The sequence below is a fragment of the Bombina bombina genome, chromosome 3 (assembly GCF_027579735.1).
Source record: "Bombina bombina isolate aBomBom1 chromosome 3, aBomBom1.pri, whole genome shotgun sequence".
NCBI classification, from domain to species: domain Eukaryota; kingdom Metazoa; phylum Chordata; class Amphibia; order Anura; family Bombinatoridae; genus Bombina; species Bombina bombina.
In genome coordinates, this window is record NC_069501.1 from 465,760,272 (window position 1) to 465,904,450 (window position 144,179).

Below are 144,179 nucleotides of genomic sequence, written 5' to 3' on the forward strand. Positions count from 1 at the left end.
ACCTTTCTCCTAAGATATTGCTAGAGGAGAAGAGATACACAATGTCTCAAAATCAAAGGAGGAAATCTAGGTCCCAAAATCCTCAAAAAAAGACTGTCTTAGACCACTTCCACCCTTCCACTTAGGCGCAGCAGGAGCCCTCCGACGATGACCTATCAGATTCTAACACTCCTTATAAGGCCCTTCTGGGGCCGGTCCTAGGTAACACTCGCAACAATAATAGACCACCGGATGGAGACTCTTGGAGCGAAAACAGGAGGACTTGATAATAGACCATACTAACCTCCTATCCTACTCCGAAAAACTAGCAGCTCAAATCTCCTCACTGGAAGCTAAGCTTGCAGATCTGGAGGATAGATTCAGGTGAAAAAAACCTGAGAATCAGAGGGGTTCCCAAATCAGTGTCTCCTCAAGATCTGGGAGGCTATCTAAATGACCTTTTTAGGTAACTGATCCCAGAGGCGAAGGACACTGATCTATTGATGGATAGGGCCCATAGGGTGGCGTGACCGCGCTCTCTCTCTGTGGATAAACCAAGAGATGTAGTGACCAGACTCCACTACTTCACTTTCAAAACTCAGATTATTAACGTTGACATGCGGTCCAAAACCCTCCCGGAGAAATTCCAACAGATCCAAATTTTCCCAGACCTGTCAGCTAATACGTTGTTCCTGAGGAGAACCTATGCAGACTACACCAAAATTTTGAGAGCTAAAGGCATAAGATACCGATGGGGGTTCCCTGTAAAGCTCCCCATAACAAAAGACAGCCATCTCCATATGATCTCAGCTCCAGAAGAGGCACGGCTCCTCCTGCAAAAATGGGGACTTCTTCCAGCGGACCAAGAAGAGCAAGACACACCTTCCTCATCTATGTTTCCACTGAGAGCTGGAGCCCCTGAATGAGACCCCCCCCCCCGAATAGATCTGCCCTAGCCTCCAGACGGCAACCCACCACCCACCGCATTCCTCCATGAAGGTGAACTATCCACATCTTTGCTTTATCTACATAGCCTGGAGAACCGTTGAGACGCTAGCTGGGACACCAGGCTTTTAGGACAGGTATGCACCGAGGACTCTTAATGGCCATCTTATGACAGAGATTACAATATCCACCCTAAATACGAAAGGACTCAACACCCCCACGAAGAGAAGCTTGCTGGTAAGACATTTAAAAAAGCATAAATCGGTGATACCTATATACAAGAGACACATTGGACAGAGTCATCCCCACATAAACTTAGGTCCGCTCTATATACAACTTGTGAGACGGCCTCATACACTAATAAGAAAAGAAGAGTCGCTACACTTATTAAACAGGACGTCAAATATACCCCTATTACTATAGATAAAGATCCAGAAGGCAGGTACCTGATACTTGTCTGTTACCTAGACGATACCCTTTACACTCTAGTTAATGCCTATGCCCCTAATGCACACCAGATCTCATTCCTTAGACGGTTGCTGAAGAGAGTAGATTAGCTCAAGAAAGGGTCTTTACTACTAGGCGGTGATTTCAATGCTACCTGGGACCCCTTGCTTGATAGACGGACATCTAAAGGGACAGACCTTGACAGGGGGGCTTGCCTTCTCTCCAAGAGGTTCCAAAACCTCCTGATGAGATATAACTATTTTGACAATTGGCGCTGCTTACATACAACAGAGAAGGACTATACCTTCTATTCCTTGCCGCACCACTCTTATTCCCGGATTGACTACATGGTTATGGACTCTTGGACCTTAGATAAAGCACGCTATGCGAGGATTGTGGTATGCCCATGGTCTGACCATGACATGACGATTGTCACTATTAACCCCTCCCCCCCCCCCAGTCAGTTATATGCGATCTTGGAGGCTGGCAGACCATTTGATCAAAAACCCCTGGTCCCAGAGAAGGACTATACCTTCTATTCCTTGCCGCACCACTCTTATTCCCGGATTGACTACATGGTTACGGACTCTTGGACCTTAGATAAAGCACGCTATGTGAGGATTGTGGTATGCCCATGGTCTGACCATGACATGACGATTGTCACTATTAACCCCTCCCCCCCCAGTCGGTTATATGCGATCTTGGAGGCTGGCACACCATTTGATCAAAAACCCCTGGTCCCAACAGACAACTACTGACTTACAAGATTTTTTCAAATCGAATGATACCAAACAAATGACTGACACAACCCCTTGGGCGACTATGAAGGCATTCCTTACGGGGGCCTTCTTAAAAAGGGCAGCGCGACTGAGGAGACAGAGAGGTGCCACTTTGGCACAGCTTTTTGGGGAGTTCAGACCCCTAGAATTACAGAATAAACTCCATCCCAATCCTGACCTAGCTTTGCGTATAGGACAGATCCGAGCTGAAATCACAGTCAAGGAGACAGCCCGATCACAGGAATCACTTCTCAAGTTTAGGAAACTGTTTTATTACCAGGGGAATAAGGCAGACAGAATGTTAGCCACCAAGCTTAGAGCTAGAACTAAGTCTACGCGAATCCAAAAAATATGTTACTCAGGCAAAACCTTGCATGCCCCTAAAGACACTGGAGAGGCCTTTATGTCCTATTACAGTAAATTATATAATCTAGATACATGCCCAAATACGCATAAATCAGATCGGCATTCCATCACAGCCTTCCTATCCTCTCTTAACCTCCCAGGCCTAGACACCGTCGCAGCTGATCACCTCGCAAGTCCTATAAAGCACTCTGAAATTAAAACATATGCAACTATTTTAATCCCATATCTGCAACAGCTATACACTGAAACTTGTGAGACAGGCTCCCGACCCCGAGAGTTTTTGGAAGCCTCCATACTAACTATCCCAAAGGAGGGTAGGACCTGATACTGTGCCAAAGCTACCGACCTATATCGCTTATAAATATTGACATAAAGATTTTCTCTAAAGTATTAGCAGTCCGGCTTGGCCAGTTGCTTCCGAAGCTCATACATAGGGATCAGGTAGGCTTTGTAACGAATCGCCAGGGCACTGATAGTACACACCGCCTGTTGAATGTGTTTGCGGAGGCCAATGCTGCCGGGAGACCCCTTCTCACCCTGTTGTTTGATGCTGAAAGGGCGTTTGACAGTGTGAGGCGGGACTATTTAACGGCGGTATTAAAGTCGGCGGGCCTGCCCGAGGATTTTTGTAGGGCAGTTGGAGCTCTTAACTCCCATCCGACCGCTAGGGTTAGGGGCCTGAGATTTTGCTCCCAACCCTTTGACCTCAGAAATGGCACCCGACAAGGTTGCCCATTGTCCCCCTCCTCTTCGTACTTGCCATTGAGCCATTAGCAGCAGCTATCCGTGCGACCAAAGATATCAAGGGCATATATATACATGGGACTTATCAGAAGCTCAGCTTATTTGCAGATGACCTGACTGTCTTCCTCACTGACCCAGACAGATCCCTCCCCCATCAACTTACACTCTTCAACCTACTTGGTACTCTATCGTACTATAAGCTTAACGTTACCAAGACAGAAGCATACCCGCTTCATCTCCCCCCGGCCCAACTGTATACTCTACAAACCAACCATAACTTTAGATGGAACCTGAAAGGAATTAGACACCTAGGTGTCTTCCTATCACATGATTCTAAAAATGTAGTGACGACTAACTATGGCAATTTTCTTCAGATTCTTAAACAGACATTAACATTACCTAGATACAAAGAAATTGCATGGATGGGTAGAATCTCTGCGTTTAAAATGATGCTCCTGGCGAAACTCACTTTCCTATATAGATGCCTCCCGCTTCCACTTCCTAATAAATACTTAGATACTTTCCAATCGCTGGTAAACAAATATGTCTGGGCTGATTCACGCCCCTGTATTGCAAGTAAGATACTGCAGGCACCGATAGATAGAGGAGGACTAGGTGTCCCCAACCTCCGGACATACTACGAGGCAGCTATGCTGACCTACATCTCTGTCTGGGGCACTATTGGGAAGCCTCCTCACTGGTATGAAATTGAACAGGCCTCACTACCCCATGGAATTCTTCTCTCAGATCTGATCTGGATCCCACAACATTGTAGACCCATTCCCTCTCTGCCCAACCCGGTGTTAAAGCATTGCCTTTATCTGTGGCATAAATTACATCACTCCCCTCTGGTGGCCCCTCAGCCATCTCCTATCCACAGTGTGCAGGGGCTCCTTAGGGGATTGCCGGACTCGAATTCCTCTGGATGGGCTGCTCTCTCCATATCGACTGTACAAGACCTACATATCAGAAACACCTGGGTCTCAGGCCCTGAACTCATCTCACACTACACAATCCCACGTAAGATGCGCTTTGAAGTCAACCAATTCCGGTCCTTATTACATAGCTGGAATTTTTTCCACAATGCACCACGTAATAATACAATATGGGAATCTAGACTTAGGTCAGGACTGCAGGGACATAGGCCCCTCACAATACACTAGCAATGCATCCAAAATTGCCCTACCCTACATAAGACGCATAATATTTTGGCATGGGAGAAAGACTTAGATAGAGTATTAGACGCCCAGACATGGATGAGAGCAATAACCAATACTAGACAGGCTATATATTCTGTAACCTTCTTTGAATTGTTTTACAAACTACTCACGAGATGGCATTGGGTCGCCAGTAGGATACATAAATTCTCCCCGCCAACTCAGATGGGTGTTGGAGGGGCTGCGGCCAAAAAGGGAATGGTATCCACATTTGGTGGAGCTGCCCAGAAATCCAGAAACTATGGACCAAAGTCCTGGCCCAGTGCAGACTCCTTTCACTCCAAGCGGATAGAAGCCCTGCAACCTACCTGTTGCATCTTAATATCCCTAAAATCCCGAAACCCCAGAAACAACTTCTAATTTACCTTTTGATGTCCACTAAACTTGATATCGCCAGACATTGGAGGCAGCAGAATGCTCCCAATTTGGGAAAGGTTGTTGAGATTATGTGTAATGTTAGAATGATGGAAGAAGCGGTCTGTATAAATAGAGGAATCATAGATATACATGTGGCAACCAGGTCCCCATGGGATGCAATCCCACATAACGTAAATGAGAGATAAACAGTGTTGATTGTATGTGTATGTTTAGTTATACATATTGACGTGAACCAGTGTTATTACATTGTTTCCATAATTATGTTAATGTTTATGGAGCTATGGTTCGCAGCTCCTATAAGTTATTAATGGACACTCCTCCTCAATAAACCAAGGAATGTGACTGAGTGTAGTATTTACGGAGGTCCAGTATTCTATATTATCTGTCAAATTAGCGAGGTTTTTCACAGTTTACCGGACCCCATTAGGGGTCTGGTGTCTACTCACAAGTAAGATGTTTATTACCCTATGTTCTGTTTACTCTGTAATATGAAAAGGACTACCTAAATATATCTTACTACTGTAATATTTCTATGTGTTGTAACCTCAATAAAAAATACTCGCCTAGATTACGAGTTTTGCGTTAGAAGCTGTGCGGTGCTAACAATCAGTTTATGCTCACCGCTCACTTACAGACATCGCTGGTATTACGGGTTTTTAGAAACCCGGCGTTAACCGCAAAAAAGTGAGCAAAGAGCAAAATTTTGCTCCACATCTCACCTCAATACCAGCGCTGCTTACGTTAGCGGTGAGCTGGCTAAACTTGCTCATGCACGATTTTCCCATAGGAATCAATGGGGGAGAGCTGGCTGAAAAAAAGTCTAACGCCTGCAAAAAAGCAGCGTAAAGTTCCTAACGCTGTCCCATTGATTCCTATGGGGAAATAAAAGTTATGTTTACACCTAACACCCTAACATGAACCCCAAGTCTAAACACCCCTAATCTTACACTTATTAACCCCTAATCTGCTGCCCCCAACATCGCAGACACCTACATTATATTATTAACCCCTAATCTGCCGCTCCGGACACTGCCGCCACCTACATCATACTTATGAACCCCTAATCTGCTGCCCCCAACATCGCCGACACCTACATTATATTTATTAACCCCTAATCTGCTGCCCCCAATGTCGCTGCAAACTAACTACATTTATTAACCCCTAATCTGCCGCTCACAATGTCGCCACCACTAAAATAAAGTTATTAACCCCTAAACCTAAGTCTAACCCTAACCCTAACCCCCCTAACTTAAATATAATTTAAATAAATCTAAATAAAATTACCAAAAACTAACAAAATAATTCCTATTTAAAACTAAATACTTACCTATAAAATAAACCCTAAGCTAGCTACAATATAACTAATAGTTACATTGTAGCTAGCTTAGGGTTTATTTTTATTTTACAGGGAACTTTATTTTAACTAGGTACAATAGTTATTAAATAGTTATTAACTATTTAATAACTACCTAGTTAAAATAAATACAAATTTACCTGTAAAATAAAACCTAACCTAAGTTACAATTACACCTAGCACTACACTACAATTAAATGAATTACCTAAATTAAATACAATTAATTACAATTAAATAAAATTATCTAAAGTACAAAAAAAAACACTAAATTACAGAAAATAATAAAGAAATTACAAGATTTTTAAACTAATTACACCTACTCTAATCCCCCTAACAAATTAAAAAAGCCCCCCAAAATAAAAAAGCCCCACCCTACACTAAATTACAAATAGCCCTTAAAAGGGCCTTTTGCGGGGCATTGCCCCAAAGTAATCAGCTCTTTTACCTGAAAATAAATTACAATTCCCCCCCCCAACATTAAAACCCACCACCCACACAACCAACCCTATTCTAAAACCCACCCAATCCCCCCTTAAAATAACCTAACACTAACCCCTTGAAAATCACGTTACCGGGAGATGTCTTCACCCAACCAGGCCGAAGTCCTCAACGAAGCCGGGAGAAGTCTTCATCCAAGCTGGGCGAAGTGGTCCTCCAGACGGGCAGAAGTCTTCATCCAGACGGCATCTTCTATCTTCATCCATCCAGCGCGGAGCGGGTCCATCTTCAAGACATCCGACACCGAGCATCCTCTTCTTTCCACGGCTAAACACAGAATGAAGGTTCCTTTAAATGACGTCATCCAAGATGGCGTCCCTTCAATTCCAATTGGCTGATAGAATTCTATCAGCCAATCGGAATTAAGGTAGAAAAAATCCTATTGGCTGATGCAATCAGCCAATAGGATTGAACTGGCATTCTATTGGCTGATTGGAACAGCCAATAGAATGCAAGCTCAATTCTATTGGATGATTGGATCAGCCAATAGGATTGAACTTCAATCCTATTGGCTGATTGCATCAGCCAATAGGATTTTTTCTACCTTAATTCCGATTGGCTGATAGAATTCTATCAGCTAATCGGAATTGAAGAGACGCCATCTTGGATGACATTTAAAGGAACCTTCATTCAGTGTTTAGCCATTGTTTGAAGAGGATGCTCCGCGTCGGATGTCTTGAAGATAGACCCGCTCCGCGCCGGATGGATGAAGATAGAAGATGCCGTCCGGATGAAGACTTCTGCCCGTCTGGAGGACCACTTCACCCCGGCTTGGATGAAGACTTCTCCCGGCTTCGTTGAGGACTTCGGCCCGGTTGGGTGAAGACATCTCCCGGTAAGGTGATCTTCAGTGTTAGGTTTTTTTAAGGGGGATTGGGTGGGTTTTAGAGTAGGGTTGGTTGTGTGGGTGGTGAGTTTTAATGTTGGGGGGGAATTGTAATTTTTTTTTCAGGTAAAAGAGCTGATTACTTTGGAGCAATGCCCCGCAAAAGGCCCTTTTAAGGGCTATTTGTAATTTAGTGTAGGGGGGCATTTTTATTTTGTTAGGGGGATTAGATTAGGTGTAATTAGTTTAAAAATCTTGTAATTTCTTTATTATTTTCTGTAATTTATTGGGCGGGTGGTTTGTACTTTAGATAATTTTATTTAATTGTAATTAATTGTATTTAATTTAGGTAATTAATTGTAGTGTAGTGTTAGGTGTAATTGTAACTTAGTTTAGGTTTTATTTTACAGGGAAATGTGTCTTTATTTTAACTAGGTAGTTATTAAATAGTTAATAACTATTTAATAACTATTGTACCTAGTTAAAATAAATACAAAGTTGCCTGTAAAATAAAAATAAACCCTAAGATAGCTACAATGTAACTATTAGTTATATTGTAGCTAGCTTAGGGTTTATTTTATAGGTAAGTATTTAGTTTTAAATAGGAATAATTTAGTTAATTGTAGTAATTTTATTTAGATTTATTTAAATTATATTTAAGTTAGGGGGTGTTAGGATTAGGGTTAGACTTAGGTTTAGGGGTTAATAACTTTATTATAGTGGCGGCAACATTGGGGGCAGCAGATTAGGGGTTAATAAATGTAGGTAGGTGGTGGTGATGTTTGGGCTGGCAGATTAGGGGTTAATAATATTTAAATAGTGTTTGCGATGCGGGAGCGCGGCGGTTTAGGGGTTAATATAGTTATTATAGTGGGGGCAATGTCTGGTTCAGCAGATTAGGGGTTAAAATATTTATTTTAGTGTTTGCGATGTGGAGGGGCCTCGGTTTAAGGGTTAATAGGTAGTTTATGGGTGTTAGTGTACTTTTTAGCACTTTTGTTAAGAGTTTTATGCTACGGCGTTGTAGTGTAAAACTCTTAACTACTGACTTTTAAATGCGGTACCAGGCTTGACAGGAGAGGGTTTACCGCTCACTTTTGGTCAGACTCGTAATATCGGTGCTATGCAAGCCCCATTGAAAATATAGGATACACAATTGACGTAAGTGGATTTGCGGTATTTCCGAGTCTGGCCAAAAAATTGAGCGGTACACCTGTACCTGCAAGACTCGTAATACCAGCGGGCGTTAAAAAGCAGTGTTAAGACCTCTTAACGCTGCTTTTTAAGGCTAACGCACAACTCGTAATCTAGACCACTATTTGGAAAAAAATAGAAAATAACATCTCCAAAATATGTCTGATACAACCAGCAAAACACATTAAGTTATATCATTGTAATAATGTTGGAAAGCTAAGGTATTGCATAGTAATTCATTACACCTGAATATGCACTAAATCAGCAATTTTGTAACAGAGGTCTAATTGATCTGTTAACTGATAGGCCTCTATTTATCATAGTCTGGCGGACCTGATCCGACAGTGCGGATCAGGTCTGACAGACCTCGCTGAATACGGCAAGCAATACGCTCGCCGTATTCAGCATTGCACCAGCAGCTCACAAGAGCTGCTGGTGCAACGCCGCCCCCTGCAGACTCCCGGCCAATGGGCCACCAGCAGGGGGGTGTCAATCAACCCGATCGTACTCGATCGGGTTGATTTCCGCCGATGTCTGTCCTCCTGCTCAGAGCAGACGAACAGGTTATGGAGCAGCTGTCTTTGTGACCGCTGCTTCATAAGTGCTGTTTCTGGCGAGCCTGCAGGCTTGCCAGAAACACGGGAAATCAAGCTCCATTCAGAGCTTGATAGATAGGCCCCATATTGTTGTTTTTCCAAAGAAAATATAGAGCGCACCTGTAATTGCCATTCTGAGATGGACAGCATTGTGGGGATTTTCCCAGTGTCTAGGAGTGACTTGTTTGGCGCTATTAAAAAGTATTGTTTGAGCATGTCTATAGGATTTATAGAGTTTAGGAATTGGTTTATAAAGAAGGGCTATGGCAGGGTCTAGAGCAATGTCTACTGATAATAGGGTATTCATTTCAATCATCACTTACAGTGATAGGACAAGACCACCAAACGTGTATTAGAGTTCCCTTTTCCCCGCATGTTCTCCAGCACCCGTCTGTTATAGTAAGATACATTTCCTTCAGTCTATGTAGAGTCAGATACCACCTAATGATAACTTTATAGTTTGTTTCCTGACATCACTATTTTGTTTGTCTTTTATTATGCATATTTATTTTTTCAATACCATATGAATAAATATAATAATTTCTAGGGGGGGTTCAGAAGATAACAATTTCGTACTTGAGGGATATTAATGGCAGAAGAGTTTTTTCCACCTTTAGAGCAACAGTTTCAACAGCATAAAAAAGGTGCCCCTTGTATTCTGTACCATCATTTGTTCCTTCATTTATTCTCTAAAGGGGAGGCTCATTTCTCATTTTTAAGCAAATGCATATAATACAGCAACAATTAGTAGATATGTGCATTCATTTTGTTCCAAATGCAAATTTGTTAATGAAACACTGATATTCATGTCATTTTCATGAAATGAATATCCGAACAAACGCATCACTACATTTTTAACAAAGAAATAAAAGTCATCAATATTAATTTGTTTCCTTTAATTGACCTTAGATAGGGTTACCATATTGCTGTTTTAAAAAGGGACACATATGATTTTAAGTTTTGACAGGATATGCCATGAGCAAACCCAGTGGGCGGGGATGCATCACAAGCACAGACGTGCGCCAAACGCTCGTAACTTGGATCGGTGACAGCAAACCTCAGAGCCCAGGCCTAGATGCTAAGTGGATCCTTAGGTATCGGTACTTTTTCCTGTCCTTTCCCAGGCGTGCAGGGGGATTGAGAAGCTGCCAGACGATTGGTAGCCGACTATAGGTCTCCTTCTTGGCAGCATACCTGGAGCGACAGGGTAGTGAGGGTTTTTTTACTACTTCCTCACACTGGATGGTAAGCATAGGGAGTGAAGCATGGTTGAAATAACAGTAAGTAAGTACAGTGAAGCAATTTTTCCTTTTCTAGGATAAGAACAGGATTTATTATAATTTAGTCTGGGTTACCTTATAGACTATATATATTTGGGGCTTTAGAAATTACCACATTAAGTCTCCCTTTATGCCACATATCTAATTAAGAATTTTCTGGATGAAATAATTTGTTTGGTTGAAAGAGATTTACAAGAACCTTGAAACTTTTTTTGACATATATATTTTTCCATCACTGACTTACGCTTGTTGGTAGATATAGGGAGTGAAGCACGGTTGAAATAACGTTGTGTGAGAACTGTATTACATTACTCGACACTTAAGATAAGCCCAGTGAAGCAAATTTCTGTTTCTGGGATTAGAACAGGATTTTTAATTATCTAGTCTGGGTTATTTTAGCTTATTCTACAAAATACATGTCTCTGGGACTTTAGAATTAATGCACTGTCTCCCTATATGCCAGATATACATTTAATTACGATAATTTCCGTTGAATTAATTTGCTTTGTTAAAGAATTAAAAGTAGTTAACAAATCTTTCAAGATAAAACAAGGGAATATAAAGAGGTTGTATCCGGATTCTCTGATTATACTTAACCTGCTTTGCTGTATTTTTCACATGATCAGTGGGATTTCTAGTCTCTCTTTTCAATAGAGTCAACGTTGTTGCTTTCCTTTATAAATATATATAAAGACTCTAACCCTGAACATCTCATATAAAGCTGACATCAAATTATAACCTTTTGCGGCTTCTAAAAAAATAAAGGCAGATTAAGAGAAAGCTATTAAGAGGATGGACAAATATCTTACAAATATAAAAATGGTTCCTAAAAATAAAAATCTTGAAAAAAGAACCTCTATCAGCAGTAATTATATTACTAAGCAAACTTCTCAAGTCTCAGTAAATGGGTCTATGAATAAATGTTCAACTACAGTTAAAGGTACAGACCCTATATCTACTCAGCTGAACAGTTTATCATCAAAGATTGACAAGGTTCAACTTGGACTGGATACTATAATCCAAGAAGTTAAACAAAATAATTAAAGGCTGAATATAATGAAGCAAAGAATATCTGATGCAGAGGATTTTCAGCTAGAACACGAGGAAAAGATAAAACATTTATAACAACAACATTTGGATCTAAGTGTCAGAGTAGAGGATTTGGAGAATAAAGCTAGACGCAATAATCTTCAGGTAATAGGCCTGCCAGAAAGTATGAATGGTTTGGCTATTAAGAAGTTAGTGGAAGAAGATCTACATAAGTTATTAAATATACAAAATAAAAGATCCTTTGAAACAGAGCAAATCTACAAAGCTGGCACATCTAAGCCACAAGATAAGAACAATGCATCCCAGAGATCAAGACTAGTTATAATCAGATTTTTAAATCTACAATCAAAAATGGATTTACTAAGAGCATAAAGGCCGAATCAATCGTTTCAGGGGGAAAACGTCCTCTTATTTCAGGACTATTCTACAGAAGTCTTGAAGAAGAGAAAACTATTTGCCAATCTGTGTAATCAATTGTATAAAGAAAAAATAACTTTTTCCTTACTATTCCCAGACAAATTGAGATTAAAGTCTGGAGATAAATATTACTAGTTTGATTCACCAGAGGACGCTATAAAATTCCTTGAAATGGAAAAATAGGAAATTTAGTCAAAACACTTTGAATATTGTCTTTTTTATTTATTTCTTCTTTTTTTCTCCTCTTTACTATTCCAATTGTTTTTTCCCCTCTTCTATATTTCTTTTCACAACTAGATAACTGTGGACATAATATGAGAATTATGAAATATTATTACAGGCTTCAATTTTTAATTGGATACATGTATGATACCTTTGTCTGATATATGCTTACTAATTCCAAGGATTTACTAATTGGGTTGAGAATCATTTTTAGTCATTTTATGGTCTCTCGTTTATGTGAGGGATACCTAAGTAACATCATATTCTCATATTTAAATATATATTCCAGAGCTTTTTTTTGGAAAGTTGCTTGGTACCTTTCTTATGGACAAGAGACATTTTCATACCTTCTTATTTTTCTGCATATGGAAATTTATGTTCTGTTGATTCAACTATTATTTATTTGTTTTTTTAAAGTTATGAGTATTAGATCACGATTAATATTTAGCACTTTTGTCTCACATATGGGTAAAGAATGTTCATATTATTTTATTTCTTGCTATTTAAGAAAGAGATCAAAAGTCCTTCTTTTCTGGGGACATATTATAATATTATTTTTTTATTTACACAATAGTTAATATACTCACAGGGAATGTGGGAGGTATTAACTCCCCTATTTAAAGAAAGAAAATTGTACACTATTTACAAAAACACAAGATAGATATAGCTTGTCTACAAGAAACTCACTTGTCACCTAGGGAACACACTAAACTGAAAACAGGGTGGGTTAATGAGGTTTTTTTTTTTCTCTTCATATAAAAATAATTAAGAGATGTGACAATTTTATTCAGCAAAAATATACAATATAAAACAATACATTATATACAAGATAAATTAGGAAGATATATTATAGTAAAATTCTCAATTGGGAAAGAAACGGTGGTGTTATGTAATATATATGGCCCTAATTAACAGAACCAACATTTTTGGGGGAAAAAAAAATGTTAAGATATATAGAGGGCCAAATAATTATAAAAGATGATTTTAACACAACCCCAATCCTCTATTGGATAGGAGAGGTGACCCAAAAAAAAAGAACAAATAGAAAATATGGGGTATATTTATCAAGCTCCATATTCTTGATAAATATGAGAGCAGGCTCCATAACCTGTCAGCCTGCTCTGAGGCAGCAAAAAAAACAGAAATCGACGGAAATCAACCCGATTGAATACAATCGGGTTGATTGACACCCCCTGCTAGCGGCCGATTGGCCACGAATCTGCAGGGGGGCGGTATTGCACCAGCAGTTCACAATAACTGCTGGTGCAATGATAACTACAGAGAGCGTATGCTGTCGGCATTTATCGATGTGCAGCAGACATGATCCACAATATCATGTCCACTCGCACAATGATAATTCGACCCCTATATCTCTACTAGAGTTAAATATGAGAAAGCGATTTTTGAGACCTTACAGGAAACTTTTAATCTTGTGGACATATGGCGAGTAAAAGATCCGACTGAAATAGATTTCACCTGTATTTCTAGAAATAATAATGCTATGTCTAGGTTAGATATATTTTTAATTTATGCAAAACAATTAAATAGAATAAATGAAGTTCAAATTAGGGATTTTACTTTCTCTGATCATTCCCCAGTACTTAAGAGAATAGATCTCCAACATAAAACATATAGTAATAATAGATTTTATTTCCCTGCTTATCTCATCAATTCAATTCAAACAATTTTTACAAAATAAATAGGAAGAATATCATATAAATAATAAATCATTTAAACAACAGTCAAATTACTGGGAAGTGGCCAAGGCTACTATAAAATCTGATTTGATAACATATGTGATAAATTATAGAAAAGAACAGAAAAAAAATTGATTTAGCACTTTCCAAAAAAGTTGTTTCAACATTTAGTAACTATAAAAATAAACCAAATATTAAGAATAAGGAAACCTTTTTGTTAGCTAAACAGGAGAGAGACAACTTTCTAGAAAGGGAAACTAAAGAAAAACTAAGACAAGTAGATGCAAGATTCTTTTGTTGGGGAATAAGATCAGGGAAGCTTTTAGCCTCCTTAAAAAAAAAACCCCAGAAATCTAGGAATCATATAAATAATTTTAATTATACAGGGGTGATTACTCAAGAGCCTAATAAAATAGCTAAAGCATTTGCAGATTATTATCAAATTTTATACACAGCACAAAAAAATGTAATAGAAGATCCTCGTAGTTTTTGGGAGAAAATTAATCTCCCCAAAATAGAAAAGGATCAATTAGATATGTTAAACCAACCTATTAATACAGAAGAGCTCAAATAAATAATTAATGGTCTCTCATTAGGGAAAGCAGCGGACCCTGACAGCCTTCCGGCCGAATTCTATAAAATTCTAATAGATAAAACTGTCCCTATTTTGAATCAGCTTTTTCATTCATACTTAACAAATAGTATTATTTCATCTCAAAATTTTAAATGTGCTAACATAATTGCTTTTCCAAAGCCAAATAAAGATCCTTCCCTACCACAATCTTATAGACCTATATCACTTATAAATGTGGACTATAAGATTTTAATGAAAATATTATCATATAGATTTAAAATAATAATACCACATGTAATAACTGTGGATCAAACAGGATTTATTTTGGGTAGATCCTCAGCCACAAATCTAAGGAAAATCTTATATGTTATAGAAAAATATGAAACTGGAGGTGGCGGAGAGGGGGCTGCCAAACTGCCGGAGGCCTTCCTGCTATCTTTGGATGCAGAGAAGGCCTTTGACAGAATAGAATGGCCCATCTCTTCACCACCTTGGAGAACTTTGGCTTTAATGTAGTCTTTCTGGAATATATAAAAAATATATATATACGAACTCTAAAGTGTATATCCAAATAAATGGACAGTACTCCGAGACTATTCAGGTGCAACGGGGAACCCGTCAGGGTTGTCCCCTGTCTCAGTTGTTTAATATTTCTCTAGAACCTTTGTTACTTATTCTAAACCAGATTATTCCAGGTATTGAAATCGGGAGACATAAATTGAAATTGGTTGCTTATGCAGACGATCTACTATTATTTATTACAGATCCTAAAGAACATTTAAATAATATCTTAAAAATTATAGATCATATAGTCAATTCTCAGGATATAAGATTAACTTTAGCAAATCTCAAATTCTCTGGCTAAAAAAAACTTCAAGAACTATCTGCCCAATGGAATATTTGGGTTTTAAAATTGACTCCAAACCCTCAAATCTTTATAAATTAAATGTGAAAGGAGCTATATTAAAATTAAAAGAAGAAATTAGAGCATAGGTAAATATACCATTATACCATTTGGACTTATTTCAAATTGAAAAAGCAATGAGATTATTTTTATGGAATAATAAGAAAGCAAGAATAGACTTAAAAAAAAAACCCTGTATATACCATATACTAATGGGGAATTAGCACTTTCTAATATTAAATACTATAATATTGCTATAATAATGAATTATAGTTTTAATTGGCTTGTAGATACAAAAAGACATTAACACCCATGAAATTGATCAAGAGAGATTAGGAAATATTAGTTTGGTTTTTATGGTACATAGATAGATTTACCTCATCATGTCAAATCTAGTTTATTATTTCATGATATAAACAACGCTTGGTATAGAGGAAATAAATATACTAACACTAATGATATGATTTCAGTCTATTTACAAATCTGGGGTAACCTTAAAGGGCCACTAAACCCCAAATCTTTCTTTCATGATTCAGATAGAACATACAAATTTAAACAACATTACAATTTACTTCTATTATTTATTTTGCTTCATTTTTGAGATATCCTTATTTGAAGAAAAAGCAATGCACATGGGTGAGCCAATCACATGAGACTTCTATGTGCAGCAACCAATCAGCAGCTACTGAGTATATCTAGATATGCTTTTCAGCAAAGAATATCAAGAGAATAAAACAAATTAGATAATAGAATTAAATTAGAAAGATGTTTAAAAATGCATTCTCTTTCTAAATCATGAAAGAAAAAATGTGGGTATCATGGCCCTTTATGTTTCCGGTAGGACTCCAATATCCCTTTAATCAATGGTATAAAAAGGTCTTAAATATATACATCAATGTTACGAAAGTAAAAACAATAAAATTAAAAAATTTAGAGAGATTTCTTCGATATATGATATTCCCTCTTCTCAGGAATTGTATTACTTTCAGGCACTGCATTATATTAAATCCCTTAGTAGCGTAAGTCTAGAAGCGTGGGTGACCTCCACTTTTCAGGATCTTTTTAATCTGGCAAAGAAAAGGAAAATTAAAATATCAGATAATTATAAAGTTATTATACAGAAATTAGAAGATAGGAAAATGGGTACATTTATTACTAAATGGAGCAAAGGTTGCAAGATAGAAATAAATAAACAAAAAATTTGGACTAAGACTAAGACTTCGTACTTTTTATCCAAACTTTGTAATACAGAGATTGTTCTAGACTGTTTGAGTATAGTCTTCCTAGATAAATTGGATTATGGAACAAACCTAAATAACCTAATCATTACTACAATAATATTGGCAAGAAAAAGCATTTTCAAGTTATGGATTGATAAGAAAGCACCTACTATAAAACACCTTAAATATAATTTGACCCATCAATTAATTCTAGAGAGGGAAAAGGAAATAATAAAGGGTTTAAAGAAAAATGGAAACCATTTGTTAGATGGTTAGATCAGTCCCAGCTTTGTACAGATCTAGATAAAAACTTGATTACATTTATTATGGGAGATAACTATTGACGCAATTTTTTTTTTGCGTCTGTTTTTGTCTTTTGTTTTTTGTTTCTTATCTTTGAGCTTTTGCTTATTGTTGTTGGTCATTTTATTTTTTATCTTCCACTATTGTGAGAGATATATAAGTTAAATATAAATGCTGTACTTGATATATTGTTTTATAATTCAAAAACTGTAAATCCAGATATCTTTTTTCAATATAAATAAAAAAAAAGGGACATATATGAAAAAGACATATGTCAGGGTTCTTATAATGGAATATTATTCAAAACATTTCTTTAAACAGCCCTGACATATGTATTTTTCCATACATGTCCCTTTTAAAGCAGCAATATGGTAACCCTAACCTTAGGGGTTAAAAACACTTACCTCTAGAATGCTGGAGAGCCCCGCTAAACTATTCTTCACAGAGCCCTGGTGTGCGCTAATAAGAGGCTTAGTAGGGAGGATCCGTGAGCTTGCACTAAAGACAAAGGACCTTTAGCGCATTGTTTCTCACCTGCTATCCTCAAGTACCCCCAACAGGCCAGGTTTTTATTATAGCTGAACTAGTGCACAGGTGAAATAACCAACTGATGGATGAGAGCAGGTTAGTAACAATGGTTACTAGTCAGCTGATTTAACCTGTGTACTGGTTCAGCTATAATAAAAACCTGGCCTGCTGGGAGTACTTGAGGACCGTGGTTGATAAACGCTGCTTTAGCATAGGCCCTGGGATCCCCGCGTTAAGCCTCCTATTAGCAAGCTCTGTAAAGAAGGGTCGGGATTTCTGCAGCTCTCCAGCATGCTAGAGGTAAGTATATAACGATACAGGTGAAGTTTTTCAACTGTAGCAAAGGATCATTTACATTTGTTTAACGAAAACAAATGTAACCTTATATCTCTGAATCCAAAACCTGTAGACTGTGAGGTCTCCGGAGCAGGGCCCTCTTCCTCCTGAACTAGATTTTTATTAGTATTTTATCACAAATCCTTGTCATTGTATACCCCTATCACTGTACCCAGCGCTACGGAATTTGGCGGCACCATACAAATAAAAAATAATAATAATAATGTAAATATTGCACAAACATTCTGTATTCATTTTGTTTAAACCAAAACAAATACTGAATAACACAACAGCAAAATATTAGTAAAACTAAATTTTCAGAATATTTGTCCGAACCAAATTTTTTGCCTGTGCACTTGTCTGCAAATTAGTATATATATATGTTTTAATCTGAATCCATGTCAAATAATCGTACATGTATATTTTATGTTTTTCAGCATTTTTACGCCCATCCTTTTCAGAACTTTTTGGATAAATATTTTTTATTCTGAATTAAAAGACCGAACACAATACGGATGCACAAAACGGTGCCTGATCAAAGAAACAGCATATAAAGAGTTGAGCGTTGCCTTTTTAAAGAAGGCAGATTGTTATATTAATGCTACGTGTAGACACATTGGCACGCAGGGAATTAAGAATGCCTTGCTGCAGAAGAAAGCTCTTAGCCGTGGGTTTTACAGGAGCACAAGACAGGGAGGAGTCTGAAAAGTTACAGGAGTAGGTTGTAGTTGGCAGTGATCTAAGGAAAAAATCCATCTTCATCCCAGGTCTCAATTTCCATAAACACCTCATAAGGACACACAAAAAAAGGAATCTTACTAAGAGAAGAGTGAATGTGAGAGAAAGAGGGAGAGAGAGAGTGACAGTTATACAGAGGGGAAGCAGAGACAAAGTAGTGACCTGAGAATAAAAAGTCACAGCATCACTTCCAAGGACACGTCACTGTATGTCTTTTTATAGTGTTAAAGCCCACCTGGACTGAACCCTGCGGCACACACACAGCCTGTAAGGACATTGAGCTGAGAGGAAACAAAAAAAGTTACAGCAGGTAAGGACATTTGTTTTATCTTTATATAAAGGTGGAAATAAAAAAGTAACACTATGCATTCACATTTAAATGGTTTGTGGTGTCTCTGAGTGTTGCATCTATGAGGGGTATTCCCTGGGGAGTTTGTTAATTGTTTGGATACAGACTTTGTGTGAATGCACTAACTATTTTTTTTTAACTCTTTCTTTCGCTATATGCCACACAATAGCTAACTATCTCAGATCTGATATTTATCTTTCATGCCAAAAAATGAATAGATCTCTTTTTCAGGTGCATAGAATATTTAAAGGAATGGTGTAATGTGATATTTTTTAATTTTATTTGCAATAGCTGCTTTTACCTGTTAAAACCATTATCTATACTGAAAATATCAGTACTGCAGTATTGGCTATAGAAATGTTATGTAAACAATAAGATGGAGATAAATTCACACTCCTTGTGTGTGTGTGTGTGTGTGTGTGTGTGTGTGTGTGTGAGGGGAGATATACTAAAACATTCAAATTTCAGTTTGGGAGATATAAGATAAATAGGGCTTTGTGTTTATAGTGAGAAATAAGATCATGCTCTCCCTGCAAGTTCAGCCCAATTAATACTGCTGTGGTTTCAATTAGTAAAAACATATATTTAAAGTCAAAAATAAATAAAAAAAAACTAAAAGGAGCAATCCCCAATAAAACTCTGCAGTTGGTATAACAAGTCATTGGTAACCAATTTTACAGTACACTGTTCCTTTAACAGCATAGAATATATATACTGTATACTGTATATATATATATATATATATATATATATATATATATATATATATATATATATATATATATATATATATATATATAAAAAATTTGCATGTATAAAAGTTCTCCTTTACAGATGTAAAGATGTATTTAACTACTATTTTTCTCTTTGTATGTGGATAGCTTTTCAGACCTCACAAGTTTTATTTTCACAAATGTAAAACTATTTAAACTTCACAAATCTAATTATAAGTAAAAAGCTTGTTTAAACTTTCCAACAATATGATGTGATAATCTTTCTGTATAAATTCAATTTTCCCTATCCTATCTCTTCTTCTTTTGAAACAGTTTTGCCAACTTTCTTCGGCTATTACAAAACCTCACAGGTCTGTACAAAGCTTCCAGTCTTATAAAAATATTTATTTTTCATGAGTACATAATATTTAGCTACTTTTATGTCCATAGCCAAGTAAAATTCCAAACTATATAGTTCTCTCAGTCCTAAAATAATTTCTTCTCATACATATCATATGCCCAGGGCCAGCTCTATAACTGGACCAGGTGGGATCACAGGCAACACTTGACAGGGGAAACACATAGGGAGACTATATTCTGGATTACTGTTTTTAAAGAGAATTTAAATTACCAGTAAATACAGTGGATTTGCATAAACAACAAAATACATGATAAAAAGACAATACAATAGCACTTAGACTGAACTTCAAATGAGTAGTAGATTTTTTTTTTCTGACAAATTTCAGGTGTCTTATTTCTACTCCCCCTGTATCATGTCATGACCATCAGCCAATCACAAATGCATATACGTCAGTAGGAGCTGGTGACTCAGAGTAAAGATAAAAAGACTGTGCACATTGGAAAGTTGAATAAAATTGCATGCTCTAGCTGAATAATGAAAGTTTAATTTTGACTTGAGTGTCCCCATCTATATGTTCTCATGTGAATTTTAAATCTGCTGAACTTTAATCTCTGAGACGACTGCCTGGGTTCAAACTGTAAAGTTTAGAGAGTTGAGAGGCGTCATTTTAGTTTAGGACTGAGGCAGTGCAATATCTTCAGTTGGCCCTGTATATGCCTAAAACCTTAAACGGACATTAAACATTTAAAGGGACAGTCTACACCAGAATTTTTATTGTTTTAAAAGATAAATAATCCCTTTATTACCCATTCCCCAGTTTTGCATAACCAACACAGTTATATTAATATACTTTTTACCTCTGTGATTATCTTGTATCTAAGCCTCTGCAAACTGCCCCTTTATTTCAGTTCTCTTGACAGACTTGCAGTTTAGCCAATCAGTGCCTGTTCCCAGATAACTTCACGTGCATGAGCACAGTGTTATCTATATGAAATACATGAACTAACACCCTCTAGTGGTGAAAAACTGTTAAAATGCAATCTGAAAAGAGGTGGCCTTAAAGGTCTAAGAAATTAGCATATGAACCTCCTACGTTAAGCTTTCAACTAAGAATACCAAGAGAATCAAAGCAAAATTGGTGATAAAAGTAAATTGGAAAATTGTTTAAAATTACATGCCCTATCTGAATCATGAAAGTTTATATTGGCCTAGACTGTCCCCTGTAAAAAAGTTTATATAAAAGACAAAACATCTTATATTTTCTTTGTTTATTTTGCCTACTTTTGCTATAAATTATCCATGGAAAGTGTGCTTGTTCCACATCCTCCCAGAGATCCTGATAGTAAATGCTCATTCCAAGCTTATTCACATCTGTCCCTAAAAAAGGAGATTAGGAACACAAATTTTACCAAGCTTTTCAAAAGGCAAGTCCATAAATAGGTCTTGATTAACAAAACCTTGTAAACTGTGCATCCAAAATTAAACAGTGTCTCTTTAAATGTCTCATTTTAAATGTGCTATAATTTGTATTACCCAGTACTCTTGTGTTGCTTCCTCAGAATCAACAGGATGAAGCTTCTTGCTCTACTATTAATGGTTTCCATCTGTGATATTGCCTGGTCCCAATATGAAGAGGACGATGCTTATTGGTGGCTTTCCTACATTCGTAGCCAACAATATAGTAGCCAGCAATACAGTAGTCAGCTATATGGCAATCAGGTATACAGTTATGGCCCTTCCTATGATTATGATCCAGGACCTCCACCACCTTCCGCTACTGATTGCCCCCAGGAATGTGAGTGCCCACCAAATTTCCCCACTGCCATGTACTGTGATAGTCGCAACCTCAAATATCTCCCTTATGTTCCATCTAGAGTCAAGTATGCCTACTTTCAGAACAACCAGATAACCGCTATTCCCGATGGAGCCTTTGATAATGCCACTGGGCTGGTATGGCTGGCACTACATGGGAACCAACTTTTAACTGATAAGGTGGGCAGGAAGATTTTCACCAAGCTCAAAGGGCTGGAGAGACTGTACCTACAGCACAACAATCTAACCCGCATTCCCAGTGGTCTACCCCGGTCATTGCGGGAGTTACACCTCTCTTCTAACCAGATATCACGTGTCCCTAGTAATGCCCTTGAAGGGCTAGAGAACTTGACTGCTCTATACCTGCATGAAAATCAGATTCCAGATGTTGGGGGTGCCCTGAGGGGACTGAAGTCCCTGGTGCATTTGGACCTAAGCAACAACCAGCTGAACAAGCTACCTGAAAAACTTCCTGACACCTTAGAACAATTGTATCTTGAGTACAATCAACTGAGTACAGTTCCTTCTGAGTATTTTAAGGCTTATCCCAAACTCCAGTATGTCAGGATCTCCCACAATCGTCTCACTAATGAAGGTGTACCAGGAACCACATTTAATACCAGCAGTATAGTAGAGTTGGACTTGTCTTACAATCAACTTCACCGTATCCCGACAGTTAGCACCAGCCTCCAACACCTCTATCTGCAGGGGAATCAGATTGCAGGTAAGACAGTAAAAAAGTCAAAGAAACCACATAATAATGTAGGGCAGTAATGTATAACTGGACGATAATGAAATTAAATGATATATTCATCTTTTTACTATAACCCCTTAATGTGCTTTCCTAAGGAAAATCTGCCATATGATTATATTTGTTACTCTTGTCCCAAATATCCTCTCACTCTTATTACCTCATACTATCATCTCTGTTGTAACTCCCTATTTAACCTAAATATTGCCCTGTCTTGCTAAATATAAATTTGCTCATAGTTTTTTTAATTTCTACATATAACTTCAATCTGTTCAGTCTATGACCCATAATGTATTCCTCCACTGCTTTTTATTTGGTTATACTCCTTCACAGCATAACTCCCTAACTGTTAGTACACAACACATTGTTGGGTGATATATTTTCATTCTGTGTTTCCATCCAAGAGAGGAAAAACGTCCTTCTCGTCTCTGGAAATTGCTCATTCCTGTCCTCGGATCCAGTGTCTATTTTTCCATGTTAAAAGCACTTGGTGACATTGGGGCATATTTATAAACCTTTGTATGGAGCTTGAAGCCCCGTGTTTCCGGCATGCCTTTAGGCTCGCCAGAAACACAAGTTATGAATCAGTGGTCTAAAGACCGCTGCTCCATAACCTGTCTGCCTGCTCTGAGGAGGCAGACAGCGATCGGCAGAAATCAAATCGATCGAATACGATCAAGTTGATTGACACCCCCTGCTAGCAGCCGATTGGCCGCAAATCTGCAGGGGGCGGCGTTGCACCAGCAGTTCACAAGAACTGCTGGTGCAATCAGTGGTGTCACTAGGGTTGGTGTCACCCGGTGCGGTAAGTTATGGTGTCACCCCCCCCCACCCACCAGAAAGCAGACACACACAAACACAAAAACACAGGCACACACACATGCAAACACTCAGACACACACACACACACTCAAACACACTTAAAAATACACTCAGATGCACACACAAATACTCGGAAAGACACTCAGACACACACAAAAACTATGAAAAGTCTGCTTTCTGACTCTGTTCCAAGTCTGTCAGTGCACAGCCCCGGGCCGCGTGCCTAAGGCTTCTTATGGCCAATCACCTCTGCACTCTGCCCACCCCCAGACCCCCGCCCGCCCTCCCCTCCTACCTCTTCAGTGTGCACTTAGTGTACCGTAACCGTACCGGTCTGGTGGGCATCATACATGGCTCTTTCACTTTAGAGACAGTGTCAGATAGTCATGTGGTCAGGTGCCAGGCATTCCCCTCATGATTTCCTCGTTCCCGTTTAGAGAGACATCACAGCAGTGAGTGACTCCACTGCTCCACACGTCACTGAGCAGTGAGCACAGATAGGCAGGCAGGATTAGGCTAATAACGCAACTTTGCATGCCCCACGGCACGCCCACAACATTCATAGTGAAATTGGGCAGGGGAGGAGCAAAGTACAAACAAGTAAAAGCAGCCAGGAAAACTATTTGTGGAAATTGCAGTGCTGGCTCAAGGGGCAAAAAATTAAGTGTCTACAACTTCCTCAGTCCCACTAATGTTCACAAATGCTGGCCCCTCTAATAAAAAAATCTATGCATTTCTACATTGTATTTCTTTGACTTTCAATAAAATTAAAAAACAAAACAAAAAAAAAATATTCTGGTGGTGTCACCCCCTGGAGGGTGCCACCCGGGTGCGGCCCGCACCCCCCTAGTGACGCCACTGGGTAAAATGACAGACATTTGATAAATAGGCCCCATAGGCATTTCTGGAGGGACAGAGAGGGCAACCTCTTTATAATGGCTGCCTCCCTCAACTGTGATTACCCCTCTCACTATAGTAATGAATCCCACTAAATAGATATCATATTTTAGTCAATCCTATCCAGTACTCATCAAAAACGCTAGGGGCTCTATTCACAAAGAGATGAATTGTAGGGGATTTACATTAACTATGCATTATCATGGGCCAAATTCAGCGAGTATCTCCTGCAAGAAGAGCTGAGTTAGCAATGCATATTAATGCTGCATACAATTTACCTGCAATTCTCTTATTTTAGGTGAATTGTACACAGCAATTCACTTACCTAATTCCATTACCTATGGAATATGCAGGGATAACTCAGCTCTTCTTGCAGGATATATTCACTGGGTTTGGCCCTTTATAATGCATAGTTAATGGTGGAAACTGGACCATAGGTGTTACCAGAGAAACTGCAGAAAAATCACCCAAACCACATTAGAAAATATTAATTGCTACAGTTCTGCATGATAAAAAAAAAAGTTGAATATGTTTTGAAATAATAAAACACATCAAAACATAATTTGCATACATGTCTTGAGTGTAAAAGTAGAAGAAAACAAAAAACAGCTTTGCAAAGTATTTCTGTTATCAAATTTACTTAGCTCTCTTGTTATCCTTTATTGAAAAGCAGGTAGGCAGGCTCAACGGTGTGCATATCTCTGGAGCTCTATATGACAGCATCACTTTAAATTGTTTTTGTTAACAAATTAATATATCAAAAAAGCTAAAAATAGTTGTGTGCCTTCCAATTGTTCGTTTACACTCTCCATTAGCAGAAAATGTGACCCCACTCTGCGGGATTAATCATTGTAGTTCACCAAACTTATATCAAAAATGTCACCTCTGTTTTTGGGAATAATAGAGCACAAATGTTGCTATTTCAGTGTTTCTTTTGATTAAAATACCCCGCTTGTCCATTTTTGTGAGTGTACTGGTTTTATGAAATGTAGCCACTACTCCAGTTCACATGTCTGTCTAATTGCTTCAAATGAATGGCTTCTATAATTACAAAATCCTTCAAAACAAGTTAGCTAGCAAAAATTTGCTGTGATACGCGTTTCATCCATAATGCTATTTGTTATTTTTATTTTTGCATTATTTTGCATTTTTTAGGTAAGTGAATAATTATTGACTCTGGCCAGATTACAAATGGAGCGCTAATTAACGCTTCCTCTCGAGCTGGAAAGTTGAAAGTTTTCGCTCACACTCTAAAACCCCAAAGTTAGAATATCCCATGCATCTTCATGTGTTTCCCCATAGAAGTCAATAAAGAAAAAAAAGTGGTAGAACAAACCGAGAAAAAAAAATACCCAGCATGAATATTTCACATTCCAATGTTCTTTGCATAGAATTTGTGGCACATTGTCAAATATACCAGAAGGGCGTGAAACCCATCACATGACATCACCCTTCGTATGTACAGTATGCTTCGTATGTACTATGCTCCAGGTCACTGTCTGTTCACTGAGACTGATTTGATGCCTTGCTCTAAGTTTATACTGTACCTCCGGTTGTGCGTTAGGGGTCACCTTTCTGTTATATATATATATATATATATATATATATATATATACACATACAGAGAGAAGTGCACTCACAGGAACGAACAACTGGCTCAATACCATTGTTAGCCTGTTCTATGGCGATTTACCACCTGGGTGCAGCTTTTTAGCCCAGTAATGCTTTTCACAGAGTAGAACTTTCCTGTAGTATATCAGTCTGATCCCGCCTATTACGGTCAGTCCAGCGCCGAAATACCAGGCAATTCCACTCTGAACAAGGAACACAGCAACCCCAGACGATCGTTTCGGCCGTGTATATATATATATATATATATATATATATATATGTTCAAATTTTGGACGATTCTGAGATTCAAATAAATCCGAATTTCCAAGTCGGCACCATAACTAAAATCCCGAAAAATTCCGAAAATGAATAAATCAGTTTCCGAATTTTCGGATCCATTCTTTATTCATATTCAGAATTTGTCATTGTTCTAATCTAAACCCCAGTTCCCCGACATCGCCGACACTAACTAAATCACTAAATAAAGCTATTAACCCCTAAACCGCCGTTCCCAGACACTAACTTAATCACTAACTAAACCTATTAACTCCTAAACTGCAGTTCCCCAACATCGCTGACACTAACTAAACCTATTTACCCCTAATCCGTAGTTCTCCGACATTGCTGACACTAACTAAACCTATTAACCCCTAAACTGCCATTCCCAAACATCGCCAACACTAACTAAACCTATTATCCCCAACACTAACTAAAACACTAAATAAACCTATGAACCCCTAAACAGCCGCTCCCAAACATAGTCAACACTAACTAAACCTATAAACCCCTAAACAGCAGTTCCCTGACATCGCCAACACTAATTAAAACACTAAATAAGCCTATTAACCCCTAAATCACCCCCCCACATTGCCAACACTAACTAAACCTATTAACCCCTAAACCGCCGTACACCCACATCGCCAACACTAACTAAAACACTAAATAAATCTATTAACCCCTAAACCGCCATACAACCACATTGCCAACACTAACTAAACCTATTAACCCCTAAACCACCGCCCCCATATCTCAATAACCTAAATTAAACTATATTAACCCCTAAACCTAACACCCCCTAAACCTAACACCCCCTAACTTTAACATAATTAAAATAGACCTAAATTAAAGTTACAATTATAAACTAACTACCTATTTCAAAATAATTACAAACTTACCTGTGAAAAAAAAACTAAGCTAGCTACAATATAACTATTTACTAACTACCTAGTTAAAATAAATACAAACTTACCTGTGAAATAAAAATAAAACCTAAGCTAAAACTAATAAAACCTAACATCACTAAAAATAAAAAACCTAACATCACTAAAAATAAAAAAACCTAAGACTACTAAAAAATTAAAACTACAATAAAAAAAATAGTAAACACTAAAATTACAACAAAAAAAATACCATTACAAAAAATAACAAACAAAATGATCCAAAACAATAAAAATGATTCCTATTCTAATACCCCTACTCCATTTAAAAAAAAAACACCCCAAAATAAAAAAAAAAACCTAATCTATAATAAACTACCAAGGGCCCTTAAAATTGCCTTTTAGTAGGGCATTGCCCTAAAGTTAACAGCTCTTTTGAAAAAAAAATTAAAGCAAACACACCCTAACATTACAAACCCCCACCCCCAAACCCACAAAATAAAAAAAAAACTAACTAAAAAAAAAACTAATCTACCCATTGCCCTGAAAAGGGCATTTGTATGGGCATTGCCCTTTAATGGGCATTCAGCTCTTTTTCGGCCCATTAAAATAAAAAAAACCCTAATCTAAAAAAACACCCTAAAAAAATAAAAAAAATACCTAACACTAACCCCAAAATCAGTACTGACAGTTGCTGAAGTCCGGCAAAAGATCTTCATCCCAGCGGTAAAGCATCTTCATCCAGGCGGCTCCATCTTCATCCATTGCAGGACCGGTATCTTCTATCTTCTTCATCCCTGCGGAGGCGGAGAGGTTAGTGGATGCGCGGAGGTCCATCAGTCCGACGTGAAGGTCCCCTTCATGTGATCGACTGCCGCACACTGAAGATTGAATGCAAGGTACCTCTTTTATATTGGGGTACCGTTGCATTCATATTGGCTGTTCAAATCAGCCAATAGGATTTAAGCAGCTCTCATTCCTATTGCCTGATTTGAATTTTTCAGCCAATAGAAATGCAACGGTACCCCAATATAAAAGGGGTACCTTGCATTCAATCTTCAGTGTGCGGCGGTCGATCTCATGAAGAGGACCTCTACATCAGAGCGACGGAGCTCCGTCTGGACCTTTGCCTCCGGCGCATCCACTGACCGCTCCGTCTCCACAGGGATAAAAAAGATAGAAGATGCCGGTCCCACGATGGATGAAGATGGAGCCGTCTGGATGAAGATACTTCACCACTGGGATGAAGATCTTTCGCAGGACTTCAGCAACTGTGAGTACCAATTTTAGGGTTAGTGTTAGGTATTTTTTGTTTCTTTGGGGTGTTTTTATTTTAGATTAGTTTTTTTTTTATTTGAATTGGCCAAAAAAGAGCTGAATGCCCTTTTAAGGGCAGGAAAAAGGCTGAATGCCCTTTTAAGGGCAATGTCCATACAAATACCCTTTTCAGGGCATTGGGTAGATTATGTTTTTTTAGTTTGGTTTTTTTATTTTGTGGGTTTGGAGGGGTGGGGGTTTGTAATGTTAGGGGGTGTTTGCTGTAATTTTTTAGCAAAAGAGCTGTTAACTTTAGGGCAATGCCCTACAAATTGCCCTTTTAAGGGCAATTGGTAGTTTATTATAGATTAGGGTTATTTATTTTGGAGGTGTTTAATTTTTTAAAAAAGGTATTACTATAAGAATACTTTTTATTATTTTGGATCATTTCATTTGTTATTTATTTTTATTTTTTTTGAAGGCGGAATACATTCATTTACTACAGTGAGAACCATAAAACAAAAAGCAGGAGCCCAGATTATAAGATGAACACAGGAGTGCCATCTATACAGAATATACATTTATAGAATGGGCCGTACAGGTTACAAGAATAAATATGTGAATAAAACATTGCAATGCAGAAGTTGCTTACAGGCGGCAAAATATTTTACTTTATGCAAAAACAAAAAGTATAGATCTATTCAACCTGGCTTCCTTTACTTTACAAAAATTCTGTTCATGCAAAACAAAGGAAGTTCAGAACCCACCCTTCTCTCCAATAACCCTCCCCTACAACGTGACCCTGCCATGCTACAGGAACATGCAAGGCAGGAACACGAAACAGCAGCTACCCCCTCCCAACAACGATTGAAAGATTAGGGTAGAAGAAATTATAATTCAGTTACATTTTTAACAAATTAAGCATATTCCTTATTTACAATTTCATACCCATGTATCATGGCAATACTGGGCACTATACTGTTTTTTTGAAACTAATATATATTATCTTATGACAAGGCACAACCCACAAAGCTTTGAAGGTCCAATGCAGTCATTGTGACAGAATTCCCAGCACCCTTTTCATGTGGTCATGGCTTTCATGCTGTAAGAGCAGCTTAGAGAAATCTGCTCTCCAGATCCTTGTACAGAAAGGGAGTCTGCTAGATTTAGGGGTGACCCTTGAATGCAGGTGTAATAGAACATATTTAGGGCCCACTTTGACAACTTCCCAGATAAAACTGGCTTTGGATTCTCACATAAAGATCACACTATAGGTAATTATGCCTTGACATTTCCCTGTTTAACAAACCTACTAAAAGACCAATAAATTCCCTCCAGCACCCCTATGAATGTCAGTACATTAAAGAGTTGTTTATAATCTTTCATTTTGTCAGGATCGTGAAGACCAGGAGAGCACTCACTGTAGGCACACGGCTCTTTAGTAGTCTCTGCAATCCTGACTGATGCTCCAACATCACTTTCATAATCAGAATAAGAGTTGTTTGAAGATACATTTAATTGGATCTGCTCATCTCTTACAGAAGAGGAAACACTTGGAATACTATCTGTTTCTTCTGCCTGAGAAATTGCAGAGGGCTGGTGAAAAGATGTATGTATTCTGTGAGGTTTCTTGGTGAGGAAGGTCATTGCTAGGTAAATGGGGATTTTTCCCAATGTTCATAAATCTTTCTCCGCAGTCAGTCCCGTCTTGTGCTAGGAAACTATTTATTTTCTGTAGTAGCTTGCCATCAGAATGTTCCACAGATTTTGATAAAGGATTATCAAATAGTGGATTTTCAAGAAATGCAGTTACAGTAGGATCACATTGTAGAGGATAAAGAAAAGAATTTCCTTCTTGTGAATTTGAGGGCGGTTTCTGTTCACAGAAATCTATCCTATCACAAAAGTCAGTCAAAGCGATAGCACCGGAATGTAAAGCACACTCTGTACACTGTTCTTTTTGACTTCCTGGTAGCATGCTCAGTGATAAATGCGTATGTTCCAGTGATGGCGTGGGATGTTCAGTAGTTAAACCATTAGACAGGATTACTGTAGGGCTTTCAGAGTTGAAGACAATGTCAACTTTATCTTTAAAGATTTTACTACTTCCATTTTCCTCATTGATTTTATCCATTTTCAATCTATTTTGTAAAATATTTGATACATCACTAAGAATAGAAGTCAGGTTACCAGCTGTATTGACATGAACAACTTGTTTAAAGCATTGTATGTTGGCAGTCTCTCCACCAGGTACTTGTAATGGAGAACTCTCCTTCTCAAGTGTCTCAGAGCTGTTTTCCATGACACCAATTAACTTGTTTTCCGACTTAGTCAGGGAGGGCTCCTTATTGTCAATTTGTTGAGCCACTGCCTTATAACATATTTTGGTGTTACTGGACATTGTCAAGGTCTCAGAGGATATATCTCCAGCTGTGCAATGTCCTTTTGTTTCACTGAAACGTATGCAGTTTATGCCAGAGGCCAAATAGATTTCATTCCATGTAAATGGTACAGAAGACTTGTCTGCTGCTCAAGAGTTTGCTTTGAGGATCTGCTTCTGAAACTGTAAGTAAGCCTGCTCCGCCTTTTATTGCCCCAGAGCTTCCTTTTCCCAACCGATTGTCGGGAGTGATTGCCACTGTTGTAACAGTCCGCTTCATTTGTTATTTTTTGTAATGGGATTTATTTTTATTTTTGGGGTTTTTTTTTTGTTTTTTTTAGATTAGGCATTTTTTATTTTTAATGGGCCGAAAAAGAGCTGAATGCCCTTTTAAGGGCAATGCCCATACAAATGCCCTTTTCAGGGCAATGGGTAGATTAAGTTTATTTTTATATTGTGGGTTTGGGGGGTGGGGGTTTGTAATATTAGGGGATGTTTGTTTTTATTTTTTGCAAAAGAGCTGTTAACTTTAGGGCAATGCCCTACAAAAGGCCCTTTTAAGGGCCCTTGGTAGTTTATTATAGATTAGTTGTTTTTTTTTATTTTGGGGTGTTTTTTTTTTTTTTAAACGGGGTAATAGAATAGGAATAATTTTTATTGTTTTGGATAATTTTGTTTGTTATTTTTTGTAATGGTAGTTTTTTATTTTTTGTAATTCTAGTGTTTCATTTTTTTTGTAATTGTAGTATTAATTTTTTAGTAATCCTACGGCTAGATTACGAGTTGTGCGTTAGGCTTAAAAAGAAGCATTAAGAGGTCCTAACACTGCTTTTTCACTACCACTGCTATTACGAGTCTTGAAGGTTTAGGGTCACCGCACACTTCTTTGGCCTTACCGCAAAACGACTTACGTAAACTTCATAAAGTCTTTTTTCTATGGGACTTCCATAGCGCTGATATTACGAGTCTGTCCTGGGAGGCCAAAAAGTGAGCGATACACCCTACCCTGTCAAGAGTCCTAACGCATTTAAAAGTCAGTAGTTATGAGTTTTATGGTACAACGCCGTAACATAAAACTCATAACTAAAGTGCTAAAAAGTACACTAACACCCATAAACTACCTATTAACCCCTAAACCGAGGCCCTCCCACATCGCAAACACTATAATAAAATTTGTAACCCCTAATCTGCCGCTCCGGACACCGCCGCCACCTACATTATATTTATGAACCCCTAATCTGCTGCCCCCAACATCGCCGACACCTACATTATATTTATTAACCCCTAATCTGCCACCCCCAATGTCGCCGCCACCTACCTACACTTATTAACCTCTAATTTGCCGCCCCCAACGTCGCCGCCACTATATTATTAAGTTATTAACCCCTAAACCCCTCTCCCGCCTCGCAAACATTAGTTCCAATCAGCCAATAGAATGCAAGCTCAATCCTATTGACTGATTGGATCAGCCAATAGGATTGAACTTCAATCCGAATGGCTGATTGCATCAGCCAATAGGATTTTTTTTACCTTAATTACGATTGGCTGATAGAATTCTATCAGCCAATCTGAATCTAAGGGACGCCATCTTGGATGACGTCACTTAAAGGAACCGTCATTTAGTAAGAAGACGTCGATTTAAGAGGATGCTCCGCGCCGGATGTTTTGAAGATGGACCCGCTCCGCGCCGGATGGATGAAGATAGAAGATGCCATCTGGATGAAGACTTCTGCCCGTCTGGAGGACCACTTCACCCGGCTTGGATAAAGACTTCTCCCAGCTTTGTTGAGGACTTTGGCCCGGCTTGGATGAAGACTTCTCCCGGTAAGTCGATCTTCAGGGGGTTAGTGTTAGGTTTTTTTAAGGGTGTTTTATTTTGAGGTTAGGGACTTTGGGCTTGCAAAATGGGGAGCTTAGGTTTTTTTAGCTAGTATTTTATTTAGGGGGTTGGTTGTGTGGGTGGTGGGTTTTACTGTTGGGGGGCTGTTTGCATTTTTTTCAGGTAAAAGAGCTGATTACTTTGGGGCAATGCCCTGCAAAAGTTCCTTTTAAGGGCTATTGGTAGTTTAGTTTAGGCTAGGGTTTTTTTTTTATTTTTGGGGGGCTTTTTTATTTTGATAGGGCTATTAGATAGGTGTAATTAGTTTAAAGATCTGTAATTTGTTTATTATTTTCTGTAATTTAGTGTTTTGTTTTTTGTACTTTAGCTAATTTAATTTAATTTATTTAATTGTTGTTAATTTAGTTCATTTATTTAATTATAGTGCAGTGTTAGGCGTTATTGTAACTTAGGTTAGGTTTTATTTTACAGGTACTTTTGTATTTATTTTAGCTAGGTAGTTAGTAAATAGTTAATAACTATTTAATAACTATTGTACCTAGTTAAAATAAATACAAACTTGCTTGTAAAATAAAAATAAACCCTAAGATAGCTACAATGTAACTATTAGTTATATTGTAGCTAGCTTAGGGTTTATTTTATAGGTAAGTATTTAGTTTTAAATAGGAATAATTTAGTTAATGATAGGAATTTTATTTAGACTTATTTAAATTATATTTATGTTAGGGGGTGTTAGGGTTAGGGTTAGACTTAGATTTAGGGGTTAATAACTTTAATATAGGGGCAGCGACGTTGGGGGCAGCAGATTAGAGGTTAATAAGTGTAGGTAGGTTGCAGCGACATTGGGGGTGGCAGATTAGGGGTTAATAATTATAATGCAAGTGTCGGCGATGTCCGGGGCGGCAGATTAGGGGTTAATAAGTGTAAGATTAGGGGTGTTTAGACTTGGTGTTAGGTGTAGACATAACTTTTATTTCCCCATAGGAATCAATGGGGCTGCGTTAAGGAGTTTTACGCTGCTTTTTTGCAGGTGTTAGACTTTTTCTCAGCCGGCTCTCCCCGTTGATTCCTATGGGGAAATCGTGCACAAGCACGTATGACCAGCTCACCGCTGACTTAAGCAGCGCTGGTATTAGAGTGCGGTAATGAGCAAAATTTTGCTCAACGCTCACTTCTTGTCTTTTAACGACGGGCTTCTGAAAACTCGTAATACCAGCGCTGCAGGTAAGTGAGCGGTGAGACAAAACTGCTCGTTAGCACCGCACAGCCTCTGGGACCTGCGGTTTAGGGGTTAATAGGTTTATTTAGTGTTTTAGTTAGTGTCGGTGATGTCGGGAAACTGCGGTTTAGGGGTTAATAGGTTTAGTTAGTATTGGTGATGTTTGGGAATGGCGGTTTAGGGGTTAATAGGTTTATTTTGTGTTTTAGTTAGTGTCGGCAATGTCAGGGAACTGCGTTTTAGGGTTTGTTAGGTTTAGTTAGTGTTGGCGATGTCAGGGAACTGCGGTTTAGGGGTTAATAGGTTTAATAGGTTTAGTTAGTGTCGGCGATGTCGGGGAACTGCGGTTTAGGGGTTAATAGGTTTAATAGGTTTAGTTAGTGTTGACGATGTCGGGGAATGTCAGTTTAGGGGTTAATAGGTTTAGTTAGTGTCGGCGATGTGGGGGGCGGCGGTTTAGGGGTTAATAGGTTAAGTTAGTGTTGGCGATGTGGGGAGACGGCGGTTTAGGGGTTAATAGCTTTATTTAGTGGCGGTGATGTGGGTGGCTGCGGTGATTTTAGATCATTTTGTTTCCGAAATTGGCGGCAAATTAGTTATGTTAATTTAAAAAGTTTTTCCGAATCCTTTCGTTTTTTGGATCCATTCTTTATTCATATGCATTATTCTATTATAAACTTTAGTATACAATAATGCATATGAATAAAGAATGGAATCCAAAATAACAAACAGATCCGAAAAAACTATGGCCTAGATTTGGAGTTTTGTCGGTAACGACCCGAAAAACTAACGCCGGCTTTTTTCTGGCCGCACCATAAAAATAACTCTGGTATTGAGAGTGTACATAAAGGCTGCGTTAGGCTCCAAAAAAGGAGCGTAGAGCATTTTTAACGCAGCTTCAACTCTCGATACCAGAGTTGCTTACGGACGCGGCCAGCCTCAAAAACGTGCTCGTGCACGATTCCCCCATAGGAAACAATGGGGCTGTTTGAGCTGAAAAAAAACCAAACACCTGCAAAAAAGCCGCGTTCAGCTCCTAACGCAGCCCCATTGTTTGCTATGCGGTAACCCTTCCTACGTCTGCACTTAACACTCTAACATGTACCCCGAGTCTAAACACCCCTAACCTTACACTTATTAACCCCTAATCTGCCGCCCCCGCTATTGCTGACCCCTGCATATTATTATTAACCCCTAATCTGCCGCTCCGTAAACCGCCGCTACTTACATTATCCCTATGTACCCCTAATCTGCTGCCCTAACATCGCCGACCCCTATATTATATTTATTAACCCCTAATCTGCCCCCCACAACGTCGCCTCCACCTGCCTACACTTATTAACCCCTAATCTGCCGACCGGACCTGAGCGCTACTATAATAAAGTTATTAACCCCTAATCCGCCTCACTAACCCTATCATAAATAGTATTAACCCCTAATCTGCCCTCCCTAACATCGCCGACACCTAACTTCAAACATTAACCCCTAATCTGCCGACTGGAGCTCACCGCTATTCTAATAAATGTATTAACCCCTAAAGCTAAGTCTAACCCTAACACTAACACCCCCCGAAGTTAAATATAATTTAAATCTAACGAAATTAATTAACTCTTATTAAATAAATTATTCCTATTTAAAGCTAAATACTTACCTGTAAAATAAATCCTAATATAGCTACAATATAAATTATAATTATATTATAGCAATTTTAGGATTAATATTTATTTTACAGGTAACTTTGTATTTATTTTAACCATGTACAATAGCTATTAAATAGTTAAGAACTATTTAATAGCTAAAATAGTTAAAATAATTACAAATTTACCTGTAAAAGAAATCCTAACCTAAGTTACAAATAAACCTAACACTAGACTATCAATACATTAATTAAATAAACTACCTACAATTATCTACAATTAACCTAACACTACACTATCAATAAATTAATTAAATACAATTGCTACAAATAAATACAATTAAATAAACTAGCTAAAGTACAAAAAATAAAAAAGAACTAAGTTACAAAAAATAAAAAAATATTTACAAACATAAGAAAAATATTACAACAATTTTAAACTAATTACACCTACTCTAAGCCCCCTAATAAAATCAGCCACCAATTGTGCAAGTTCTCCCACTTAAGAAGATGAGAGAGGCCTGTAATTTTCATCATAGGTATACCTCAACTATGAGAGACAAAATGTGGAAACAAATCACATTGTATGATTTACAGCTTCATTAGCTCCAACTATCAGCTGTAATATAACAGCTGAGAGCTGGAGCTCCTGAAGCCTTAGGCATCTGCCGCATATGGAGCCGGAGCGCGATCGATACTCCGCCTCCATATGAGGCCAGATGCCTGATTGTTACAGATGGTGACACTGTGTGTGTCACCGTCTGTAACGATCTTCTGCTGGTGCCAGTGGGAGGTGTGGGCGGCTCAGCAGGGAAGGGGAGGCAGTGGGAGTGCCCTAATAAAAAAAAGGACAGGGGGAGAGAGCAAAAGAGAGAGGAAAGAGAGAAAGCAAAAGAGAGGGAAGAGAGAGAGCAAAAGAGGGGGGGAGAGCAAAAAAGAGGGGGAGAGCATAAAAGAGGTTGGAGAGAGCAAAAGATAGCGGAGAGAGAGAGCAAAAGAGAGGGGTAGAGAGAGCAAAATAGAGGAAAGAGGGAGAACAAATGAGAGGAGAGAGAGAGAGCAAATGAGAGGGAAGAGAGAGAGAGCAAATGAGAGGGGAGAGAGAGAGCAAATGAGAGGGGGTAGAGAGCAAAAGAGAGGGAAGAGGGAGAACAAAAGAGAGGGGGAGAGAGAGAGAGAGAGAGAGAGAGAGAGAGAGAGCAAAATAGAGGGGAGAGGGTGAGCAAAAGAGGGGAGAGAGACCAAAAGAGAGGGGGGAGAGAGAACAAAAGAGAGAGGGAGAGAGCAAAAGAGAGAGGAGAGGGAGAGCACATGAGAGGGGAGAGAGAGATGGCAAATGAGAGGGGAGAGAGAGATGGCAAATGAGACTGGAGAGAGAGAGAGCAAATGAGAGGGGGAGAGAGAGCAAAAGAAAGGGGAGAGGGAGAGCAAAAGAAAGGGGAGAGGGAGAGCAAAAGAGAGGGGGAGAGAGAGAGCAAAAGAGAGGGGAGAGGGAGAGCAAAAGAGAGCAGAGAGGGAGAGCAAAAGAGAGGGGGGAGAGAGAAAAAGAGAGGGAGAGAGAGCAAAAGAGAGGGGAGAGAGAGAGCAAAAGAGAGGGGAGAGAGAGCAAAAGAGAGGGGAGAGAGAGCAAAAGAGAGGGGGAGAGAGCAAAAGAGAGGGGGGAGAGAGAGCAAAAGAGAGGGGAGCGAAAGAGCAAAAGAGAGGGGAGAGGGAGAGCAAAAAGAAAGGGGAGAGGGACACCAAAAGAGAGGGGGAGAGAGAGCAAATGAGAGGGGAGAGAGAGCAAATGAGAGGGGAGAGAGAGCAAATGAAAGGGGAGAGAGAGAGCAAATGAGAGGGGAGAGAGAGTGAGCAAATGAGAGGGGAGAGAGAGAGCAAATGCGAGGGGGAGAGAGAGCAAATGCGAGGGGGAGAGAGAGCAAAAGAGAGGGGAGAGTGAGAGCAAAAGAGAGGGGGGAGAGAGAGCAAAAGAGAGGGGGAGAGAGAGAGCAAAAGAGAGGGGGAGAGGGAGAGAAAAAGAGAGGGGGAGAGAGGAGAAGGAGAGAGAGCGCAAAAGAGAATGGAGAGCAAACAAGAGGGGGGAGAGAGAGCAAACAAGAGGGGAGAGAGAGAGAGCAAAATAGAGGGGAGAGAGAGAGCAAAAGAGAGGAGAGAGAAGAGCAAAAGAGAGGGGAGAGAGAGAGCAAAAGGGAGGGGGGAGAGAGAGCAAAAGGGAGGGGGAGAGAGAGCAAAAGAGAGGGGGAGAGAGCAAAAGAGAGGGAGAGAGAGAGCAAATGAGAGGGGGGAGAGAGAGCAAAAGAGAAGGGGGAGAGCAAAAGAGAGGGGGAAAGAGAGCAAAAGAGAGAGAGAGAGCAAATGAGGGGAGCGAGAGAGCAAAAGAGAGGGGAGAGAGAGAGTAACAAATCCAGACAATCACATTGTATGATTTACAGCTTCATTAGCTCCAACTATCAGCTGTAATATAACAGCTGAGAGCTGGAGCTCCTGAAGCCTCAGGCATCTGCCGCATATGGAGCCGGAGCGCGATCGATACTCCGCCTCCATATGAGGCCAGATGCCTGATTGTTACAGATGGTGACACTGTATGTGTCACCGTCTGTAACGATCTTCTGCTGGTGCCAGTGGGAGGTGTGGGTGGCTCAGCAGGGAAGGGGAGGCAGTGGGAGTGCCCTAATAAAAAAAAAGGACAGGGGGAGAGAGCAAAAGAGAGAGGAAAGAGAGAAAGCAAAAGAGAGGGAAGAGAGAGAGCAAAAGAGGGGGGAGAGCAAAAAAGAGGGGGAGAGCATAAAAGAGGTTGGAGAGAGCAAAAGATAGCGGAGAGAGAGAGCAAAAGAGAGGGGTAGAGAGAGCAAAATAGAGGAAAGAGGGAGAACAAATGAGAGGAGAGAGAGAGAGCAAATGAGAGGGAAGAGAGAGAGAGCAAATGAGAGGGGAGAGAGAGAGCAAATGAGAGGGGGTAGAGAGCAAAAGAGAGGGAAGAGGGAGAACAAAAGAGAGGGGGAGAGAGAGAGAGAGAGAGAGAGAGAGAGAGAGCAAAATAGAGGGGAGAGGGTGAGCAAAAGAGGGGAGAGAGACCAAAAGAGAGGGGGGAGAGAGAACAAAAGAGAGAGGGAGAGAGCAAAAGAGAGAGGAGAGGGAGAGCACATGAGAGGGGAGAGAGAGATGGCAAATGAGAGGGGAGAGAGAGATGGCAAATGAGACTGGAGAGAGAGAGAGCAAATGAGAGGGGGAGAGAGAGCAAAAGAAAGGGGAGAGGGAGAGCAAAAGAAAGGGGAGAGGGAGAGCAAAAGAGAGGGGGGAGAGAGAGAGCAAAAGAGAGGGGAGAGGGAGAGCAAAAGAGAGCAGAGAGGGAGAGCAAAAGAGAGGGGGAGAGAGAGAAAAAGAGAGGGAGAGAGAGCAAAAGAGAGGGGAGAGAGAGCAAAAGAGAGGGGAGAGAGAGCAAAAGAGAGGGGGAGAGAGCAAAAGAGAGGGGGGAGAGAGAGCAAAAGAGAGGGGAGCGAAAGAGCAAAAGAGAGGGGAGAGGGAGAGCAAAAAGAAAGGGGAGAGGGACACCAAAAGAGAGGGGGAGAGAGAGCAAATGAGAGGGGAGAGAGAGCAAATGAGAGGGGAGAGAGAGCAAATGAAAGGGGAGAGAGAGAGCAAATGAGAGGGGAGAGAGAATGAGCAAATGAGAGGGGAGAGAGAGAGCAAATGCGAGGGGGAGAGAGAGCAAATGCAAGGGGGAGAGAGAGCAAAAGAGAGGGGAGAGTGAGAGCAAAAGAGAGGGGGGAGAGAGAGCAAAAGAGAGGGGGAGAGAGAGAGCAAAAGAGAGGGGGAGAGGGAGAGAAAAAGAGAGGGGGAGAGAGGAGAAGGAGAGAGAGCGCAAAAGAGAGTGGAGAGCAAACAAGAGGGGGGAGAGAGAGCAAACAAGAGGGGAGAGAGAGAGCAAAAGAGAGGGGAGAGAGAGAGCAAAAGAGAGGAGAGAGAAGAGCAAAAGAGAGGGGAGAGAGAGCAAAAGGGAGGGGGAGAGAGAGCAAAAGAGAGGGGGAGAGAGCAAAAGAGAGGGGGAGAGAGAGCAAATGAGAGGGGGGAGAGAGAGCAAAAGAGAAGGGGGAGAGCAAAAGAGAGGGGGAAAGAGAGCAAAAGAGAGAGAGAGAGCAAATGAGGGGAGCGAGAGAGCAAAAGAGAGGGGAGAGAGAGAGTAAAAGAGAGGGGGGAAAGAAAGAGCAAAAGAGAGGGGGGGAGAGGGAGAGCATAAGAAAGGGGGGAGAGAGAGAAAAAGAGAGGCAGAAGAGAGAGAGCAAAAGAGAGGGGGGAGAGAGAGCAAAAGAGGGGGAGAGAGAGCAAAAGAGAAGGGTGAGAGAGAGCAAAAGAGGTGGTGAAAGAATCCACCTGGATATTCTTTCACCACCCTGCCATGTGTAATCTGCATCCAGGTGGACCGTGGATTCCAAAAATCGCAGGGTGGTTCGGTGGTTCTATCACCACAATAGACTGCCCTCTGGGCAGGCTTTCTCACTAGTCTATTTATAAATTCATAGAACATATTCTGCTTTGTGCAGCAGAATATTGGAATGTGAAATATTTACAGTAAATACACAGTATAAAACTTTATTAAAAACTAGTACTAAAGCCCGTGTACACGGGCCATTTTTTACAGTACAGCGGTCCCACCCCTTGCTCTCTCCCCCCTCTCTTTTGCTTTCTCTCCCCCCCTCTCCTGTGCGCTCTCTCTCCTCTCTTTTGCTCTCTCTCTCCCCTCTTTTGCTCTCTCTCTCCCCTCTTTTGCTCTCTCTCTCCCCTCTTTGGCTCTCTCCCCCCTTTCATTTGCTCTCTCTCCCCCCTCTTTTGTTCTCTCCCCCTCTTTTGTTCTCTCCCCCCTCTTTGGCTCTCTCCCCTCCCTCTTTGGCTCCCCCCCCACACCGCTTTAGCTCTCTCTCCCCCCTCTTTGGCTCTCTCCCCTCTTTTGCTCTCTCTCCTCTTTGGCTCTCTTTCCTCTTTGGTTCTCTCTCTCCCCCCTCTTTGGCTCTCCCCCCCCCCCCTTTTGGCTCTTCCCCCCCCTTTGGCTCCCCCCCCTTTGGCTCCCCCCCCCTTTGGCTCTCTCCCCCCCTTTGGCTCTCTCCCCCCACTTTGGCTCTCCCCCCCCCCTCTTTGGCTCTCCCCCCCCCTCTTTGGCTCTCTCCCCCCCCACTCTTTGGCTCTCTCTCCCCCCTCTTTGGCTCTCTCTCCCCCCTCTTTGGCTCTCTCTCCCCCCTCTTTTGCTCTCTCTCCTCTTTGGCTCTCTCTCTCTTTGGCTCTCTTTCCTCTTTGGCTCTCTCTCTCCCCCCTCTTTGGCTCTCCCCCCTTTGGCTCTCCCCTGCTTTGGCTCTCTCCCCCCCCCCTTTGGCTCTCTCCCCCCCTCTTTGGCTCTCTCTCCCCCCTCTTTGGCTCTCTCTCCCCCCTCTTTGTCTCTCCCCCCCCCTTTGGCTCTCTCCCCCCCCCTTTGGCTCTCCCCCCCCCCCTTTGGCTCTCCCCCCCTCTTTGGCTCTCTTCCCCCCCCCCCCCTTCTTTGGCTCTCTCTCCCCCCTCTTTGGCTCTTTCCCCTCTTTTGCTCTCTCTCCTCTTTGGCTCTCTCTCCTCTTTGGCTCTCTTTCCTCTTTGGCTCTCTCTCTCCCCACTCTTTGGCTCTCCCCCCCTCTTTGGCTCTCTCCCCCCCTCTTTGGCCCTTCTCCCCCCCTCTTTGGCCCCTCTCCTGCTCCCTCTCTGGCTCTGTCTTAATTGAAAGCCTTTGCCTCTCTGACCACGCCCCCATCGCGGCACCCCGTCTGGCCACGCCCCCATAGCAGCAACACCAGCCCAACCACGCCCCTTGCCGCGCCCGGCCATGCCCCTCGTGACACCCGGCCACGCCCCTCGCTACGTCCGGTCACGTCCCCATCGCAACGCTCCAGTCGGCCACGCTTCCTGACACTCCGCTTCAGCCTTGCTCTGTGCTGAGTGCTGAGTGTCAGGATCCAAACGGCCCGGTATGTTTGTCACATGTAGTCTCTACTGCGCATGACTGCATCTGATAAACATACTTGGCCATTTATTATATAGGATGAATATTACATAAATATGATTTTACATGTCTTCATTTACTTGTTAGCAAAGGGCTCCAATGCACTTATATATATGTCTATATATGTTTACCTATGTATTTATACATATATATATATATGTGTATCATATTAATAGTTATATATATATATATATAATATATATATATACTGTATATATATATATATATATATATATATATATATATATATAAATATATGAGTTTAAGAAAAGAAAAAACATATTCTGATATGTGAAGAACATTGGAATGTGAAATATTAATATTTTCATGTCGGGCTAGCGCACTTGAGAATATGCAATTGGGTTTGATTGCTATGGTGTAATACGTTAACGCACAATTTTTTTAAGTGCGTCAGTTTAGCATGCGAGCAATAACTTTTTACTTTTGCAATGCAGGCAAAAAGCTTAGTTCTATCACAGTTAACACTCGAGCAGAAGCGATAAATAATCTTCCACTTGTAATCTGGCCCTATGTTGGATTACCTGCAACAATAGCGCATCAGCTATCTTTTTCGGTTGCGTGCATCACATGTTTTTCAGCCTGAAACACACTGTCATATTGCACGTTAGGTTTTACAGAACACACTGGCCCCTATTTAAGAAAGTCTGGAGGACCTGATCCGACAGTGCGGATAAGGTCCACCAGACCTCGCTGAATACGGCGAGCAATACGCTCAGAGCAGGCGGACAGGTTATTGAGCAGTGGTCTTTGTGACCGCTGCTTCATAACTGCTGTTTCTGGCGAGCCTGCAGGCTCGCCAGAAACACGGGGCATCAAGCTCCATTCGGAGCTTGAAAGATAGGCCCCTATGTCTGGCTTTCTAATTTTGTGTTGGCTCTTCGTGTGCTATTTAAAGGCTATCAATTCAGTCTTTCTTTACCCGTGTATTAGTTTCTGCTACTGGGTGTGCTACTGGACTTTGACCCTTCTATTGGATATATGCTGAACCTGTTTTTTTCTTAACTCTGACCTTTTGGTTTGCCTTCTAACTGTGCTCTTGTCTAGTGGTTCTGCTTCTGTTTGTAACCTTTTGGCTTCTTCTCAACCACTGTCTTGGTCTGTGATTTTGTTCTACTATTCCCTGTTGCTAACCTTGCCTGCACTACTTTACCTTGGCCATTCATACCTGGTCACTTTCTGGGTTAAAACCCTCTGTGCTGGGATGTTGTGCTTTTATAACACTTCCAAACCTAAGGGTCCCTTACGGAAAGAACATTGTCACCTCTGGCCGAAATAGAATACACAGGCCTAAAAATTAAATGTAAACCAAAGTATATAGATTAGAGCAGTATGAAAGTCTTCAACTGCCAAAGAATGACACGGCCGCACCAAAGCATGATATTTTCAAATATAGCATTTATTGTGTGAGTGTAATAAGAACCACCTTACAATAATAAAATTAATTAAGACACCTATACTAATACCGGCACACACAGTGTGGTATGAAAGTGGTTCACATGGAGACATTGTAGCACTGGGAAGTTAAGAACGCCTATATTTAAAAAAAAAATTCAAGGAGTTGTGGAGATTTGTCAAACTAAAGGATTACAAAAAGCAGGATTGCTGTAGTGAAACTACGCTCCTAATACATAAGAAGCGAGAGGCTTTGAGAGGAAGCAGATTTTAGCCTGCAACTGGATAAAGCGGGGACGGCGATATACAAGTAATGCTTTGTGAGAGATATAAGCCAATGAATGTTTCACCTTTTGAAAAGGCTTATTCCGGGCGTGTGTATTATCATATTATGAACTTCTCCTATTAAATAGGATCCAGGTGCATAGCCCTCCGAAAAAGAATGCCGGTGAACATAGGTTCCTACTTTACGTAGGGAAACTGAATGAAACCAAATAGTAAAATTGTTAAATGTGACATAGCTATTTAGAATCAAAACATAATAACAGAACATATTACAATAGTATTCACAAAGTGCTGCAGCAGTATTCAGACTATGTACATTAAACAGAATTTATTGTCGAATATACACCTTTAAACAGTATATTGACATGAGGAAAGAAATATTGCTGTTTTAGATTCATTCTAGAGGAAATGGCCCAGATTTAATACTTCATTGAGGCCAAAGGGACTAAGGGTATTGAGGTTAAAAATCCACCAGCTTTCATGCTGCAGGAGGATTCTATCCAAGTCCCCTCCTCTAATACCTAATCTCACCCGGTCAATACCTATCACCTTAAGATCACGAGGATTCGAATTGTGGATCATTTTAAAATGTTAAATGGCATTGGTGTTCCTCCTTTTGGAGGTCCCTGATCTACTGGATAAACCTGATCGAGAGTTTCAGGATCTGCCCTAGTTTTAGTTGCAGCTTGTAAATCATGTTACACAATGTTTATTCTCTGGTATTTTAAACCTCCATTGGGATTGTTTGCATGCACTTTTGGTCATACCACCTGTTCCTGATTTCCTTGGGGTAAAGCCTGATTGGTTATATTTTTCAAAATACCTCCCTGTATGCCACTAGATTCCTCACCTCCTGATGTTCTTTCATCAGACGAGTACTCAGGGTCATTCTCAGAAAAGGAAACTGTATCCAGAGAACACTACTTGAAAGAATCTGAGACCAAAAGGGAGAAAAGTAATTTTGAGGGGGTAACATTTGTTACCGGGTACAGCGCCCAGATATATGTAAAATACTGAGGAAACACTTTCCACTTTTGGCAGCAGAAGATAAACTCACCTCTATCGCGAGCAAAAGTTTGAGGTGCTCCTATAAGAAGTGCTGCACGTTGGGTTCTATCCTATCACCAACTGAGTTAAGAGAGATTGACCACCCCAGAAATTCATGGCTGACTTGTGCAGGGATGTTCAAATGGGGCAGGAAATGTAAACCCTGTGACTATGTCATTACCACTAAAACATTTACATCTAGTGTTACAGGGGAGTCATTCAATATTGAGAATTATCTCAATTGTACTGCTACATACATCATATATTTCATTCTGTGTGACAAATGTGAGGATCAATATGTGGGTCTTACCTCAAGAGATATGAAATCGCACATTCGTGAACACATGTCTACAATCATGATTGGCAGATCATCTGCCCCTTTGGTACAGCATTTTGCTAAAAAAACATATCTATTTAGATCTAAAGGGGGGTGACCTGAACAAATTGCTGGTGAAAAGATAGGTCTACTGGATATTATTATTATTATTATCGGTTATTTGTAGAGCGCCAACAGATTCCGCAGCGCTATAAACAAAGGGGGAGTACAACAAAACAATTATATGGTAGAGGGCCCTGCCAAGAGTTGCACTGTTGTAGTCAGCTCTTAAGAAGGTGATCCACAAACAGCTGGACTATTAGGCTTACATGCTAAGAGGGTTCAGGGGATTGCAGTGGAGGAGAGGAACTGGTATTAGGAAGGTTAGCGTAGGTTGTATGCGTCCCTGAACAGTAGAGTCTTTAGGGAGCACTTGAAGCTTTTAAAACTAGAAGAGAGTCTTATGGAGCGAGGCAGAGAGTTCCACAAGATGGGAGCCAGTCTGGAGAAGTCCTGTAAACGGGAGTGTGATGAGGTGACAAGAGAGGAGGAGAGTAGGAGGTCATGAGCAGAGCGAAGGGGACGGGAGGGAGAGTATCTGGAGACAAGGTCTGATATGTAGGGGGGAGCAGTGCAGTTGAGGGCTTTGTATGTCAGAGTGAGAGTTTTGTGTTTGATCCTAGAGGCAAGAGGAAGCCAGTGAAGGAATTGGCAGAGAGGCGCAGCAGATGAAGAGCGACGTGTAAGGAAGACCAGTCTGGCAGAGGCATTCATTATGGATTGTAAAGGAGCTAGGCGGCAGGTGGGGAGACCAGAGAGGACAGAGTTGCAGTAATCAAGGCGGGAAAGAATGAGAGAGTGGATTAAAATCTTAGTTGTGTCTTGTGTGAGGAAGTGTCTAATTTTAGAGATGTTTTTAAGGTGAAAGCGGCAGGCTTTAGCCAGTGACTGAATGTGAGGAGTGAAGGAAAGATCTGAGTCGAATGTGACCCCGAGACATCGGGCGTGCGGGGTAGGGGTAATGATGGAGTTGTCGACAGTTATAGAGATATTGGGGGTGGAGATTTTGGAAGAAGGAGGGAAAATGAGGAGCTCAGTTTTGGAGAGATTTAGCTTGAGGTAGTTAGAGGACATCCAGGAAGAGATGTGAGAAAGACAGTTAGTGACACGGGTTAGCAAGGAAGGAGATAGTTCTGGTGCAGAGAAGTAGATTTGGGCGTCATCGGCATACAAATTATATTGGAAACCGTGGGACTTGATTAGGGAACCTAGTGATGACGTATAGATTGAGAAGAGAAGGAGACCGAGGACAGAGCCTTGCGGTACTCTGACAGAAAGTGGTGACGGGGCAGAGGAGGCACCAGAGAAGGCTACACTGAAGGTACGGTTTGACAGATAGGAAGAGAGCCACGAAAGGGCTGTGTCACAGATGCCGAAGGATTGTAGGGTTTGGAGAAGAAGAGGGTGGTCGACAGTGTCAAAGGCTGCGGACAGATCAAGGATGATAAGCAGAGAGAAGTGGCCTTTTGATTTAGCTGTAAGTAGGTCGTTGGTGACCTTAACAATAGCTGTCTCTGTGGAGTGATAGGGACGAAATCCAGATTGCAGCCGGTCAAGAAGGGAGTTTAACGTAAGGAAATGGGATAGGCGTGCATATACTAGTTTTTCGAGAAGCTTTGAAGCAAGAGGGAGGAGGGAAATTGGGCGGTAGTTGGATGGGGAGGTAGGATCAAGGGAAGGTTTTTTGAGGATAGGTGTGACCAGCGCATGTTTCATCGATGAGGGAAATGTACCAGTGCTGAGGGAGAGGTTGAAAATGTGTGTTAGTATAGGGGTAAGGGTAGCAGAGAGAGAGGGGAGCAGCTGTGAGGGGATAGGGTCAAGGGGACAGGTAGTGAGGTGAGAGCGCAGTATAAGTGCTGAAACTTCATCCTCAGTAACAGGGGAGAATGAACTAAGTTTTAGGTTATGAGGGTTGTGGTTGAGTGAGAGTATTTGAGGGGGGGGGGAGAGAATGGAATTGTGTTGAGAGCTGATTTCATGTCTGATGGAGTCAATTAATGAAGTGACTGGCAAAGTCTTAGGCTGACAGAGAAGTTGTATTAGGAAGTGGGGGAGGGCGGAGGAGAGTATTGAAAGTGGAGAACAGACGTTTTGGGTTTGAAGAAAGATTAGAGATAAGGGTAGAGAAGTAGTGTTGCTTGTGGAGATTAAGGGCAGAGTAGTAGGAGTTCAAGATGAATTTGTAATGAAGAAAATCAGCAGAACTCCGTGATTTTCTCCAATGCCGTTCAGCAGTACGGGAACATCTGCGTAGATACCGTGTCAGAGGAGTATGCCAGGGATGGGGATGAGTGTGTGATTTCCTAGCAGTGGTAAGAGGGGCGAGATTGTCATGGACGGATATAAGGGTGGAATTATAGTGGCAGATAGATTGTTCAGGGCAGGAAAAGGTGGAGAAGGATGAGAGAAGTGGTTGAAGGGAATTAGCAAGTTGTTGCTGATCTAAAGACCTAATGCTTCTGTGAAGTTTGGTGTGAGGAGTAGAAGGTGGGAGAGTTGTAGGAAGGGATGTTAAAACTGAAAACCAAGGGTACCATTAAGACTCAACTCCCGCTATGACATAATCAACTTTTGGGAATAGATAACTTGCTAATATTTTGTTACTATTTTGTATTTACATGATGCTTTTTCTCTTTTTCTTTTTGGGTTTCGTTTACCTTTGTACTTTGGCATGCAATTTATTGGCATTTGGACCCTCCTATTATGTTTATATTGCTTAGACAGTACACAGTATTGAATTAGGGGTTGTGAGATCTTTAAATATGAGACAGGTGTGATACAGAGAGGTGTGTTTGGTTTAACCTATTAGCAAAGACCTGTGATTTTAAATAGTGTGTGTTAAGAATGACCAGTCAGGCTATGATTACGGCTGAAAGCCGAAACGCGTAAGCCATTTGGTGTACGCCACCCTGTGATCCATATATGCTGCTGTGTTCTCCATTTGGATATTTTATCATTTGTTCAATAAAGTATACAAATTTTTAAGGAAACCAGACTTTCTCCTTTGTCTGCATCTTACCTTGACCAGCCAAGTCCTGGTTTCCTATAGCAACTGCTGTTCCGTGATTGGAATTTCTACCGCAATCTGTCAACCCCTGACAACCCTTGATGACGTCACTCACTGAGGACCAATGAGAGCAAAGGGATATGCCAGAGGAAGACGCCACGAGAGATTAGGACGCTGTGGTCCAGTATCACCAAGGCAATCTAAGAGGTAGAGGTATCCAGCTCCATTGTTATCACAGGGAAGGAAGGAGTATAACTCCAAGTGCATGTAGGAGCCAAGGTATTACCTTTATTTGTTCTGATGAACTTTACCTAAGGGGTGGGTTTTTCCCAGTATTTGATAGTTTTTCAATATATATACACGCACTGATGGTGCGCTCTGAAAGATTGTACAGATTTACCTTCTTTTAACTGTTTAACCGAATAGAGACACTTATTGGAAAGAACAACACCCCCTTTCTTATACTAACTGACCTTAAGAATCTTCTGTATCTCCAATCATCACATAGATTAAATGCCAAGCAAGCCCGTTGATTTCTGTTTTTTATGAGGTTCAACTTATGTTTCAGGCTCCATGAACAGTAAAGCAGAAGCCCTCTCTTGACAATTCTCTTCAGAAGAAACCACTAAGAATTACCATGAATACACCATTCCTACACACAAGATTATCACTTCCATTAATAGCAAGATCCTACAACAATTAAGTGAAGCACAAGATAGTCACCTCCTCCTGGCACAATTTATGTACCTTCTAACTTAGGTTTATTATCCTGGGCACATGATAACAAGCTTTCAGTACATCCAGGAATAGAAGAGACATTTAAGCGTCTTCAAGAATATGTCTGGTGGCCTACTCTGTCTCAACCTTTTCCTACTCCCTAGAGACCCTGGACCTAAGCATGGATTTTATTACAGATCTTCCTGCTTTTCAAAACCAAAACCTAAATATAGAAAATATATACTGGTGCTCCCCAGGTTACAGGAGTGGATATTATTATAATGAGTTAAAATACAAAAAAAAACCCTTTAAAATATATGTAATTAATATTTTATCCTCAGATTAATATGAATAATATATACAGAATATAAAAAATTCAATAGCTAAAATGTCTATTTATGTTATCTAAATAACCCTTGAAAAATGTATGTTGTATGTTTGTCTAAAATCATTATAAGTACAGGAAAAAATCAGCAATATGGACTTCCATAATAGATAATTATGATCAAGGTGCACCCCAAAATAATGTTAAAAATTAAGGATAATCTTATTCTACAAAGGGGGTTTAAAAGGGTGTAAATACAGTATTTCCAAGCTAGAAGATATCTTGTGGTATGCTATTATGTAGTAGTTCTAGATGTATTGTGTGTCAATTTCCAAACAAACACTAGTATCAGTTAATAGTTAATAGTATATCTTAACATATAGAGCAGACAAGCACTCTCGTCCCATGAAGAGTAACTCCAGTCCTCAAAGAACCAAGGAATAAGCTCCTTTGTGAACTTATTGCAATCTTGTTGAAGTTCTTTATTGTTCTAGCTGAACTTTTTAGTACTTTTGCTCCACTGTTTTTATCAGAGCTCAAAACAGGGGCGTTTTCAAACTTCACATATGTCTCTGATATGAGGGGGTTTTACTGATAATCAGTGTATGCTTTTCCAAATCGATGCTTTTCACCCTTCCGGCTTTCTCAAGACATGGTGAAGCCTCAATTTGGTTTCCTATTAAACTGTCCATCTTCTGGATTGGCTGCTTCCAGAAAGAGGTTAAAGGATTCTTGAGGTGATAATAGCCTATGCAGAATTTCCTGAAAGGAGTTTTCTAATCCTTAAGGCAGTGTATTCCTATTTAAATCCTTTATATAAATTATAGTCGCATTTTGTGTCAAATACTGAGAAAAAGTGTAAATAAAGTAAATCCTAATCCCAGTATCTGGTAACTGCGTTTGACCAACAAAAACAGATAAGTCCAATACCTAATCCATACAGTTTGGATATATCAGGGTAATAAAAATATGATACCAAAGATTATTTCAAAAATACCAAAAAGCTGTACTTATTATGGAAATAATTATAGAACCCTCTAGATACGAACCATAGTTATAATTTATAGACCCACATTAAAGCTATATGCATTTTAGTTGTACTTAAAGGGAGTGACATCTAATTCAGAATTTAAACCTTCCCGGTTTTTATTCTATAAATAAGCTCGGCTTCTTTCATTAGAAACTTATTTTCAAAATTTCCACCCCTCCATTCAGGTTTAATTTTACAAATGCCCCAAAAAGCGAAGTCTTTAAAGGGACAGTACACTGTAAAATTGTTTTTATATTAATGTATTTTCAATGACTTGTTGTACCAGCTGCAGAGTATAAAATGTATGAGAAATTGCATTTTCAGGTATATTGGTGTATATGAAGTAGCCGGTTTTGTGCTTTTAAACCACAGCCTATTACAATGGGTTGAGCTTCAGGTAATATAATATCTCATTATGTTATCACTTTGTGTACACACACTTGCTTCCTTATCATATATTTGTCAGGAAAACTAAAGCTTAACACATAGGGGCCTATCTATCAAGCTCCGAACTGAGTGTTTCTGGCGAGTACGATCGGGTTCATTGACACCCCCGCTGGCGGCCCATTGGCCGCGAGCCTGCAGGGGGCAGCGTTGCACCAGCATCTCTTGTGAGCTGCTGGTGCAATGCTGAATACGGAGAGCGTATTGCTCTCCGAATTCAGCGAGGTCTTGCGGACCTGATCCACACTGTCGGATCAGGTCCGCAAGACCTTTGATAAATAGGCCCCATAGAGAGAACAATGGAACATTATCATTTTATAACTTAACTATCCTGCACCCCACTGTGAGTGTAATTTCTACTGCTGGCTGTGTTTATTCAATAGCACATATTCCAGTATAGAAACTTTCAGTATAGTTTGGGATACACCAAGCTAAATCAGCTATTTCAAAGGCCAAAATAGGGGTAAAGGAACTACTTGTTAACAATTTAAAACACCCCAGCAGATAAAATGGATCATTGGGAACAATTTAAATGGGTAAACTGTCCCTTTAAGTCTATTCTGGTGGACTTCGCTAAAATGTCTTTAGAGGTGCGTATCTCGATTACCTTTACGTATAATAGAGAGGTGCTGTCATTATCTCTCATAAAATTCTAGAGATTTCCCCTATGTATTTTTTTTTTGCAACTGCATTAATTTATGTAAGCAATAGCTTTATCTGTGCACCTAATTGTGTCCTTCATTTAAAAGGATTCACCCGTTTGACTATAGGGGATATCCTTAAAGGACCAGTAAATAGAGTAGATTTGCATTGCCAACAAATGCATGATAAGACAATGCAATAGCACTTAGTCTAAACTTTAAATTAGTAGTAGATTTTTTTCTGACATATTTCAAAGATGTTTATTTCCACTTCTCCTGTATCATGTGGCAGCCATTAGCCAATCACAAATGCATATACGTATATTTTGTGAATTCTTGCACAGGCACAGTAGGAGCTGGTGACTGAAAAAGTGGAAATTTGTTTAAACTTGCCTGCTTTATCTGAATCATAAAAGTTTAATTTTGACTTGAGTGTGCCTTTAACTTTCTTGCTATGATGGCATGCCTTATATAAGGAGCATGGATAAAAACCATGTACTTCCTCACTTAGTAGATCTAATTGATTTTTTTTGTTTCTTGTTTTCTTTAAACTTACTAGCAGCTAAGATGTTTTTGATGTTTTCAATGTTTTATAATCTGGTATTTAGGGTTAGCGTATCTCCTATAATGGGATCTGTTCTGACTATATGCCAGTGCTTCCTAATTATCTACCTTCTTTTATTGGCCATTATAGGTCCAGATTACGCGCAAGCGATATAGGGTTTATCGTGGCTGTTTGTGCGTGTCAGTTGTAGCGATCATATTACAAGTTGAAAAGAAACGCGATCGCTTGAGCACAATTGTAGTTAATGCATGTCAGGATAGTGGGACATCAGAGCTCTTGTTAACTGTTTCACAAAACAAAAAGTGTCACAAAACAGATCAAAAATACATTTAAAAGTACAGTTACACTAATAATAATACTATCAAATAAAAATTATTTTTAAAAATGATTGCACAAAACAAGTTATAAGGTCTCAAAGATATAGGCCTCTATTTAACAAAAGTCTTGCGGACCTGATCTGACAGTGTGAATCAGGTCCGCAAGACCTTGCTGAATGCGGAGAGCAATACGCTCTCCGTATTTAGCATTGCACCAGCAGCTCACAAGAGCTGCTGGTGCAACGCCACCCCCTGCAGACTCACGGTCAATCGGCCGCCAGCAGGGAGGTGTCAATCAACCCGATCGTACTTGATCGGGTTGATTTCCGGTGATGTCTGTCCGCCTGCTCAGAGCAGGCGTACAGGGTTATGGAGCAGCGGTCTTTGTGACCGCTGCTTCATAACTGCTGTTTCTGGCGAGTCTGAAGACTCGCCAGAAACACGGGCCGTCAAGCCTTGATAGATAGTATATATATACTGTATGTATATGTGTGTGTGTACATATGTATTTATATGTGTATATATAAGTATTTACAGACAAGTATACACATATAAACACATAAATACATATGTATACATATATACATATATATACATACATAAACATATTTAGACATCTATATGTAATATCTCTATGTTAAAGACCTTTGTCTGCCTTTTTTTTCTAACACCTGAGACTATGACCTCTAGTTATCAACGTGCCTACCTCAAATACGCTGGAATTCCGCAGCGTATTTGAGGCGAGGCTGATTCGCCTTAGTTATCAAGCCCTAGATACCGTCAAAAGTAGAATTTTTTGACGTAAGCTTCGATCCGCCGGACTCAGTCCGACACAGATCGATTCTTACGTCACTCCAGATGTTCCGCACACAAGTGCGGCACAATCTGACTACTTTTGCTAGTTATCAAAAAACTAGCAGGTAGGCTCGGCACTTTTCCGGCCCAGCGTACCTGGTTTTCAAACCGCCGCCCTGGAGGCGGCGGATCCCATAGGAATCAATGGGAGTCTGACCATAGCGAAAGTTCATGTTTGCTGCTGCCAGACATCCCATTGATTCCTATGGGAGCTGTCTACACCTAACACCCTAACATGTACCACCTTCGCCACCTATAATAAATTTATTAAGCCCTATCCTGCCCCCCCTACACCGCGGCCACTGTAATAAAATTATTAACCCCTAAACCTAAGTCTAACACTAACCCTAACACCCCCCTAACTTAAATATTAAATAAATCTAAATAATATTTCTCTTATTAACTAAATTAATCCTATTTAAAACTAAATACTTACCTTTAAAATAAACCCTAATATAGTTACAATATAAATAATAATTATATTGTACCTATCTTAGGATTTATTTTTATCTTTCAATTTATTTTAACTAGGTACAATAGCTATTAAATAATTATTAACTATTTAATAGCTACCTAGCTAAAATAAAGAGAAATTTACCTATAAAATAAAAACTAACCTAAGTTACAATTACACCTATCACTACACTATCATTAAATAAATGAATCCTATTTAAAACTAAATACTTACCTGTAAAATAAACCCTAAGATAGCTACAATGTAATTAATAATTACATTGTAGCTATTTTAGGGTTTATATTTATTTTACAGGTAACTTTGTATTTATTCTAGCAAGTTAGAATAGTTATTAAATAGTTATTAACTATTTAATAACTACCTAGCTAAAACAAATACAAAATTACCTGTAAAATAAATCCTAACCTAAGTTACAATTAAACCTAACACTACACTATCATTAAATTAATTAAATAAATTACCTACAAATAACTACAATTAAATACAATTACATAAACTAACTAAAGTACAAAAAATAAAAAAAGCTAAGTTACAAAAAATAAAAAAATAAGTTACAAACATTTAAAAAATATTACAACAATTTTAAGCTACTTACACCTAATCTAAGCCCCCTAATAAAATAACAAAGCCCCCCAAAATAAAAAAATGTCCTACCCTATTCTAAATTAAAAAAGTTCAAAGCTCTTTTACCTTACCAGCCCTTAAAAGGGCCTTTTGTGGGGCATGCCCCAAAGAATTCTGCTCTTTTGGCCCCAACATTAAAACCCACCACCCACATACCCCTAATCTAACCCAAACCCCCCTTATATAAACCTAACACTACCCCCCTGAAGATCATCCTACCTTGAGTCGTCTTCAGCCAGCCGACCACCGATGGAACCGAAGAGGAGATCCGGAGCGGCAGAAGTCATCATCCAAGGCGCGCTGAAGAAGTCTTCCATCCGATGAAGTCATCATCCAGGCGGCGCTGAAGAAGTTTTCCATCCGGGCAATGTCATCTTCCAAGCGGCGTCTTCAATCTTCTTTCTTCCGGATCCATCTTCATCCCGCCAACGCGGAACATCCTTCTTCCCCAACGGCCGACGACTGAATGAAGGTTCCTTTAAGGGACGTCATCCAAGATGGCGTCCCTTCAATTCCGATTGGCTGATAGGATTCTATCAGCCAATCGGAATTAAGGTAGGAAAAATCTGATTGGCTGATTGAATCAGCCAATCAGATTGAAGTTCAATTCGATTGGCTGATCCAATCAGCCAATCAGATTGAGCTCGCATTCTATTGGCTATTCCGATCAGCCACTAGAATGCGAGCTCAATCTGATTGGCTGATTCAATCAGCCAATCAGATTTTTCCTACCTTAATTCCGATTGGCTGATAGAATCCTATCAGTCAATCGGAATTGAAAGGACGCCATCTTGGATGACGTCCCTTAAAGGAATATCCATTCGTCGTTAGTCGTCGGGAAGAAGAGGATGGCTCCGCGGCGGCTCGTCTGAAGATGGCTCCGCTCCGGATGGATGAAGATTGAAGACACCGCCTGGATGAAGACTTCTATCGGATGGAAGACTTCTTCAGCCCCACCTGGATGATGACTTCTGCCGCTCCGGATCTCCTCTTCGGTTCCATCGATGGTCGGCTAGCTGAAGACGACTCAAGGTAGGATGATCTTCAGGGGGGTAGTGCTAGGTTTATTTAAGGGGGGTTTGGGTTAGATTAGGGGTATGTGGGTGGTGGGTTTTAATGTTGGGGGGGTTGTATTTTTCTTTTACAGGCAAAAGAGCAGAATTCTTTGGGGCATGCCCCACAAAAGGCTCTTTTAAGGGCTGGTAAGGTAAAAGAGCTTTGAACTTTTTTAATATAGAATAGGGTAGGGCATTTTTTTATTTTGGGGGGCTTTGTTATTTTATTAGGGGGCTTAGATTAGGTGTAAGTAGCTTAAAATTGTTGTAATATTTTTTAAATGTTTGTAACTTATTTTTTAAATTTTTTGTAACTTAGCTTTTTTTATTTTTTGTACTTTAGTTAGTTTATTTAATTGTATTTAATTGTAATTATTTGTAGGTAATTTATTTAATTAATTTAATGATAGTGTAGTGGTAGGTTTAATTGTAACTTAGGTTAGGATTTATTTTACAGGTAATTTTGTATTTCTTTTAGCTAGGTAGTTATTATAGTTATTAACTATTTAATAACTATTCTAACCCCAGTAAGAATCTGGAGTGACGTAAGAATCTAATTCTAATTCAGATCGATTCTTACGTCACTCCAGATGTTCCGCACACAAGTGCGGCACAATCTGACTACTTTTGCTAGTTATCAAAAAACTAGCAGGTAGGCTCGGCACTTTTCCGGCCCAGCGTACCTGGTTTTCAAACCGCCGCCCTGGAGGCGGCGGATCCCATAGGAATCAATGGGAGTCTGACCATAGCGAAAGTTCATGTTTGCTGCTGCCAGACATCCCATTGATTCCTATGGGAGCTGTCTACACCTAACACCCTAACATGTACCCCGAGTCTAAACACCCCTAATCTGTCCCCCCTACACCGCCGCAACTAAATTTATTACCCCATAAACCGCCGCTCCCGGACCCCGCCGCAAGCTATACTAAATATGTTAACCCCTAAACCGCCGCTCCCGGTCCCCGCCGCAACTATAATATATGTATTAACCCCTAAACCACTGCTCCCGGACCCCGCCGCCACCTACATTATACCTATTAACCCCTATCCTGCCCCCCTATACCGCCGCCTTCTATATTAAAGTTATTAACCCCTATCCTGCGGATCCCGGACCTCGCCGCAACTAAATGAATAGTTTAACCCCTAAACCGCCGCTCCCGGACCCCGCCGCAACCTATATTAAACTTATTAACCCCTAATCTGCCCCCCCTACACCTTCGCCACCTATAATAAATTTATTAAGCCCTATCCTGCCCCCCCTACACCGCGGCCACTGTAATAAAATTATTAACCCCTAAACCTAAGTCTAACACTAACCCTAACACCCCCCTAACTTAAATATTAATTAAATAAATCTAAATAATATTTCTCTTATTAACTAAATTAATCCTATTTAAAACTAAATACTTACCTTTAAAATAAACCCTAATATAGTTACAATATAAATAATAATTATATTGTACCTATCTTAGGATTTATTTTTATCTTTCAATTTATTTTAACTAGGTACAATAGCTATTAAATAATTATTAACTATTTAATAGCTACCTAGCTAAAATAAAGAGAAATTTACCTGTAAAATAAAAACTAACCTAAGTTACAATTACACCTATCACTACACTATCATTAAATAAATGAATCCTATTTATAACTAAATACTTACCTGTAAAATAAACCCTAAGATAGCTACAATGTAATTAATAATTACATTGTAGCTATTTTAGGGTTTATATTTATTTTACAGGTAACTTTGTATTTATTCTAGCAAGTTAGAATAGTTATTAAATAGTTATTAACTATTTAATAACTACCTAGCTAAAACAAATACAAAATTACCTGTAAAATAAATCCTAACCTAAGTTACAATTAAACCTAACACTACACTATCATTAAATTAATTAAATAAATTACCTACAAATAACTACAATTAAATACAATTACATAAACTAACTAAAGTACAAAAAATAAAAAAAGCTAAGTTACAAAAAATAAAAAAATAAGTTACAAACATTTAAAAAATATTACAACAATTTTAAGCTACTTACACCTAATCTAAGCCCCCTAATAAAATAACAAAGCCCCCCAAAATAAAAAAATGTCCTACCCTATTCTAAATTAAAAAAGTTCAAAGCTCTTTTACCTTACCAGCCCTTAAAAGGGCCTTTTGTGGGGCATGCCCCAAAGAATTCTGCTCTTTTGGCCCCAACATTAAAACCCACCACCCACATACCCCTAATCTAACCCAAACCCCCCTTATATAAACCTAACACTACCCCCCTGAAGATCATCCTACCTTGAGTCGTCTTCAGCCAGCCGACCACCGATGGAACCGAAGAGGAGATCCGGAGCGGCAGAAGTCATCATCCAAGGCGCGCTGAAGAAGTCTTCCATCCGATGAAGTCATCATCCAGGCGGCGCTGAAGAAGTTTTCCATCCGGGCAATGTCATCTTCCAAGCGGCGTCTTCAATCTTCTTTCTTCCGGATCCATCTTCATCCCGCCAACGCGGAACATCCTTCTTCCCCAACGGCCGACGACTGAATGAAGGTTCCTTTAAGGGACGTCATCCAAGATGGCGTCCCTTCAATTCCGATTGGCTGATAGGATTCTATCAGCCAATCGGAATTAAGGTAGGAAAAATCTGATTGGCTGATTGAATCAGCCAATCAGATTGAAGTTCAATCCGATTGGCTGATCCAATCAGCCAATCAGATTGAGCTCGCATTCTATTGGCTATTCCGATCAGCCACTAGAATGCGAGCTCAATCTGATTGGCTGATTCAATCAGCCAATCAGATTTTTCCTACCTTAATTCCGATTGGCTGATAGAATCCTATCAGTCAATCGGAATTGAAGGGACGCCATCTTGGATGACGTCCCTTAAAGGAATATCCATTCGTCGTTAGTCGTCGGGAAGAAGAGGATGGCTCCGCGGCGGCTCGTCTGAAGATGGCTCCGCTCGGCTCCGGATGGATGAAGATTGAAGACACCGCCTGGATGAAGACTTCTATCGGATGGAAGACTTCTTCAGCCCCACCTGGATGATGACTTCTGCCGCTCCGGATCTCCTCTTCGGTTCCATCGATGGTCGGCTAGCTGAAGACGACTCAAGGTAGGATGATCTTCAGGGGGGTAGTGTTAGGTTTATTTAAGGGGGGTTTGGGTTAGATTAGGGGTATGTGGGTGGTGGGTTTTAATGTTGGGGGGGTTGTATTTTTCTTTTACAGGCAAAAGAGCAGAATTCTTTGGGGCATGCCCCACAAAAGGCTCTTTTAAGGGCTGGTAAGGTAAAAGAGCTTTGAACTTTTTTAATATAGAATAGGGTAGGGCATTTTTTTATTTTGGGGGGCTTTGTTATTTTATTAGGGGGCTTAGATTAGGTGTAAGTAGCTTAAAATTGTTGTAATATTTTTTAAATGTTTGTAACTTATTTTTTAAATTTTTTGTAACTTAGCTTTTTTTATTTTTTGTACTTTAGTTAGTTTATTTAATTGTATTTAATTGTAATTATTTGTAGGTAATTTATTTAATTAATTTAATGATAGTGTAGTGGTAGGTTTAATTGTAACTTAGGTTAGGATTTATTTTACAGGTAATTTTGTATTTCTTTTAGCTAGGTAGTTATTATAGTTAATAACTATTTAATAACTATTCTAACTAGCTAAAAATAAATACAAATAAATACAAAGTTACCTGTAAAATAAATATAAATCCAAAAATAGCTACAAAGTGTTAGGTGTAATTGTAACTTAGGTTAGTTTTTATTTTATAGGTTAATTTCTCTTTATTTTAGCTAGGTAGCTATTAAATAGTTAATAACTATTTAATAGCTATTGTGCCTAGTTAAAATAAATTAAAAGATGCCTCTAAAATAAAAATAAATCCTAAGATAGCTACAATATAATTATTATTTATATTGTAGCTATATTAGGGTTTATTTTAAAGGTAAGTATTTAGTTTTAAATAGGATTAATTTATTTAATAATAGATATATTATTTAGATTTATTTAATTAATATTTAAGTTAGGGGGTGTTAGGGTTAGTGTTAGACTTAGGTTTAGGGGTTAATAATTTTATTACAGTGGCGGCGGTGTAGGGGGGGCAGGATAGTGGTTAACAAACTTATTATAGGTGGCGACGGTGTAGGGGGGGCAGGATAGCGGTTAATAAGTTTATTATAGGTGGCGACGGTGTCGGGGGGGCAGATTAGGGGTTAATAAGTTTAAGATAGGTTGCGGCGGGGTCCGGGAGCGGCGGTTTAGGGGTTAAACTATTTATTTAGTTGCGGTGAGGTCCGGGATCAGCAGGATAGGGGTTAATAACTTTATTATAGAGGGCGGCGGTATAGGGGGGGCAGGATAGGGGTTACTAGGTATAATGTAAGTGGTTTCTGGGAGCGGCGGTTTAGGGGTTAATACATTTATTATAGTTGCGGCGGGGTCTAGGAGTGGCGGTTTAGGGGTTAATAACTTTATTGAGTTGCGGGGGGCTCCGGGGGCGCCGGTATAGGGGGTAGAACAGTGTAGTTAGTGTGGGTGCTTAGTGACAGGCTAGCAATAAAGCTGTCAAAAAGCCGAAGAGCAGCGAGATCGGATGAGTGATAACTCTCACAGTCTGCTGCTCATCGCCCCATACTTGGTGCGCGGCTTTTTGACAGTTTTTTTGATAACTTAGGCGAAATTTTGCCGGTCCACGGCGGCGATGGTAGGCGAGCTTAGGCGGGCATATTGAACCGGGGAAGGCAGGTAAAGTAGACACGTTGATAACTACCCCCCTATATCTTTAAGACCTCATAACTGTTTTGTGCTATTATTTTTTAAAAATAATTTCGATGTGCATTGGAGCGCTTTGCAGACAAGCAGATGAATACATAAAAAATCATATTTATGCAATATGCATATTTAATAAAGTGTTATACTGTGTATTTACTGTAAATATTTCACATTCCAATGTTCTGCACATTGCAGAATATGTTCTATATATTTATATATATATATATATATATATATATATATATATATATATATATATATATATATATATATATATATATATAGTATCTCACAAAAGTGAGTACACCCCTCACATTTTTTTAAATATTTTATTATATCTTTTCATGTGACATAACAGTGTAAATTTTCTGTCCCCTCAAAATAACTCAACACACAGCCATTAATGTCTAAACCATTGGCAAGAAACGTGAGTACACCCCTAAGTGGAAATGTCCAAATTGTGCCCAATTAGCCATTTTTCCTCCTCGGTGTCATGTGACTCGTTGGTGTTACATGGACTCAGGTGTTAATGGGGAGCAGGTGTGTTAAATTTGGTGTTATCGCTCTCACACTCTCTCATACTGGTCACTGGAAGTTCAACATGGTACCTCATGGTAAAGAACTCTCTGAGGATTTGAAAAAAAGAATTGTTGCTCTACATAAAGATGGCCTAGGCTATAAGAAGATTGCCAAGACCCTGAAACTGAGCTGCAGCACGGTTGGCAAGACCATACAGCGGTTTCACAGGACAGGTTCCACTCAGAACAGGCCTCGCCTTGGTCGACCAAAGAAGTTAAGTGCACGTGCTCAGCATCATATCCAGAGGTTGAAATATACGTATGAGTGCTGCCAGCATTGCTGCAGAGGTTGAAGGGGTGGGGGGTCAGCCTGTCAGTGCTCAGACCATACGCCGCACACTGAATCAAATTGGTCTGCATGGCTGTTGTCCCAGAAGGAAGCCTCCTCTAAAGATGATGCACAAGAAAGCTCACAAACAGTTTGCTGAAGACAAGCAGACTAAGGACATTGATTACTGGAACCATGTCCTGTGGTCCGATGAGACCAAGATAAACTTATTTGGTTCAGATGGTTTCAAGCGTGTGTGGCGGCAACCAGGTGAGAAGTACAAAGACAAGTGTGTCTTTCCTAAAGTCATGCATGGTGGTGGGAGTGTCATGGTCTGGGCCTGCATAAGTGCTGCCGGCACTAGGGAGTTACAGTTCATTGAGGGAACCATGAATGCCAACACATACTGTGACATAATGAAGCAGAGCATGATTCCCTTCCTTCGGAGACTGGCCCGCAGGGCAGTTTTTCAACATGATAACGACCCCAAACACACCTCCAAGATGACCACTGCCTTGCTAAAGAAGCTGAGGGTAAAGGTGATGGACCGGCCAAGCATGTCCCCAGACCTAAACCCTATTGAGCATCTGTGGGGCGTTCTCAAATGGAATGTGGGGGTGCAAGGTCTCTTACATCCACCAGCTCCGTGATGTCGTCATGGAGGAGTGGAAGAGAACTCCAGTGGCAACCTGTGAAGCTCTGGTGAACTCCATGCCCAAGAGGGTTAAGGCAGTGCTGGAGAATAATGGTGGCCACACAAAATATTGACACTTTGGGCCCAATTTGGATATTTACACTTAGGGGTGTACACACTTTTGTTGCCAACAGTTTAGACATTCATATCAGTGTGTTGAGTTATTTTGAGGGGACAGCAAATTTACACTGTTATACAGGCTTCACACTCACTATATTACATTGTAGCAAAGTGCCATTTTTTTCAGTGTTGTCACATGAAACGCTATAATAAAATATTTACAAAAGTATGTGGGGTGTACTCACTTTTGTGAGATACTGTATGTGTATAAATATATATACTATATATATATATATATATATATATATATATATATATATTGATTGATTGGAGTAGCCGTGTTAGTCCAGAGATTTAGATATCAAAATAACAAGAGTATTGCATTGAGCAATGATACTTTTGTTATTGGACTAACTATACATTTATAAGATAACAAGTTTTCGTAAGAATGTCTTCCTTTTTCAGTATTGCTTCAGACTTGATAAAGGAAGGAACTCTTCTGAAAGCTTGTCATCGTATAAATGTATAGTTAGTCCAATAAAAAAGTATCATTGCTCAATGCAATACTCTTGTTATTTTGAGATATATATATATATATATGTATATATCTATAACTATATATAATCATATATATATATATACACATAGGTATAAATATAACATACCAAAATATCATCAGATTTATGTAGAAATATGTATTTATAAAGATATAGAACATATTATGCTATGCGAAGTGGGAAATATTCATATTTTCATGTCATGTTAGCGCACTTGAGAATATGCGATTGGGTTTGTGTGTGTTCCACTTTTTTGCTCCATTGACTTCTATGGGGGAATATGTTAACACGCTCACAATACTCTAACTTTGGCTTTTTGCGCGCATCAGGTTAGTACGCGAGCAAAATTTTTTTACTTTCAACTTGTAATAAGAGCGATACCCGATGCACAAAAAAAAATCTTCTAGAATAGGGCAAGATTACAAGTTATGCGCTAAACCAGGTGAGTAAATAACGCAAAAACCATAATTTATGTAATAACTTACCTGATAAATTCATTTCTTTCATATTAGCAAGAGTCCATGAGCTAGTGACGTATGGGATATACATTCCTACCAGGAGGGTCAAAGTTTCCAAAACCTCAAAATGCCTATAAATACACCCCTCACCACACCCACAATTCAGTTTAACGAATAGCCAAGAAGTGGGGTGATAAGAAAGGAGCGAAAGCATCAAAATAAGGAATTGGAATAATTGTGCTTTATACAAAAAAATCATAACCACCACAAAAAAGGGTGGGCCTCATGGACTCTTGCTAATATGAAAGAAATGAATTTATCAGGTAAGTTCTTAAATAAATTATGTTTTCTTTCATGTAATTAGCAAGAGTCCATGAGCTAGTGACGTATGGGATAATAAATACCCAAGATGTGGAACTTCCACGCAAGAATCACTAGAGAGGGAGGGATAAAATAAAGACAGCCAATTCCGCTGAAAAATAATAATCCACAACCCAAAACAAAAGTTTTAATCTCAATAATGAAAAAAACTGAAATTATAAGCAGAAGAATCAAACTGAAACAGCTGCCTGAAGTACTTTTCTACCAAAAACTGCTTCAGAAGAAGAAAACATCAAAATGGTAGAATTTAGTAAAAGTATGCAAAGAAGACCAAGTTGCTGCTTTGCAAATCTGATCAACAGAACCTTCATTCCTAAACGCCCAGGAAGTAGAAACTGACCTAGTAGAATGAGCCGTAATTCTTTGAGGCGGGGATTTACCCGCCTCTACATAAGCATGATGAATCAAAGACTTTAACCAAGATGCCAAAGAAATGGCGGAGGCCTTCTGACCTTTTCTGGACCCAGAAAAGATAACAAATAGACTAGATGTCTTTCTAAAATCTTTAGTAGCTTCAACATAATATTTCAAAGCTCTTACTACATCCAAAGAATGTAAAGATCTCTCCTTTGAATTCTTAAGATTAGGACACAATGAAGGAACAACAATTTCTCTACTAATGTTGTTAGAATTCACAACCTTAGGTAAAAATTTAAATGAAGTCTGCAACACTGCCTTATCCTGATGAAAAATCAGAAAAGGAGATTCACAAGAAAGAGCAGATAACTCAGAAACTCTTCTAGCAGAAGAGATGGCCAAAAGGAACAGAACTTTCCATGAAAGTAATTTAATGTCCAGAGAATGCATAGGTTCAAACGGAGGAGCTTGTAAAACCCTCAGAACCAAATTAAGACTCCAAGGAGGAGAGATTGACTTAATGACAGGTTTGATACAAACCAAAGCCTGTACAAAACAATGAATATCAGGAAGATTAGCAATCTTTCTGTGAAAAAGAACAGAAAGAGCAGAGATTTGTCCTTTCAATGAACTTGCAGACAAACCTTTATCCAAACCATCCTGAAGAAACTGTAAAATTCTAGGAATTCTAAAAGAATGCCAGGAGAATTTATGAGAAGAACACCAAGAAATGTAAGTCTTCCAGACTCGATAATAAATCTTCCTAGACACAGATTTACGAGCCTGTAACATAGTATTAATTACTGAGTCAGAGAAACCTCTATGACTAAGAATCAAGCGTTCAATTTCCATACCTTCAAATTTAATGATTTGAGATCCTGATGGAAAAAAGGGCCTTCAGATAGAAGGTCTGGAGGTTTTCCGGTGGGAGGAGTCAGTCTGCGCGCACGCTGAGTTTTGCGTGCAGAGAGGAGTGAGGAGCTCAGGCACCTATACGGCCATCACCCCGGGCAGATGCTCCCGCTGCTGGCGTGTCTGACGCCCTAGGAAGCCGGGCTACTACATTACAAGCCCAAGCATGAAAACCTCTCGATACCAGTTTTTGGCTCCATGGTAAAGAGCCACAACTTTCGCTACAAACCGTAGCTGGAGGATAAGGGAAAGAGATAAACTCCCAGCCTGTCATAAGAAGTCAAAGGCGTCAATATACCCTGACAGGGGAAGAGGTAACCGGCGCACTGTGCTGTGGCTACGGACCCCCCTGAAGGGGTTGGTCGGACATATACTATTGAGCGTTGGCCTTAGTGGATTGTCCTGATACTGAAGATATTTTGCTGGCTCACTGGTAAAAGCTACAACTTGCTCTACTTGCCGTAGCTGGAGGGTAAGGAAAGGGGACAGACTCCCAGCCTTCTATAAAAGGTCAAAGATGTAAACATATTCTGACATGGAAAGAGATATCGGGCGTGCTGAGCTGCGGCTACTTTTTCGGATCCCCCTGGAGGGGTCAGACCGGCATATCCTGTAGAGATTGGGCCTCAGTGAGTCGCCCCGACGACGCGGAAGATAGTCAGTGCCCGTGGTGGGGCTAGGTTGGCGGTCTCCTAGGGCACTACTCTGGTGTCTCGTTAGCCCCGGCCGAGCTGGAGTTGGTCCGAGGGGCTGCCGTGATTGGTGAGCTGGGCTCTGGCAGATGGGCTAATCTGGCCAATTGGAAAGCTACCTGGAAACAAGCCCACTATCGCGGCCAAATAGGAGCTGGAGGCGCAACAGGAGTACGATGTACTCTGGCTGTTGTGATAATATCAAAGTTTCCTGAGTTTCTGAAAACCCGTGATGTGCCTAATCTGGTAAAAGGAGTAATAAGCCCTACTGCAGCGCAACTTGTTTTTACAGATCAACCCGTGTGGAGCAGTGTGCCTGGGAATCGTAGGCACGGACGTGAGTGTATGTGCCCCTGGTATTAGAAGGGAACTATTTAGGAAAACAGTGGCTCCATATATATTACTTACAGCAAACTTTGATGTCTTGAAAAGACACTATGAAATGCTCATAACAAGTGTGAACTGAACCATTTACAATTCTCTATTATTGTTTTTGTGCTGTATTATTGATTTAGCTTAAAAGGAAAAGGGGAAGGGAGAAGGGGGGAAAAACAAGGAAAAAAAAAACACATACAAGGAATATTTCATTTATATGGGCAACAGTTTAGAGCCTTAATTGTAAATTCCTTTTATCTTAATTTCATTTTCTGGTATATCAACCTTTATATTTGATTGTATTACTTGACAATGATATTGCTGATTTTTGTATTCTATATGTCTTTCTCTTAGGAGGCTAATATAACAAGTGTCTTTCTCTTTGGAGGTATATACAAGGGGTAAGGTAGATGGCTCATGTATAGCTGGGGCTGAATTTATCCCGATAAGGCCCTAGGAATAGAGTTTGTGTACTCAGATCAAGTAAGGGACTTTTTGTTTAACTTGGATAAAGTAGCTAGAGAATAAATCTCCAAGTATCTTTAAAGAAATCAATAAGGGTAAAAGCGGGCCAATATTATTATACATATAAGTATTAGACTATAAAGATCAATAGGGTTGTGTTTTGTCTGGTTTCAATTGAACGTGACCCTGCAGGCTCTTCATTTTTTGTTTGTTTTTTTCACAGAAGGTTTTTATTTTTATCTTTTTGCTGGTTGTATTTTTGCTCACAGTTCTCTCTTTCCCCCTAATTCCTTATTTTCAGCCATGCTCAGTTAAATAGTCAAAAGGGAAAAGGGGGAGAGGGGAAGAGGAAGGGGGAAAAAAGAGAAGGGAAAGGAAGTAAAAGGAAAAAAAAAAAAGGAGGGGGGGGGTGGGGTCTTCACATTTTTGTGCACAGATTCTATGAGAATTATATAAAGTGTGTAGTACCCGGGACTTCCTGGTTCGGTGTGGTGTGTGGTCTTATTTATGCACTATCCTTGAATGGAATGATATATCACTCAGGTGAAATCTTTTTCACCCATAATGCCTGCAAAAAGTGAAAGATAAGAGAAATAAAACAATTGATGCCAGCTTAGATAGCACTATGGAGACTAGTAAAATTTCATGTGATATGCAAGAGCTTACAGCTAAGTTGTCAGAAGTATTTTCACCCCAATTTGAAGCCATTAAAAAGGATTTAAGTTCTATCTCTAATGAAATTTCTACTCTAGCATCTGAGGTGAGACAGTTTTCAACCAGATTAACAGAGGCAGAGAATAGGATCTCTGATTTAGAAGATCAGGCCCATGTTTCTACAGAGATAATTAAAAAACAAGACACCAAAATTAGAAATATGCAGTTGCGCCTGGAGGATCTGGAGGATCGCTCCAGGCGTAACAAAATCAGACTGGTTGGGCTACCAGAATTACCAGAATTTGGTGATTTGTTAAAATTTACTTCCACTACGCTTCCCCTTGCTTTAGGGATGCCTTCCCATGCTTTACCACTCATGATTGAATGGGCTCATAGGCTAGGTCCCAAGAAAGTTTTTCCCGATGGAGCCTTGAAAAATAGAGCATGTTTATTTAAACTTTTAAAATATCAAGACAAGATTGAAATGCTGAGACTTTTTAAAACAGCCGAACCTCCAATATTTGGAAACTCTAGGGTGCTAATGTTTCAAGATTTTTCCTCTGAGACCTCCTCGAGGAGAAGAACTATGGCCCCACATTGTACTCATCTTATTAATAAAGGGTTAAAAGCGCAGATGATTTATCCAGCTCGAATAGTAGAAGATCGAGGCACGAGACATTCTTTCGATGAGGTCTCAGAGGTTAAAAAATTTATAGAGTCCCTCGAGAGTATATAGACTAAAAGCTGGCTTCGAAATGAAAGTTAGCCCTAATCCTCCTTTAGAATGGAATTGATGGTTTTGTTTTTAATTATGGTTAGCGAAGTTGTTTGTGTGTTATTTGTGATGTGGGGTGTATTTGGGTTTTTTTTTTTTTTTTTTTTTTTCTTCCCTCCCTCCCCTCCTCTCCACCTACTTACCCTTGCGTAGTAAACGGTGCGGGACATATATGGTCCCTTTGGAACCTTTTAGTGGAATGCTTAGACTAGATGGGTGAACAAATTAAGATATTATCATGGAATATAGGGGGAATAACTTCCCCCATTAAGCGTAAGCTGGTTATTAAAAAATTATCTAGGCATAAACCCGATATAGTCCTTCTACAGGAGACACACCTTAACAAGTTAGAAGCAGCGAAACTAAAGATAAAGTGGGTAGGGGAAGTTATATCTACATCCGGGGGAGCTAGGAGATGTGGTTTAGCTATTCTTTTACATAAAGATTTAGATTATAAGTTACTTAAAATAGAGGTAGACAAGGAAGCTAGATATATCATTCTTCAACTTCAGTTAAATAATGTAAAATTGGTGATTTGTAACATATACGCCCCTAATAAATTCTCTAGAGTCTTTTGGGACAATATAAAATTAAAATTATTTCCGTTCCTCTCTGAAAATTTAATTCTAGGGGGCGATTTTAACGCAACTCTCTGCCCTATCCTGGACAGATTTTTTTAAAAAAATGTTTCGTTACATAATAGTAACGCAAATTTTTTAAAACAATTCTGTAGCAAGCTGAAATTAGTTGATATCTGGCGCTTAAAAAACCCAGATAACTTGGCCTACTCATGCAAATCTAAAGCCCATGGGACATTTTCAAGAATAGATCTGTTTTTAATTTCTGGAACTCTTTCGACGCAGGAAGTAGAGTGTGAGATAGGAGAGATCTGTGTGTCAGACCACGCTATTATTCCAGTAGCTTTTTTATCCGGTAACAAAGATAGACCTAAAATTCCTAGATTTAGTTTCCCCAGATATCTATACACCAATCCGAAATTTGTTAATTGTTTGAAAACATCATGGCAGCGCTATTATAAAGAGAATTTAAATTATATTGATAAACCTGAAATATGCTGGGAAGCTTTTAAAGCTGTGTTACGGGGAGAGATTCAAGCTTATGTAAGTATTGGAAAGAAGAAGAGCAGAGCTCGGGAAATTCAAATTATAAATCAAGTAAGGAATTCTTATACAAAATATCGTCGGAATCCCACAGTAGGGAATTGGGGCAAATATAGAGAAAATAGAAAGGTAAGAGACCTCTTCTTAAAACAAAAATTAGTAGAGGACGAAGCAAAAATAAATCTTCACTATAGAGGTGTACATGGCTGTTCTGCTAAATATTTAGCCAAATTGGTCAAAAGTAGAAAAAAGAAAAATCTTATTGTAGCTATTCGATCGGATAAAGGTAGAGCAACAGAAACTAAAGGGATCTTAGAAACTTTTCATTCTTATTACCAGCAGCTTTATGCTGAATCGGCAATAGATAATGCTAATCAGGATTTGTTTTGGGGTACGACCAAGGTTCCTAAGCTAGCTAAGGAGGATCTCCTGTTGATCAATACACCGATTTCAATACAGGAAATTAGGAAGGCGATAGATAACTTAAAAATGAACAAAGCTGCTGGTCCCGACGGGTTCCCCGCCGAATTTTATAAATGTTTAGGTAATGATATACTCTTAATCTTAGAAAAACTCTTCAATTTATATTACAGTACAATGCATCCCATCTCAAATTACTTCTCTGCAGCGAATATCTCTCTTATCTTAAAGAAAGATAAGGATACGGAAGATCCGGCCTCTTATAGGCCTATATCAGTATTGAATATAGATTATAAAATATTAATGGCAATTATAGCTGCGAGAGTTTCTAAGTGTTTACATAAGATCATTCACCCAGATCAAACCGGGTTTATGCTCGCTAGAAATCCAAAAAAAAATATACGCAAAGTGATCAATGTCTTAGATTATGCGTGGAATGCGGATTTGGGTAGCAAGAAATCTTTGAGGCAAGACACTGCTATTTTATCGTTGGATGCTGTTAAAGCGTTTGATTCAATTGTTTGGGAATACTTATTCAGATCGCTGGAGCAATTTGGGTTTGAAGGAGAATTCTTATATTTCATCCATAGAATATATCATAATCCAATATCTTACCTTCTTGTTAATGGGATTCTATCGCCAAAAATTACGCTTCAGAGGGGCACCAGGCAAGGATGCCCGTTGTCCCCCCTTCTCTTTAATATTGCATTGGAACCTCAGGCAATAAGGTTCAGAGAAGTACTTTCTGGAATTCAGTTAGGTTCATATTCGTTAAAATTTTTATTATACGCGGATGATGTTTTATTATTTCTGACCGATGTTCAGCAATCTATAATGATAGTCTCACAAATCCTGAAATTGTTTAGCTCTTTTTCAGGATATAAGGTTTATTTAGAAAAGAGTGAATTACTGCATCTCAATAAGATATCGTCTGTATTACCCAATTCGCCTTTTAAACAAGTCGAGGCGATTAAATATCTTGGTTTAGTCTTGCACAGAAATCCTAGTTGTTGGTATAAAGCTAATTTTGAACCTTTGTTTCACAAGATTCGCACTGATTTACAACTCTGGGCCACCTTCCCGTTATCCATGATAGTGCGTGTCAATTTAATTAAAACTATTATTTTTCCTCGCTTATTATATCCGCTGCAGAATCTTCCTTTATTCATATTAAATAAAGATTTGAAAATTATCAATGCCTCATTTTCTAAATTTATATGGAATAATAGAAAGCCTCGGATGTCGTTGGAGAGACTTAAGCAAAAACTTGGGGTAGCCGGTTTAGCACTCCCTAATATAAAACTTTACAATCTGGCCGCTATGGCTAAAGTTGCAATAGATTGGCTAGCTGGATCTAATATTATTTCATCTAGTGAGATAGAATCTTTTCTAATTTTTCCATTCTCCTTGAAAGCGATCCTTCATTCTCATGCACAGAAGCTCCCTCAAAATGTTACTTGTCTTATCTCTATTAAAAATATAGTACATGCATGGCAAAAATTTTGTTCAATTTTGGAGTTGGATTATTCATTTTCAGAATTTCTACCGATTGTTAGTAATCCTAGTTTCCTCCCTGGATTATATCAAAAAGTGTTCAAAGAGTGGGGGGATAAAGGACTATATTATATAAAACAACTTTTTGATGATAATTCTCAGGTTATTTCGGCTGAGACTTTGTTTAGTAAGTATGCCAATACCTAGATACAACTTATTTGCGTATTTCCAAATTCGTCATTTTATTTTAGATCAGAAATGGCAGAGTAGTGCTACAGCGGATTGGGCCGGTATTAAACTATGTATAAAAAAATGTAACATGGGGGATGCATCAATCTCATTGATGTATGATATTATGTTAAACAAGCAAAGCCTATCTATTAGGGATAATATATGCAAGTCATGGATACCGGTGATCCCGTCGATAGACCATGAAAGGATTTCTCAGAGTTTTGAGTCTCTTCATAGATGCAAGGTTCCAGTAATATGGAAAGAATCACACATGAAGGTGATAAATAATTTTTATGTTTCCCCGTTGAAGATGAATAAGTATTACCCCTCCACGGTTAATGTGTGCCCACGGTGTGCACACTATAAAGCAGATATGCTCCACATGTTTTGGACATGCCCTAAAGTTAAACAACTATGGTTGAAAATCATTTTTTGGTTTAATAAACTGTATAAAGTTTCAATTGCGTTAGCGGCGGAGGATGTTATTTTGTTATTTTTGCGCAACAACGCTCTTAATAGTAATACTGTAAATACTATTAATACAATTATATTGGTGGTTAGATATTGTATACTCAGAAATTGGAAAAGTAAGGCGCTACCAGGATTAGCTATGGTGTTTAAAACACTTCAAGACCAAATAGTTTTTGAATCATTTCAGTTATCTGATGCAACGGAGAAAAGAATTAAGAAGTTTCTTTGGAGATGGTCCCCAGTCATTCTAACTTACTCTGTGGCTAGTCAAAAATTGATTCTTTCCCCATTTTTATCGTCGGTTAGCTTTGCGGAACTGACTTTATTGAATGTCTTTCCTCATAGCTGGATAAAACAATCGTGAAGAGTCTGGTTGTGGAGGTGGGGGGTGGGGGAGAGGAAATTTTATGTTGGTTTTTTTTTGTGTTTTTTTGGGGGTTTTAGTGTTGTTTTGTCATGTCTATTAGTTAGGAGGAATCGTATAGTTAGGTCTTCTATCTCCCCTTATAAGTGGGAATAATTTAGACTGTTTAAAAATAGAGTGGTTTTGAGATTCAATAACGCAAGTATAAAGAAAATAGGGGAATTAAGATGATATTGTTTTTTACGGAGAAACATTCCTATTTAATTTAAATTTGGGGAACAGACAATGCAGAGGCTTTTTTTTTTTTTTTTTCTCTGTTATAAATAGAACTGTATATATAGGATGCATTATGATTATTATGTTGGTGTTGTGTTTTTTTTTTTTTTTCTTTTCTTGGTTGTTATACATGAATGTTGATTACAATTATGACTTTATCCCATAAGAAGATGGAAGATGTGGACTATATGGAATGTTATTTTGTTGTCAAGGGGATACCTCCTCGATTTTTTTTTTTTTTGTTGTATGGTATTCACATGTGAAAAAACAATAATAAAAAATAAAAAAAAAGAATAAAAAAAAAAGAATGTCTGGTCTTAACGGAAGAGTCCAAGGTTGGCAACTGGCCATCCGAATGAGATCCGCATACCAAAACCTGTGAGGCCATGCTGGAGCCACCAGCAGTACAAACAAACGTTCCATTAGAATTTTGGAAATCACTTTTGGAAGAAGAACTAGAGGCGGAAAGATATAGGCAGGATGATAATTCCAAGGAAGCGACAACGCGTCCACTGCCTCCGCCTGAGGATCCCTGGATCTGGACAGATACCTGGGAAGTTTCTTGTTTAGATGAGAGGCCATCAGATCTATTTCTGGAAGTCCCCAGATTTGAACAATCTGAAGAAATACCTCTGGGTGAAGGGACCATCCGCCCGGATGTAACGTCTGGCGACTGAGATAATCCGCTTCCCAATTGTCTACACCTTGGATGTGAACCGCAGAGATTAGACAGGAGCTGGATTCCGCCCATACAAGTATCCGAGATACTTCTTTCATAGCCTGAGGACTGTGAGTCCCACCCTGATGATTGACATATGCCACGGTTGTGACATTGTCTGTCTGAAAACAAATAAATGATTCTCTCTTCAGAAGAGGACAGAACTGAAGAGCTCTGAAAATCGCACGGAGTTCCAAAATGTTGATTGGTAATCTCGCCTCCTGAGATTCCCAAACCCCCTGCGCTTTCAGAGATCCCCATACAGCTCCCCAACCTGACAGACTCGCATCTGTTGAGATCACAGTCCAGGTTGGATGAACAAAAGAAGCCCCTTGGACTAAACAATGGTGATCTATCCACCACGTCAGAGAGTGTCGTACATTGGGATTCAAGGATATTAATTGTGATATCTTTGTATAATCCCTGCACCACTGGTTCAGCATACAAAGCTGAAGAGGTCGCATGTGAAAACGAGCAAAGGGGATCGCATCCGATGCAGCAGTCATGAGACCTAGAATTTCCATGCATAAAGCTACCGAAGGGAATGATTGAGACTGAAGGTTTCGACAGGCTGAAACCAATTTCAGACGTCTCTTTTCTGTTAGAGACAAGGTCATGGACACTGAATCTATTTGAAAACCCAAAAAGGTTACCTGTGTCTGAGGAATCAATGAACTATTTGATAAATTGATCCTCCAACCATGTCTTTGAAGAAATGACGCAAGTTGATTCATATGAGATTCTGCAGAATGTGAAGACTGAGCAAGTACCAAGATATCGTCCAAATAAGCAAATACCGCAATACCCTGTTCTCTGATTACAGAGAGAAGGGCACCGAGAACCTTTGAAAAGATCCTTGGAGCTGTTGCTAGGCCAAACGGAAGGGCCACAAACTGGTAATGCTTGTCTAGAAAAGAGAATCTCAGAAACTGAAAGTGATCTGGATGAATCGGAATATGAAGATATGCATCCTGTAAATCTATTGTGGACATATAATGCCCTTGCTGAACAAAAGGCAGAATAGTCCTTATAGTTACCATTTTGAATGTTGGTATCCTTACATAACGATTCAATATTTTTAGATCCAGAACTGGTCTGAAGGAATTCTCCTTCTTTGGTACAATGAATAGATTTGAGTAAAACCCCAGACCCTGTTCCAGAACTGGAACTGGCACAATTACTCCAGCCAACTCTAGATCTGAAACACATTTCAGAAATGCCTGAGCCTTCACTGGGTTTATTGGAATGCGAGAGAGAAAAAATCTCTTCGCAGGTGGCCTTACCTTGAAACCTATTCTGTACCCTTGTGAAAGAATGTTCTGAATCCAAAGACTGTGAATCGAATTGATCCAAATGTCTTTGAAAAATCGTAACCTGCCCCCTACCAGCTGTGCTGGAATGAGGGCCGCACCTTCATGTGGACTTGGGAGCTGGTTTTGACTTTCTAAAAGGCTTGGATTTATTCCAGATTGGAGAAGGTTTCCAAACAGAAACCGTTCCTTTAGGGGAAGGGTCAGGCTTCTGTTCCTTATTCTGACGAAAGGAACGAAAACGATTAGCAGCCCTGTATTTACCTTTAGATTTTTTGTCCTGAGGCAAAAAAGTTCCTTTCCCCCCAGTAACAGTTGAAATAATAGAATCCAACTGAGAACCAAATAATTTATTACCTTGGAAAGAAAGAGAAAGCAAAGTTGACTTAGAAGACATATCTGCATTCCAAGTTTTAAGCCATAAAGCTCTTCTGGCTAAAATAGCTAAAGACATATACCTGACATCAATTCTAATGATATCAAAGATGGCATCACAAATAAAGTTATTAGCATGTTGAAGAAGTTTAACAATGCTATGAGTATTATGGTCTGACACTTGTTGCGCTAAAGCCTCCAACCAGAAAGTGGAAGCGGCAGCAACATCAGCCAAAGAAATAGGAGGTCTAAGAAGATTACCTGAACATAAATAAGCTTTCCTTAGGAAGGATTCAATCTTCCTATCTAAAGGATCCTTAAAGGAATTACTATCCGCCGTAGGAATAGTAGTACGTTTAGCAAGAGTAGAGATAGCCCCATCAACTTTAGGGATTTTGTCCCAAAACTCTAATCTGTCAGATGGCACAGGATACAATTTCTTAAACCTTTGAGAAGGAGTAAATGAAGTACCCAGATTATTCCATTCCCTAGAAATTACTTCAGAAATAGCATCAGGGACAGGAAAAACTTCTGGAATAACTATAGGAGGTTTAAAAAACGAATTTAAACGCTTAGTAGATTTAGTATCGAGAGGACTAGACTCCTCCATATCTAATGCGATTAAAACTTCTTTAAGTAAAGAACGAATAAATTCCATTTTAAATAAATATGAAGATTTATCAGTGTCAATATCTGAGACAGAATCTTCTGAACCAGATAAATCCTCATCAGAAACAGACAAGTCAGAATGATGACGGTCATTTAAAAATTCATCTGAAATATGAGAAGTTTTAAAAGACCTTTTACGTTTACTGGAAGGAGGAATAAAAGACAGAGCCTTCCTAATAGATTTAGAAACAAATTCTTTTATATTAACAGGAACATCCTGAGTATTAGATGTTGAGGGAACAACAACAGGTAATTGAATATTACTAATGGAAATACTATCTGCATTAGCAAGTTTATCATGACATTCATCACAAACTACAGCTGGAGGAACAGTTACCACAAGTTTACAACAAATGCACTTAACTTTGGTAGAACCAGCATAAGGCAGTGTCTTTCCAGAAGTAGATTCTGATCCAGGGTCAATTTGAGACATCTTGCAATATGTAAAAGAAAAAACAACATATAAAGCAAAATTTTATCAAATTCCTTAAATGACAGTTTCAGGAATGGGAAAAAATGCCAATGAAAAAGCCTCTAGCAACCAGAAGCAATGAAAAAAGAGACTGAAATAATGTGAAAAAAAGGTGGAGACAAGAATGACGCCCACATTTTTTGGCGCCAAAAATGACGCCCACATTATTGGCGCTAAGTACAACGACTAAATTTTTTGCCGCTAAGAATGACGCCACATCCGGTAACGCCGACATTTTTGGAGCAAAAACGTCAAAAAAATGACGCAATCACGCACAACTTCCGGCGTCAATTAGGGCGCCGGAAATGACAAAAAATTTTGCGCCAAAAAAGTCAGCGCCAAAAATGACGCAATAAATAGAAGCATTTTCAGCCCCCGCGAGCCTAACAGCCCACAGGGAAAAAAGTAAATTGAAACAATTTTAAGGTAAGAAAATAATGAAACTGACTGTCTGAAATAAGGAATACTGATCATCCTGAATCATGGCAAATATAAGTTTAAAGACATATATTTAGAACTTTATATATAAAGTGCCCAACCATAGCTTAGAGTGTCACAAAAAATAAGACTTACTTACCCCAGGACACTCATCTACATATAGTAGATAGCCAAACCAGTACTGAAACGAGAATCAGTAGAGGTAATGGTATGTAAGAGTATATCGTTGATCTGAAAAGGGAGGTAAGAGATGAATCTCTACGACCGATAACAGAGAACCTATGAAATAGATCCCGTAGAAGGAGACCATTGAATTCAAATAAGCAATACTCTCTTCACTTCCCTCTGACATTCACTGCACTCTGAGAGGAAAACCGGGCTCCAGCCTGCTGCGAAGCGCATATCAACGTAGAATCTAGCACAAACTTACTTCACCACCTCCACGGGAGGCAAAGTTTGTAAAACTGAATTGTGGGTGTGGTGAGGGGTGTATTTATAGGCATTTTGAGGTTTGGGAAACTTTGCCCCTCCTGGTAGGAATGTATATCCCATACGTCACTAGCTCATGGACTCTTGCTAATTACATGAAAGAAAAATTAGTGATATTGCACTCTCCATAGCACTGCCATTACAAGTTAGTGAGAAACCTTCTTTTGTTGTGCGGTATGGTGCGTTAAGCTCCATACCGCACAAAACCCAAGGCCTGACTTGACGTGCTTGTGCAAGTGTTCCTCCATAGACATCAACGGAGAGAAAGTCTATGGGGAAAAGAAAGTTACGTTAAAACCTTCACAAAACCCTAAAATTATTAAAATTAAAAAAACACATACATGTAGATTACGAGTTTTGTGTTACGGTTTTTAACGCTGAAAAAAATGGCAATTTCAGCGTAATGGCAGTAACGCACTATTACGAGTCGTGTCGGTATTGCTATACCGCAAGCATTTTAGCCTGTAAAGCAACGTCCATTCCGCACTCAAAAAAATGACGTTTTTGTGTGGGATTTTCATTGCGCCGGTATTATAGGTTGTGCGGTCCGGCTAAAATGCTTGTGTTACAGCCTATACTGACACAATACATGCCGCCATCTAAGACCAGTAATTATGAGTTTTGTGTAGCAAAAATGTTTCACAAAACTCATAACTTAAAATGTTACAAAGTACACTAACATCCATAAACTACCTATTAACCCCATATCTGCCGCCCACCCACATTGCGACTATTAAATCAATTTATTAACCCCTAATCTGCCACCCCCAACATCGCCGACACAATAATAAAGCTATTAACCCCTGATCGGCCGCTCCCTCACATCGCAAAACACTAAATTAAACTATTAACCCCTAAACCTAACACCCCACCTAACTTTAAATTAAAATTACAATATAACTATATTTAAATAAATAAAAACTTACCTGTGAAATAAAAATAAACCTAACATTAAACTATAATTTAACCTAACCTTACTATTCTAATAAAATTTAAAAAAAAATACCAATTAAAAAATCTAAAATTACAAAAATAATAAAGACTAAATTACGAAAAATAAAAAACAATTACACCTAATCTAATAGCCATATAAAAATAAAAAAGCCCCCCAAAATAAAAACACCCCCTAGCCTACATTAAACTACCAATAGCCCTTAAAAGGGCCTTTTGTAGAGCATTGCCCTAAGTTAAACAGCTCTTTTACCTGTCCCCCAACAGTAAAACCCACCACCCAACCAACCCCCCAAAATAAAAAGACATAACTCTAAAAAAAAACTAAGCTACCCATTGCCCCTAAAGGGGCATTTGTATGGGCATTGCCCTTAAAAGGGCATTCAGCTCTTTTTCAAATTGCCCAAACCCTAATCTGAAAAAAAAAACACCCCAAAAAATAAAAGAAATACCTAACACTAACCCCAGAATATCTACTCACGGTTCCTGAAGTCCGGACATCCATCTCTATTCAGGCGGCGAGAAGTCTTCATCTTTATCCTTTGCGGGGCTGTCTTCTATCTTCATCCCGGCGAAGACATCCAGCGCAGAACGTCCTCTTCATACGGTCCCCGCTTCAATGCAAGGTAGGCATTTCAAAATGGCGTACCTTGCATTCCTATTTACTAATTTGATTCTTTAAATTCAAATCAGCCAATAGGATGAGAGCTTCTGAAATCCTATTGGCTGATAGATTAGGGGTTAATAACTTTATTATAGTGTCGGCAATGTCGGGAAGCGGCGGAATAGGGGTTAATAGCTTTTATTAGTGTTGGCAATGTCGGGAGCGGCAGATTAGGGGTTAATAACTTTATTATAGTGTCAACGATATCGGGGAGCGTCGGAATAGGGGTTAACAGCTTTATTTAGGGGTCGCGATGTTGGGGCGGCAGATTAGGGGTGTTTAGACTTGGGGTTTATGTTAGGGTGTTAGGTTTAAACGTAACTTTTTTTTTTCCCATAGATATCAATGGGGTTGCGTTACGGTGATCAGGTGTTAGTTTATTTTTCACTCTCTCCCCATTGATGTCTATGGGATTAAGCGTGCATGAGCACGTCAAAGCAGCCCTTGGCTTCTGTGCGGTATGAAGCTTAACGCCACCATATCACACGCACAAGAGGCTTTTCAGTAACTTGTAATGGCAGCGCTATGGAGAGTGAAATAACGCAACTTTTTTGGTGTTAGTTTCGCACCCTGTTTAGTGCAAAACTCGTAATCTAGGTGTAAGATTACAAAAAAATAATAAACAAAATTATCCAAAATAATAAAAATTAAACCTAATCTAATAGCACTATAAAAACAAAAAAGCCACCCCAAAATAAAAACACCCCTTAACCTAACAATAAACTACCAATAGTTAAAAGGCCCTAAGTTAAACATCTCTTTTACATACAAAAATTACAAAGGTCTTCTTCCAGGCGGTGAAGGTTTTCTTCCAAGCGGTGACATCTTCATCCAGTATGGGGACCTCTTCTATCTTCATCCAGGGCTAAAATAATAAAAGTTCAAATCAGCCAATAGGAAGAGAGCTGTTTAAATCCTATTGGCTGTTCAAATCTCCCACCCAAACAACCCCCCAAAATATTATATTATAGTAGTAGTGATGTGGGGGCGGCGGTTTAGGGGTTAATAAATTTATTTTTATTAGTAGCGATGTGGGGGGCCGGTGGTTTAGGGGTTTATAGGTTTATTTAGTGTTGGTGATGTGGGTGGGCGGCGGATTAGGGATTAATAGGTTTAATATAGTATTTTTGATGCGGGGGAAGGTGGTTTAGGGGTTAATAGGTAGTTTATGGATGTTAGTGTACTTTGTAACATTTTAGTTATAAGTTTTGTGAAACATTTTTGTTTTGCAAAATCCATAACTGCTGGTCTCAGATAGCGGAATGGATCACGGCGGTATAGACTATAACACAGCATACGCTGATGGCATTTATCATTGCACCAGCAGTTGTTGTGAACTGCTGGTGCAAAGCCGCCCCCTGCAGATTCGCGGCCACCAGCAGGGGGTGTCAATCAACCTAATCGTATCGGATCAGGCATTTTAGCCGTACCGTACAACCTGTAATACAGGCGGTATGAAAATCCCACACTTAAAAGACATTTTTTGAGTGCGGAATGGAGAGTTGTGTAAAGGCTAAAACGAACGCGGTATAGCTGTCCTGCAGCGACTTGTAATATGGGAGACCTGAATTTTTCGTGCGCAAAGGTCAATTTTTCAGCGGTATGGCCGTACCGCATCATACCGCAAAACTTGTAATTTAGATGAGTGTTAGTGCACGAGCAGGAGCGATAAATACCGCTCCATTCGTAATCTGGTCCATAGTTGGTGATGAAAAGGATCTAAATTTCATGATCCTCCTTCTCAATATCTCTAATTTTGTTTTTATATATTAACAGATCTTCTCTCTTTCTCTCTTTAGCTCCTATATAAGCTTCCTCTACCACTTTTGCATCATATACCCTTTCAGAAAATTTCTTGCCCACAAATTTTGCTTATTCCTCGAAATCTATCATTTTTGAGCAATTCTTTCTTCTGCTGAATGTTTTCTGTATTTATACGGATGTTCTGTTAATGATGTTAGACAAACATTCAAAATAAATTTTTAAGGGTTATTTAGATAACATAAACAGATGTTTTAGCTATTGAATTTCTTATATTCTGTATATATTATTCATATTAGTCTGAGGATAAAATATTAATTAAATCCCCACTCCAGCGTCCTGGTGAGCGCCCGTATATATTTTCTACATTTGGAATCCAAGTTTTTTAAGACTGCAGGGTCCATTAATCATTGTGCGGACAGACATGATCTATATCGCTATATCGAACCATGTCCGCCGCACATCGATAAATGCCGACAGCATACGCTGATGGCATTTATCATTGCACCAGCAGTTGTTGTGAACTGCTGGTGCAAAGCCGCCCCCTGCAGATTCGCGGCCACCAGCAGGGGGTGTCAATCAACCCAATCGTATCGGATCAGGTTGATTTTCGGCATTGTCTGTCCGCTGCCTCAGAGCAGGCGGACAGGTTATGGAGCAGCGGTCTTTAGACTGCTGCTTCATAACTTGTGTTTCTGGCGAGCCTGATGGCTTGACAGAAACATAGGGCATCAAGCTCAGTTCGGAGCTTGATAAATAGATCCCTGTATGTCAAAATCTCTACAGCTTTCCATCCCCAGTCTAATGGTCTGACCAAATGTGTTAATCAAGACCTTGAAGCCTATCTTCGGAATTATGTCTCATCTACTCAAGATAATTGATCTGGTCTTCTATTATTAGCAGAGTTTGATCATAACTCATTTTACCCCACTGCCCATCAGACCACCCTTTCAAGTTGCCTTAGGTTACCAACCAAGATTCTTTCCTTTAAATTTTGCCCTCTCAAATGTACCAACAGCTAATGAAAGAACAATGTCTCTTCAACAGCACTGAAAACTGGTAAGAAAGCTACTATTACTGTCCACCCAACGATAACAAAAACCAACCAACAGAAAATGACTAATTGCCCCTTCCTATGAAACTGGTGATTTAGTCTGGCTAGCCGCCAAAGATCTACATCTAAGACAAATTTCTACCAAACTGGGTCCTTGATTCATTGGCCCATTTAACAGTTAACCCTGTGAAATACCATCTGGTTCTTCCATCCTCACGTATAAATCCTGCATTTCATGTATCCCTCTTAAAGCCAACAGTTAGAATCAGATTCAACAAAGTTCCTGCTCCGATTGAAATACATTTTTAAACTGAGTACAAAGTTGACAAAATCTTAAACTCAAAAGGGAAATCTGAAGACTTCTGTACGTTGTGAATTGGAAGGGATATGCAATCACTGAAAGCTCTTGGGTACCCACTGTGGATCTACATGCCTCCAAGCTTATCCTTGTCTTTCATCGCCAATTTCCTCACAAAATCCTTTTGAGGATGGGGCTCTGTCATATGAACTCTTACCTGCAACAATAGCATGCTCAGGTTTTCACATGTGCTTTCCTGATGTTTAGTGTTAGTGTGCCTCCGGTCATTATGCATGTCAGCTTTCCTTTTTGGGTGCGCGCATCGCATGTCTTTTACACACTTTCGGCCTGGAACGCGCTGTCATAGCGAGTTGGTTTTTCCAAAACGCACTCTAATGGCACGCTGATTTCATGTTGGCATACTATTTAAAAGTCTGCCTTTCCGTCTTTCTTTGCCCATGTATTGGACTCTGCTACTGGGCGCGCTACTTTAAGCTGATTATTAAACCTCTGGCATAGACTTTGACCCATCTATTAGATATTGCTGAACTTGTTTTCTGGAACTCTGACCCTTTGGTTTGCCTTCTGACCGTGCTCTTGTCTAGTGATTCTCCTTCTGTTTGTGACCTTCTGACTCCTGACATTTTAGCTTGTTCTCTTGGACTGTGATTTTGTTCTACTATTCCCTGCCTGTTGTCAACCTTGCCTGTATGACTTCTCCTTGGCCATAGCTAACTGGGCACGTTCTGAGTTACATCCTTCTGTGCTGGGACCTTGCACTTTTATAACACTTCCCAACCTAAGGGTCCCTTCTGGAACAGACATTGTCACCTCTGGCCGTGATAGTTAATAACCACGGTTTCTGATCAACTGATACTTTCACCTGTGCTCCTGTTCAGATATCTTGAAAATGGACTGGTATAAAGAAAAAAATTAATGTTTCTTTCTTTTTTTTTTTTTAAATTGGTGTTCCTGTATAATATCAGCCAGTTAGCAGTAGAGTCCCAGGACTCAGTTACACACAATCATGCACTTCCTGTTAAGTTCAGTTAAAATGTAGATAGTTTTTACAAAACCTTTGTCATACAATAATATTTTAAGCATGTTTTTCATATTAAATATATAAATATTTTGAGTAATATGTCCCTTTAAATTGATATATACATGGTTTAAAACTAAGGAGCTCTTACTTGAGAATTACTTGAGACAGGTAGATTTTAATTATTATTTTATCCGTAGAGAGTCACCAAATGCTGGGTTCATGAGTAGGAGCACACAGTGGTATAGATTCATAGATGATCGTGAGGATCTTGAGCAGTCTCATTGTAGTCGAGATTAAGCTTGAAATTCATTTAGCATTGCTTCACCTGTCTTTTCAAGCGTTTCACTAGCCCTGTCATTCACAGTGAAATGCAAACATATTAGCGCAATTGTAAGTTAACCGCTAAAGTGCAATCAATAGAGCTTCTATTTTTGCTCTGTCTAGTTATTTTCTGTCATTCTAGGGTGCACTAACATATGCATGTTGGATAGCTTAGGTGCGTTAAACCCCTCACATGATAGACATCTATGGAGGCGCCCTGAAAACTTGCAACTTGTGGCTGTGACGAGAGTCCATTTAAAAAAAAAAAACGTAATGAATTCCGCAAGTTTCAAGTTGTGATTTTGCTGCATGTTTTTTTCAGACACCATATTAAATTCATAAACAGTTTTTTCTGAACTTAGCACAAATACGCGGTAAAAAAGGAAATACAGATTAACCCCTTAGTGACCAGAGCACTTTTCCATTTTCTGTCCGTTTGGGACCAAGGCTATTTTTACATTTTTGCGGTGTTTGTGTTTAGCTGTAATTTTCTTCTTACTCATTTACTGTACCCACACATATTATATACCGTTTTTCTCGCCATTAAATGGACTTTCTAAAGATACCATTATTTTCATCATATCTTATAATTTACTATAAAAAAAATGATAAAATATGAGGAAAAATGGAAAAAAACACACTTTTTCTAACTTTGACCCCCAAAATCTGTTACATATCTAAAACCACCAAAAAACACCCATGCTAAATAGTTTCTAAATTTTGTCCTGAGTTTAGAAATACCCAATGTTTACATGTTCTTTGCTTTTTTTGCAAGTTATAGGGCCATAAATATAAGTAGCACTTTGCTATTTCCAAACCATTTTTTTCCAAAATTAGCGCTAGTTACATTAGAACACTGATATCTTTCAGGAATCCCTGAATATCCCTTGACATGTATATATTTTTTTTTTGTAGACATCCCAAAGTATTGATCTAGGCCAATTTTGGTATATTTCATACCACCATTTCACCGCCAAATGCGATCAAATACAAAAAATTGTTCACTTTTTCACAAATTTTTTCACAAACTTTAGGTTTCTCACTGAAATCATTTACAAACAGCTTGTGCAATTATGGCATAAATGGTTGTAAATTCTTCTCTGGGATCCCCTTTGTTCAGAAATAGCACACATATATGGCTTTGGCGTTGCTTTTTGGTAATTAGAAGGCCGCTAAATGCCACTGCGCACCACAAGTGTATCATGCCCAGCAGTTAAGGGGTTAATTAGGGAGCTTTTAGGGAGCTTGTAGGGTTAATTTTAGCTTTAGTGTAGTGTAGTAGACAACCCCAAGTATTGATCTAGGCACATTTTGGTATATTTCATGCCACCATTTCACCGCCAAATGCGATCAAATTAAAAAAAACGTAAAATTTTTCACAATTTTAGGTTTCTCACTGAAATCATTTACAAACAGCTTGTGCAATTATGGCACAAATGGTTGTAAATGCTTGTCTGGGATCCCCTTTGTTCAGAAATAGCAGACATATATGACTTTGGCGTTGCTTTCTGGTAATTAGAAGGCCACTAAATCCTGTTGCGCCTCACACGTGTATTATGGCTAGCAGTGAAAGGGTTAATTAGGGAGTTTGTAGGGAGCTTGCAGGGTTAATTTTAGCTTTAGTGTAGAGATCAGCCTCCCATCTGACACATCCCACCCCCTGATCCCTCCCAAACAGCTCCCTTCCCTCCCCCACCCCACAATTGTCCCCGCCATCTTAAGTACTGGCAGAAAGTCTGCCAGTACTAAAATAAAAGGGTTTTTAAAAAAAAATGAATTTTTTTTTTAGCATATTTACATATGCTACTGTGTAGGATCCCCCCCTTAGCCCCCAACCTCCCTGATCCCCCCCAAAACCGCTCTCTAACCCTCCCCTCTGCCTTATTGGGGGCCATCTTGGGTACTGGCAGCTGTCTGCCAGTACCCAGTTTGCAATAAAAAAATGCTTTTTTTTTGTTTTTTTTGGTTTTTTTCTGTAGTGTAGCTTCCCCCACCCCCCACCCCCCACAGACTAACCCCCACCACCTTGCTTATTGTTTAACATTTTTTTTTTAACATATTTTTTATTTCCCATTTTCTGTAGTGTAGCGGTTCCCACCCGCTCCCTCCCCGTGCACGCGCCCGCCCCCACCCTCCCGTGCACGCGCGCGCGCCCGTGCACGCGCGCGCGCCCGTGCGCGCCCCCAGCCACCCCCGCCCACGATCCCGCCCCCCTTCACATCCACATGGCCATCGATGGCCGCCACCCGCCTCCCGGTCCGGCTCCCACCCACCAACGCAGGTAGCCACCGATCTCCGGTGCAGAGAGGGCCACAGAGTGGCTCTCTCTGCACCGGATGACTTAAAAACGTTATTGCAGGATGCCTCCATATCGAGGCATCACTGCAATAACCGGAAAGCAGCTGGAAGCGAGCAGGATCGCTTCCAGCTGCTTTCCACACTGAGGACGTGCAGGGTACGTTCTCAGGCATTAACTGCCTTTTTTCTGAGGACGTACCCTGCACGTCCTCAGTCGTTAAGGGGTTAATAAAATATATTTGACAAAACAAATTATTACAAGAGGATGACCCTGCTCCAAAAAGCTTATAATCTACAGATTGTAATAGCAAGGTCATGAAAGACTTAAAGGGGCACTGAACCCAAATATATTATTTAGTGATTCATGCAATTTTAAGAAACTTTCTAATTTACTCCTATTATCAATTTTTATTGGTTCTCTTGCTATCTTTATTTGAAAAAGAAGGCATCTAAGTTTTTTTTTCGGTTCTGAACTCTTGACAGCACTTTTTAAATGGTGGATGAATTTACATTATTGCATTTCAAATAAAGATAACAAGAGAATGAAGAAAATTTGATAATAGGAGTAAATTAGAAAGTTGCTCAAAATTTCATGCTCTATCTGAATCATGAAAGAAAAAATGTGGGTTCAGTGTCCCTTTATGTCTGTAACAATCTTATATTCCTCTCAGCTACTTTTATAAAGTAACAAGCACAGATTAAAGCATTGCCTGCTTCTTTATTTTTCACCATGCTGAAAAATTCAGCACATAAATACAGAACAAGACTTTTCTCCACTCATACAAAAAGCATTACTAAATTAGCTGTTTCCTGCCTCCAGGCTGATGGACAGGAACATAACTTGCTAAGCCATAAGATTTAAATAGTCTGTACAGTTTTTCACGTTGCATTCTTTTGTGTATATCATAGTTAAAAATATTAACACAATGGCACCAAAACAGTGATTTTGATAAAGGTTTTATTTAAAAAATTAAAGGGACAGTCAAAATAAAATTTTCACGATTCACAGAGCATGCAATTTTTAGTTTACTTTTATTATCAAATTTTCTTTGTTTTCTTGGCATCCTTTGTTAAAGGGAAAACCCTAGGGGGTCGATCCGATAAAAATCGTCGCCCGCAAAAGCCGGCGACGCCAATATTTACGCTGGTTTGGTATCACATATACGGCGTAACCTAGAAGTTACGCGCGTATATTTCTGCCGTCGCCCGTAGTTTTTTGGGCTATAGGCAGGTATACCAAACCAGCGCAGTTTGGTATCCAATATGCAGCGTAAGGACTTACGTGGCGAAAATGGAGAAAACTTACTCCATTTTCACCTCGCCACAAAAAGCAGCCGTAAGAAGCCTTACGCTGACTATTGGAGCCCCGTAACTCCCTAAACTGGCTGCTAAAATAAACCTAACACCTAACGCATGCGCAATGTCTATCTCCCTGTCAACCGCGATCTTCTAAAATAAACCTAACACCTAACGCATGCGCAATGTCTATCTACCTGTCAACCGCGATCCCCCCCCGAAATCCCTAATAAAGTTATTAACCCCTAAACCGCCGCTCCCGTACCCCGCCGCCAGCTATATTATATCTATAACCCCCTAAAGTGAGCCCCTAACACCGCCGCCATCTATATTAAAATTATTAACCCCTAATGTAAGCCCCTAACACCGCCGCCATCTCTATTAAAATGATTAACCCCTAATTTAATCTACCTACCCCCGCCGCCAGCTATATTATCTATATTAACCCTAAGTATATTATAGTTAATATAGGTATTACATTATATATATTAACTATATTAACCCTAATTATATTAGGGTTAATATAGTTAATATAGTTACTATAGTATTTATATTAACTATATTAACTCTATCTAACCCTAACACCCCTAACTAAATTTATATTAAGAAGCAATTCAGACATCCAGCACTCAAAAAACTTGATAGGGTGCATACTGCAGTAGGATTACTGCAAAAATCCTCAAAGTAATATAGAACAAAAGTAGCAGACGCACCACAAAGTCCTTATGCAGAGGTTCTCTTTATTGTCACAAACTGGGAGCCAGGAAAGCAGAACAACGTTTCGGGCTACAAACCCTTATCCATTTTCATAACTTGTACATCACACATAATCACCTTAAATACCTACAACCAGGTAAAAGTCAGATTCAAGTTCAATCCGATTGGCTGATCCAATCAGCCAATCAGATTGAGCTTGCATTCTATTGGCTGATCGGAACAGCCAATAGAATGCGAGCTCAATCTGATTGGCTGATTGGATCAGCCAATCGGATTGAACTTGAATCTGATTGGCTGATTCAATCAGCCAATCAGATTTTTCTAACTTAATTCCGATTGGCTGATAGAATCCTATCAGCCAATCGGAATTCGGCGGACGCCATCTTGGATGACGTCATTTAAAGGTACCTCATTCGTCGTTCAGTCGTCGGCCGGGATGGATGCTCCGCGGCGGCGGAGCGAAGAAAGAAGATTGAAGATGCCGCCGGAAGAATGAAGACTTTGCTGCCGCTTGGAGGAAGACGTCGCCGGAGGAAGAATTCTTCTTTGCCGCTTGGAGGAAGACATCGCCGGAGCAAGAATTCTTCTTTGCCGCTTGGAGGAAGACATCGCCCGGATCGGATCAGGAGTTCGGCCCGGTGTGGTGAAGACAAGGTAGGGAGATCTTCAGGGGGGTAGTGTTAGGCTTTTTTAAGGGGGGTTTGGGTGGTTTTAGAATAGGGGTATGTGGGTGGTGGGTTGTAATGGGGGGGGGGGTATTGTATTTGTATGCAAAAGAGCTGAATTCTTTGGGGCATGCCCCACAAAAGGCCCTTTTAAGGGCTGGTAAGGTAAAGAGCTTTGAACTTTTTTTAATTTAGAATAGGGCAGGGAATTTTTTTTATTTTGGGGGTTTATTATTTTATTAGGGGGCTTAGAATAGGTGTAATTAGCTTAAAAATCTTGTAATCTTTTTTTTATTTTTTGTAATTTAGTTTAGTTAATTTAAATGTATTTTTAGATAGATGTTTGTAGTTTATTTAATTTATTGATAGTGTAGGTGTATTTGTAACTTAGGTTAGGATTTATTTTACAGGTAATTGGGTAATTATTTTAACTAGGTAGATATTAAATAGTTAATAACTATTTAATATCTATTATACCTAGTTAAAATAATTAACAATTTACCTGTAAAATAAATATTAACCCTAACATAGCTACAATGTAATTATTAATTATATTGTAGCTATCTTAGGGTTTATTTTATAGGTAAGTATTTAGATTTAAATAGGAATATTTTAGTTTATAAATGAATTAGATTAATTTAATATAAATTTAGTTAGGGGTGTTAGGGTTAGATAGAGTTAATATAGTTAATATAAATACTATAGTAACTATATTAACTATATTAACCCTAATATAATTAGGGTTAATATAGTTAATATATATAATGTAATACCTATATTAACTATAATATACTTAGGGTTAATATAGATAATATAGCTGGCGGCGGGGTAGGTAGATTAAATTAGGGGTTAATCATTTTAATAGAGATGGCGGCGGTGTTAGGGGCTTACATTAGGGGTTAATAATTTTAATATAGATGGCGGCGGTGTTAGGGGCTCACTTTAGGGGGTTATAGATATAATATAGCTGGCGGCAGGGTACGGGAGTGACGGTTTAGGGGTTAATAACTTTATTAGGTTGCGGCGGGGTACGGGAGCGGCGGTTTAGGGGTTAATAGCTTTTTTATTGTTAGGATAGTGAGGGGGGATAGCGGATAGAGGGTTAGACGTGTCGGGCTATGTTAGGGAGGCGTGTTAGACGTGTCGGGCTATGTTTAGGAGGCGTGTTAGACAGTGCGGGTGATTTAGACTTTAGTCAGGTTTTATAGGCGCCGGCAGTTTCTAACGTGGCGCAAGTCACTGGCGACTCCAAAAATCTGTACTTACGCAGATTTCTGGACATCGCTGGTTTGTGAGACTTGCGCCACTTTAGCAAGTGACGGCGCCGCATATTGGATGGCTCGAGTTGCGAGCTGAAACTGCGGGCGACGTGGGTTCCCTCGCTTGCGCCGCAAACTGCGATCTATATCGGATCGCGCCCTAAGTCTCAGAAGTGTGAGTGATGTGCATATCGATACAGGAAATGAAACATACAAAATGTTGGCAGCGTTAAAAGAAGAACGCACTAGTTACTAGCAGCATAAGTTATATACATACTGATGCAGAAAGCAAAACATTCGAATTCCTAACTGCGTATCTAATTAAAAAAAACAGCAAAAAAAAAACAAATTTAGGATACTAAAAAATGCTAAATAAAAAAAAGCAAAAAAGCTGTGAATAGAAACACTTGCCTGGCCGACCATAGTTCCACAACACGTTGCAGAGAACACGCCACTTGATGAAGAGTGGGAGCGTTAATTAGTGATTCACTTGTAATCTGGCCCTTAATAGGTTTGTCCAGAAGAGTTAGAGCTTATCTCAATAGATATCCCAAAATATAATCTCCATAGTACATAGGTTTATTTCACTCTTGGCCAATGAGACTTCAAATATGTAAGTGTACACATACTTGATGCACATTACAGACCAATCCACACACACTGGAGATACTTCTAAATGTGTTCTTCCCAGTGCTTTTTACCCTATGTTCACCGTTAAAAAAAATAAGTAAAACATAAGGTCTTTGACGGCACCATTTAATCTCATGAGATTTTCTGGATATCTGGTCAATCCTTCTGGCATTTTTAAAAAGATTAATGGATCTACCATAGTGCCTCAATGTCTACATTTCTCTTGTCTTAGACATGAAGCATGGAACTCAGAAAGCCTGAAAATACAAAATGTAAGAATGAAGAAACTGGTTTTTAACAGATAGTCAAATTTGCACACCCAAAAGCCCCCTTGGTCATAACCGTATCTGTAGAGACACAGGAATGGGTGGCTCCATGACTTTGATTGGCCACCATTGCATTCCATAACAGTTTTCCATGAAAAACTTGGTGTGCAATCCAATCAATTTGAATATCCATCACTCTATTTTGTTAAATTGCAAAAACAATTCAATTCACATGATCAACATATTATTTATTACAGTTAAAGGGACAGTCTAGAATAGAATTGTTGTTGTTTTAAAAGATAGATAATCCCTTTATTATCCATTCCCCAGTTTTTCATAACCAGCACACTTATATAATTATATTTTTTACCTCTGTGATTACCTTGTATCTAAACATCTTCTGACATCCCCCTGATCACATGACTTTTTATTCTGATTAGAATAGCCAATAGAATTACAGTAGCTCTTATTCTATTGGCTATTCAAATCAGCCAATAGAATTAAAGTAGCTCGCATCCGATTGGCTGATTTTAATTTGAAGGCTCAAATCAGCCAATAGGAATTCAAGGGACGCCATTTTTAATCGCGTACCTTGAATTCCTATTCAGTGTACGGCGGCAATCGTATGAAGAGGATCCTCCACGCTCCGGCTCCGGTCTTCAGTTCCAGAATCGCCAGTCTTCAGTTCCAGATGGACGGTCTTCAACTCCGCAGTCATCGGTCTTCAACTCCTCCGCTCCACGCCGGCTGGATCCTGGAAGAAGAAGAGGTCGCTGCCTGGAAGAAGACTTCTCCGCCTAGAACAGGACCTTCTCCACCGGTCTTCAGGACAGGTAAGGAGCACTTGGGGGTTAGACTTAGGTTTTGTTAAGGGGGGATTGGGTGGGTTAGAGTAGGGGTATGTGGGTGGTGGGTTGTAATGGGGGGGAAGTTGTTCTTTTTTTTTTACAGGTAAAAGAGCTGATTACTTTGGGGCAATGCCCCACAAAAGGCCCTTTTAAGGGCTGGTAATAGAGCTGATTACTTTTTGTAATTTAGATTAGGGTAGGGAATTTTTTTTATTTTGGGGGGCTTTGTATTTTATTAGGGGGCTTAGATTAGGTGTAATTAGCTTAAAATTCTTGTAATCTTTTTTTTATTTTTGTAATATAGTGTTTGTTTGTTTTTGTAATTTAGTTTAGTGTATTTAATTGTATTTTAGTTTAGATATTTGTAGTTTATTTAATTAATTTATTGATAGTGTAGGTGTATTTGTAACTTAGGTTAGGATTTATTTTACAGGTAATTTGGTCATTATTTTAACTAGGTAGCTATTAGTTATTAACTATTTAATAGCTATTGTACCTAGTTAAAATAAATACCAATATAATTAGGGTTAATATAGTTAATATAGGTGGCAGCGGTGTAGGGGGGTCAGATTAGGGGTTAATATATTTAATATAGGTGGTGGCGGTGTAGGGGGATTAAATTAGGGGGTAATACATTTATTATAGGTGGCGGCGGTGTAGGGGGATTAGATTACAGGTAAAAGAGCTGATTACTTTGTGACAATGCCCCGCAAAAGGCCCTTTTAAGGGCTGGTAAAAGAGCTGATTACTTTGGGGCAATGCCCCGCAAAAGGCCCTTTTAAGGGCTGGTAATAGAGCTGGTTACTTTGGGGCAATGCCATGCAAAAGGCCCTTTTCAGGGCTATTTGTAGGGTTAGACTGTGGCGGCAGTGTAAGGGGGTCAGATTAGGGGGTAGTACATATAATATAGGTGGCGACGGTGTAGGGGGCTCACATTAGGGGTTAATATAGTTTAAATAGGTGGCGGCGGTGTAGGGGGCTCATATTAGGGGGTAATATAGTTTAAATAGGTGGCGGCGGTGTAGGGGGATCATATTAGGGGTAATATAGTTTAAATATGGTGTAGGGGGATTAGATTACAGGTAAAAGAGCTGATTACTTTGGGGCAATGCCCTGCAAAAGGCCCTTTTAAGGGCTGGTAATAGAGCTGGTTACTTTGGGGCAATGCCCTGCAAAAGGCCCTTTTAAGGGCTGGTAATAGAGCTGGTTACTTTGGGGCAATGCCTTGCAAAAAGCCCTTTTCAGGGCTATTTGTAATTTAGTTTAGGGTAGGGACATTTTAGTATTTTAGGGGGCAATACATTTATTATAGGTGGCGGTGGTGTAGGGGGATTAGATTAGAGGGTAATATAGTTACAATAGGTGGCAGCGGTGTAGGGGGCTCACATTAGGGGTAATAATTTTAATATAGATGGTGGCGGTGTAGGGGGATCACATTAGGGGGTTAGACATTTAATGTAGGTGGCGGCGGGGTCCGGGAGCGGCGGTTTAGGGGTTAAACACTTTATTAGGGATGCGGCGGGGGATCGCGGTTGACAGGTAGATAGACATTGCGCATGCGTTAGGTGTTAGGTTTTATTTTGCAGCCAGTTTAGGGAGTTACGGGGCTCCAATACACAGCGTAAGGCTTACTACGCCTGCATTTTGCGGCAAGGTGAAAATGGAGTAAGATTTCTCCATTTTCGCCACGTAAGTCCTTACACTGTATTTTGGATACTAAACTGCACTGGTTTGGTATACCTGTCTATGGGCCAAAAAACTATGGGCGAAGGCAGAAATATATGAGCGTAACTTCTAGGTTACGCGGTATATAGGATACCAAACCAGCGCAATATTTGGCGTCGCCGGCTTTTGCGGGCGACGCTGCATATCGGATCGGGCCCCAAGGATGTGTCAGGCACGTCCTACAAAAAAATACAGTTAAGGACCAAGGACCTGACTGACACGTCCTCTGGGGTTTCAAGAGCTGGAAGCGATGGTGATCGATTCCAGACGCTTTGAGGGTATTGCAGTGATGCCTCTATTTTGAGGCATCCTGCAATACCCTTTTTTAGGCACTAATGCAAAGAGAGCTGTGGCCCTCACTGCATCGGTCATCGATGGTGCCGATTGTTGGTGAGTGGGAGCCGTAGCAGGTGGACGGCCCATGATTGGTCAGTTCTGGATCCGGTCACACAGAAGTGCACGCAATGCAGCGGGATCACGGGGGCGACGGGCGTGCGCGTGCCACATTTACATTAATGTATTGAAAATGTATGGGAAGGAGGGAGAGGGAGGGGGTGAATAAATGTTGGGCAAGGGATCTGGGAGGGGGAGGGGGGTAGAGTATTGAGGGGGGCAGCTACATTACAGAAAATGTTTTATTGTATATAAAAAATAAAAACAATTTTTTTTGCAAACTGGGTATTGGCAGACAGCTGCCAGTACCCAAGATGGCGGCAAATAGGTGGAGGGAGGGTAGAGAGCTGTATGGGGGGGATCAGGGAGGTTGGGGGCTAAGGGGGAATCCAACACTGCAGAATCAAAATAAAAAAAAAGCTTTTTATTTTAGTACTGGTAAACTTTCTGCCAGTACTTAAGATGGCGGTGACAGTTGTGAGGTGGGGGAAGGAAGAGAGCTGTTTGAGGGGGGTCAGGGAGGGATCAGGGGGTGCGATGTGTCAGGTGGGAGGCTGATCTCTACACTAAAGCTAAAATTAACCCTACAAGCTACCTAATTAACCCATGAACTGCTGGGCATAATACAAGTGTGGTGTGCAGCGGCATTTAGCAGCCTTCTAATTACCAAAAAGCAACGCCAAAGCCATATATGTCTGCTATTTCTAAGCAAAGGGGATCCCAGAGAAGCATTTGCAACCATTTATGCCATAATTGCACAAGCTGTTTGTAAATAATTTCAGGGAGAAACCTAAAGTTTGTTAAAAAGTTAACGATTTTTTTTTATTTGATCGCATTTGGCGGTGAAATGGTGGCATGAAATATATCAAAATGGGCCTAGATCAATACTTTGGGTTGTCAACTAAAAAAAATATATACATGTGAAGGGTTATTCAGGGATTCCTGACAGATTTCAGTGTTCCAATGTAACTAGCGCTAATTTGAAGAAGAAGAAAAAAGTGGTTTGGAAATAGCAAAGTGCTACTTGTACTTATTGCCCTATAACTTGCAAAAAAGCAGAGAACATGTAAACATTGTGTATTTCTAAACTCAGGACAAAATTTAGAAACTATTTAGCATGGGTGTTTTTTGATGGTTGTAGATGTGTAACAGATTTTTGGGGTCAAAGATAGAAGAAATTTTTTTTTTTCATTTTTTCATCATATTTTATAATTTTTTTATTGTAAATTATTTAAAGGTAGTACTAAAGCCTGTGTACATGGGCCATTTTTTGCAGTACAGCGGTCCCACCCCTTGCTCTCTCCCCCCTCTCTTTTGCTCTCTCTCCCCCCTCTCTTTTGCTTTTTCTCGACCCTCTCCTTTGCGCTCTCTCCCCCCTCTTTGGCTCTCTCCCCCTTCTTTTGCTCTCTCTCTCCCCTCTTTGGCTCTCTCCCCCCTTTCTTTTGCTCTCTCTACCCCCTCTTTTGTTCTCTCTACCCCCTCTTTGGCTCTCTCCCCCCTTTCTTTTGCTCTCTCTCCCCCCTCTTTTGCCCTCTTTGGCTCTCTTTCCTCTTTTGCTCTCTCTCCCCCCCCCTCTTTGGCTATCTCCCCCCTCTATTTGGCCCTTCTCCCCCCTCTATTTGGCCCTTCTCCCCCCTCTTTGGTCCTTCTCCCCCCTTTCTTTTGCTCTCCCCCCCTCTCTTGCTCCCTCTCTGGCTCTGTCTTTCAAACCCTTTGACTCTCTGGCCATGCCCCCATCGCAGCACCCCACCCGGCCACACCCCATCGCAGCGACACCCATCGGCCACGCCCCTCGTCGTACCAGGCCATGCCTCCATCGTGATGCTCCCGTCGGCCACGCCGCCTGACACTCCTCTTGACCTCTTCAGCCTTGCTCTGTGCTGAGTGTCAGGATCCAAACGGCCAGGTACGTTTGTCATGTGCAGTCTCTACTGCGCATGACTGCATCTGACAAACATACTTGGCCATTTATTATATAGGATGATGAAAATAATGGTATCTTTAGAAAGTCCAATTAATGATGAGAAAAAATGTATATAATATGTGTGTGTACAGTAAATGAGTAAGAGGAAAATTACAGCTAAACACAAACACTGCAAAATGTAGAAATAGCCCTGGTCCTTAAGGGTAAGAAAATTGAAAAAGTTAAAGGTACAGTCTAGTCAAAATTAAACTTTCATGAGTCATGCAATTTTAAACAACTTTCCAATTTACTTTTATCATCAAATTTGCTTTGTTCTCTTGGTATTCTTTGTTGAAAGTTAAACCTAGGTAGGCTCATTTGCTTATTTCTAAGCCATTGAAGGCAGCCTCTTGTCTCAGTGCATTTTGACAGTTTTTCAGAGCTAGACAGGGCTGGTTCGTGTTTTTAAAAATTACTCAGATATATATTGAAATATAGAAATATATATTTATTGAAATTGTTTTTATTAAGTTTTTACATATAAAATAAAATATACATTTGTCAAACATTCTGCTTTACATTATTCATGTGCTAAATGATACAGTTCTAAAAAGGTACAATCCTTCACACCAAGGCACAGTAGTCAAGAATAAACTTCGAGTGTATGCATTCGATTTAAGTGGATACCAGTACTAGGTCTTGGTATAGGAGCAAGGTTCCATGCCTCTCTATACCACTCTTTAACTTTCAAAACCGCTGCAGATGCAATTGTAATTGCAGTTGTCTTTGTCGTGGGTCTCAGCTCGTATTTTTATGAAGAACTTTTAAGGTAATACCATTACTCCCTCTGTCTTCTATTGGATTTATAGTACATAATGAAAGGTTCCCATCTTGCTAAAAATCTCTCTGTATCGTTAAGGGTTTCAGCGGCTGCACATGCCATATTGTAGTGATACTCTAGTTTATTATGTATAAAGGAGAAGTCAGGTGGGGGTAGACTTCCAGAATTGAGCCACGCTAATTCTAACTGTGGTGCATATCATCATAACTAATTTAAGGTGGATCTTAGGGATACCTGGGATCGGGAAGTGAAGTAAAGCATGTTCTATTGTTAGTGTTATTTGTTTTTGGAAAATTGCACTTAATAGTTGCGAAGTATAGTTCCAAATCTTTCTAATTTGTTCACATTCCCACCACATATGAATATATATACCTCTTTCCCCACATCCTGTGTAACAAAGGTGAGATAGCGAACCCTCTGATTCGCGTGACTTAGTGGGATGAAGGTACCATCTGAAAGCTACTTTTATATAGTTTTCTTTAAGCAAAGCATTTTGTGTGAAGTATAATCCGTTTAACAGATTTGTGTCCATGTTTTAATTGGCCAGGTTTTGCCTATATCTCGCTCCCATCTAAGCATGATTTGCGTTTTAGCTTCACTACAAGGGGAATTGAAAATGAAGTATAATATAGATATCGCTCCTCATATTTGGGAAGTGGTGAGGCATAGCGTTTCCAAAGTTGTATTTGAGAGAAGATTTGTGTTGCCTAGTATTTTGTTTGCCCTCGCTCTCAACTGTAGATAGTGATACCATATATTTTTATCGTTAGTGTCTAATTTCTGATATTGTTCAAAAGATATTATTTTATCTGCTACAACAATGTCTGCCATTATGTAAAGTCCTTTATTGGACCATTTCTGTTGCACTCTCAGATCTACAGAGGAATTAAGAATCACCAGTGGGGTTAATCTAGATCTATCTCTAGTAAGGGAGAATTTAGTGTTTAGTATTTTCCATAAATAAATTGTATGATTGAGACTTAGCTTCCACTCTCTGTGGATTTTGTGAGATTTGGGGCCCATAGCAGTCTGGTCAAGAAATCTGTCCCCATAATATTTGACTCAATGTGAGTCCATCGCTTTTTTTGACACTCTCTAAACCAGTGTAAGGTCTGGGACATCCTCGCTGCATAATAATATGGGATTAAATTGGGTACTCCCACCCCTCCCTCCCTCCTGTTGGTACACATCACTTTTTTATTGATTCTAGCTCTTTTCCCCTGCCAAATAAATCGTAACAGGTCTCTTTGAAGTTTATGTAGTTCTGAGAGTGGTATAGAGATAGGGAGAGCTCTAAACAGGTATAATAATTTTCGTAGTAAGGTCATTTTAGTGGAGATGATTCTACCATATAGGGAGACTTTAAGTTTGATCCATTTTGCAATTAAATCTCTAATGTGTTTAAACATGGGGACTTAATTAGCTTGGTAGAGGGTGTATATGTTAGTGAGTAGATGGATCCCCAGATATTTGATGGACTTTTTAGCCCATTTAAACGCAAAATTTAGTTCCAGCAATTTCTTAGTGTGTTGTGGGAGTTTAATGCTTAATGCCTCACATTTTTCCTCATTAACTTTATAGCCTGAAAGGCTGCCAAATTGTTGCAAAATTTGGTATAAGGGAGGGAGGGACAGCAATGGTTTGGACAATGAATGGATGATATCGTCCGTGAATAGGGACAGCTTGTGTTCCAGCGCACCATCGTTAATACCAACAATATTATGATCATTTCTAATTTTAACTGCCAGCAGCTCTATACAGAGCGCAAATAGTAGAGGTGAAAGCGGGCAACCTTGGCGAGTGCCATTATTAATATGTATTGATTTGGAATGATAGCCCGACAATTCGACAAATGCCGTTGGGGATAATTAAAGAGTAGCAAGGGCGTCGTGGAAAGCTCCCGTAATACCTATTTTCTTAAGAACCACGAACATATACTTCCAATTAACTCTATCGAACACCTTCTCTGCATCCAGGGCAAGAAACAGAGAAGGCGCTCCCCGGACCGTGGCAATGTTAATCAAATCTATCACTTTGCGTGTGTTATCTGGTGCTTCTCTGCTAAATACGAATCCTACCTAATCTAAATGTATCAAATTATTAAGAATGGGGTTAAGATGATTTGCTAGTATTTTTGTAAATAATTTTATGTCCTGGTTTATCAAAGAAATAGGCCTATAATTTTGGCAATGTTGTTTATTTTTGCCTGGTTTCGGGATTACTGCGATTTTTGCCATTAGCATCTCTTTAGGGATTACCTTATTTTGAAGTTTGGAATTGAATACTTGTACCAGTTGTGGTATTAAAATAGATTGCAATAGTTTGTAAAAAATTCCAGAGTTCCCGTCCGGCCCTGGTGTTTTTGAGCTTTTCCAATTTTTTATGCCTATTCTGACTTCTTCAAAAGTGATAGGTTTATTTAGGGACTCCCTATCCTGTTCGGATATTGAGGGTAAGGCGCTATCTTCTAAAAATGTATCTAATTCTGTTGTTTTATCTGCGTCTGCTTTATCTAGCAGAAGGTTGTATAGCTTATGATAGTAATCCGCGAATGTGTTCGCGATGGACAATGGATCATTAGTTGTTTTATTGTCAGGAAAATGTAATTGAGGGACTGTAGCAGTTCTAGTAAACTCTTTCAATTTGTTGGCCAGCATCCTATCTGGTTTATTACCGTAAATATAGTATTGTGTATCAATCATTTTGATTGCCCTAATTGCATCTTTATTCAAGAGGTGATCTAGTTTTTCATTTTTGGTTTTTAATTGTTTTAGCAAAACTTTGGTAGGGTTATCTAGAATTTGGGTTCGTAGAAGGTCAATCTCTAATCTTAACTTTTCGTGCTGGGCTTTTCTGTGATCAGTAGAAATATATATTTAAAAATTAAAAGAACATTTTCTTCTATGTGGAGAACACTGAAATGTAAAATATTCATAACTACCTTCGGGTTGAGCGCACTTGGGCTAACACAGTGTTGGGTTAGCATGCAAGCGATAAGTGTTAGATTTTTATTAGCAGCACGCTCTATTAAAGTCTATGAGAAAAAGAAGGTAACAGGGTTGCTATATCCAAAGTCCTGAAGTTAGTTCACATTGGGTTTTGCTCGAGCACAAACCATTTAGTTTCAACTTGTAATACACGCACTAACCTGTGTGCATTAAAAGTTTACTACCGGCGGTGTTTGCTGTGGAGTGAAATCGTTAAATAGCGCAGCTCTTTTAATCTAGACCTAAATACATTTTATAAGCATATTTTTGAGGTTATTCCCCCACCTCTCTCTAGTCATGGGTACCTCCATGTTGAAATCTATTTTTCACTACATTCCAGTGCTTACCTCTTTGCACATGTGCAGTAACTCTCTTTCATATACACGCAGTATAACCTAAGTTACAAAATGGCAGCACCCATGATTAGAGGGAGGTGCAGGAAATGTGTTCAGGGTCCCTTTAATTTTCCTTTGGGCTTACCCAATTATCATCACTAAGTTTCATTTGTCTACATTTGCTCCTAAAGATGTAGAAATAAGAAGAGAGATGCTAAACACAAAAACATGCCATTACTAGAAAGCAGAGTGCAAAATGGATTTATTTCACATTCAGGTTAGATAATATAAAAGCAATGTAAAATTTGGATGCAAAAAAACAATTAGTAAATGTTAAAAACTTGTACCTCTAAAAAACACATCATGTTTAAAAGGGAAAACAATTGATGTTACTGTGTTCCTGCTAATCTGCCTATGTAATGTGAAGATAAATGTTTGTTATAGGCAATAGCTGGTCTCTCCAGAGTCCTGTAGTAGTTCCAGAACATGAAAATATTTAGAATTCTCTAACATGAAGAAGAGTAGCATGGATGTAGGTACAAGCACAGAAAAGGCTGGGATTTTGTAAAAAGCTCCTGTAACTGAACATTAGCAAAAAAAAGGTATTGCTTCTTGCATTTTATTTAATATTTTATTTAAAAATCTGTACAGTTAACATAACTCAGGGCTGACAACATGAGCCAAGAGTAGGGTTGCCACCCGTCCCTTAAAATACAGAACACTTATAAGTTACACATGCTGCAGGGTGTGCAGGGAGGAATATGAATAGTGCTGTCCAGAAACAAAATACAAGTTCCTCCCTGCATACCCTGCAGCATGTGTAACTCATAAGTGTCCAGGAAAACATGACTGAGGTGGCCACTCTAGCCAAGAGTATCTTAATTGCTGTCATTTTCTCTTTAGTGTACAGAACTAAGGTGATGTGTCCTTATGAAAATTTACCATTTATAGGCTGCTTAAGGAAATGTCGCAATTACAAACTCATTGGTTGGGATTAAAAGGGACAATAAAGTCCAAGTTAAACTTTCATGATTCACATAGATTATGCAATTTTAAATAACTTTCCAGCTTACTTCTGTTATCAAATTTGCTTTGTTCTCTTGGTATCTTTTATTGAAGCGTAAAACTAGGTAGGCTTTTAAGAGCTCAGGAGTGTGCACGTGGCTTTAGTACTCTATGGCAGCAGTGTTTTGCAACTGCTGCCATAGAGTAATAAGGGCACGTGCACACTTCTGAGCTCTTATAAGCCTACCTAGTTTTACTCTTCAATAAAAGAGACCAAGAGAACGAAGCAAATTTGATAACAGAAGTGAACTGGAATGTTATTTAAAATTGCATAATCTATGTGAATCATGAAAGTTTAACTTGGACTTTACTGTCCCTATAACCCATAGAGAAATGTGATGCTCTGCAAAGGAATGTGTTGCAACAGTCTGTGGCAGCAATAGGGTTAACTTAGTTAAATATGAGTGATTCAAACATTTTAAAGGCAACATTTAAGATGCAGGATATTAATAGCAAATCTTGAGTGTTTGTGGTGCAGGTTGTGATCTCTTCTAGCTGCTGTTGGTAACATTATAATGTTGTTATTTATTCTGCAGAGTTCTCCGTCAGCAGTTTCTGCTCGTTTGTGGACATCACCAGCTTTTCTCGACTGCAGGTTTTAAGAATCGATGGCAATGAGATACGAAGCAACGCCATCCCACCGGATACGCCTCTCTGTCTGCGCAATGCTGACATCATCCATATGTAACATGGTTAAAGGACTTTGGACTGACCCCAACATCTCTGCAGCCCTTCCCTCCCCCTTTACCAGTCACCCACGGACTGACATGGTGCACAGCACGTTATGAAAACTGATATAATACATGGCAGCTTCCATCATCATGCACCCAAAGAGTTAAAAGATCATTTAATGGCTCTTTAGGTCGATAAAAAAAAAAAAAACTTAGTTTGTGCAATCTTGAAACAACTGTGACATGTCACTAACTCTGTTTCCGGTTGGCTTTATAAAGTTGCACCAAAAAAAAAAGAAAGTGCATTTCCTCAGGAAATATAGGTCATTTGTTCCACCCTAAAAAAAAGACACCCACACTAGCACTTCAGGAATTGCATAATATTTCTGTACAGGTGTAGCTGAAGTGGAAAAACTGTATTAAAGGGTAAATAGTCATAACTTAACCAGAAATAGAGTTTTTCCGCTTATGCTGACTCAGAGCAATATAAACTGCAGTTCAGTGCTGAAGTGACACTTCCATTAGTAGTTTTCTGTACAGTGTCACTGTAAAAAAAGGGACGAGTGAGTACTGGTAATTGGTTTACTTCTGACTAAAAAAGTCATTAAAGGGACATAGGATTCAAAATGAAAAAAATCATGATTCAGATTGAGTGTAAAATTTAAAATAAACGTTGTAATGGTTTATTTTGTTGACATTTAGCTACTTTCTATGAGAGCATAACAAGGTAGGTACTATATATGTAACATTGTTGCAAATACCCCTGCTATATAGTGCTCAAGACATATGTAATGTCCTGAGCCTACCTCAGTATGCTCTCATGAAAAGGAACTAAAAGGAAGCCAAGAGAAAGAGGTTCATTTGAATTTGTTTTTAATATTTAATTTAATTGAATGCTGTATCTGAATTATGAAAGTTTAATGTTAGCTTTCTTGTTCCTTTTATGATAGGATAGCTTGCAAACAACAGTACTCATTTTGTTCCTATATGAAATGTAAAGAGAGCACATGATTCACAGCAAAAAAATTAGCTTCTGTACATATAAAATATCAATGCTTAATCTTATTCTAAAAAATAATTTAACAGCATATATGCAGATTTAAGTGAGGTAATTCTGATATAAAAACAGCTTTACAAGATACACAGGGTGGACGTGTTTAGTGATGGCTTTTAGTTAAAAGGGACATTAAACACTAATTACATTTCATGCACCTCCCTTTAAATATGGGTGTAGCCATTTTGGAACATAGGTTTCACTGCAGGTATCTGAAGGAGAGTTGCTGCACACATGCAAAGACTTTAGTAATGAAATGCAGTTAAAATTAGATTTCAACATTGTGGCACCCATAACTAGAGGAAGGCGAGGAATGACGTCAATACTATGCTTATAAAATATATTTAGTGTCTTATGTCCCTGTATAAACCTCTTGCACATTCCCTAGGATGGTCAAAGAGGGTGTTCTGTAACCAGCTGAAAACGAAATAGCTGGTTAAGACATCATTTTAAAAACTTTTGCTTTTTGTCCACTTGTGGGACAAAGCTCAATTTTTCCCAAAAGCAAGAGGTGTTTAATGTCTCTTAAAGGGACACTGAACCCAATTTTTTTTTCGGGATTCAGATAGAGCATGCAATTTTAAGCAACTTTCTAATTTACTCCTATTATCAATTTTTCTTCGTTCTCTTGCTATCTTTATTTGAAAAAGAAGGCATCTGAGCTGGACAGCACTTGTTTATTGGTCGGTTAAATTAATCCACCAATCAGCAAGAACAACCCAGGTTGTTTACCAAAAATGGGCCGGCATCTAAACTTTCATTCTTGCTTTTCAAATAAAGATACCAAGAGAATAAAGAAAATTTGATAATAGGAGTAAATTAGAAAGTTGCTTAAAATTGCATGCTCTATCTGAATCAAAATTTGGGTTCAGTGTCCCTTTTAGGTTGCTAGGTGACCAATTTAGAGATGTGCATTTGTTTCGTTATGAATGTACATTTGTAATGAAAAACGGATATTTGTTTCATCTTTTAAGAAACGAATATCTGAATAAATGCATCAATGAAATTTAAAGAAAACCGAAAAATAATGACAAAATGACATCAGTATTAATTTGTTTTCTTTAAATTACTTTTAAGGAGTAATACCTTTTGCGCAATGGAGAGCTGTGCTAACCCGGCCGCTCCTCTTTTTCACAGAACCACGGCGGTGCTAACAGAAAGTGCGTGGCTCCCAAGGCCTGCACTAAAGGAGAAACCTCCTATTAGCATGGATAGGGTTCTGTGAAGAAGAGAAGCGGGTTAATGCAATCTCCAGTGCGCAAAAGGTAAGTATAAAACTACAGGTGAACTTTTCCTCCTGTAGCTTTTGAACATTTACATTAGTTTAATGAAAACGAATATAAATGTTTAACGAATATTCATTATTCGTTTCATTTTAAAACAAATATTTGGGGAAACGAATATTCGTTACAAAAAATTTGGACATATGAAACAGCAGCATATGAACATTTTTGAAATTTGTTCTTCCTGAGAAAATGCAAAGTGAAAGCTATTTAAAATTATAACTAATATAGATGTAATCATTGTATAGTTCCTTGGAATGCTCTTTGACTGACAGGTACTTCCTGCTTATTCTAATTGGCTGAGAGGTACTTCCAGCTTATAAACATTAGTATTGAGTGCCTGTAATCAAAGGAACATTAGTATGAAGCACTCAACAGATACTGCTGTATTAGTTTATTTAAAGGGACACTATACCCAAATGTTGACGCACTTCAAAGTCATGTAGCATAGCTGTAAAAAGCGGACTAGAAAATATCACCTGAATATCTCTATGTAAAAAAAGAAGATATTTTACCTAAAAATTTCCTAACTATTCACATCCGCTGTAAAGAGACTTTAAGCAGCAAATCAGTATGCTAGTCCTAAGACTTCCAAGGGAGTGTGCATCTGACATGTGTAGGCACAGTCGTGTTATTTTCCTATTCAGTTTAAGAAAGTTTACTATGAAATCTCACGACATTTCAGTGAAATGTCATGAAATCACAGCAAAGCAAAGCATGACCTCAGCACTGCTGATGCTGATTGGCTATTGTTTATGGGGGGGTTTTCAGCTTGCAGCTGGACAGAAGCTGAAGTATAACTATTCACAGAGCACTTACTCTGGTGAGCCGAAGACATTTTGAAGTAAAATATCTTCCGTTTTTACATAGAGATGTTCAGGGGATATTTTCATGTCAGCTTTTTACAGTTATCTATCACTTTCAAGTGATTTAGCATATGGTGTTATGTGTCTTTAAGCAGCTTATTTTTCATTTCAGCATGTTGAAACGTTGCTCTTTCATATGGATTTTAAATTATTTTTAGTTGAATGTGATTCTAAATTGGGTCTGACCTGATATTTAATGTGGGCAAAAATTAATGGCAGGGGCTTTAGAGCTATCCGTCTGATATGAGGTCTTCAATGGGCATGTAGCAACTAGCAAATATATAGCTGATAAAGAACTGCTAGCAACGGGGTCTTATCTGAGGTGCAATATTGGATGTATGGCCAATCCCCACCTATAGTACTCCCTTATTACTCAATGCCCCCCACCCTGTATTTTTGTTAAAGGGATAGTCTAGTCAAAGTTAAACTTTCATGATTAAGATAGAGCATGCAATTTACAGCCACTTACAAATTTACTCCTATTATCAATGTTTCTTCTCTTGGTATCTTTATTTGAAAACACAAGAATGTAAGCATAGGAGCCTGACCATTTTTGGTTCAGCACCTGGGTAGCGCTTTCTGATTGGTGTCTAAATGTAGCCACCAATCAGCAAGTGCTACCCAGGTTCTGAACCAAAAATGGTCCGGCTTCTAAGCTTTCATTCAAATAAAGATACCAAAAGAAGAAAGAAAAATTGATAATAGGAGTAAATTAGAAAGTTGATTTGAACTGCATGCTCTATCTGAATCATGGAAGTTTAATTTTGACTTGACTATCCCTTTAAGGAAATTTAGTTACCCAAAGGGGCTGACAAATGTTTTTTATAAATAAAGTCCATGCATTTGTATAACTGTAAGACAGAATGCATTTGTGTAGCTGGATATAGATTACTGTGTGTATGGGTTTTACAATATATTGCTGTTATAGCTATTAGTTCTAAGATTATCAATATGTTCTTACTGACCTATCAAGATCAATTGCCTTTTGCACTGATACCTGGATATAACAGCCCTGCATTTTACACACTGTGTGCTGTACTATATGCAGTGTTTCTTGTGGGTTCTTGTCAGTTTGGTTAGTGGGTGACTGTGTCAGCCTTACAGATCAAAATGCAGATCTCTGTGGCAGACAACTCTTACACAGGCCTCTCCCTGCTTACTGCAATATAATCATCTGTATGTATTCTTTTTAAGGACAATGTACATATACAATAACTATCAATAAAATTATTTTGTTGAGCAACAGTTGTGAGAGTTGTTTTTTTACAGCATTACCTGTTTTCTTATAGAGAGTTAAAGGTAGGTAAAACGATGCAGGTTTTTTTATTCTATGTTTTTGGTGCCATCCAGTGTCTACTACTAGAATCGCAGCTTTAGCTGCTGAATACAAATATATCTGCAGTGCACCTTATTTATCATTGAAAATAAGCAACTATTATGCCATGTAAGTCATATATAAACCAATATAAATATTTGTACAGCCCCACTTGTAGCTTTGTTAACGCCCCTCTTCAACAAACTATCATGGAAGAAAATAAAAAGTTTTCATTGTTTTTGTGCAACTATTTTAGTTCTTTTATATATACTGTATGCGAGGAAAAGATATTATTTGTGCGCTCTGTTATATATTATTTTAGCATTTTTTTAGATATTATTTTTGCGCTCCAATATACATTATTATTGTGCTGTGTTATATATTATTTGTGTGCCTTGTAGAGCTTTTTTTATTTATAACATTGCTTCTACAACTGCTAGAGAATAGATTTCTAATGCTGTTCTGCACTGTAGTTATGGAGAACATTTAGTCCTCTATAGGAGAAAAGAAATGATAAATGTGTTACTAGGAGAATTAATGAGCAGTACTTTAGGAAATTTAATTAAAAGGATCTAATTTAACCCTTTTTTAGGAGCACATGATCTCCAAGGAGAATGGGAACAAAGTAGGAGAATTTTACAGTCGAAGTTGCCCAATTTTAGGCACATTTTTGAATGATAAATAGGGTAAATTTTTCTCATGCACATTTTTGTGTGAAAATATAGGAGAATAGCAATGATAAATCTTGCCTTTTTTTTTTTAAATATACTTACCTTTTCTTTTTGATGCCGCTCCAGTGCTTCACCAGCCCGTCGCAAACCTCTTCATACGTCAGCAATGACGATTGTGACATCCTCCAATCACGGCTTCCCCCCGGGGTAATCATTGCCTGAGGCAACGCCGTGATTGGAGGAAGCCGTTTTCGTCATTGCTGGGTAAGTAAACCAGGAAGAAGCAGGCGGGGCATCGTTTCAGAACTGTGATCCGGCATTTCAGAAGAACAAGGTAAGTATTTTTAAAATACGGTGCAATGTCAATTTTCATGAATGAAAGTGCCCCTGTTTTTAATAGTTTTTTTAAAAAAACCGGGCACTTTCACATGAAAATTGACCTTCACTTTAATATGGCATACATTATTGTATTGTTGTCTGTCACTATTTTTTAATATTTATTCCATTACCATGAGAAATGCTGTAAAGGGTTAAACCTACCAATCACTGCCATAGCTGTAGTCAAGATATGGCACATATCAGCACAACCTAAAGTTGCAGGCTGAACTGATTATACACTTGCAAGTAGATATGTGCGATTCGGTTCGATTCGGAAATTCGGAAAATTTGGCAAATTTGGCGATTCGGATCTAACCGAATTTCCGAATTAAAATACTGCTGAATTTTCCGAATACATCAGAATTAGTTCGAATTCATTCGTAAATTCGGATGGCCATTGGATTACACTAGTATTGTACAGTATGTTAGGTTATATCACTCTGCTATGGGTTACACCTAATATACAGTACATAATACTAGTCCAATCCCACCTAACACTTACCGAAATTCCAAATTTCCGAACCGAATCGAACCGAATCCAGCCGAATTTCTTTGAATCCGAATGAATCCGAAACGAATCGATTCAAAATTTTCCGAATTCGAATCGATCCGAACCGAACTTCGAAAAATTCCGAATCGATCCGAACCGAATTTTTTCGCCATGCACTGGCAAGCTGCCTTACTTACATATAGAGAGCTCTCTCATATTTTCAGCTTCCCAGGTTGCCCAGTCTGTTCATTATCATCAGTTCATTTGTTATTCGAAGCAGCTGATTGCTCATTTGTCAATTATTTAGAATTTAGATTTAATCATAAATGGACAAAACCCATTTTTATATATGCAATATATCAGCATCCAAACGCGATATTGCAGAAGGACTGCATGCAAAATAAATGTTTGAAAGGCGCACACACACTGCTGCCACATACTGCTTAAAGGGGTATAACATTTTAAACAACTTTCCAGTTTCTATAATTATATTTGCTTCATTCTCGCTTCATTAAAGAAGCAGCAATTGGCTACTGGGAGCTAGCTGAACACATCTTGTGAGCCAATAACAGGAGGAATATATGTGCAGTCACCAAACAGCAGCTAGTTCCCAGTGGTGCGTTGCTGCTTCTGAGCTGATCCTAGATATGCTTTTCAACAATGGGTCTCAAAGAAACAAAGCAAATTAGATAACAGGAATAAACTTGAAAGTTGTTTAAAATCTATCGGAATCATGAAAGGTTCATTTTTACTTTACTGTCCCTTTAAGACACTTGTACAATACTGAACCTACGTTAGTATGCTGTCATGGAAAGAATGCAAGTTTCAACCATGGAGACTGAGAAAAAAAGGTAAATCTGATTACAGACAATATATGAATCATAAGACATTAATTTGACATTCATGTCCATTAAAGGGACAGTAAACACCTTGAGATTTTTATATAAAATATTTTATGTGTAATAAAACAACTCTGCAGTATATTTTTATTATTTATTTTGTCTCGTTTTCATGCAATATAGCACTGAAAATCTAGCAATTTCTAATACGCAGAACTTGAAAATCACTCTGCTGACTTCTCAAGGCTAAATCTGCTACATACCTGTCCCTAATTGGCTTTAACTGATAACAACCACAAACAAAAGCATTTTATACTAACTTTATGACAGTGGCTAGCCTGGTAGTCTGATGACTAATGCCCAGATTGGCTACTCCAATTAAGGCAAATGGTGGGTGGAGTTTTGCTATTGATAAATAATTGCAGAAAAAAAGGATGTTAACCTTTTAATGCCGTTATGGCGTTCTATTCAATACAGCGCATAACGGCATTAAAAGGTTAACATCCTTTTTTTCTGCAATTATTTATCAATAGCAAAACTCCACCCACCATTTGCCTTAATGGAACACACACTGTTTGGCTAGCTGTTTGGTTTCAAGACATCCGACGAGGAGCATCCTCTTCTTTCCACGGCTATGACTGAATGACTGAATCAGCCAATAGAATTGAGCTGGCATTCTATTGGCTGATTGGAACAGCCAATAGAATGCCAGCTCAATCCTATTGGCTGATTGGATCAGCCAATAGGATTTTTTCTATCTTGATTCTGATTGGCTGATAGAATTCTATCAGCCAATCGGAATTGAAGGGACTCCATCTTGGATGACGTCATTTAAAGAAACCTTCATTCAGTCATAGCCGTGGAAAGAAGAGGATGCTCCGCGTCGGATGTCTTGAAGATGGACCCGCTCCGCGCTGGATAGATGAAGATAGAAGATGCCGTCTGGATGAAGACTTCTGCCCGTCTGGAGGACCACTTCTGCCCGGCTTGGATGAAGACTTCTGTCTGTCTGGAGGACCACTTCTTCCTGGTTGGGTGAAGACATCTCCCGGTAGGGTGATCTTCAGGGGGTTAGTGTTAGGCTTTTTTAAGGGGGGATTGGGTGGGTTTTAGAGTAGGGTTGGTTGTGTGGGTGGTGGGTTTTAATGTTGGGGGGGATTTGTAATTTTTTTTACAGGTAAAAGAGCTGATTACTTTGGGGCAATGCCCCGCAAAAGGCCCTAGTGTAGGGTAGGGCTTTTTTTTTATTTTGGGGGGCTTTTTTATTTTGTTAGGGGGATTAGATTAGGTGTAGTTAGTTTAAAAATCTTGTAATTATTTTATTATTTTCTGTAATTTAGTGTGTTTTTTTGTACTTTGGATAATTTTATTTAATTTATGGAATTAATTTAATTATAGTGGTAGTGTTAGGTGTAATTGTAGCTTAGTTTAGGTTTTATTTTACAGGTACTTTTGTCTTTATTTTAGCTAGGTAGTTATTAAATAATTAATAACTATTTAATAACTATTCTACCTAGTTAAAATAAATACAAACTTGCATGTAAAATAAAAATAAACCCTAAGATAGATACACTGTAACTATTAGTTATATTGTAGCTAGCTTAGGGTTTATTTTATAAGTAAGTATTTAGTTTTAAATAGGAATAATTTAGTTAATTATAGTAATTTTATTTAGATTTATTTAAATTATATTTAAGTTAGGGGGTGTTAGGGTTAGACTTAGGTTTAGGGGTTAATAACTTTAATATAGTGGCGGCGACGTTGGGGGCGGCAGATTAGGGGTTAATAAGTGTAGGTAGGTTGCGCCAACATTGGAGGTGGTAGATAAGGGTTTAATAAATATAATGTAGGTGTCGGCGATGTTGGGGGCAGTAGATTAGGGGTTCATGAGTATAATGTAGGTGGCGGCGTTGTCCAGAGCGGCAGATTAGGGGTTAATAATATAATGTATGTGTCGCAATGTCGGGGGCGGAAGATTAGGGGTTAATAAGTGTAAGATTAGGGGTGTTCATGTTAGGGTGTTAGGTGTAGACATAAATGTATTTTCCCCTTAGGAATCAATGGGGCTGCGTTAGGAGCTTTACACTGCTTTTTTGCAGGTGTTAGGTTTCTTTTCAGCCGGCTCTCCCCCATTGATTCCTATGGGGAAATCGTGCATGAGCACTTTCAGCCAGCTCACCGCTAATGTAAGCAGCGCTGGTATTGAGGTGAGATGTGGAGCAAAATTTTGCTCTACAATCACTTTTTTGCGGTTAACGCCGGGTTTGTAAAAACCCGTAATAGCAGCGCTGTCTGTAAGTGAGCGGTGAGCATAAACTGTTCGTTAGCACCGCACAGCTTCTAATGCAAAACTCGTAATCTAGCCAACCACTCTTCAGACCATCATGGTCCTGTCCACAACACAACTCCATCCCAGACCTTTAGCCCTGGATATTACATTTCAAAATATGTTACATTGGCAATGAAAAAGTAAGTACAAGCACATTTCATAAATCTTTTGGCAAGGTAACCATTTTTAAACACTTTAAAATGTTTGCATTTATTATTATTATTATAATCATTTATTTGTATAGCGCCACCAAATTCCGTAGCACAGGGTATAGAGGGGTATACAATGACAAGGATTTGTGATAAAATACAAAACATAACAAAAGTAAATAAATCTAGTACAGGAGGAAGAGGGTCCTGTTCTGGAGAGCTCACAGTCTACAGGTTTAGGGTGCAGAGACATAAGGTTGGGGGTAATTCAAACTTACAAGAGAGGCTAAAGCAGCCCACACTTGAGAAAGACTACATATATAGCACTGAACTTTCCCTTGAATGCTATATATGTAGTCTTTCTCAAGTGTGGGCTGTTTTAGCCTCTCTTGTAAGTTTGAATTCTTGGTTTTTACTACATAGCACCACACTATCCCATTATTAAATACAGTGACATAGTTCACTCATTACACAAGGGAACACGGGGTGTAGCATATTCTGCTAGTAGTGCCATTGGTCCTCTCTTTGGTTTCGTAATAAGGTTGGGGGTAGCTTGTCACATCGGTTGTAATTGCAGCAGTGAGTCAGGCAGTTCATGCATTAGTTTGGTTTAGATGACGTATGGAGGAGAGATGGTACGGCTCTCTGAATAGGTGGGTTTTCAAGGAGCATCTGAAGCTATACAAGGTTGGAGACAGTCTTATGGAGCAGGGTAGAGAGTTCCTGTCACGGATACCAGACCCCCAAAGCTATCCCCCACCCCCTTACTACCTCACCCCTGTTGTTTCTCTGTGGTTTTGGGCTCCTCAGAACAACTGCGGTCTCTGGAAGCTTTTGGTTGCTTGTTTTGTCACCAGTACTTTGTCAGAGAAGAGCTGGCCTCTGACCGGAAAAAACCCTCCTAGGCTGGCCAGGCTCCTGAAACTCCCGGTCGGCCGCCTCACATTGGACACCCACCTAACCCCTCTCAGGCCAGCCAGGCTCCTGGAACACCCGGTCGTCCACAGAACAGCAGGACACCTGCTACCTTTAACCCTGGTCGCTCCAGCGACCCTTTGTCCCAGAGCTCTGCTCTTTTGGGGATTGGTAGCTCCTAGAGAGGACAAGAGGTGGTGGAATTGCCGGAGGGGATCTACTTGGGAAACTGGGAATTTCGGACACTCCTACCCCCCAATCTTTAACGGGCTGTAACTCCGGTCCCCAGTAACGAATCACGCCGCTTTTTGGACTGTGGCATCTGGGGACCCGAGCTTTCAAATGACACGCTGGAATAAAAGAGTGTGTGTTTCCAATGAAATCAGTTCCTGTTTCACCTGAATGCTAGTATGTCTAGTTATTTGGGTGGGCTCCAGCTAAAATCAATTTCCTGGGCTACATAGCAGCCGGTTCCAGGCAGAGGAAGGACCCTCTGGCAGAGCTACCTAGTCTGGGTAGCCAGAGTCTGCCACAGGGTGGGACCCTAAATACTTGTGCTGACTGACGGCATCAGAGGTGGCTACAGGCTGTGGTCACTTGCCAGCTACATAGCTGCAGTCGGTAGGGAGGAATCAGGACTCGTTTGGCGGAGCTACCCAGTTGGGGTAGCCGGGGTATCCGTCACAGTTCCATAGGACAGGAGCAGCACGTGCAAAGTCTTGGAGAAGGGAGTGGGATGTAGAGATAACAAGGAGTGGAGAGACGTAGGTCAAAGGTTGATCAAAGAGGAAGGGATGGGGAATATTTCACGATGAGAGAAGAAATATAGTTGGGAGTTAGACTGTTGAGTGCTTTGTAAGTTAGGGTTAATACTTTAAATTGTATTCTGGAGTGTATGGGGAGCCAGTGTAGAGACTGGCAGAGCAGAGCAACTGATGTAGATCGAAGACTTAGGTGGATGAGTCTAGCCAAAGCATTCATAATAGATTGGAGGGAGGAGACAGGACAGTCTTTAACACAGGGCAAATGGGGCAGCTGCCCTGGGCCCAGTCTCTGTTGAGGGGCCCAAGAGTCCTAAAAAAAAAAAAAAAAATTTTTTTTATGGTTCATACCAGACTGCTGATGTGACATGGGGAACACACACATTCAGTCCTAATACTGTCACAGTCAAAAATACTCTGCTTATATTTTTTTTTTAAATTGTGCCAGACCGTGCCGTTGTCATGTGACATGCCAAGCTATTGCCATGTGCTGTTTTAGATGTGCACTGTGCAGCACTGAATGCAAAGCCCTAACTCGGTATCCAGCCATTCCTACTGCATCAGAAAAGGTCCTACTGGGGTTACCACTGTTACCAGGTAACTGCTCTGGCGGTGGGGATTGTTTCTGGGTAGGGCTGACTGTAGGCGCATGCATCAGAAAGCTGGAGCGGCAGGCACATGAGGATTTCAGCATCTGTGCAGCTGCATACACTGCTCTCTTCAGTCTTGAGGCTGTGTGACTCATCTCACACTGTATCCATGCAGCCTTGGACAGACCGCATCCAGTCTACTGGTCCCCTTAGCCCTGCTCTTTCTGCTGTGGCCCTAAGATCAACTAACTGAAGTCTTTAGGGGAACAGTGCTTTGTAGAAAGGTGTCAGTGGGAAGAATAGGTGAGTGCACACACGCTCCTCCACATGCAGCATTGTCTAGTGCAGGGTGAGAGGGAACTTGTTCCTAGAAAAGAAGTGACATGTGCTGCTGTGGCTGATGTATAGTATCATGCTGATACTTCACACATTAATATAAGGTTTATTGTTATAGTTTTTGTTTTCTCTCTGTCTCAGATTTTACAGCTTACCATAGTAGTTCTGCTGTTCCAGTCAGTAAAACTTATATTTGTCTGCACCTCCATGCTTCCTCCTCAGTCTTTACCTTGCTTTGCTCCTGTTGGCTGCCCTAAATCTCTTTAACCAGCTAACCTCACACCAGAATCACATTCAAAAGAATATTAAATGAATCCACAGTGGAGGAATTTATATATTTATTTACTTATTAGTACTGCTTAGGTCCAGTTTCACATAATGCAATTTTTTTTTTTTTTTTAAATTGATTAGCCCAGCAGTGGATGATCCACCGCTGGGCTAATAATAATAATAAAAAAAAAATGATTTAGTTGTTTTTTGGGATGTTGGGGTGGAGAGCGAAATTGCATGTTGGGGGGGGGGCCAAGAAAATTTTTGCCCAGGGTCCAATCAATATTAAAGATGGCCCTGGGAGGAGAGGCAGTGTTTTGGAAGGCCATTTAGAAGTAGATTGCAATAATCAATGCATGATAAAATGAGGGAATGAATAAGTATTTTTGTAGTTTTTTGAGTAAGGAAGGGACAAATTCTGGAAATGTTGCATAGGTGTGAACGGCAGGATTTGGTAAGCGCTTGTATATGTGGGTTGAAAGTGAGTTCTGAGTCAAGTGTGACCCCAAGACAGAGGACCTGGGTGAGGTATTGAGAATAGAGTCTCCAACCGTCAGAGAAATGTCAGGTGTTGGATGTCTCGAAGAGGGGGGATAAGAAGCAGCTCAGTTTAGACAGAGTTAGAGGTAGTGTGAAGACATCTAAGAGTAAATTGCAGAGGCAGATGGAAATCGGGTTGAGTAAAGAGGGAGAGATATCAGGAGAGGAAAGATAGATTTGGGTATCATCAACCAAGTCAAACCATCTCCTTAGCAGCTGCTGCCTGTGTTCCAAATAGCTTTGCCAACTCAGCCATGTTTTCCAGGACACTTATGAGTTATACATGATGCAGGGTGTGCAGGTAGGAACATGAATTTCAGCCCTGGACAGCACACAAATAGTGACACTGAACAGCATTATTCTCTGCATACCCTGCAGCATGCATAACTCATAAGTGTCCAGGAAAACAAACAGGAAGTCACAGGCGGTAAGATGGTTGTGTTCAGTGTGAAAATGAGGAGCTTCACCCAATGGCAACTGTTAAAGGGACACTGAACCCAAATATTTTCTTTCGTGATTTAGATAGAGCATGCAATTTTAAGCAACTTTCTAATTTACTCCTATTATCAATTTTTCTTCATTCTCTTGCTATCTTTATTTGAAAAAGAAGGCATCTAAGCTTTTTTTCTTGGTTCAGAACTCTGGACAGCAGTTTTTTATTGGTGGATGAATTTATCCACCAATCAGCAAGGACAACCCAAGTTGTTCACCAAAAATGGGCCGGCATCTAAACTTACATTCTTGCATTTCAAATAAAGATACCAAGAGAATAAAGAAAATTTGATAATAGGAGTAAATTAGAAAGTTGCTTAAAATTTCATGCTCTATCTGAATCATGAAAGAAAAAAATTGGGTACAGTGTCCCTTTAAAGATTAAAAAAAGAGATCAACTGAAATTAGTGACAGACATGAGTGGAAAATAACAGGTGAGAAGTAACAATTAAGTTGTACTTGTGTTTAGCAGTTGATTGTTCCTTTAAAAGAATATTAAAGGGATACTAAAACCCAAATTTTTTCTTTCATGATTCAGATAAAGCAGAAATTTTAAGCAACATTCTAATTTACGCCTATTATCAATTTTACTTTGTTCTCTTAGTATCTTTATTTGAAAAAGAAAGGCTGATTGGTTGGTACATTAAGCCAACAATCAGCAAGCTCTACCCAGCTGCTGAACCTAAATTGGGCCAACTCCTAAGCTTTCATTCCTGCTTTTCAAATACAGATATAAAGAAAACGAAGAAAAAAATGATAATAGGAGTAAATTAGAACGTTGGTTAAAATTGCTGCTTTATCTGAATCATAAAAGAAAAATTTGGGTTTAGTGTCCCTTTAAAGAGACATAAAAGTGCACAAAGAAAATGCTCTAATGTGTCTGAGCATTTTATTTTTGTACTGTTGCTTGTATATAACAATGTTTCCAGAATCCAGCAGCGGACTGGGCCAGGGGGCACAGGAAAGACTAAGAGCTGAATTAAGGGACTTTTATAAATGTCAGAAGAGTTGAGAATTTTATAAGGTCTATTTTTCAGTAAAATGCTATTTTAGACTGCCTTGCTTTATTATTTTCCTTTAGGTTTCCCTTTTTTTTAAAATATTGAATAAAAAAGGGGGCATACCTGGGCCACTGGGTTGTACTCGACCCCTAGGTCAAAAGTTGCCAGACCTCCCCTTTTTTAAACCCTGCAAATTGGTTAAACACATAGTTAAACTCCACTCCAGAGCAGCAATGCATTACTGGGAGATAGCTGAACATATATGGTTAGCCAATGACAAGAGATAAATGTGTGTAGTCACCAATCACCAGCTAGCTCCCAATAGAGCATTGCTGCTCCTGAGTCTACCTAGGTATGCTTTTAAACTAAGGAACATTGTAAATGTGATAACAGAAGTTTGAAAAGTCTATTAAACTTTCATGATTTAGATAGGGCAATTTAAAAAAAACTTTCCAATTTACTTTTATAATCAAATTTGCTTTGTTCATTTTGTATTCTTTGTTGCAAGCTAAATCTAGGCTGGCTCATATGCTTATTTCTAAACCCTCGAAGGCCGCCTCTTATCTCAGTACATTTTGACAGTTTTTCACAGTTAGACAGCGCTAGTTCATGAGTGTCATATAGATAGCATTGTGTTCACTCCTGAGTTATTTATGAGTAAGCACTGATTGTCTAAAATGCAAGTCTGTCAAAAGAACTGAAATAAGGGGGCAGTCTGCAGAGGCTTAGAAACAAGGTAACTACAGAGGTAAAAAGTGTATTATTAAAACTATGTTGGTTATGCAAAACTGGGGAAAGGGTAATAAAGCGATTATCTATATTTGTAAACAATAACAATTCTGGAGGAGACTGTCCCTTTAAGTTGCATGCTTTATCAGAACCATGAAAGTTTTTTTTTTGTTTTTCTTTAAATATCAATTTAAACTAACAAGATGTGCAAAACTTGTCCTTGGGCAACGCGCTCTCTGGTACAACTATCCACAGCGCTATAGGTAGAGTTACCAGCTCTCCTCCACAGAAATATTGTACAGTCTTTTGGTGATCAGGCACAATGGTACGTGGAATCACATAATGCCTCTCCCAAAAGCCCTACCTTAGCCTCCATTCTAGAACCCACCATAACTGAGAAGTTATTTTACCCGTTAGCATACAAATCTTTTGCTGCTATTAATATATGTAAACAGAAGTGATTTCACCCCCTTGACTGACCCTCATTTCTTTCTGCTCCATACAGGGAGTGCAGAATTATTAGGCAAATGAGTATTTTGACCACATCATCCTCTTTATGCATGTTGTCTTACTCCAAGCTGTATAGGCTCGAAAGCCTACTACCAATTAAGCATATTAGGTGATGTGAATCTCTGTAATGAGAAGGGGTGTGGTCTAATGACATCAACACCCTATATCAGGTATGCATAATTATTAGGCAACTTCCTTTCCTTTGGCAAAATGGGTCAAAAGAAGGACTTGACAGGCTCAGAAAAGTCAAAAATAGTGAGATATCTTGCAGAGGGATGCAGCACTCTTAAAATTGCAAAGCTTCTGAAGCGTGATCATCGAACAATCAAGCGTTTCATTCAAAATAGTCAACAGGGTCGCAAGAAGCGTGTGGAAAAACCAAGGCGCAAAATAACTACCCATGAACTGAGAAAAGTCAAGCGTGCAGCTGCCAAGATGCCACTTGCCACCAGTTTGGCCATATTTCAGAGCTGCAACATCACTGGAGTGCCCAAAAGCACAAGGTGTGCAATACTCAGAGACATGGCCAAGGTAAGAAAGGCTGAAAGACGACCACCACTGAACAAGACACACAAGCTGAAACGTCAAGACTGGGCCAAGAAATATCTCAAGACTGATTTTTCTAAGGTTTTATGGACTGATGAAATGAGAGTGAGTCTTGATGGGCCAGATGGATGGGCCCGTGGCTAGATTGGTAAAGGGCAGAGAGCTCCAGTCCGACTCAGACGCCAGCAAGGTGGAGGTGGAGTACTGGTTTGGGCTGGTATCATCAAAGATGAGCTTGTGGGGCCTTTTCGGGTTGAGGATGGAGTCAAGCTCAACTCCCAGTCCTACTGCCAGTTTCTGGAAGACACCTTCTTCAAGCAGTGGTACAGGAAGAAGTCTGCATCCTTCAAGAAAAACATGATTTTCATGCAGGACAATGCTCCATCACACGCGTCCAAGTACTCCACAGCGTGGCTGGCAAGAAAGGGTATAAAAGAAGAAAATCTAATGACATGGCCTCCTTGTTCACCTGATCTGAACCCCATTGAGAACCTGTGGTCCATCATCAAATGTGAGATTTACAAGGAGGGAAAACAGTACACCTCTCTGAACAGTGTCTGGGAGGCTGTGGTTGCTGCTGCACGCAATGTTGATGGTGAACAGATCAAAACACTGACAGAATCCATGGATGGCAGGTTTTTGAGTGTCCTTGCAAAGAAAGGTGGCTATATTGGTCACTGATTTGTTTTTGTTTTGTTTTTGAATGTCAGAAATGTATATTTGTGAATGTTGAGATGTTATATTGGTTTCACTGGTAAAAAATAAATAATTGAAATGGGTATATATTTGTTTTTTGTTAAAGGGACAGTATACTGTAAAATAGTTTTTCCCTTAATGTGTTTAGAATTGCTTTTTTTACCAACTGCAGAGTAAAAATGTATGAAAATTAGTTTTTTAAGGTTTATTTGTGTATATTAATACTCTGATTTTGTGTTTTGAAGCCACAACCTAATAAAATGGGTTGAGCTTGTAGGCATAATCAGACCTCATTACTGTATCACATTGTGTACATATACCTGCTTCTTTATCTTATATCTGTCCATAAAACAATCACCAGTACTTGGAGAGAACAATGGAAAATCAACATTTTATTACCTTATCTCTGCTATATCTCACTTGGAGTGTAATCTCTTCTGCTGGCTGTGTTTACAAAGCTTATCTATAGCTTGGACCTGCGGCCACAAACTTTCCGAATAGGTGGGGATGCAACATGCTAAATCAACTATTTCAAATGCCAATATAAGGGTAATGGAGCTACTTGTAAACAATTTAATACACTCCAGCAGGTAAAGTGGATCATTATTAACAAATTAAAGTGGAGAAATTTTTTGAGTAAACTGTCCCTTTAAGTTGCCTAATAATTATGCACAGTAATAGTCACCTGCACACACAGATATCCCCCAAAAATAGCTAAAACTAAAAACAAACTAAAAACTACTTCCAAAAATATTCAGCTTTGATATTAATGAGTTTTTTGGGTTCATTGAGAACATGGTTGTTGTTCAATAATAAAATTAATCCTCAAAAATACAACTTGCCTAATAATTCTGCACTCCCTGTATTTATAATGTGCATACATTTATCTAACACACAGGGACTTTAAAAAAACTAGACATGTAAGCGTCCAGTAATTTTGTGTAGATTATACTTGACAGTCTGCTAAAATACTGTACCGTCCTGTTGAATAGTAGACAGTGAAATGCCCACAGCAAAGATATAAAACAAAAAAGTATTTATTTTTAACCACGCAAAGGGCTCCATGTATGAAGCAGCGTTCGCACATGCAAGTCTGCTTCCCGCATTAGACCGCTTCTTCTTCACCTCTGAGGTGGCAAAGAGAAATCACTGAGAGCTCGCTCTGGGTGATTGACAGTCCCTTCTCTCGCGCAAGTTAAGGGGCGGGCATTACACACTCATCGGAGTGTGTAATGACGCATATAGGCCAGTGGATGAACAGATCCGCAGCCCCAAGTTGAGAAGTTTGTCCTCACGCCAGTTAATACATGGGGCCCAAAGAACTGCTTAAAACAAACAATCTGTAATTTATATGAAATGTCCTCTTTTTAGATGCAAAAAAGAAGTCCTTTGAAAGACTTTAAAAAAGGACGTAATGTATAAAAGATTAAATATTTATATCATTTGATGCTAAGGGAGTTGAAGGCCTGTTTACAACATACAATTTAGAGCAGTGGTTTTCAACAAGGGTGTCCCCGCTCTGAGCTGACTGTCAAACAGAATTAGGTTTAAGGATGAAAAAGCTCATACTTGATATAGTCTTGAAAGGTTTTTAGTGACACACACACCAGGTAATATTATGTAGCCATAGTTTAAAGAGACCTAAAACAGCAATAATAAAATGTTCTAATGTATTATTTTCTTATTGCACTATTATTAGGGGCAACATATTTGAGTTACCACTAATCCATAGCTGTGTGTAAAGTGCATTGTTACTCTTCCGGGCTGACTTTGACTACGCATTTCACCTCTTGTGGGGGTGAAACATATTTTTCTTTTTTTGTGCAATAATAAATTACTCTTGTACATTGGAGCATATTATTTTAACACTTTTATATTTCTTTAAATTCAGTCAGGTATTCTATATAAAATGCTGTACACATCATATAACATGTTTATCATTATTGAGTGGCTGAGTGAATCTGGCTAAAATTTGATAGTTTTCCTCAAGCTGGTATTATGTACAAACCCTCCCATTTGTAAGTAAATCTGTCCTAATTTGTAATTTTTTTTTTAATTATTGGATAACATGTTCTTCATAAAGATGTTTTAGTAAAAACTACTGCACTAGTCACCAGGTAATCTGACACAGTGGCAAATCATATGGAGTTGTGGTTTCTTAACTTTATTTGGTGAACATGTGTTCAGTATATCCAGAGATGAAAAAACTCAGTGATACTGCTTAGATATGCACAGTATATAACATTTCATTACGCAGTGCTTGTACATTACAGTTTTTAAATACCGGATCATCATATTTACAACCCATTTTTACAATAAATTAAATTGAATGTTATGGTAGTCTGAAAATACTTTAATTTACTTTTATGCATATTTGGAAGTTAGAGTGATTTGTGATCAGGGCCGGCTCAACCATGGGACCAAGTGGGCGTCCACAAGGGGGGGCAAGAAGGGGCATCTGTCCCCCCCCCCCCCCCCCCGGATATTCCTCCCCACCTGGAGTAAAACTGCAGGGGGAAAAAGAAAATTTAAAGGGACAGTCAACACCAGAATTTTTATTGTTTTAAAAGATAGATAATCCCTTAAAGGGATAGGAAAGTCAAAATTAAACTTGCATTATTCAGATAGAGCATGTAATTTTAAGACACTTTTAAATTCACTTCTATTTTCATATATGCTTTGTTCCAATGTATCCATTGTTGATAAAGAATATACACATATCCTACACTAGTGGGAGCTAGTTGCTGATTGGTGCCTGCACACATTTGTCTCTTCTGATTGGCTAAATAGATGGGTTCAGCTAGCTGCTAGTAGTGCAATGATGTTCCTTCAACAGAGGATAACACGAGAATTAATCAAATTTGATAATAGAAGTTATTAGGAAAGTGGTTTAAAATTGTATGTTTTATCCAAGTCATGAAAGAAAATTTTGGGATTTCTTATCCCTTTAATTACCCATTCCCCAGTTTTGCATAACCAACACAGTTATAATAATACATGTTTTACCTCTGTGATTACCCTGTATCTACGCCTCTGCAGACTAACCACTTAATTCGGTTTTTTTTTTACAGACTTGCATTTTAGCCAATCAGTGCTCACTCCTCTGTAAATTCACGTGCATGAGCTCAATGTTATCTATATGAAACACATGAACTAACGCCCTCTAGTGGTGAAAAACTGTCAAATGCAGAGGCGACCTTTAAAATCGAAGAAATTAGCAAATGAACCTCCTAGGTTTAGCTTTCAACTAAGAATACCAAGAGAACAAAGCAAAATTAGTGATAAAAGTAAATTGGAAAGTTGTTTAAAATGACATGCCCTATTTGAATCATGAAAGTTTTTTTTGTACTTGACTGTCCCTTTAACCCCTTAACGACCGAGGACGTGCAGGGTACGTCCTCTTAAAAAAGTCACTTAACGACCAAGAACGTACCCTGCACGTCCTCGGTTTGGAAAGCAGCTGGAAGCGATCCTGATCACTTCCAGCTGCTTTCCGGTTATTGCAGGATGCCTCGATATCGAGGCATCCTGCAATAACAATTTTTGCCCCTCCGGTGCAGAGAGAGCCACTCTGTGGCCCTCTCTGCACCAGACATCGATGGCCGCATTCGTTGGTGGGTGGGAGCGTAAATGGGAGGTGGGTGGGCGGCCATCGATGGCTTCTTAGTCAGAGAGGGGGGCGGGATCGGGGGCGGGATCGCCGGGGGGGCGCACGGGCGCGCGCACGTGCACAGGGGGCGGCGGGAGGGCGCGTGCACGGGGAGGGAGCGGGTGGGAACCGCTTACACTACAGAAACTATTTTGGATATTATTGTAGAAAATAATAAAAAAAAAACGTAATGGAAATCATCTAAGGGATCTGGGAGGGGGTGGGGGATTGATCTGGGGGGGGGGAGAGCTACACTACAGAAAAAACTAAAATAAATTAAAAAAAAACATTTTTATATGCAAACTGGGTACTGGCAGACAGCTGCCAGTACCCAAGATGGCCCCCAATAAGGCAGTGGGGGGGGGGTAGAGAGCTGTTTTGGGGGGGATCAGAGAGGTTGGGGGCTAAGGGGGGATCCTACACAGCAGCATATGTAAATATGCTTAAAAAAAAAAGTAAAAAAAAACAACCTTTTATTTTAGTACTGGCAGACTTTCTGCCAGTACTTAAGATGGCGGGGACAATTGTGGGGTGGGGGAGGGAAGAGAGCTCTATGGGAGGGATCAGGGGGTCTGATGTGTCAGGTGGGAAGCTGATCTCTACACTAAAGCTAAAATTAACCCTGCAAGCTCCCTACAAGCTACCTAATTAACCCCTTCACTGCTGGGCATAATTCACGTTTTGTGCGCAGTGGCATTTAGCGGCCTTTTAATTACCAAAAAGCAACACCAAAGCCATATATGTCTGCTATTTCTGAACAAAGGGGATCCCAGAGAATCATTTACAACCATTTGTACCATAATTGCACAAGTTGTTTCTAAAAAATTTCAGTGAGAAACCTAAAGTTTGTGAAAAAGTTGACTATTTTTTTTTAATTTAATCGTATTTGGCGGTGAAATGGTGGCCTGAAATATACCAAAATGGGCCTAGATCAATACTTGGGGTTGTCTACTACACTACACTAAAGCTAAAATTAACCCTACAAGCTCCCTACAAGTTCCCTAATTAACCCCTGCACTGCTGAGCATAATACACTTGTGGTGTGCAGCAGCATTTAGCGGACTTCTAATTACTTAAAAACAACGCCAAAGCGATATATGTCTGCTATTTCTGAACAAAGGGGATCCCAGAGAAGCATTTACAACCATTTGTGCCATAATTGCACAAAATGTTTGTTAATTATTTCAGTGAGAAACCTAAAATTTGGAAAAATTTTACTTTTTTTTTTTATTTGATCGCATTTGGCGGTGAAATGGTGGCATGAAATATACCAAAATGGGCCTAGATCAATACTTTGGGATGTCTTCTAAAAAAATATATATACATGTCAAGGGATATTCAGGGATTCCTGAAAGATATCAGTGTTCCAATGTAACTAGCGCTAATTTTGAAAAAAAGTGGTTTGGAAATAGCGAAGTGCTACTTATATTTATGGCCCTATAACTTGCAAAAAAAGCAAAGAACATGTAAACATTGGATATTTCTAAACTCTGGACAAAATTTAGAAACTATTTAGCATGGGTGTTTTTTGGTGGTTGTAGATGTGTAACAGATTTTGGGGGTCAAAGAAAAAGTGTGTTTTTTTCCATTTTTTCCTCATATTTTATAATTTTTTTTATAGTAAATTATAAGATATGATGAAAATAATGGTATCTTTAGAAAGTCCATTTAATGGCGAGAAAAACAGTATATAATATATGTGGGTACAGTAAATGAGCAAGAGGAAAATTACAGCTAAACACAAACACCGCAAAAATGTAAAAATAGCCTCGGTCCCAAACGGACAGAAAATGGAAAAGTGCTGTGGTCATTAAGGGGTTAATGTCCGTTTCTATGCCTTTTAATCAGTTTAGTTTTAGAGGAAGAAACACAGTATTCTGGGAGTTACCAAGCATTCTGGAATTAGTTGTTTACTGTATCCTACTGTATTGTGTTACTGCAGTTTTGGACTCTAATTCCCAGCATACATTGTACAGTTATTTCTTGTTTGAACTCTATAGAGGGAACACTGCATAGCAAATGGATGATATGTAAGCCTGTTATTAGATAGTGTAAGCCTGTTCTTATATAAAATCACTGACCATGTTGCTCTTTACTTATAAATACATTTCTGAGATATTACCAGTGGCGGTTCTAAACAAATTTTACTGGGGGGGCCAAGGTGGGGCTAGTGTATAATCAGAGGGGCACATTAAAAAACGGAAACAAATTATATTTAAACATGAAATACTTTAATTTTGCTTTAAATTAAAATCATACCCTAGCATCATATTGAGCCTTCCAAACATAGGAACATCATGGAGGCAAGCACCTCAAATCAGCTCTTTAGTCTTTAGAATGTTTTATGGGCATAAAAAATTTGTCTGTGGGCATACCCACCCATGCAGCCTTCAGAATATTTTTTTATGGGCATACAAGAGAGACCTGGAGGTAATTAGGTTATACTAATCCACTTCAGGCTTCACAAGGAATAACCTGTTGGAAATCATATTATAACCCTAAAATATCATAAGCATCCCAGGCTCAGTTAACTATTTGGCTGCCACAGTGGTTCCATGAATCGAACATCAAAGCGTATCAGTTCTGTTTGGTAGCCAAATGGTTAAATTGGACATATGCACCCCATGCCATATATGACACAAACCCCATTAGAGGCTGCAGGGGGCTAGAGCAGTAAACTGCAGAAGAGAGAGTGAGAGAAAATGCAAGTGAAATAGATGAATGAATGGAGACAAAAGGTTTGGGAAATTTTGCAGACATCATTCTATCCAATAGGTGTTTACATCAACCTTACCTCTCTTAGCTATACCGATCTGCCCCAGTTTGGGGGGGTCTCTTCTGCTTATTTCCCCCAAAAAAGGAACTAGTATCCTGCAGGCGTCAGCTGAATGATATTTGCCCGACCTCGGCATCAAAATAATCTCAGTCACTGTTAGACCAAGACCACTCCTGTCCTCTGTCTCCATGGGAGAGGTCATAGACTCCCAGCAGCATAACCTCATCAAGCACAAAGACACCAAACCAGTCAGGGGCAACATTCAAGGTGGGTGTCATGAGATGCAGGACACAGCATAGAAAGTACAACGCTATTTTATTGCAGAGCATAGAGGTACAGCTTGCACAACACATCTAACTTTGTGACTGCCACATAGATGATAACGGCTATATGCCACCCTCCCACTCTCATCACAGTGGGACAAGTACATCTCTTCCCTAACTACCTACCCATTTATTGTACAATTGTGCATAAGCATTGGTTGCATGCAGGTAGGCAGGCTTAGTAAGGTCAGCAGCCAGGCTAGTAGGTTGATATGCTAATCATTAATGTTACTACTGGGGAGGGCATCATTTCATTTTCGGACCCAGGCAGAAAAATATCTTGAGCCAGCCCCGTTTGTAATGGCACATTCATTTACCTCCCAAAATTTGTGACTAGGTATTAGGGACTCGGGAGGTTGAGGGGGCCATCGACATTTTATGGGGAGTGGGGCAGTGTGGGGATTGGCGGAGCCACTGGTGAATAGGGTTGTGGGCGTGTCTGAATGGACAGTGGGTGTGTTTGGTGGTTAATTGTGGGCAGTCTATGTGCAAGTCTATGGGACTGTCACTCTCAAATAGGGACATTTGGGAGGTTTGCATTAAATTGCTTTACCTGTTAGGCTTTTTAATTTATATGTTTGGCTTATGCTAAGAATAAAAGGCCCTATCCTGACCAGACTGGAGAAATATACACAAACACAGACTGACAGACAATAAGATATTGAAAAATATCTCATTTTATTTGTTTGGTCACTAAAAGTAAAAAAGTTTAGAAAGCAGTGCCTTTCAAACACAAGAGGGATTTTTGTATCTGCAAAAAAAACTATTAAAATTACAATTATAGCTACAAGTTATAATCTTAACAGTGATTGTTAAGCAAACACAAGTTTATTACAAAACACAGTTTTCTGCCTCTTTAAAGTTAAGAAGACAGAAAGCTATTTCATTTTTCATTATTCTGAATATTCTAGATCCAGTGGTATAGAAATGTGAGAATTTGCAGATGATTTACAGTGGGGCAGCAGGGAAAGGTTTCTAATGTGGGTATGTGGCTGACCGAGTATGCAGGGTAGGGGACATAATGTGATCTGGGTTTGGTATATGGCTGACTGTGGGATTGTGGGGCCAGACTCTGCTCCGATGTTGGTATATGGTTGGCACGGTGACTGTAGGAAGAGGATCTGAGTTGTGTCCAATATAGGTTTTGCAGGGCCATGGGTATGTCTGTTATAATTTATATTAAATATGTAAAGGCCCAACCATTACTACTCCAATTTCCAACTGCTTATGCCCAAACAAATATTACACTTTTGGACCTACAAATGTTGGAAGGCCTGCAAAGATATTTTGGAAAATGTTAGAAACTATAGCTAAATTGCAATACTTCTGGTTGCCAGCTAATATCACTTTCAATTAAAGAATTCAAGATGCTAATTACTATAACTGGAATTTTTTTCCAACAAAGGTAGGCACTATTGCTCATTTTCTTCTGAAAAACCTTTGTATCCTCCACTTCAGTTTCTGATTGACTTTTCTGGATAGCCAAGCGTACATAGCACAGAATATAACACAATAACAATAAAAAAAATATTATTATCTTTATTTCTAATCTATCAATTCAGAGCCACTATACAAAAAATGGAAGGCAGGCTATTTTTCTGCTTTCTTAATGTAAAGTGCAGGCTACTCAGATGCAAAAAAAAATCAATAAATAAAAGTAATTAAAAAAATATATACATACTGTATATTACATGACTAACAAATACCTAACATCTGATTCAAACAGCAAAAAAAAAATTAAAAAAAAAATAGAGAGAGATATAATAGACAAAACACTCTCTGGTCTTATCAAGTGTATAACACAATTTTATTACCGTGACGTTTCAGGGTATACACCGAATCGTCACTGTAATAAAATTGTGTTATACACTTGATAAGACCAGAGAGTGCTTAGTCTATTAGCTCTATTTACCACTCCTAGCACCATGGCATATGAAGTTTGTTAGTGGGAGTGCACCTATCTCTACAGAATATATATATATATATGCCAAATCTTGGGGCATAATTTTCCACTGTGGAATGATTTCCGGGACAGGAGGCCCAAACAGGACTGTCTTGAGAAAATCATAACAGTTAGAATGGTCTACGGCAATTGATAACTGTGAAAATATCAAGAAAAAATAGTACCTTAAGAAAACATAAATATATTTAATCAACTAATAAATCCCCATAGATTTCCAGGGCACTCGGTTAAGATACAGAGTAAAGAGGCCTTTATTAAAGGGACAGTCTTATGCAAAAATGATATGCTATAATTTAGTAGAGCATATACTTTTTGCACTACTCACCCTTGTGTGCTGCAGAGAATTGCTGGTCCCAAGCTGTGTTTTCAGCTTATTCCAGGACCTCAGATATTGAGGTTTGTATTTTTCATGGAACTCTGCCAAATCTCCCAATATTAAGTTGGACCCATCACATCTAGGACAGAGAGAGATGTAATGGAGTTGTATGGGAGTGACCTGAAATATGAATAATTTAAGAATGTTAGAAACCTGCACATATCGTTCATCTACAGCAGCCAAGTGCCGCAGCATGTGCAATATGCCTGTAATCTATCTAGTAAGCACTTCTACTTTCCACTGTCTAAAATGGCATAAAGGCAACCCTGGATGAATATTTATGAAGGAGGGTCTATTGACCCCAGGGCAGGCCAAGTAAAGTGTAGTGAGGTGGTGGAAAGGTCAAAGGGGTGGTTTTGCTGGGGTGTATAAGAGGTTTAGGAGGAACTTTGGGCCTCTTCATTTCAGGACCAGCAGGTAAGAAGAAGCTTCTGCCCTCCCTCCCTGTATATCATTTTGGAGGTTTTATGCTTTGTCATGGCTGGCGGAGTGCTTGCCTTTTGAAAATGGTGGATTGTGAACTGGGTATCTCCTGGCGATTCAGGAGAGATTTAACAAATATGTTACTGGGTTGTTGTTCACATTTATTAGATCTTTTATGGGGCAAGCACTATGGGGTTGTTTATTTCAATTACTTGTTATTTATAATGTTGTAAAATGTTTGGTTGTTTATCTGTTTTTATATTAAATAAGCTGCGGCCTTTATAACCCAAGCATTGGTGTATGTGTATTGATTTATGAAGAAAGTAGTGCCTAATTATGGGGTCAAGTATTACATAAGCAGAACAGTCATCACACATTAAAGGACCAGTCAACACAGTAGATTTGCATAATCAACAAATGCAAGATAACAAGACAATGCAATAGCACTTAGTCTAAACTTGAAATGAGTAGTAGATTTTTTTTCTGACAATTTTAAAAGTTATGTCTATTTCCACTCCCCCTGAACCATGTGACAACCAATCACACATGCATACACGTACCATGTGACAGCCATCAGCCAATCACAAATGCATACACGCTTATTCTTGCACATGCTCAGTAGGAGCTTGTGACTCAAAAAGTTTAGATATAAAAAGACTGTGCACGTTTTGTTAATGGAAGTAAATTGGAAAGTTGTTTAAAACTGCATGCTCTATCTGAATAATGAAAGTTTAATTTTGACTTGAGTGTCCCTTTAATGAGCGAGAGAATCTTCTACCATACACAGGGAGCTGTTATGAACAGTTAAAATAGTTTAATATGGTATGTTCTATCTGGATCATGACAGAAATAAATTTGGTTTCATGTCCCTTTAACTAATCACACCCTTTCCTGCTAGCAATCAGTGTGGAGCCCCCAAAATAGAATACAAACAAATCAGTTAATTAGAAGCTGCAGCAGAATCCTGACTGATCCGTCTGTGTTCTTTTATGGGAGTATCACCTGAAACTCACTAGGTGTGCTGTTTTTTTTGGTGTTTTTTTTTTGCATTGTTTTAAAATACAGAATAAGCAGGGGAAAAAACAGGGATTAGGACAATTAGAAAAAAATAAGTAACCATTTTTTATTCTTTTATGCTCCAATTTCTATGACTGATTATTCTTGGGTCTCACAGAAATGTTAGGAGATGTGTGAGGTCTATAAAGCAAGTGTTCACATGGTCCCAGGTTACAGGTTTACAAGACACATGCATGCTCTTTAGTCTTTAGCCTATCTCAGTATGCTCTCATGGAAATGCAAAGAGAAAGATCTCCATTTGATAAGTGAAGTAAATTGGCATAAAAAAAGAAGGTATGTTCTAGCACAATTGAGAACGTTTTTAATTTTGACGTCCATTTTTTTTTATCCTTAACCCCTTAGTGACCAGACCATTTTTGAATTTTCTTACTGTTAGGGACCAGGGCTGTTTTTACATTTCTGTGGTGTTTGTGTTTAGCTGTAATTTTCCTCTTACTCGTTTACTGTACCCACACATATTATATACCATTTTCTCGCCATTAAATGGACTTTCTAAAGATACCATTATTTTCATCATATCTTATAATTTAATATAAAAACAATTATAAAATATGATGAAAAAAATTAAACAAACACACTTTTTCTAACTTTGACCCCCAAAATCTGTTACACATCTACAACCACCAAAAAACACCCATGCTAAATAGTTTCTAAATTTTGTCTTGAGTTTAGAAATACCCAATATTTACATGTTTTTTGCAAGTTATAGGGCAATAAATACAAGTAGCACTTTGCTATTTCCAAACCTTTTTTTAAAAAAAATTAGCAATAGTTACATTGTAACACTGATATCTGTCAGGAATCCCTGAATATCCCTTTACATGTATATGGTTTTTTTTAGTACACAACCCAAAGTATTGATCTAGGCTCATTTTGGTATATTTCACCGGCAAATGCGATCAAATAAAAAAACGTTTTTCACAAACTTTAGGTTTCTCACTGAAATTATTTACAAACAACTTGTGCAATTATGGCACACATGGTTGTAAATGCTTCTCTGGGATCCCCTTTGTTGAGAAATAGCAGACATATATGGCTTCGGCATTGCTTTTTGGTAATAAGAAGGCCGCTAAATGCTGCTGCGCACCACACTTTTATTATGCCCAGCAGTGAAGGGGTTAATTAGGTAGCTTGTAGGGTTAATTTTAGCTTTAGTGTAGAGATTAGCCTCCCACCTGACACATCCCACCCCCTGGTCCCTCCCTGACCCCTCTCTAACAGCTCTCTTCCCTACCCCACCTCACAATTGTCACCGCCATCTTAAGTACTGGCAGAAAGTCTGCCAGTACTAAAATTAAAGGCTTCTTTTTTAAAAAAAATAATTTTATATATATATATATATATATATATATATATATATATATATATATATATATATATATATATATTATTCTGCAGTGTTGGATCACCCCTTAGCCCTCAACCTCATTGATCCCCCCCAAACAGCTCTCTAACCCTCCCCCCTCTACCTTATTGCCTCTATCTTGGGTAATGGCAGCTGTCTGCCAGTAGCCACTTTGCAATAAAATTGGGCTGTTTCTTTTTTAGATAATCCCTAATACCCTCCCCCCCTCCCAGATCCCTTTCCCAACATTTATTCAACCCTCCCTCTCCCACATTCCCTTACACTTGCTGTGATCTGTAGCAGTCGGGCGCGCTCCCGCCCCCTTGTGTGCACTCCGGGAACTCAGATCCCCGCAGGCCGGAATTGCTCCAGCGATGGGCCGCCCACCCGCCTCCCTCGTATCACTCTCACGCCACCAATGATCGGCACCATCGCTGACTGATGCAGAGAGGGCCACAGAGTAGCTCTCTCTGCATCAGATGCAAAAAAAAGGGTATTCCAGAATGCCTCAATATCGAGGCATCACTGCAATACCCTGAAAGCGTCTGGAAGTGCGCTTCCAGCGCTTGAAAACCCTGAGGACGTGCAGGGTCAATCCTTGGTCATTAACAACGGGTTTTTGTAGGACGTACGTCCTGCATGTCCTTGGTCGTTAAAGGGATATGAAACCCATTTTTTTTCTTTCATGATTCAGATAGAGCATGCAATTTTAAACAACAATCTAATTTACTTCTATGATCAAATTTTCTTCATTCTCTTGATATCTTTTGTTGAAAAGCAGGGACATATGCTGAGGAGCTGGTGTTTTTCTGGAGCAATATATGGCAGCAGTTTTGCAAGAAGGTTATCTGTTTGCAAGAGCACTAGATGTCAGCAGTTTTCCTGCTATGTAGTGTTCCAGACACCGACCTAAATATCTCTGCAACACAGAATACCATGCGAACAAAGCAAATTTGATAATAGAAGTAAATTGGAATTTATTTATTTCTAAATGATATGCTTTGTGTAAATCACAAAATATTTTTGGGGGGTTTCATATCCCTTTAAATGGGATGACAGGTTGTGAGAAATAGAACTTTCATTATTGTCAATGGGAAACATCCATCTATGGTTTTTAAAGTACATTTTGAGGTTGACCAAACATCCCTGATTTTTAGGGACATACTTTTAAACAATGCCTGTTTACACAGAGGAAAATGTGCTCTAATCATGCTGCTAAATAGCAGGATTCACAAGTGATCACACTATATTTGTATATTAACAAAAAGGAAGAACACATGCAAGGATCTATCAATACACAAATAGGTTGTCTGGGGTGGGATGAACTACGGTTGCCACCTTAGCCATTTTTTCCTGGACACTTATGAGTTATACATGCTGCAGGGTGCGCAGAGACGAACATGAATAGTGATGTTCAGTGTCACTATGTGAGCTGTCCAGGGTTGAAATTATACACCCTGTAGCATGTATAACTCATAAGTGTATAGGAAAACATGGCTGAGGTGTAACCCTAGATGAGCGAGTCCCTAATCAAGTGTCAACAGTTCCCAGGTAATTGCTGATCGTACAGCTTTTTGTACACTCAGTTAAGGTGTGTTCTGTTCTCTACACGTTGTGATTCTCTCTTCTCACTGCCTGTCCTAATCTGTTACTGACTATGTGCTTATTTATCATCTGTCCTCACCCTGTCTATGCTTTCCCTATTAATCACAATTACTCACACAGTTAGTGAATGTCATCCTAATAACTACTGGAGGGGGGTGGGGGGGGGAGTTAAAGGGATAACAATCAGTGCTCTTTCTGTAAAAATGAATATGTTAAATCAAATTAAACCTAAAAAGAAACAGATTGTATAAAAAACAGCAAACAATTTACGTGTCTTGCATAATAAGCATTTAGAAATTCTCAGTGTAACCCTGCCCTCAGTGTGATATGGGAGCTGAGTTGACATCTATGAAACTTAGATACATTCCTGAACAAGTCTGACTCCCTGTTATCTAGTCTATTCACTTAAAGGGACAGTCAAGTCCCAAAAAAAACTTTCATGTTTCAAATAGGGCATGTAATTTTAAACAACTTTCCAATTTACTTTTATCAGCAATTTGCTTTGTTTTCTTGGTATTCTTGTGAAAGCTAAACCTAGGAAGGCTCATATGATAATGTCTAAGCCCTTGAAGGCTGCCTCTTATCACATGCTTTTTTATTTGCTTTTCACAACAGGGGAGAGCTAGTTCATGTAAACCATATAGATAACATTGTGATCACGCCCGTGGATTCTGGCAGACACTGCACTAATTGGCTAAAATGAAAGTCAATAGATAATAAATAAAATGTCATGTGATCAGGGGGCTGTCAGAAGATGCTTAGATACTAGGTAATCACAGAGGTAAAAAGTATATTAATATAACAGTGTTGGTTATGCACAACTGGGGAATGGGTAATAAAGGGATTATCTATCATTTTAAACAACAAAAATTCTGGTGATGACTGTCCCTTTAATAGTAATCAGCCTAGAAGTTTATGACATCAGGTTAAGATAAACCTTCCTACAGAGGCCCCCTCCTCCTCCTTATAAGGCTGTAACAGGAAGTAAAGGATAATGCACAAATGTAGGAAGGGAAAAATAAATATAAAGGTAAAAATATATTTAAAAAGATGAATAATGTGTATTGCAATTATTTTTATTAAGTATAAGGCACAACTTAGTTCTTTTTATTACAACAATGAAACAGACTGTTTAAAACCCCTTTAAAGAAATAATAAACACTTTGAGATTGTAATATAACATACGTAATTATGTATAGTAAATCAACCTTACTATATACTCTCATTATATATTTTGCTCTCTTTTTCTATAATTTAAAGGAACATGATGGTCAAAACTGAAATGTGCATGCATGCATTTAAATTCCAAATAAATGCAGTTTTGAATATATTTCCATTAGCAAACTTACTTCTAGTCAAAATTATAACTTTTATCCTTGGCATATGCACATATGCTGTGAGGGCTCATGTACCAGCATACAAGAACAACACCACCACCAGCGCTCTGAAATTGAATACTGGTGCATTTGTGCGTACGTCACTAAAAAATAGTAATAGCTTAAACTAGAAGCATTTTTGATAATGGATGAATATGCTTGAACTCGTGCACATTTCAGCTTTGACCTTTCTATCCATTGAAGTATGAAACTTGTGGATTTTCCAGTCCTGAAACTTGAATGAGCACATGGCAAGCTCCACAAGGCTAACCTTGCCACATATCAACCCGTTTGTCCCGTTTTGTGGCATGCCCTGTTGTCTTGTGACTTGATACCAGATTGTGCAGGGTGGACTTTGACCCACTGAACAGTAATTGCAGCAAACAAGGTGTTCATTTGTTCTTATAACATTTAGAATCTGCTGATATGTTAATCTATTGGAAGACTGCAAAACAGACATTGTACTATAAAATTAATTTCTCATTAATGTGTTTCAATGGGCTTGTTATGCCAGCTCATAAAATATATGAGAAATACAATTTCTCCCCCATGTTTGGTTTTGTTTTTGTGGCTAAATGAAATAGCCCCAACTCATTCAAATGGTCTGAGTTTGCAGGGAAAGCAGATCTCCTTACCTTATTTTTAAAGGACACTTTGAGACTACAATATGATATTTTTAGTTATGTGAAGTAAAATAAAAAAATTAAATAAAAAAACAACAACTTTGCAATGTGCTTTCATTAATTTGTCTTTTGTGGAAAAATTAAAACTCCCGCTTGCACTTCGCTAGACGGAGGAGGTTTGTGTGCATTGGCTTTTACTCGTATTACAAGTTGAAAGTATAAATATTGCGACCATGTTAATTTCTTCTCCCATAGATGTCAATGTAGTGTGAAAATGTAGAAACACCCATTCTCGCGCTATCTGACCATGTATATTCAAGAGCGCTATATATATCTGCATATACCTATATATCTATCCTTATAGATATATATATACAGTAGTATATTTAACAATTTTTAATAAAACATTTTTATTTTTATATTTTATATGTAATATTTCAATATCGTGACTTTAAACCTAATAGATGGTAACATAACCAATGCTTGAATAAAAACGATCCCAATGCAAAAAATGATAAGAAGAATAAGTTGTCCAGTACTGTGACAGGTTAGGTTTAGGGGTTAATAGTTTAATTTAGGTTGTTGCGATGTGGGGGGCTGGCGGTTTAGGGGTTAATAGGTTTATTTAGTGGTAGTGATGTGGGAGGCCAGAGGTTTAGGGATGTCGGGGAGCGGCGGAATAGAGGTTAATAGATTTAGTATAGTGACGGTGATATCGGGAGCGGCAGATTAGGGGTTAATAAATTTATGTAGGTGTCGGCGATTTTGGGGGCGGCAAATTAGGGGTGTTTAGACTTGGGGTTAATGTTAGGGTGTTATGTTTAAACGTTACTTTTTTTTCCCCATAGACATCAAAGGGGCTGCGTTACGGAGCTTTTTCATTCAGCGCTTCAGGTGGGGTTTTTTCTGACACCTTCTCCCCATTTATGTCTATGGGGAAAGCGTGCACGAGCACGTCAAAACAGCGCTTGAATTGTGTGCGGTATGGAGCTTAAAACCACCATATCGCACACACAAGCCAGCTGTTTGAAAACTTGTAATGGCAGCGCTACAGAGGGTTAAATAACGCAACTTTTGTTGTATTCGTTAATTTCCCTATAGCGCGCATAACTCGTAATCTAGCTGAATGGTAGATGAAGATCTCCTATGTAGAAGTATTAAAAGTGTACAGAAAGCCACATTATTATCCTCTTTGAGGGAATACCACTTAAAATTAATACATTTTGCATACATTACAATCGACAAACTTACTAAATGGAATCAAGAGAGAACAGTTGCATGCTATAGATGTAATTTCCCAGCTGCTAATAGTGTCTACTGTATAGGGACATGTCCCAAAGTCAGGAAATTCTGGAATACGATCAACCATTGGATATCTAAAGTAATGAACTCCCCTATCCAGGTTAATAAAACATATATTGTAAATGTTAATGTTGTAAATTTTGCTATTCTATGTGCCAGCAATATACTATTTTCCAGCTGGAAGTCAAATAGATCCCCAAGTTTCAGGAAAGTTTTAGAAGTATTGAAAATTAAAATGGTAATAGAACAACATGATACACTTAATAATTTAAAGTCTGAGCTCCAAGCCTTTTTCCAGAAATGGGGGGACTTTATAAAAACTCATCCCTCAGCTATCCAGAAAAAAATAATTTGCCCTTTCTTAAAGGGACAGTCTACCATAGAATTGTTATTGTTTTAAAAGATCGATAATCCCTTTATTACCCATTCCCCAGTTTTGCCTAACCAACACAGTTATATTAATATACTTTTTACCTCTGTGATTACCATACCTTGTATCTAGGAACCTTCTTCCAGCCCCCTGATCACATGACTGTGACTGTTTATTATCTATTGTCTTAAATTTAGCATTGTTTTGTGCTAAATCTTAAATAACCCCGTGTCTGAACACAGTGTTATCTATATGGCCCACATGTACTTTCTGTCTCTTTGTGTTGAAAAGAGATATAAAAAGCATGTGATAAGAGGCAGTCCTCAAAGGCTTAGAAATTAGCATATGAGCCTACCTATGTTTAGTTTAAACTAAGAATACCAAGAGAAAAAAGCAAATTTGATGATAAAAGTAAATTGGAAAGTTGATTAAAATTGAAAGTCCTATCTGAATAATGAAAGTTTAATTTATACTAGACTGTCCCTTTAAATACAACTTATATACAGAAGGCATTGTTAAGAGGGGAATACAAGACAGAATAAATAACTAGTGAGTGGGGGAGGTGAAAGGGGAGAAGACTTTTATTTCCTTTTTTCTCTCTCTCTTTCTTCTTCTTATGTTTATGGAAAAATTATGGAAAAACATAATTTATGTAAGAACTTACCTGATAAATTAATTTCTTTCATATTAGCAAGAGTCCATGAGCTAGTGACGTATGGGATATACATTCCTACCAGGAGGGGCAAAGTTTCCCAAACCTCAAAATGCCTATAAATACACCCCTCACCACACCCACAATTCAGTTTAACGAATAGCCAAGAAGTGGGGTGATAAAAAAGTGCGAAAGCATATAAAATAAGGAATTGGAATAATTGTGCTTTATACAAAAATCATAACCACCACAAAAAAAAGGGCGGGCCTCATGGACTCTTGCTAATATGAAAGAAATGAATTTATCAGGTAAGTTCTTACATAAATTATGTTTTCTTTCATGTAATTAGCAAGAGTCCATGAGCTAGTGACGTATGGGATAATGATTACCCAAGATGTGGATCTTTCCACACAAGAGTCACTAGAGAGGGAGGGATAAAATAAAGACAGCCAATTCCTGCTGAAAATAATCCACACCCAAAATAAAGTTTAATGAAAAACATAAGCAGAAGATTCAAACTGAAACCGCTGCCTGAAGTACTTTTCTACCAAAAACTGCTTCAAAAGAAGAAAATACATCAAAATGGTAGAATTTAGTAAAAGTATGCAAAGAGGACCAAGTTGCTGCTTTGCAAATCTGATCAACCGAAGCTTCATTCCTAAACGCCCAGGAAGTAGAAACTGACCTAGTAGAATGAGCTGTAATCCTCTGAGGCGGAGTTTTACCCGACTCAACATAGGCAAGATGAATTAAAGATTTCAACCAAGATGCCAAAGAAATGGCAGAAGCTTTCTGGCCTTTTCTAGAACCGGAAAAGATAACAAATAGACTAGAAGTCTTTCGGAAAGACTTAGTAGCTTCAACATAATATTTCAAAGCTCTAACAACATCCAAAGAATGCAACGATTTCTCCTTAGAATTCTTAGGATTAGGACATAATGAAGGAACCACAATTTCTCTACTAATGTTGTTGGAATTCACAACTTTAGGTAAAAATTCAAAAGAAGTTCGCAACACCGCCTTATCCTGATGAAAAATCAGAAAAGGAGACTCACAAGAAAGAGCAGATAATTCAGAAACTCTTCTGGCAGAAGAGATTGCCAAAAGGAACAAAACTTTCCAAGAAAGTAATTTAATGTCCAATGAATGCATAGGTTCAAACGGAGGAGCTTGAAGAGCTCCCAGAACCAAATTCAAACTCCAAGGAGGAGAAATTGACTTAATGACAGGTTTTATACGAACCAAAGCTTGTACAAAACAATGAATATCAGGAAGAATAGCAATCTTTCTGTGAAAAAGAACAGAAAGAGCAGAGATTTGTCCTTTCAAGGAACTTGCGGACAAACCCTTATCTAAACCATCCTGAAGAAACTGTAAAATTCTTGGTATTCTAAAAGAATGCCAAGAAAAATGATGAGAAAGACACCAAGAAATATAAGTCTTCCAGACTCTATAATATATCTCTCTAGATACAGATTTACGCGCCTGTAACATAGTATTAATTACAGAGTCAGAGAAACCTCTTTGACCAAGAATCAAGCGTTCAATCTCCATACCTTTAAATTTAAGGATTTCAGATCCTGATGGAAAAAAGGACCTTGCGACAGAAGGTCTGGTCTTAACGGAAGAGTCCACGGTTGGCAAGAGGCCATCCGGAAAAGATCCGCATACCAAAACCTGTGAGGCCATGCCGGAGCTACCAGCAGAACAAACGAGCATTCCTTCAGAATCTTGGAGATTACTCTTGGAAGAAGAACTAGAGGCGGAAAGATATAGGCAGGATGATACTTCCAAGGAAGTGATAATGCATCCACTGCCTCCGCCTGAGGATCCCGGGATCTGGACAGATACCTGGGAAGTTTCTGGTTTAGATGAGACGCCATCAGATCTATTTCTGGAAGTTCCCACATTGGAACAATCTGAAAAAATACCTCTGGGTGAAGAGACCATTCGCCCGGATGCAACGTTTGGCGACTGAGATAATCTGCTTCCCAATTGTCTATACCTGGGATATGAACCGCAGAAATTAGACAGGAGCTGGATTCCGCCCAAACCAAAATTCGAGATACTTCTTTCATAGCCAGAGGACTGTGAGTCCCTCTTTGATGATTGATGTATGCCACAGTTGTGACATTGTCTGTCTGAAAACAAATGAACGATTCTCTCTTCAGAAGAGGCCAAAACTGAAGAGCTCTGAAAATTGCACGGAGTTCCAAAATATTGATCGGTAATCTCACCTCCTGAGATTCCCAAACTCCTTGTGCCGTCAGAGATCCCCACACAGCTCCCCAACCTGTGAGACTTGCATCTGTTGAAATTACAGTCCAGGTCGGAAGCACAAAAGAAGCCCCCTGAATTAAACGATGGTGATCTGTCCACCACGTTAGAGAGTGTCGAACAATCGGTTTTAAAGATATTAATTGAGATATCTTTGTGTAATCCTTGCACCATTGATTCAGCATACAGAGCTGAAGAGGTCGCATGTGAAAACGAGCAAAGGGGATCGCGTCCGATGCAGCAGTCATAAGACCTAGAATTTCCATGCATAAGGCTACCGAAGGGAATGATTGTGACTGAAGGTTTCGACAAGCTGAAATCAATTTTAGACGTCTCTTGGCTGTTAAAGACAGAAAGAAAGGTTACCCTTGTCTGAGGAATCAATGAACTTTTTGGTAAATTGATCCTCCAACCATGATCTTGAAGAAACAACACAAGTCGATTCGTATGAGATTCTGCTAAATGTAAAGACTGAGCAAGTACCAAGATATCGTCCAAATAAGGAAATACCACAATACCCTGTTCTCTGATTACAGACAGAAGGGCACCGAGAACCTTTGTAAAAATTCTTGGAGCTGTAGCTAGGCCAAATGGCAGAGCCACAAACTGGTAATGCTTGTCCAGAAAAGAGAATCTCAGGAACTGATAATGATCTGGATGAATCGGAATATGCAGATATGCATCCTGTAAATCTATTGTGGACATATAATGCCCTTGCTGAACAAAAGGCAAGATAGTCCTTACAGTTACCATCTTGAACGTTGGTATCCTTACATAACGATTCAATATTTTTAGATCCAGAACTGGTCTGAAGGAATTCTCCTTCTTTGGTACAATGAAGAGATTTGAATAAAACCCCATCCCCTGTTCCGGAACTGGAACTGGCATAATTACTCCAGCCAACTCTAGATCTGAAACACAATTCAGAAATGCTTGAGCTTTCACTGGATTTACTGGGACACGGGAAAGAAAAAATCTCTTTGCAGGAGGTCTCATCTTGAAACCAATTCTGTACCCTTCTGAAACAATGTTCTGAATCCAAAGATTGTGAACAGAATTGATCCAAATTTCTTTGAAAAAACGTAACCTGCCCCCTACCAGCTGAGCTGGAATGAGGGCCGCACCTTCATGTGGACTTAGAAGCAGGCTTTGCCTTTCTAGCAGGCTTGGATTTATTCCAGACTGGAGATGGTTTCCAAACTGAAACTGCTCCTGAGGATGAAGGATTAGGCCTTTGTTCTTTGTTGAAACGAAAGGAACGAAAACGATTATTAGCCCTGTTTTTACCCTTAGATTTTTTTATCCTGTGGTAAAAAAGTTCCTTTCCCACCAGTAACAGTTGAGATAATAGAATCCAACTGAGAACCAAATAATTTGTTACCCTGGAAAGAAATGGAAAGTAGAGTTGATTTAGAAGCCATATCAGCATTCCAAGTTTTAAGCCATAAAGCTCTTCTAGCTAAAATAGCTAGAGACATAAACCTGACATCAACTCTGATAATATCAAAAATGGCATCACAGATAAAATTATTAGCATGCTGAAGAAGAATAATAATATCATGAGAATCATGATCTGTTATTTGTTGCGCTAAAGTTTCCAACCAAAAAGTTGAAGCTGCAGCAACATCAGCCAAAGATATAGCAGGTCTAAGAAGATTACCTGAACACAGATAAGCTTTTCTTAGAAAGGATTCAATTTTCCTATCTAAAGGATCCTTAAACGAAGTACCATCTGACGTAGGAATAGTAGTACGTTTAGCAAGGGTAGAAATAGCCCCATCAACTTTAGGGATTTTGTCCCAAAATTCTAATCTGTCAGACGGCACAGGATATAATTGCTTAAAACGTTTAGAAGGAGTAAATGAATTACCCAATTTATCCCATTCTTTGGAAATTACTTCAGAAATAGCATTAGGAACAGGAAAAACTTCTGGAATAACCACAGGAGATTTAAATACCTTATCTAAACGTTTAGAATTAGTATCAAGAGGACCAGAATCCTCTATTTCTAAAGCAATTAGTACTTCTTTAAGTAAAGAACGAATAAATTCCATTTTAAATAAATATGAAGATTTATCAGCATCAATCTCTGAGACAGAATCCTCTGAACCAGAAGAGTCATCAGAATCAGAATGATGATGTTCATTTAAAAATTCATCTGTAGGGAGAGAAGTTTTAAAAGATTTTTTACGTTTAGTAGAAGGAGAAATAACAGACATAGCCTTCTTGATGGATTCAGAAACAAAATCTCTTATGTTATCACGAACATTCTGCACCTTAGATGTTGAAGGAACTGCAACAGGCAATGGTACTTTACTAAAGGAAATATTATCTGCATTAACAAGTTTGTCATGACAATTAATACAAACAACAGCCGGAGGAATAGCTACCAAAAGTTTACAGCAGATACACTTAGCTTTGGTAGATCCAGCACTAGACAGCGATTTTCCTGAAGTATCTTCTGACTCAGATGCAACGTGAGACATCTTGCAATATGTAAGAGAAAAAACAACATATAAAGCAAAATTGATCAAATTCCTTAAATGACAGTTTCAGGAATGGGAAAAAATGCCAAAGAACAAGCTTCTAGCAACCAGAAGCAATGAAAAATGAGACTTAAATAATGTGGAGACAAAAGCGACGCCCATATTTTTTAGCGCCAAATAAGACGCCCACATTATTTGGCGCCTAAATGCTTTTGGCGCCAAAAATGACGCCACATCCGGAACGCCGACATTTTTGGCGCAAAATAACATCAAAAAATGCTGCAACTTCCGGCGACACGTATGACGCCGGAAACGGAAAAGATTTTTTGCGCCAAAAAAGTCTGCGCCAAGAATGACGCAATAAAATGAAGCATTTTCAGCCCCCGCGAGCCTAACAGCCCACAGGGAAAAAAGAGTCAAATTTTTGAAGGTAAGAAAAAATGATTAATTCAAATGCATTATCCCAAATATGAAACTGACTGTCTGAAAAATAAGGAATGTTGAACATTCTGAGTCAAGGCAAATAAATGTTTGAATACATATATTTAGAACTTTATAAACAAAGTGCCCAACCATAGCTTAGAGTGTCACAGAAAATAAGATATACTTACCCCAGGACACTCATCTACATGTTTGTAGAAAGCCAAACCAGTACTGAAACGAGAATCAGCAGAGGTAATGGTATATAAATAAGAGTATATCGTCGATCTGAAAAGGGAGGTAAGAGATGAATCTCTACGACCGATAACAGAGAACCTATGAAATAGACCCCGTAGAAGGAGATCACTGCATTCAAATAGGCAATACTCTCCTCACATCCCTCTGACATTCACTGCACGCTGAGAGGAAAACCGGGCTCCAACTTGCTGCGGAGCGCATATCAACGTAGAATCTAGCACAAACTTACTTCACCACCTCCATAGGAGGCAAAGTTTGTAAAACTGAATTGTGGGTGTGGTGAGGGGTGTATTTATAGGCATTTTGAGGTTTGGGAAACTTTGCCCCTCCTGGTAGGAATGTATATCCCATACGTCACTAGCTCATGGACTCTTGCTAATTACATGAAAGAAATTAAGTTTTTTTTGTTTTTGTTTTTTGGGGGGGAGGGTTTTCCACCCTTCTGAGGTTAACTTAATTTTAATTTTCATAAATGCTTCATACTTAGATGTCTGCTGTATTTAAGACAAGTAATTATTTGTTTATCTGTCGACTTCAGAAGAAATGTATGACTGGCTATGCTTTCTCCGCATTAATTTTGTTTTTGTAATATCTCTTAATTTCAATTGTCTCTGCTGAGTATATGCTGTTAAAAAAATAAATATTTGAGTAGTACTTTTTGTTTTACAGAGGAAGATGTTTCAAGAGCTTTATCAAAAATAAAAGTGAATAAGTCTGTGGGTCTAGATAATATTCATCCAAGGGTTCTAAGAGAACTTAAATCTGTGATAGCTACTTCATTAGGTGATTTATTTAATCAGTCACTGCCAATGTAGTCTCTCTTCATAAAAAGGGTAGTAGGGAAGATTCTGCTAACTATAGGCCAGTCAGTTTGACCTCAATTGCAGGGAAATTAATGGAAACTCTTTTAAAGGAAAGACTTGTGTCTTTCCTTCAGACAAACAACTTAGAAGACAAAGGACAGAATGGTTTCATTGCTGGAAGATCATGTCAGACTAATCTAATTGATTTCTTTAACCATGTAACTAAATTAATAGACCAGGGAGGAGCCGTAGATGTTGCATATATAGACTTCACAAAATGCATTGCCTTGGAGTAGATGGTAAGATTGTTAAGTGGTTAGAATGCTGGCTTAAGTATAGACGGCAGAGGGTTTCAATTAATGGAAAAATATTCAAATGAGGGGTCAGTTACAAGTGGTGTTCTCCAAGGGTCAGTTCTTGGGCCAGTTTTGTTTAACATGTTCATAAGGGATATTGGAAGTGGGCTTAAGGGAAAGGTTTGCTTATTTGCTGATGATACAAAATTTTGTAAGAGTTGATATTCCAGGAGGTGTTGATCAAATGAAACAGTGATATTAAAAAAAACTAGAGGACTGGTCAAATAAATGGGATCTAAAATGTAATATTACCAAGAGCAAAATTATGCATATATGATCCAAAAACCCAAAGGCCAATTATAGTCTCAATGGTACATTACTGACTGTAACTAAAAAAGAAAGGGACTTGGGAATTATTACGTCAGATAATTTAAAATGTGGTACACAATGCAGCAGTGCAACCAGCAAGGCCAGTCGAATACTTGGTTGCATTGGGAGAGGTATTAGTAGTAGAAATAGCAAGGTTCTTATGCCACTTTACAGATCATAAGTTAGGCCATATCTGGAATACTGTGTACAGTTCTGGAGACCAAATCTTCATAAAGATATAAATAAACTAGAAGCTGCCCAAAAGAGGGGTACTAAAATGGTACATGGTCTAAAATATAAAACATACAAAGAAAGACTCCATGACCTAAATATGTATAGTTTAGAGAATATAAGGGAAAGAGGTGACATGATAGAAACCTTCAAATATATGAAGGGACTTAATAAAGTAGAAGTGAGGAAAAAGGAGAGGTGCTTGTGTGTACCAGTATAGAACAGGTTAATCAACCTAAAGTCCCCAAATCAGGGTACTCACATTTTTTTGGAGCACTCAGACAGTGCTATCAGACACAGGCTGGGTATTTAACAGCAACCCAGCTTACTGGGACCCCCACGCAAGAGCAGGAACACTGGATCAGGAAAGCTGGAACACTGGAGCTCTGGAGCCCCAAGGGCTGGGAGTAGGGGATAGTCCACAGCCGACAGCTCCCAATGGGAGTGATTGGTAAGTGGTGAATCGTAGGCAAACAGCAAAAGGTTCCAGTATATATAAAAAGATTTATTTAAAATCATACACAAATAAAAACAGGAACCATAAGGTAGGGTATGTGGATAGCCCTCCTTATATATGCAACGCGCTTCTCAGCGCTTCACAACGCTGTTTCATCAGGTTGGTGTATTTAAAGGCTATGAATTGTTTGTACTTTATGCCTGATGAAACAGCGTTGTGAAGTGCTGAGAAACGCGTTGCATATATAAGGAGGGCTATCCACATACCCTACCTTATGGTTCCTGTTTTTATTTGTGTATGATTTTAAATAAATCTTTTTATATATACTGGAACCTTTTGCTGTTTGCCTACGATTCACCACTTACCAATCACTCCCATTGGGAGCTGTCAGCTGTGAACTATCCCCTACTCCGTCTCCCAGCCCTTGGGGCTCCAGAGCTTCAGTGTTCCAGCTTTCCTGATCCAGTGTTCCTGCTCTTGCCGTGGGGGTCCCAGTAAGCTGGGTTGCTGCTAAATACCCAGCCTGCGCCTGATAGCACTGTCTGAGTGCTCCAAAAAATCGTGATTTGGGGACTTTAGGTTGAATAACCTGTTTTATACTGGTGCACACAAACCTCTCCTTTTTCCTCACTTCCCCAGACTCCATGACACTTTGCTGTGAGGAGAGTGCAGACTGTTCCTGCTACATCTTGTACATCTGAGCCACATATACGTCATCTTAGAAATTACTGGGTCGTCTACCTAAAGTGGAATACATTTATAGAGACTCATTTGTACTCTGTCTCTCTAATCATATTTTGCTGTATATCTTGTTGTTGTATATCTTGCTGTGTATATTTACATTTTGTTTTTACTTTTCTCAGATGTAGTGGAGAGATACCCACCTGCATATAGTCTGTATTATATGATATTGTGCTATATATGCATAGAGTTGTATATGGATAACATTTCATTATTTTATCAACAGAATCAAATAAGATAAGACACACCATCTATGATAGATTTGATTTTGGGAAGCATCTTCGTATAGCAAATTTGTTTATAACACACATACCAGTGCCCCCTATTAGGATTTCTTGTATTAGTAATACCTCTGTTTTATAAGGGACTTAATAAAGTAGAAGCTGAGTAATAAGGATAACATATCATATAGCCAAATATGTTGTTCAGACGTAAGATAACACTCCCTATGATGTCAGATGGTTTATTCAGGGTGTTCAAATGCTATGACCCAATAAAACTCACTTTCTCTAAAACATAGGCTATCTGTACTTGGGGATATTATAATTAATGTAGCCCTCCTGTGCGATCTAGCTAGTCCGGATTCTAATTCAGAATTTTAATAGACCACTCTATCTTATTAATATTTGTGACATAACGAAGGCGGAGCATAGCTGTTCATGAGAATGGCTGCACTTCAGTGAAGCTCCGTGGCAGTTTCCCTGTCATCAGCCCTTATAGCGCCTGGGTCCCCCCTAATCTTATGCCAGCAAGCGGGGTATCTAGCTGTGGCAACTCGACAACAACTTGAGCAAGATGCGCTGAGATCCGAGCGCAATACACAGCAAATTTATACTTATGCGCATACGACCGATCGCCATCTTTGATTGTGGCCTGTGTTCCCGGCCCCCTGAAAAGCCGCAGTTTAGTTACGAAGTGAAGGGGAGAGCTGATTGTTTACTGAACTCCGGTACCGGAGTGATTTGGAGTGCGAGAGACCTCTTCAGACATACGCCATGAGGGTGAGATGAACCGCTAAAGCAGACAGGAGTGATATGCAAATTTTTACACTACTCCACGCCGCATGACACAAACAACTAAGTTGCTCTTAAAAGGGTCACAAATATGTTTTCTCAGCCTCTAACAACACAATGTCTAACCAGCAAAATAAAAGGATGAGTCCTGTGACTTTGCCTGCCTTTTTCTATGCCTGACTGTTGGTACTGAGCCCCTGCTTTAAGTGAACCTAGTCAGCGACGCAAGCTATACACACAGGGCTCTACTTCATCATCGGTTTAATAGTGAGACACATAGATAGGCACCTAAAAATTATTATAATAAAACTACAAGTGAGGACAGGTCCTTTCTGTCAGGACTTAAGCAACAAGTTACAGTATATAACTCCTGTGGTCTATGATTGTGAACTCCTTACTCAGAGCATATAAAGCACAGGGGCTGTATGTTCATATTACTCTCTATTTGTGGCACTTTCCTAGACATACTAGGCCTCTTCTACGCATATGGCAGCTAGGAAAACTAATAGATCAGGCAAGAAACTGACGTCCTCTAAAACCCCATCAGTTAGCTCCTTTTTTGTTCAACAAGACCAGGATCTATCCCAGTCACACAGTGACAAGCAACCTCTGGACATGGCGACCCCTTCGCCTACACAGCTCCCTCAGGCTTCGATAGACCAGTTATCACAAATTCAAACAACTATAGCTGCACTTCCTTCCAAATCGGACATTGCAGACCTTAAAACCTTTATTAAATCTGAGATTTCAAATATTAGAAAAGATTTAAACGAAATG

At 39.2% G+C, this 144,179-nt stretch overlaps 1 protein-coding gene across 1 annotated transcript; it reads left to right on the forward strand.

Moving 5' to 3' along the window:
• The first annotated feature begins 18,634 nt into the window (after window positions 1–18,634).
• On the forward strand, window positions 18,635–101,295 carry FMOD (fibromodulin). The gene is made up of 3 exons (XM_053704696.1): window positions 18,635–18,903; window positions 21,576–22,552; window positions 99,297–101,295. The coding sequence occupies exons 2-3, from the start codon at window positions 21,586–21,588 to the stop codon at window positions 99,446–99,448; spliced, it is 1,119 nt and encodes a 372-aa protein (XP_053560671.1). The 5' UTR covers window positions 18,635–18,903; window positions 21,576–21,585; the 3' UTR covers window positions 99,449–101,295.
• The last annotated feature ends 42,884 nt before the right edge of the window (window positions 101,296–144,179 follow it).

What these genes read in the sequence shown, in the direction of transcription:
- FMOD (XM_053704696.1), top strand. Translation starts at nt 21,586, where the DNA reads ATGAAGCTTCTTGCTCTACTATTAATGGTTTCCATCTGTGATATTGCC. An exon ending in GCAGGGGAATCAGATTGCAG is followed by an intron (nt 22,553 to 99,296) that starts GTAAGACAGTAA and finishes TTTATTCTGCAG; the next exon opens with AGTTCTCCGTCAGCAGTTTC.